The sequence below is a fragment of the Trachinotus anak genome, unplaced genomic scaffold (assembly GCF_046630095.1).
Source record: "Trachinotus anak isolate AG129_WGS33_773 ecotype Australia unplaced genomic scaffold, CSIRO_AGI_Tana_v1 ptg000012l, whole genome shotgun sequence".
Lineage (NCBI taxonomy): Eukaryota > Metazoa > Chordata > Actinopteri > Carangiformes > Carangidae > Trachinotus > Trachinotus anak.
In genome coordinates, this window is record NW_027273863.1 from 6,462,542 (window position 1) to 6,600,250 (window position 137,709).

At 41.9% G+C, this 137,709-nt stretch overlaps 13 protein-coding genes and 1 pseudogene across 20 annotated transcripts in view; 9 read left to right on the forward strand and 5 right to left on the reverse strand.

Annotated features, from left to right (window-relative positions):
• The first annotated feature begins 203 nt into the window (after positions 1-203).
• On the forward strand, positions 204-2,220 carry LOC139628983 (zona pellucida sperm-binding protein 3-like; annotated as a pseudogene).
• Positions 2,221-3,496: 1,276 nt separating this feature from the next.
• LOC139628982 (zona pellucida sperm-binding protein 3-like) lies at positions 3,497-5,570 on the forward strand. The gene is made up of 10 exons (XM_071491277.1): positions 3,497-3,651; positions 3,759-3,925; positions 4,005-4,105; positions 4,237-4,325; positions 4,423-4,603; positions 4,692-4,797; positions 4,914-4,999; positions 5,089-5,180; positions 5,269-5,342; positions 5,430-5,570. The coding sequence occupies exons 1-9, from the start codon at positions 3,585-3,587 to the stop codon at positions 5,331-5,333; spliced, it is 954 nt and encodes a 317-aa protein (XP_071347378.1). The 5' UTR covers positions 3,497-3,584; the 3' UTR covers positions 5,334-5,342; positions 5,430-5,570.
• A 1,255-nt stretch (positions 5,571-6,825) lies between these two features.
• Positions 6,826-17,542, forward strand: LOC139629164 (E3 ubiquitin-protein ligase RNF212B-like). Of its 4 annotated transcripts, none has more exons than XM_071491607.1 (12): positions 6,826-8,192; positions 8,344-8,396; positions 8,507-8,581; positions 8,840-8,946; positions 9,037-9,139; positions 9,235-9,263; positions 9,362-9,402; positions 9,508-9,532; positions 9,632-9,698; positions 10,254-10,311; positions 10,445-10,475; positions 16,136-17,542. In XM_071491607.1, the coding sequence occupies exons 1-12, from the start codon at positions 8,093-8,095 to the stop codon at positions 16,278-16,280; spliced, it is 834 nt and encodes a 277-aa protein (XP_071347708.1). In that variant the 5' UTR covers positions 6,826-8,092; the 3' UTR covers positions 16,281-17,542. The 4 variants fall into 4 exon arrangements, 2 of the variants coding, with proteins under 2 accessions (XP_071347708.1, XP_071347710.1); XM_071491609.1 differs by lacking the exon at positions 16,136-17,542 and adding an exon at positions 10,571-10,876 and having other exon boundaries at positions 6,842-8,192; XR_011692920.1 differs by lacking the exon at positions 9,362-9,402 and having other exon boundaries at positions 6,836-8,192; positions 16,136-16,244.
• Positions 11,047-16,148, reverse strand: homeza (homeobox and leucine zipper encoding a). Its single transcript, XM_071491605.1, has 3 exons — positions 15,744-16,148; positions 14,880-14,971; positions 11,047-14,492 (listed from the first exon to the last, which is right to left on the reverse strand). The coding sequence occupies exon 3, from the start codon at positions 14,468-14,470 to the stop codon at positions 12,461-12,463; it is 2,010 nt and encodes a 669-aa protein (XP_071347706.1). The 5' UTR covers positions 14,471-14,492; positions 14,880-14,971; positions 15,744-16,148; the 3' UTR covers positions 11,047-12,460.
• On the reverse strand, positions 17,167-22,281 carry dhrs1 (dehydrogenase/reductase (SDR family) member 1). Its single transcript, XM_071491606.1, has 9 exons — positions 21,751-22,281; positions 20,692-20,837; positions 20,254-20,397; positions 19,998-20,077; positions 19,529-19,661; positions 19,232-19,375; positions 19,086-19,155; positions 17,967-18,047; positions 17,167-17,853 (listed from the first exon to the last, which is right to left on the reverse strand). The coding sequence occupies exons 2-9, from the start codon at positions 20,833-20,835 to the stop codon at positions 17,717-17,719; spliced, it is 933 nt and encodes a 310-aa protein (XP_071347707.1). The 5' UTR covers positions 20,836-20,837; positions 21,751-22,281; the 3' UTR covers positions 17,167-17,716.
• A 2,700-nt stretch (positions 22,282-24,981) lies between these two features.
• On the forward strand, positions 24,982-40,547 carry LOC139629161 (putative leucine-rich repeat-containing protein DDB_G0290503). The gene is made up of 56 exons (XM_071491604.1): positions 24,982-25,124; positions 25,223-25,296; positions 25,403-25,447; positions 25,590-25,614; positions 25,805-25,873; positions 25,973-26,062; positions 26,163-26,231; positions 26,331-26,426; positions 26,633-26,719; positions 26,834-26,932; positions 27,432-27,497; positions 27,602-27,691; positions 27,809-27,895; positions 27,982-28,071; positions 28,456-28,545; positions 28,767-28,853; positions 29,065-29,127; positions 29,234-29,296; positions 29,387-29,452; positions 29,569-29,652; positions 29,768-29,854; positions 30,514-30,597; positions 30,708-30,776; positions 30,875-30,964; positions 31,092-31,181; positions 31,276-31,365; positions 31,455-31,517; positions 31,603-31,665; positions 31,757-31,819; positions 31,899-31,967; positions 32,084-32,167; positions 32,435-32,521; positions 33,300-33,383; positions 33,507-33,575; positions 33,734-33,823; positions 33,963-34,052; positions 34,146-34,235; positions 34,320-34,382; positions 34,474-34,536; positions 35,400-35,468; positions 35,796-35,879; positions 36,007-36,093; positions 36,243-36,326; positions 36,502-36,561; positions 36,665-36,754; positions 36,843-36,932; positions 37,049-37,138; positions 37,245-37,334; positions 37,424-37,504; positions 37,693-37,755; positions 38,149-38,208; positions 38,305-38,451; positions 38,544-38,687; positions 38,811-38,852; positions 38,952-38,999; positions 39,591-40,547. Exons 1-56 carry the CDS (start codon positions 25,028-25,030, stop codon positions 40,139-40,141), a joined length of 4,905 nt encoding a protein of 1,634 aa, XP_071347705.1. The 5' UTR covers positions 24,982-25,027; the 3' UTR covers positions 40,142-40,547.
• On the reverse strand, positions 40,546-41,962 carry cunh14orf119 (chromosome unknown C14orf119 homolog). The gene is made up of 2 exons (XM_071491610.1): positions 41,198-41,962; positions 40,546-41,102 (listed from the first exon to the last, which is right to left on the reverse strand). The coding sequence occupies exons 1-2, from the start codon at positions 41,501-41,503 to the stop codon at positions 40,929-40,931; spliced, it is 480 nt and encodes a 159-aa protein (XP_071347711.1). The 5' UTR covers positions 41,504-41,962; the 3' UTR covers positions 40,546-40,928.
• A 189-nt stretch (positions 41,963-42,151) lies between these two features.
• acin1a (apoptotic chromatin condensation inducer 1a) lies at positions 42,152-59,091 on the forward strand. Its single transcript, XM_071491603.1, has 18 exons — positions 42,152-42,365; positions 44,047-44,112; positions 44,290-44,401; positions 44,524-44,579; positions 44,768-47,638; positions 49,101-49,256; positions 49,534-49,619; positions 52,231-52,288; positions 54,317-54,356; positions 54,707-54,843; positions 54,978-55,121; positions 55,253-55,442; positions 55,694-55,839; positions 56,695-56,802; positions 56,922-57,029; positions 57,124-57,430; positions 57,529-57,629; positions 57,753-59,091. The coding sequence occupies exons 1-18, from the start codon at positions 42,228-42,230 to the stop codon at positions 58,092-58,094; spliced, it is 5,166 nt and encodes a 1,721-aa protein (XP_071347704.1). The 5' UTR covers positions 42,152-42,227; the 3' UTR covers positions 58,095-59,091.
• A 9,493-nt stretch (positions 59,092-68,584) lies between these two features.
• mmp14b (matrix metallopeptidase 14b (membrane-inserted)) lies at positions 68,585-81,763 on the reverse strand. The gene is made up of 10 exons (XM_071491552.1): positions 81,136-81,763; positions 74,006-74,154; positions 73,791-73,913; positions 73,266-73,573; positions 72,573-72,734; positions 72,190-72,347; positions 71,964-72,102; positions 71,698-71,848; positions 70,328-70,443; positions 68,585-70,210 (listed from the first exon to the last, which is right to left on the reverse strand). Exons 1-10 carry the CDS (start codon positions 81,232-81,234, stop codon positions 69,726-69,728), a joined length of 1,890 nt encoding a protein of 629 aa, XP_071347653.1. The 5' UTR covers positions 81,235-81,763; the 3' UTR covers positions 68,585-69,725.
• Positions 81,764-82,743: 980 nt separating this feature from the next.
• sall2 (spalt-like transcription factor 2) lies at positions 82,744-92,902 on the reverse strand. Its single transcript, XM_071491892.1, has 4 exons — positions 92,143-92,902; positions 90,354-90,500; positions 84,571-88,430; positions 82,744-84,166 (listed from the first exon to the last, which is right to left on the reverse strand). The coding sequence occupies exons 2-4, from the start codon at positions 90,427-90,429 to the stop codon at positions 83,867-83,869; spliced, it is 4,236 nt and encodes a 1,411-aa protein (XP_071347993.1). The 5' UTR covers positions 90,430-90,500; positions 92,143-92,902; the 3' UTR covers positions 82,744-83,866.
• A 4,492-nt stretch (positions 92,903-97,394) lies between these two features.
• trim110 (tripartite motif containing 110) lies at positions 97,395-103,635 on the forward strand. The gene is made up of 8 exons (XM_071492307.1): positions 97,395-97,534; positions 98,382-98,929; positions 99,019-99,114; positions 99,238-99,471; positions 100,483-100,505; positions 100,770-100,915; positions 101,695-101,966; positions 102,411-103,635. The coding sequence occupies exons 2-8, from the start codon at positions 98,441-98,443 to the stop codon at positions 102,678-102,680; spliced, it is 1,530 nt and encodes a 509-aa protein (XP_071348408.1). The 5' UTR covers positions 97,395-97,534; positions 98,382-98,440; the 3' UTR covers positions 102,681-103,635.
• Positions 103,636-103,827: 192 nt separating this feature from the next.
• On the forward strand, positions 103,828-106,999 carry cbln12 (cerebellin 12). Its single transcript, XM_071492309.1, has 4 exons — positions 103,828-103,980; positions 104,587-105,374; positions 105,981-106,100; positions 106,181-106,999. The coding sequence occupies exons 2-4, from the start codon at positions 105,093-105,095 to the stop codon at positions 106,376-106,378; spliced, it is 600 nt and encodes a 199-aa protein (XP_071348410.1). The 5' UTR covers positions 103,828-103,980; positions 104,587-105,092; the 3' UTR covers positions 106,379-106,999.
• Positions 107,000-108,744: 1,745 nt separating this feature from the next.
• On the forward strand, positions 108,745-129,386 carry chd8 (chromodomain helicase DNA binding protein 8). Of its 4 annotated transcripts, none has more exons than XM_071491159.1 (40): positions 108,745-108,870; positions 110,019-110,842; positions 110,921-111,124; positions 111,246-111,566; positions 112,477-112,590; positions 112,714-113,219; positions 113,380-113,491; positions 113,734-113,940; positions 114,097-114,165; positions 114,254-114,309; positions 114,421-114,538; positions 114,999-115,082; positions 115,234-115,371; positions 116,033-116,154; positions 116,397-116,640; positions 116,723-116,899; positions 117,199-117,342; positions 117,479-117,577; positions 118,543-118,702; positions 119,673-119,883; positions 120,102-120,297; positions 120,505-120,675; positions 121,507-121,797; positions 121,977-122,197; positions 122,310-122,512; positions 123,298-123,454; positions 123,545-123,634; positions 123,755-123,858; positions 124,001-124,124; positions 124,350-124,422; positions 124,555-124,826; positions 125,016-125,248; positions 125,558-126,217; positions 126,298-126,404; positions 126,529-126,750; positions 126,988-127,083; positions 127,352-127,462; positions 127,578-127,679; positions 127,775-127,879; positions 128,235-129,386. In XM_071491159.1, the coding sequence occupies exons 2-40, from the start codon at positions 110,120-110,122 to the stop codon at positions 128,604-128,606; spliced, it is 7,719 nt and encodes a 2,572-aa protein (XP_071347260.1). In that variant the 5' UTR covers positions 108,745-108,870; positions 110,019-110,119; the 3' UTR covers positions 128,607-129,386. The 4 variants fall into 4 exon arrangements, with proteins under 4 accessions (XP_071347260.1, XP_071347261.1, XP_071347258.1 ...); XM_071491160.1 differs by having other exon boundaries at positions 110,924-111,124; XM_071491157.1 differs by having other exon boundaries at positions 110,019-111,124.
• A 5,967-nt stretch (positions 129,387-135,353) lies between these two features.
• The window catches only part of tox4a (TOX high mobility group box family member 4 a), a 5,587-nt gene continuing 3,231 nt past the window's right edge, over positions 135,354-137,709 (forward strand). Inside the window, exons 1-6 of one of the 2 annotated variants that reach the window (XM_071491305.1) lie at positions 135,354-136,121; positions 136,203-136,268; positions 136,391-136,687; positions 136,806-137,051; positions 137,208-137,534; positions 137,669-137,709. The exon at positions 137,669-137,709 is cut by the window's right edge and continues 40 nt beyond it. In XM_071491305.1, coding sequence (XP_071347406.1) covers positions 136,017-136,121; positions 136,203-136,268; positions 136,391-136,687; positions 136,806-137,051; positions 137,208-137,534; positions 137,669-137,709 — 1,082 coding nt within the window. In that variant the 5' untranslated portion in view covers positions 135,354-136,016. Of the gene's footprint in view, positions 136,122-136,202; positions 136,269-136,387; positions 136,688-136,805; positions 137,052-137,207; positions 137,535-137,668 lie in introns of both variants that reach the window. The other variant, XM_071491304.1, reaches the window with a different exon arrangement.

Here is a 137,709-nt window from a genome sequence, read left to right on the forward strand (position 1 = left end):
CTATAAAGTGTGCCAGCTCCAGTGTGCTTTGGAACATTTAGTCATGTTGACTCATCTCTACCTTGGTGTGATAATCTTGGCTGCAACGGCTGTCACTAACGCAGGTATTCTTCAGACACGCATACAGAAATTGAGCAATCATGTATACAATTCTTAAGTGTTTTCTTTTACAGACACTGATACTATAAGAGCTTGTTTGCAGATATCAACGTAAACTGTGCAAAAGACTCGGTAAGAATCACATGGAGGATCAGTGCGGAGTTGGTGCCCTATGCAGCTCGTCTCTTCCTTGGAAGCTGCATGCCATCTCAGCTGAAGGTTATGCCCACTGGTGAGGGGGAAGCACTGTTCAACTACCAGTTTGCTGACTGCAAATTTAAAAAACTGGTAAAGTACATGTGGTTATATTACTTAAATGCCTTTCAGTCACTAGGGTAGTTTGATAACCAGTTTTCTTCTACAGATTAAAGGAAAACACGTGATCTATCAGAATGAACTGACCTACAGGCCGCAGGCAAAGCCAAAACCTGCATCCTTTGTGTATCCCATCGAGTGTGTTTATAAAAGGTTGAGTATTATTTTTGGCTGAAGTTCCAGTTTAAAGCTGAAATGTGTGATTAGGAACCTTACCCTTTTTTTTCCAGACCTGAGGCGTGGGTTCCTCCATTCCTCAACCCTGGATCAGGTGTTTCTGACGGGCGAGGCGGGCTGGTCTTTCACATGGCACTCCTCAACGGTGAGTTCTCACACTGCCAATTACAACATGAGCACATTCAAAGATGGTTTCTAAGCCTTTTTACTTTACCCTACAGAACAATTAACGGGTATAGCCAATACAAATGTCATCCCCCTGGGCTCTTTTATGCCACTATGGGCAGCAGTGGAGCAGAAGTCCCATCAACCTTTGCTGCTGCTCATGGAGGAATGTGTGGCAGCCACTACACCAGAGCTGCAGCCTGGCAGCCAAATTTACCCCATCATTGGCAATAAGGGGTAGGATTCAGATACTAGTTAGTTTTTACAGTGATGGTAGTGGAAGAGAAGTTATGTTATTGTGACATTTAAAATCTCTCCAGATGTCTTTCAGAAAGCATGAGGGGAAACTCTGTATTCCTTCCTCGATACCACTCGTCTGCCATCATCCTCTACCTGCAGTCCTTCAAGTTTGGTCTAGGAGAGGAGGTGAGGGGGTAAATGGTTTGTGGCTGATATCGGAATATTCAAAGTAATACATTATGACTCCTTATGTGCTCCTCAGGTTTACATCCACTGTAAACTGGTTGCATGGGATCCTGAAGTTCTTGATGAGAGCAAGAAAGCCTGCCATTATGTCAAGGAAAATGGGAGGTAAGGATGGTTTAGTTGTGACAATTTGGAAAATGGCCTTAACTTTCTTGTCAAGACATAGATAATGTGATACCACTCACATCTGTGCAGTAAGTATGGAGCTCGCCTGGGTCTGTCCAAAGTTGAAAAAAATACTAGCAGTAACTAAATCTGAATGTTTTGTCATAACCATGACCAGTATGTCAATGCACTGGGCAGCTGGTGGTAATAGTTAGCTGTTTTGTTTCAGTCCCATACCAGTATTAAAAACCCACTGACTGCTCCTTTCTCAGATGGGAACTGCTCGATGACCCGTTTCAGAGCTCCCTCTGCAGCTGCTGTGATTCAACCTGCGTGTCCCGTTCCAAGAGAGGAGTTGACTTGGGTATCGTTTTATGTCTACTTAGTATTTTTAGATTCCACTCTCTTGCATTATCATTATCATTTTTTGCCCCCCACCCTCCACCCTATTTGCAGAACCCCACAGCTGGAGCCACAATTCTGTTTTGGGACCCTTAATCATTGTGGAGCCGTCTGACATGAAGGCTCACAACAGCAACAGCAGCAGCAGCTGAATCTCAGGTGTAATGATGAGTTTGACATTCATCCTGACATGTGAAGTTTGGACCACTGGACATGACCATTGGATTAAAGTTGTCAACATTTTCTTGACAGGATGAACCAAGTCTGAGCTGATGGAGACTCTGGACCCTACACAGCAGGAGGGGCCAGTAGCAGATGACCTCAATCTCCTGATGCACAAGATGTTGGGACATCAGCTTTACATGATCTTGGCTTATGTTTTCAGATTTATTATTACTTACTGCAGTAATTGCCAAAAACTTAATAGATCCAAAATCTGCTGCACAATAAAACTGGTTTGAAGTGCTGTTATGATTCTGCTCCTCCATTTTAATCGTCTCCTTAGCAGTATCTTTGCCCTTTGTTTATGCTGCCATCAAAAACCAGCCAAGAGCACTTGATACTGCTGCTGTTCATCACTTTAAGCTTTAAACACATTTTGGCTTGAGTTTATAGATCACTTCAGGCTGTGATTTGTACTTTATAAGTGGGATTTGTGCTAGTTGGTTATCCATAAAGTCAGAACTTCAGGAAATGAGCTTTTATAAAACAACCTCTATAAAGACCTGTTGTTACCTGTCAGCCCAGGCTGTAACCTGCCACAGTTGTCCATGTGGTGTTAAATGTCACATCTTGTAAACTCATAATTTGTCCTTGTTTATCATTAGTATTTAAACTTTCTCAGCCATTTTCAAGGCATCTGACTCGCAACAGACTACAAATTTTTGGCTTTACACTTGAAGGACCACCCGGATTATTTATCTCTGTGTCAATGATACATTTACGATCAGTGGCCTTCGGGGCCTCAGACCCACCTCTTTGGCCACAGACAAGAGGATCTAGCCCCTAAATTCAGACAGTCATTTTTCTTTCACTGATCATCTCACAGCCGTCTTCCATTTTTACCTCAAGCACCAGTTCAGAGTCGTGGTTCCAGTCCTTGACTCCTGATATGACTGATGACTGCGCTGTCACTGATAACACGTGTATCAAGATTTCAGAACACACAGAATGGTGGCTCAGATCATTTTTGAAAATGTCAGGGGGATTACTCCTGTTAACCCTGGCATTAAGCTGCAGATTCCGAGTCAGGCAGGTAAATAATGAGACTTGTAGCGTGAGGTTTTCTCACTTTCTGGCCATAAATGTGAAAAGAGTAGAGACAGACCTGAGGGCAAAAGGCATGTTTAGTAAAAACCAGTTCAACTTCAGATTGAATTGTCAGAATAGTTACACATGACTGACTAAACTAAACTGCAGGTGTACTCTGACATATCCGCTCTTGCTCTCTGCATGGATATACTAGTTCTCCCACTTTTCACCATGTAACCTGTGTTTATTGTAAGCAGCAGTAAAGTTAGTAAAGTTATTCAAGTTCTTTGGTTCCTGATGTTTGAGTTTGTTTATTTGTGGAAATCTCTCATACTAAATGTACAATATATCATAAACCTTACACTTATTTAACTTAAGTATACACTTCGCATTGTATTCTCATGATAATAAAAAGTAAAAATGATCGTAATCAAGTTGCACCATACGAAATAGTGTTTGAGTGTTGTTGTAATTAGGCTGGTGGCTGCTGCACCTGAGATTGTTGACACACACCGGGTGAAAGAAATCAACTTGATTAATGTCTCAATAAAAGCACCAGCAGTGTTGGTCCCCACTGCTCAGTCATGATGGCTTTCCTTTGGCGAGGTGCTCTGCTTTTGAGCCTGGTAGCTGCCATTTCAGTTTATGCAGGTATTGTTGCATCAAAATATATATTTTAAACAATCTTCACTGAAGATGTTTGAGTACAAACAAGTTATTTATTTATTTATTTATTTTTTGTGTTGTGTCCCTGACAGACATGAAGCTGGACTGTAGGCCTGATTTTGTGACGCTGGTGTGGACAGACAGCAGATCCCAGACTGATCTGTCACTCTTTCGTCTCGGTAACTGTTTTCCCACGAGCTTCACAGCTAGAGAGGTTGTTTTCAGTGTGGACCTCAATGATTGTAACTTCAGGAGAATGGTGAGTAGCTCGCTTTAGAACTGGACATTGTAAGTAAACCATATTTTCTACAGCTTAGTGACTTTTGTCTCCTTTGTAGGTCACAGGGGCTCACCTGATATACAGCAATGATCTGATCTACACTTCTTCTGATTCTCACATACTCCCCTTCACTCACCCAGTTGTCTGTACATATGAAAGGTGTGTATTCTACTACTTCTGCACTGGGTGTTAAGTAAAAGTGATCAAACACAGTCTTGATATTAGAGTTTTATGGTACATGTTTTTTAATGGCAGTAGTAGCTGTACTCAATCTGTGTCATACTGTGTAGGCCAAAAGACTGGTACCCACTCATCTATGATCCTGTGTTTAATACATATGGCCAAGGAGATCTAGTGTTCCACATTGGACTTATGAATGGTAGGTGTCAGTACACAGTATATAACCTCAATGGAAATGGCAGAATTGCCACAGTGACAACTGGAACTCAATGATCTGTGTGTATCTGTTACTCTAGATGACTTCTCAGGCCCCGCTGAATCTACTACTTTTCCCCTTGGCTCCTTTGTCCCAATCATGGCCAGTGTCGAGCAGAAGACCCATCAGCCCTTGCTGCTGCTTCTTGAGGAATGTGTGGCTGCTGCCACTGCGGAGCTGTGGCCTGAAAGCTATTTATACCCAATAATCACAAATAAGGGGTACTCTTATTATGATTAAATTACATTTAGACACTGGAGGATATGCATGATTTAAATTTTTTTTTTTTTTTTTTTAAAAACCCTACAGATGTCTTGTGGACAGTAAGGCATCCCGCTCAAAATTTGAACCAAGGCAAAAATCATCTGAGATCCGACTATCCCTCCAGGCCTTCAGGTTTGAACTTGGAAAAGAGGTAAACCTTCCTCATTGTATAAGTGCACATGTTCTTTCAGATACAAGGCTTAATCCGTAACTACTGGAACATAAATGTAATGCTCTGCAACCCCACTTCTTGTCTCCACTCAACAGGTGTTTATCCATTGCAAACTTGTGGCTTGGGATCCCATTGGTCTTGACAACACAAAGAAGGCCTGCCACTATGTCAAAGACCATGGGTAACAACGTGTTAACTAATTGTGACTGGTAATAAAATGATAACACCCTCAGTCAATCCGAACTAACTGCTGACTCTTCTCCTGTTCAGCTGGGAGCTCCTGGATAACCCTACATATAGCAATCTATGTGACTGCTGTGATTCAAGCTGCAAGTCCAGGAGGACTAGGAGTTTAGCATCAGGTATGCTTCTTTGCAATGTCTGGACTGAACTGGTCTCCTTGGACTGGTCTAATGTGCTTGTTTTTTTTTTTTTTTTTTTTTTTTACAGGGAAGCTTGGAATAGTACAAAAAGCCGTCCTTGGGCCACTTACCATCACTGATATAAAATTCTGAAGCATCCAAGTGAGAAACGACTTAATTTTACAGAACGTTATACTTTGTTTATTTGCTCAACAACTTCCCTCACAATTTTTTTTCTTCATTCTCCAGAAATGAATCCATCATATGGACTGGCTCCTTCTATCTGAATTGGGTTTTTATTCTTGGTTTTGCAAGCTTCTGAAAGCTTTATGCCTGGTTCTCTTTGCATTTCAGATCTGTGGCCATTAAAGATGTATCCAAACCACTTAATTTGAACAAAGCTCAAATCATTTGGTCTGTCTTTAAATGTCCTTTTGGATAGCCTTGTTTGCAGCTAGAATTTTATTTCTGGGTTAAAAATTTCAACTTGTGTGTACACAAAATGTCGTTACAAATGTTGAGCAGTCTCAGTGTCCCATTAAATTCTAGCAAAAATGTGACCTTATCAGTTTTATTCAACCATTTATAAACATTTGTATAGTAAAAGGCCATTCCATTAGGTCTTGAAATAATTTATGGTGTTAGACAAGCACTGCCGGGGGGGGGGGGGGATATGAACAGCATAATATGCTGTACTCAGTTTTCTAAAATGGCATTGACTCAGTTGTGTTCTGAAAGTTGTTCAAAATATTTTGCACATGAATCTAATTTACATCTGCTCTGACAATAGATGTTTCATAAGCCAAGCAAATCTGAAATTGTAATGAAACTTTGTAAAGCAGCACCTTCATGCTGTCTCTTCCCAGACTTACTACTTAAGCTAAAAGTGTGAATGGCTTGTTTCAAAAAGGCTGGCCTAACCTGCCCACAAACAAACCAGTGGAGAAACATACTTGACTGATTTAGTGTAATGGTGCAGTTAAGTACTGCCTTTATTGCTCCATCAGGTCCTACACACATACTCCCAATATGTTGAGGCTGTTGCGGGATAGATTACACATGCAAATATTAATGATTAATCTTCAAGTCTAAAATATCCTGAATTTGGCATCGAAGTGCAGGTCATGACATGAAGTGGTGCAACAGGTGTCCTAGATTGTGTTTGTTTTAGATGACTAATATGTAAAACTACAAACATCACATCAGAAAAATATTTTCTGTGCTTAAGAGATCCAGGTAATCTTTTTAATTTTCGTCCATCTTGAAATATAATGCATACATTCCCCCAGTTCCATTATTGTTATTAACTATTGTTTCCTTACCATAAAAGAAACTGATTCATTAATGTCCATCAGTCATAATTAAAACATGTAAATTATAAAGCTTACATTTTGATATGTCACTGCCGTTAAAAACCCATGTAATGATAGGATTTAAAAAAAAAAAATTAAAATATATATATATATATATATATATGTGTGTGTGTGTATATATATATATACATATATATATGTATATATATATATGTGTGTGTGTATATATATATATATACATATATATATGTATATATATATATATGTATGTATGTATAGTAGACTTTAATCTTGGCTTTTTTGAAATATGCTCATATGTCACTGGACGGAAAAGGGACAGAATCAGCTGTTTGCCCAGAGGCGGGACCGCTGAGGTGTCTAAAATATTTTAAACCTTCAGCCTCCTCCGAGCACAGTCACAGGTAATGTAACAAAACTGAGAGAGCAGATATTCTCTAGACATCGCGTTGTGGAATTTGTGAGTGCCTTTGTTACATGGATGTATTATAAGTCTTACAATGCATCCATGCTTTGTTACCGTCTGTTTGTCATTATCCAGCCGAAGCTGGCTAGCTAGCAAACTCTGCGGCTAATAGTAGTTGTCATAGCAACGAATGGCGTTAGTGTGGTTGTGAGGCCAAAATGTCAGAAAAAGCTTGAGAAGTTATCTAGAATCCACAGACGCTACATGGACAAAAGGATGCGGACTCAAACACCATGTTCATATGTGATATTCGAACATCTAATTCAAAACCGGGGTCTCCTGGACATGGTCCCTCTCGGGCTAATTAAACTAGCCTAACTTTTACCGCAGGTGCGATCATTTAGTCATGATTGGACCAAATTGTCGCAAGAAAATATGTGTTATATTAACAAAATATAACCAACAGCTTGCCCTTTCTGTAAATAGAGTAATAATTTAGTGATTTACATGTGTTACTGGTTCTCTAGTTTTGTCACATTAGTAATGCAATGAGAACTCAACGGGCTGCAAGTGCAGGGTTGGCCCCAGGTTGGCGTTGGGTTTGAGTTCAAGGTTGAGTTTTGCAGCAGGAGATTGTGGACGTTTGTGTTGTGGTTTTCGGCCACGGTTTCTGAATCGTTATGCTACTTTGCTAAAAGTCTATATACTGCTAAGACAGCTTCAAGTCGTCTGGGAAGGCTTTCCACAAGGTTTTGGGACCTGGCAGCAGGATTTTGCTCTCACAACAGCATGAGTGAAGTCGGTGATACCGGGCGATGAGGCATGGCTCGGTCGTACTCAGCACTCCAGTTCATCCCGAATGAGTTGCATGGGGTTGAGGTCAGGGCTCTGTGCAGGCCAGTCAAGCTCTTCCACACCAAACTGGAAAAAGCATTTCTTTATGAACCTGGCTTTGTGCACAAGGACATTGTTATGTCGGCCTTCCTCAAACTGTAACCACAAAATTGTGTCTAAAATATAGTTGTATGCAGCAGCATTATCCAAAACCATCAAACATACAGTATGTAAACAGGGTTGTCCACATACATATGGTCATACAGTGAAATAATCAATGCAACATAATCACATTTGCATATTGTGCTTGTTTGTAGGCGAGGAAACACACAGGACGTAAAATGGATTGGTTCCATTGTAACCAGTGCTTCACAAGGAGAGGGTCGACATTTGCTGTGTCCAGCTGTGGCCACATCTGCTGTGAAGCATGCATTAAATCAGGTAAGACAGTTCATATCACACATCTTCTCTAGCTGCTGAGTTATTTTTTCTCTCACTTGTTTGAGCATGTAATTATCTAAAATCATCTCTCAAATCTGACACATTGTCACAGAAAATTTCAGACTACTTGTGATCATGTCTTTTCTCTCAGAGCAGTGCAGCATATGTGGGGCCAGCTGCAGTTATCTTCCCATCACTGATCAGGTCAGTGAGTTTGACATATTCACTGCAGGTTACTGTCTGATGCCACCAACAGAAGATTAACTTTATTTCACACAGCCAACATATATTACGTGCACAAATTTCTATTTCAGATGAAGCCACAGGAAAAAGTGTTTTTCAAGGACCCTATGAAGCTCATCCAGTCACGGCTGGAGCACATATCACAGGTCTGTCTCCTCTGTGCAGCGTGCACCCCAAGCTCCGTCACGTCTGTCCTTTTTAATTGCTATACCAGGATTTTAAATGTCAGAGCAGTCTATGAGTCATTCAACAAGAGACTGAAAGATTAAAAGCTTCACTTTAGCATCACCATGCTATAAGATCATTTGGGAATCTCTGACCTATTATCCGCTAGTCAAAGTTGATTCGAAGTCTTTTATTATCCCAGAAAGAATCTTTAATAGTGAGGTCTTCATGCTCCTCAGGTTGCGCTTTTTCAGCGGACACAGATGGAAAGAGTCTCAGCGCACTTCAAGCGTAAATCTGCTGAATGTGAAGGGCGTCTGAAGGAAGTCACTGAGCAGGGCTACAGGTGATTTCAGTGTCTGTTATTGTTCCTCTATGGCTGTGCAAGTACAACCCCCGATTGCAACGCTATTCTCCTCATGTCTGTTTTCACAAGGCAACTCTCTGAGCTGAAGAGGGAGAATGCTGTCCTAAAAAAGCAACTTTCAGAGCTGAAAAGAGAGACTGCTGAACTAAACAAGCCACTTTCTCAGAGGAGGGTAAATGTTCCAAAATTTTTGGTTTCTTAAAATGTTAATGTTAAGGTGGTACATTAGACGTCCAATTTATCTTTTACACCTTCTGCTTGCCCCAGGTTTCTCCAGGACAGTTTCAAACAGATGGGTAAAGGCCAAATTTCCCTCATAATGATGTTTAATACACCTTTCAGCATATAAGTTCCTAAATGCTTGAATATACATTTTTTTTTTTAATATATATAGTACTCAAAGGATGTCACTTCCTGTGGCTGTCACCTCCCCAGGTAAACCCAGATTTCAGTTGAATTGTTAGTTACGTTTTTAATATTAGTAATTTCATATTTTTTGACTCAAGTTAATGAAGATTTGTGTACGTTTTCTTTTACCAGTTACCCCTCGATCAAGAACTATCAGGTCTGCATTTCATTCTGTATTTGCTACATCATTACATATCTACACTTATGAAAATAACTGTATAACATCTTATGCTCAAACATGTTGTCTCTTTCTCAGTCAGTTTGGCTCAGCAGAGTCCCAGGGGTGGGCCAGAGACAGAGGTCCCAGTCTCTCCTCCCTCACAGTAAGTCTCCCAGTTACATTGTCTTCATGTCACTTCTTGTTTACTGAATGTTGTAGTTTGGAAACAGTCAAAATAAATGTCTAATATCTATAGGTTGATTCCTATGTAACCTCTGAAGTCCATTGTTGACATAATAATTACAGGTTGAAAAAAATCTTAACTCATGGTCCACGTAGTGGCTTTTGCTGGACTTTTCAACCACATCTCACAGTCTTCCTCAGCGGATAAAGTTTAATGGGTTGTTATGAAGATGTCATGTCCATAATAACTGTGGAAATTCATGGAGACAGAGTGATCTCCTTCCTCTGATGAAGACAGTGAAATGAGGTTGAAAGTTTTAGGAAAAAACTTGACTTGAGATTTCCTTTGTCAAATTACTTTTTCCAAGGTCAAGAATGTATCGCACTCTATAATAATTATTCACTCATGATGAATGATCCTTGTTAGTACTTACTACAAATTCTACTTATATACACATATATAAACTTAATGATGGTTTTAACTTTTGTAGCATAAAATCAATAAAACACTTTGTCCTCTTGCTGTTTTTGCCAGACTCCTGGATCAGCTACCTCTATTTCTAGCCACAGTTCTCTTCATGAACATGGACACAGTAAGTGTGGTTGCACCTAGCTCTAGTGTCTCTGTTGTTATAGAGTAGACTAGATACACTTTGCTTATTCGTAGTTGAAGTTGAATGCATTCCATCCTGAATAAAAATCCCCCTTTTCCTCTGTTTTTAAAAGGAACGCCCACATCCTTCAGCACTTCGACAAGGTAAGAAAAGCTTTCCAAATAACTCCTGCCATGAAATACTACTGAGAAGCTTTTCTCATGTAATTGCTGATTGAGTACATTTCTGTTGTTCTCAGAACTCAGCATCAGACTCCTGTTTTCCAGTTCCAGTTTATGAGTGGATTGTCAATACAGTCTCCCAGGCATTAATGAAATGTCAGTGTTAGTGACAGTCTTTAGCTATCGAGGTCGTCAGGATTGTCACATCTTGTTCAGAGATACAAATTTTTCACCTAGCAACACTTGACACAAGTGATATAATATATCAGACACTGAGGAATAAATATTTTGTAATTATTTAGCTTACATGGACATTATACCTTTGTTACAATGTTTTTCTGTTGAGGAATTAAACTGTCATGGTTATTTGGTCATTAGTCAAATCAAGCTCATCTGTTTTTTCTGGCAACACATCTTAGCAGCATTTCTGCAGATTAATTTCAGCCACTTGAGTTTTTTTGTTTTTGTTTACACAGAATTCACATCAATAAGAGTTTGATCGGTCATAATGAGTTGGATTCACTACAGCACACAAAGAACCATCGCTGGCACACAAGTTTATAAAGGCAAATCCTTTACTGGTTTCCAGTGACAATTGTGAAATGAGATTTTTTTTTCAAACTAAGAAAAAATACATTGAAACCACCTGTGAAGGTGGAAATCAAGTGTCATAGACATTACCCCACAGCATGACACTTGCGTTAACTTTTCATGACTAATAGGATGACAAAACAGTGATGCACACTGCCTTGTCAACATTCTGGTCTCCTAACCTCTGTCCAGACATTTCTAAAGAACTAAACTGACTCTGTTTACAGCCGACTTCATCCCCTGCTGATCGACTTTTTTTTCCTTCTAGCACAGCAATGTATAAAATAACAAATCAATACATGAACTGATAACCCAAATGTACAATGGTTGAACTATAATTCATCATCAGAAACAGAATGCTAATTTGTCTTTGGATTCAAACCCTTTGCTACTCACACAGTATATGGACTCCCATCAGTTATCTACTTTGTGTATATTTTAAATCATCAAGTCACACCCTACACTCATTAAGACAAACGAGAAAAAAATACTGACAATCAATGAGTGCAAATCAAAACTGAAAAGCTCAATTCTGATATCTGTATTAATGGTATTAATGTGATTGCTGCTTTATTAATACTGTTAACCTTTACTGTTAAAGGTGCAGTTAAATGCAAATGAAATAGTTCAAATAGTCGAATATTACAGACTAAAAGAGAATAAGGAATGTGTTTCAGAAATATGTGGTAGACATTAGTCAAATTAGATGGAACATTATTTTCTTGTTTTCAAAAGACATGATAATTAAAAGATTTCATTGTTAAGGGATCAAGAATGACACTGTTAAGCTGGGAGTTCATCTTTTGAGAAAGAATTGGATTTAATGAACATAACGGCAGCAGGCTCTAAAACCAAAGTGCAAGATGTCATTTTAAAGTGTACATGTCCAGTGTGCTTTTCATGATAAGGAATTATTGGCTGTAAAGGAATGATGACACACAGTGATCAGTCAAATAAATTCATTAACATAGACATTTTCTGGAGCAGTTACTTATCTGCTAAAGTCAGGTACCCAAAGTACAACCAGTTTAAATTATACTGCTACAATACTGTACTAGAAAATTCTGTAGTAGTGATATCTAAACAAAAATAAGCTCAAAAAATATCGCAAACCAGTGTACAAGTTACTGTCCTATTTACAGCAACACAGGCAGCATAATTATAATTCAAGTCCAAATATATTAGGATAAGCAAGAAATGCAGCATATATAAAAATGCAAACCTGATTTAGGGCTTGTATCGGGAAGACTGGATGTTTCAAACCTGCCTAAATTAAAGCAATTTAAACCAAAGTAATAATTATGCTTGTTGGTGCAAAGGATGTGAGGAGCACTCCACCTACTTTGATAAATGTTCTGAAGTCTGGTTCCAGTGTCTCAATCAGTAATAACAGGCTCTTGGTCAGGCTCCCCAACATCCTGAGTTGCAAACCAGTCTCGCACTTGCTGGTAGCTCATTCTTGATTTCTTGCATAGAGAGTCAAGGTCTTTTTCATGTAGTGAGCCTGTTGAATGGTAATACGCTATCAATGGCTGGGTGTCGGGGGAGTCTGTACTTGTTCCATTTGCTTGAGATTTTCGTTTGCGGCTACCGCCAACTCGAGTAGATGTCCCAGAGCCACTTCCATTTGTTAAACCACTGCTACTTTGCTGGGCAGCAAGTTCTGCCAAGAACTGATCACGGACCCCCTTCACCCAGCGTAGCTGACCATTTTTGACAGCATACCGTGTGTCACCAAACCACTGAATAACATCTGCCCGGGGTAAACCTGTAAGCTTAACAAGTTCAGTGTAATCATCACTCTTGGGCCACTGGCAGCGTAAGAAATGCTGCTTTAACACATCCAACTGCTCCTTGGTCTTTCTTGGTCTCCCAGCAGGAGTGAGAGCAGGGGATGTGGATGCAGATGAAGAAGCCCCTGAGACACGCAAGGTTGTTTTTGAAGGACTGGCTTTGGTCGATTGGGCCGACTTCTTTGATGTGCTGATGCTGTTTGAAAGCGGTTTATTAGGCGAGGCAGTCAGTGGTGGGCTGCCAGAGGTGGAGGAGAAGGGAGAGGATTGTAATATACCTGATGGTTCCTGTGGAACATCTGGCTCAATCTTGCAGGTCTTGGTCAATTGTAAGGGTTGTTCTTCACTTTGTTCCTCATCTTTAAAACTGTCGCCATCTCCAGAAAGTTCCTCCATAGCATCACACTCTTCTGCCTCAAGGACCCTTTCGCCAAATGCTACCAGGCTGTTTGACAAAAAGGTCTGAAAGAAATGTGAATTTTTAGTCCCATTGCTACGGGCTCCCTCATGGCTCTTCACACTGTTAAGATGACGAGTCTTTTGAGTAATAAGTGGAAGAGGTTGAGTTTGTTGATCATGTTTACCCCCCACAACAGGGTGTTTAGAATAGCTCTGGGCTGCTGCCAGGCTTCCTCGGCCAACCCTAAGCTGGTAACGGCTGTCACTGAACCATTTACGAATGTCATTACGGCTCAGCCCAGTTTCTTCCTGCAAACGTCTTAGCTCTGCCTCTGCAGGCCAGTTCTCTCTCAGAAAGCTCTTTCGAAGAGCAGCAAGCTGAGCTTTAGACTTTTTGTAGCGCCCATGACGGTGCTGTCGTGAAGATGACTCTGAAAGGTCAAGGGAGACATCAGTTGCTGTACTTGCTGGTGTGTCTGCTGGTGGGCGGTAGAAGTATGAATCCTGAGGAGGTGGAAGAGTGGAACTGAAACACGGGACAGAGGGTTTGGCTGGTTTATAGGAATCTGATGACTCACACTTTGGTTTCATCTTCTGGGGGTCGAAGCTGGAGAGAGCACGGTCCACTTCATCGCTATCCTTATCTACAATTACCAGTTCTTCACAAATACTGCTCTTGTCCTTTATTTTGGCTTCCTCATTTGTTTCAGTAGAGTCAACATAAAGCTCAGGCACTGCAAGCTTCCGCCGTGTCTCTTCTATCTCCTCTGAAGACCAGCTGATGCCATATTTAATTCTCTGCACCATAAACCACACCTTAACTTTGTCCAGTGGCAAGGCACAAAGCCGGGCCAGGGTGTTGACCTCACGGGATGATGGGTATGGAAATAAGTTAAAGGCTTGGACCAGTTCTGGGATTGTGTCAAGTTCACGGGTCTGATCAGACTGTGTCCATACCAATTTCAGTCCCTCTGACACAAGAGGCAGGCACACAACAGAGTTGTGGTTAGTGGTGAAACTAGCCGCACCACTTGCGTTGCTCTCTGCTGAGCTGGCAGTGTGGCGCAAATCCTTGGAGGGTCGTTTAGCTTCAAGCTTTTCTTCACATTCGGTCTTTGTTACTTTTCCTTCAAAAGGCTCCTTCATGCTCACAAGTAGTCCATTTCTGCCATTATGTTCACTGTAGGTTGCCATCTGGGATGTCAAAATCTTTCACCTAGAATAGAAACACAAACACTAAGTTAGTATTTGATGTGTTTTTCTTGACTTGACCGCTTCACAGATAGGCAACTGTAGACGGAAGACAGAACATTTCTTCTGAAAAGTAAAGCCAAGTGTACAAGCTATGATGTTTTAAGAAGTTTCTGTTCTCATTCATTCTCAAAGTCAATTAACTGACAGCTGTTTCCCCTTCCCCCCTACTTTGCACTCCTATTCTGAACTCCCGGTGAAACTAGTCATATACTCTCTGTCCAGACTGGGTTCCCCTCCCCCAAAGTGTGGTGACTGACTTTTGTTTTGTATGAGTTGGGGGACTGGCTACAAAGGGTGGGAGCTGTGGAATGGGCATCTATGAAAAATCCATCACAGTCTACTTTCTCACCCTTTCCCAGTCGGGCTTTGTTCCACTTCCAAGTACTCAGTCCCAAAAGATAAGTGTAGCCTCCTCACAAAGAAAAATACCACAACAGAAACCTGAGGAAGGAGAAAATGAGTTGCATTAGTCATACTCAAGTCTAAGTTCAGATACGCTACATACTCAGTGTTAAACATGAGATATTCCCTATAAAAGGTGGTTTGAAAAATAAAAAAATAATTTCTTTTCTTAAGCAACAGGTGTTGAGCCAGCACTTCAACACACGAGAAAAGATAGTCAGTTTGGCAGCTAGAAGGCTAAATACAAGGAATGATGATGATTCAGATTTACTTCTTGACCAGTATTGACATCTTTATCCCATTGCAGCCTTTACCTAATTATATGGCTCACTTGTTTCTAACTACTGACTGGACAGTGCCTTATAAATAACTATATCCTCTACACTTTGGAGCAGTTGTTCTTAATTTGGGGCAGCAGAGGAAATGTTGCGCATTTAGTTAGGAGGTTACGCCATGGCCGACGATTTAGGTCGCTTGAGCCACGCAAGAAATTTTCAAGTGTACCAAAAACATAGCTAACAATCATGAGATCACTGTATTAGTCAGCCGTGACACACTGAAACCCACGGGGATGAGCTCAATCATGTGGTGGCCTCCCCAGTGTGTTTGATATTTTATCTTAATACGCTGTCTGAGTTTACACATTGTGTCTTTGTTTTAGCGTAACAAAGCTGTAAAAGTTGTTCGCTGGGCCAGTGGCAGTAGCGGTCCAGTGTCTCCCCCTTTATGGCGTACTAACTAAAACGCTTCACACTGCACAGGCGCACTTCGCCATCAGACACGCTTCAGTGAAACATAAAAATAAACTTACCGAAAATGCCAAAACAACCCCTTCTCCCCGAAGTCCGTTTAAGCGAAAAGAAAACAATGGAAACCCGGAGTTTCCCCTCTGCCACTTCGTTTTTTATGGCCGAAGTTTAGAGGAAGACCAGGGAAACAATGCCGTCTGTCTGCCTGTTTGACCCTTGTCTTATTTATCAAGCACCTCGACGATTTACGGGCGGAATACAAAGATGCGAGGCGACCAAGTTTTTCGCCTTTCGTATGAGTTCAGCCGTCGGCTATTTCTTTCCGGGGAGGGCACAGATCTCTCGATCCGTGAGCTTCGGGTCTGAATTGGAGTCGTCGTTACTTCGTCCTCCTCGGTCTGTCCGTTGTTGCTTTTGTTCTTTAACTGAGAAGTGTTTCCCCCTGTCCGGCCAGATCGAGGCGAGGCGGAGCTGAGGACCAGGAAGCCCAGAAGGCCCAACGACTCTCCCACAGTGACGGTGGGTGGGTGTGCCAGGCTGGGAGAGCAGACCATGGATTGGAGGGAGGAGGCGCCTGTATAATAAATCCGTGGCAGTAGGCTAAACATTTTCACGTCAACCGCCCACCCACACCCCCCACTCAGGCCCACAAACATTTGATATGATTTTCAATGAGAGACATTATCTTGTCAATTTTAAACATTGCCTTCGTCCAACTCCACTGAATAACAGGAGTTTTCTAGTGTTCATGCCGGGACCCCTTTTGCAAGACCCCCAGAGGTCCTTGGATCAAAGCTTTAGAGCTTTTTCTGAATTATCAACCTACAACCATTGCTACAATTGAACAGACTGTATATATTTTAATGATTCATATGCAGATGCCATCTTTTTTAAATGTTACTATTTTTAGGACATCTACATTTACAAAAAAGCAAAAAAAGACTGTTTCCACATTAGAGTTTTATTCCTAGGAACACTAAATTTAACATTTAAGCACAATAAATAAAATCAAATATGAAAAATTCAAATAATTAAAAAAATGTGAATTGCGCTGGTGGGTTCTCACTATTTTTAAAACCCTGGCTGTGACTGCATCAATCCCCTAAGTATCACCAAAATTAAGATTCAGATAAATATAGAAGTACTGATATACAAAAGTTAGAACAAAGAATAGTTTACATTGTGTTAAATTTTTCTTTGTACTGTCAACGAAACGGAGCCATACAGTTGTTCCAGAAATACTGTCCCTGAGCAATATGCTGCATTAGTATCAGCTACTGGCATGACGTTCTGTCTATCTGTTGCCTCGTTGTATTTTATAGTCTTTTGTATCTCAGTCAGAGGTAGTATTTATAATACACTTTTCATACTAAATAAAATCATATAGACTAGATACAGTTTTTTTGCAAAAGATTACACTCTATTGAAGTTCTTATCTTTTTTTATACATACTTTGCAAACAGGAATGAGAAGTGTAACCACAAGCAAGTTAACATTCCTTTGTTTATTGGTCAAGTACAGTAGTGGTAGTTGTGGTGGTACAGTTGCATGTATGTACATTTAATAGAAAGATAACAATAACAATTATATGTTTCTAAAATTTGTAATATTTAGCATTACATGTTTTACATGTAAAAAAATACATTATATGTAGTAATAATAATAATAATTCCCATTTTCACATTGTGTGGCTTCACTCACAGCTGACATTAGTGTTAATGATAAAATATACAAAATATGATAGTGAATTCTTCATGTTAACCTTATAGACTCATAGTCATCAAGTAGAAAAGGATATATACGGTCATTTAAATAATATTCCTTCAAAAAAATAAACAAACAAAAAATAGAACAAGAAATATATGTGTATGTAGTTATATGGGTCAGTCTAAACAGGTTTTTTGTCACCATGAAGCTGTCAGTAATAGTTCTGATTAACAACCATTAGCAAGCTTTTTATAGGTTTAGCTAGTATTTGGACCATTAGAGTCTGCTGAAACACAGCAGAATACTGCCACCTCAGTGCAGGAAATGTTTAGAACCGGCTATTTGCCAGAGTGAGCACAAAGCGTGGCAGGCGTATGAATGCTGGGACAACAGCTGAGAGCCAGGAGAGATATGGGACCTGGGTCAGGAGGAATTTTAGGGAAGTGTAATCAGCTACACTCCGCCCTGGAAAATAAACAGATGAACAGGGTGTTAGAATTAAGTGCTTATGCATAACAGTAATTTCAAAACATAAATCTTCAAATCTTGAAAAATTAAGAAAGCAAATACAAATTTACCATCAATATCTTGTATCCCATAGCGTCTTGCCAGGTCACAAGTCATTAGAACTTTCCCAGTCAGAGACATCAGACTTTTATCTTTCAGGCACAGAGAAAACATATAAATATATATACATATACTTATAATAGGCTTAGTTTAAAAATGACCAAGCCTCGCTAAAATAACCAGTAGAACCAGTAAATGCTTTGTAGTAATTATAGTAGCAGTTTATGAAAACATGTTACAATGAACAGCATGCAGATCAAATGTGCATTCACAGTTACTCAAGTATTCACTCCTATAAAGCCTCTCTTGCTGATATTGACTGGACTGGAGGTGTTGGGGTGTGTGTCCACCATTTGTTTCCTGAACGCTAGCCTCTTTTTTCAGTTGTTACCAAAGAGGAGAGAGTGTACGCAGCCGTCTAGAAAAAAGTCACAGTGTGCACTCGCTCTAAGCACTCCTAGTAAATCTCTGAACTTTTCAGAAAGGTGCTGGTATCATCACTGAAGTTCCTTGTCAAGCAACCAATCAGATGAGGTCGGGGTTATCACTATGGTAACAATGAAAATGGGGCATTTTTGCCTTTATTAGATAGGACAGTAGAGAGTGACAGGAAAGGGGCAGAGAGAGGGGGAATGATATGCAAGAAAGAGTCGGGCCGGTCGGGAGTTGAACTGCTGCTGAGAGCATCAGCTCATGTGGTACGCGCCCTAACCACTCGGCTATCTGTTTGCCTGAGGAGAAGCTTGTTCTAACCATGCGTGTCTATCCTGAGCTGTATGATGTGTCAGACAGAAACTATTACAGCAAAGACAGAAAAGTCCATTTGTGAGAGCAGATTAGCCGAACACAGAATGTTGCTGGTGAGTGTTGTGCTTTTATCCATATGCTGTCAACAACAATGTCAAACAAATAGTAAATAAAAGCAGAGGGGCGATGCTGGTCTATCATACAACAGCAGTGGTGTATGTTTTCAAGATATTGTTGTCAGAGAAACAAAGCCCAACACCTTACTAGTATTTTTCTGCCAGATAAAAACACTGTATGGACACATGCCCTCAATGCCATTTCAGTCTCCAATTAATAATCATATCATCATAATCATAATATCATGTCTTACAGCATAATCCTACCTTTTGCCAGGTTGACAATGCACTTCCCACTCAGTTCTGTGGTTTCTCCATTGGCAAATACGTCCTTAAACTGAAGTGAATGAAAATCCAGAATTAGCAAAAAGCTAAAGAAGTAGCCAAGATTTTGCTGTAAGAGAAGGATCTACCTTAGAGTTTACACCCCCTGGCGTATCTTTCTCCAGTATGAACTGAGATACCAGCTCTGTTTGTACTGCCCCTGGCCACAGGCTGACAGAAGCCACTCCCCTACTTTTCAGCTCAACAGCCATGTCTGCTGCCAGCCTGTCACACTGGAAACAAACCACAAAACAAAACAGGTTTATATAACATTGACACTGGGAGCCCTGTTATAGTATGTAGATCTAATTATGTAGTACATGTACTGGCTTTATAAAGATCTGGGTAAAACATAAATCTAGGATTTAATGAAACAGAGATCTTACTGCAGCTTTACCAACACCGTATGGCACATTGAAGAGATACCGCAGCCCTCCCATGGATGAAATGGTGACTATCAAACCTCGACCTTGAGCCACCATCAACCGAGACGCGTAAACTGAGAAGAAATAATGGCCCCTGGCAGAGAAACACAGATGGAAATAAGTTAAATAATTTTTTTACTCTCAGTTTAAAAATATCTCTAACAGAATGCCAATTAACACTGCTGGAAATCTACAGAAAACATATCATTTGTATCAGGTTACTCTCCCTGTTTCTTGTTTTGTTATGTATTCTGAAAGAGCTACTGCTGAGAGAGGGAATTCCCACTGAACTTAAAACTAAAGAAGACAAAAACAAGATGGGTGACAGTTGACGTCAGGAAAACTGTCACTAGGTATGAGAACATGACTCAGAAGTTTGTAGACAATGACTTGGTGAACTTATCAGACATGACTAAGCACAAAAACATACCTGAGGCCTGTGTTGTTGATGGAATCCCACATAGATGGATCACTTTCCCAGAACTTCGTCCCCATACTCTCAAAAATTGCCTGCAATAACACATCATGTTTTGAGTTCAGGTGAATCACACAGTGGTTTGTCCACCTACCCGCTGTTTCCTTCCATTTATACAGCTTTACTCTACATTAAGTGTACTACAAGTAATTTTACTATTTCAGGTATGCAATATACCAAGTCATGTTCCACGTCAGTGCAATAAACCTACCTGTACTCCAGCGTAGGCATTGTTAACCAGGATATCCAGCCTGCCATTCTGTTCACGTTTGATCCTTTCAAACAGTTCTTCAATGTCTTTATCTTTAGTAGAATCACAGATGACTGGCAGACAGTTCCCACCCCTCTCCTTAACCTATGTTGAGAACAAAGACATCACTAAACAATATTAACAAATTCAGACTAAAACACAACTACTACCTCACTACACAACAAAGTAAAACATACATTTTAGATACAATGTTTTCTAAGTCATCCAACAGACACTGGCTGGAGGGAGGGATTTACATTTTTGGGAGCTAACCCTATAAACTACAAAGTAATGGCACCACGGTCATCAAGAGAAAGGTTAATGGGCATTGCTTTTCCCTCTCTACCTAATAGCTGCCTGATTTAGCTCTTATAAGAAAATTCAAGCTCAAAGTTTCACCTCTGCAGCGGTTTCTTTCAGTGTCTTCTCCTGGCGCCCTGTGATGTAGACAGTGGCTCCCGCCTCAGACAGCTGGAGAGCTATTCCCCTGCCAATGCCTCTGGAGGCACCTGTTACAACACACACCCATCCAGACAGGGACATCTCTGGGGGAGGAAACAACACCACATTCAGTCACCAGTAAGCTCAAACACACCATGTGAGCTAAAAGTGCACAAGATAAATATTGGTCTATGGGGGTTAAATATGGTCAGAGGTCAAATGGGGAATTTTAAATAAATAAATAAAAATAAAAGCTGCATAAATGACCAGAAGCATGGCTGCATATATGAAACAGTGCTGTCACCACCCACAGTCCATAGTTCACTTGAACTCTGTAGTTGCCTTGCACAACTATATTTGGCTTACCCAACCACACTGTAACATCATGCGTGCGCAGCTGATACATCACTGATATTATAAGCGTGATGGCAGTGATTCATGATTTATCAGATGCTAGGTTTAGCTATTATTAACCTAAGTAAAACATGTTGCCTAAATGACAATGTAAATGTAAATGTAGGAGGGAAATACAACACAGTAGCACCACAGAACAGAAGTTTACTCCTAAAGTTGGAGAGGCTGATACAGCCAGAATTATCAGTTCAGAAACATCTTATGTAACAAGGTCGTTTTACTCACAATAAAAACACACTACCATGTCAGAAGCTCATGTTTCTCTCGTTCTTAGGATATAACTCATTCATTTTTTTAACAAGAAGTGTTAATTATTTTGATTTGGTCTTATAACGAAATACTTACCCTGAAAACAACACCTTAGCATCGTTATAAAACCTTTCCTATGCAAGAGTCAAAGACTTTTCGGGTGATCTGTCGAGTCGTTTACACGATTTGATTAAATTATTGTAGAGAGCTGCAGCTACGTTACATTATCATTCATGTTTACCAGGGACGATACCCTGCCGTCATTTCACACATTTCATTATGTATTTAAAAAAAAAAAAAAAAAACTTTACAAATTCACATAATGTGTTCAACTGCATCGAAAAAGACCAATACCTTATTCCACAGAAAGCGCTGGATCTAGTTTGTCAAGTCCCAAAAAGAGTCCTTCGGCGGAAACCGACAAGGAAACGTATGGGTGATAATGTCACGACTGGTTCTGCCGCTGTTGATGAACACCGTCCAACAGTGCCCCGAGCTACGATGTGAGCCTCGAGACAGTTACAAGGCTACCAAGGCACAGCTACCGTAATATCGCGAGAATGCGCCAGACGAGAACGTTTGACACCGAGGATTCATTGGCCCTTTTTTTTTTATTTTATTTATTTTTTTAAACTCCCAGGAGACTAATATAACTTGTACGCCCTCATTTACAAAAGATATTCATGTTTCGAAATTACTAGTCCGTCAGTAATTTAGTGTCTCAGTGAGCCGCCGCCTCTCTAGAGTTGTTGTATAATATGCAAATGTTTTATTACAGATGTCGGCTGCTGTGGTTTAGTTGACCACAGTTTACGTGACGACGGACAAAGGTCAGGCTGTTAGAGGCGGTCTTTGGTTAAACATGCAACAGTGCACACACGGTGGCGCTATAGTTCTGCAGACAGACCCCTCGTTATGAGGGTGGTGCCAATTCTGCATGAGAGGAAGTTGTAGTATTAGCAGCGGAATTAGTACGTATGTATTAGCCCATTGAATGTTACGAGAATACTCCCAAGTTACCCTGGTTTGATGATTTTGTATATGTAGGCGATTTGGTGGCTCCAGAAAACATTTAAACATGTAAATGTCTGTTTTACTTGATGGTGGAGCGTCACCTTTTTTAAAATCTAAAAAGCCTTGAATAACGTTTAATAAGAATACAAAACATTTAAGATTTCAGTGATAAAACAGCTGAGTTCATTACAAACTAACAGACAACACAAACTAATCTTTTCTCATGTAATAGTGAGGGCCTCCTTGTTTACGGTAGAAGCAGTAATAGTGCGACTAAATCATGTGATATTTTGGCCTGTTTTGATCTTGCGTGTTTGATAGAATTTCAGGGTCTGTGCTGCCTATTTCTGACTTTTAAATTGCTGTAGTATTATCTAAAAGGACATGTCTGCAGTATTCCTGGTGTAATTAATGCTTCACTGACCAGTCATTGTATGCTGTGGGTGCACGTGCTGTAATTCCACTGCTGACTTGACAGAGCTGATATGAATCTGTTAAATAATCATTTTAAAACTCCTGGATTATGTAAAAGAACATGTGGAGTTCCTGCCACCAAAATCTTGTTACTGAAGCCACCGCCTGCATTCTTTCTTTTCTACAGTATGTGTAGCTAATTGTTCCCATGGTATCATCCCCACTGTACTGTTTCTAGTGTGTGGATTATTGCCTTGGTTTGGCATCAAGATATGGTATATTACAAAGCTTGAAAGGCTCCGTCTTAAATCATTTGAATCACATTACAGGGCACGTCTAGTTGCTCACTTTTGTTTAAATATCACCGATTAAATATATTGTGTAGTGATTGGTCAAGATGAGCTTAGTGGGACACTAGTGACTGATTAAATTGGTCCTGAAATAGAGCTCTGCCTTTGCTATCCTTCCATCAGATGATTACATGCTCCTGACACATAAAGCATCAGCAATATAGGCAGAATATGGAATTACTACCTTTTTCAGAATTGAGTTTTAATGTAACAGCACACAAAAAATTGTTACTGTTGCCTAATATGCGATTGTTGTCCATTTTTTTAAAACTTGAACATGACCTGGATAGAAAATATTTAGTCAATCATTATCAGAGGATGACCTTTACGGGAAGACACAATGTGGAATACTGGAAAAAGCCAAACTAAGCAAATACAGTAACTGATAAAGTCTAATATTCTGCATCATTTAACTGTTTTCAGCAAAGCTGTTTTCCTGCAGACTTGCATGTACATGAGATGTGTGTATGGTTTTTTCGTCGTCAGCATTGTGGCTCAGTGGTTTGAACTGCCGCTTTACAACAAGCTGCCCCGGCTGATTGAGGCCGTTCTACATGGAGCTTGGATGTTCTCCTTGTTGTTTGAGTGTGTGGGGATGTCCTACATTTTTCTCCCAGAGTTCAAAGACACATGCATATTCCGTAAAGTTGCAACTCTAAATTGTTTGTGTTTGCGAATAGTTGTCTGTCCATATATTTGCATTAGCCTTGCCAGAGAGCTTTGCACCTTTGTGCACTAATATTGACTCCTCTCTCATGTGTCAATGAAGAGAAGCTGAATTTTCTTTGCCAAGCACCTGTTTACATTTACATATTTAAGTTGTATTTATTTTATTTTATTTTCCAGTGCAAGTAGGTTTAAGTTTTCAGGCCAGTAAGCAATAAACCTAGATTTCATTTTGTTCACAAAAGCACTGTCGATCTTTTCATATAGTACCATGAGGTTATTACAAAGAAAACTGTACTGTGTCATTACTGAATTTCTTATAAATGCTGAGCATGTTCAGAGGCTTGCTATAGTGAGATGAAACTCAGTAGCTCTACAGGCCTGTGAAAGGCTGAAATATTTTTGAAATGATTAAAAAACAAAAACCATCGCAAAGTTTCTCAGTGTTGCATCGCATGTATCTCCAAAATGTATTATTTATGGCATATTTTTTTTTAGACCCCATATTTTACACTTTTCTAGTGTTTTATTTAAAGTTTTGATATCCAGAAGAAGATATTCTTGTGGTTTTAAGAACCAAAAAGCGTCTGAATCGTGACATGGTACAGTATACATAGTACAGTTTGCCAAGCCAACAGAGAAGAACAAGATAGATTTTTAAGGAAATAATTTTTCTATTCCACTTTTAGAAATCTTGAAAGCGCTCGCTTTAATCATTAACTCAGTGTGAACAGATGTTTGCCAAATTCAACTTGTCACTTGCAGAATTTTGTCAACATAACTCATTACCTATAATTTAGAGCTGATTGAACACTTCAGTAAGAGTATATTAAAATTTACTTTTACGAAAGACATTCTAGTGTAGAGGTATCAGCCATCACAACCTGTAACTGGTTTTTAATGTTATGGCTGAACAGTGTTTTTAGTGAAACAAACCAATTTCTTCTCCTAACTTGGATGCAGGTACAGGTTGGAGAATTGTGATATGTGAACAAAGTATCAGTCATGTCAGTTTCAGTCAACATAAATTTTAAGTTTACTGTTAAGTAACTTATCTGGCTTAACTGATCTGACCTCAATTTCTCGGAATCGTGCTGCAGTGTTTGCAGAGGATAAATAAACAGCCCCAGACAGGATCCAGTTGTGTATAAATACCATTAGATTTCTTGATAGAAGGAGAAAGTTTCATGACTGAAACAAGCAGCGCAATGTCTGGAGGTTCTCACTTCGTTTGGACCCCCCTGCTTCTCTTCTGTATCTTTCAACCTTCTGACAACAGATATGGTAAGGTTAGCAACCAGCAAATAGAATGGAAACTTTTTAAAACTTAAAAAAATTTTACATTTAGTTGAGTGTTGTTGGTGATTTGTCTGTTTTTTCAGTCCATCATGATGAGACGACTTTTATCAGACGTACAGGAAATCCAGAGGTGGACGACATCCTTTCAAAGATCCCAGTGAGTCCCCGAAACTGTGACTTATTGAATGAGAGAAACACATTCATGGTACAATTTGGGCAGTCCTCATAGTTACATACACTGTCTTCTACCTGGTTTACCTCAGATAACACTACCAGAAGGAATTGATCCCAAGAATGTAAATGTAACGGTATGTAATGAATACTTTTGACATTTACATGTATCTTCTGTGATTGGTTGTTACTATGCTAACTCATCATGATTCAAAAACCTTTTCTTTGTCTCCTTCTCTATTTATTTTAATTAATTCATTATGTTTTGTTCCCTTACAGTCAATTACCGTCAGAACCTGTACTGGTGAGTGGCTCTTTGTAGAACCAAACAATATGTGCATGTCACACAAATCATACAGTTAAGTGTTATTGATTTGGCATTAATGCACACAGTGGGTTAGGGTTAACATGCAGTAATGACTATAACATTGTATACACATAGTGTGACGTTGTGCTCTTTCATTTAAATTTAAATTTAACATTGCGAAATGCAGGAATGAAGGAACACTTGGCATTGCTGAACACGCAACTTCAGCAGACAAGGCTCCGCAACAGCCAACTAGGCAAGTATTCATTCTTTTAAGACTTGGGGTATATTAATAATTAGGGATGGTGGGCTTACTGTTGCCCTGATACACTGTTCTTTCCACACTTTCCGACAGATGAGGAAGCCTTTGGACTGAGGAGGGACGTCAGACTGCTGAACCTGCAGCTTGCTACCTGCAGTTCGACAGCGTCAGCTATTACTGACTGTAAGCTTTTCATTGAAAACTGCACTCTACATACAGTGTGTGGCACATGTGGAGATGATCCAGCTGAACAAATGTTAATGTGTCTTTCATTCCCTGACAGCTTATCAAATCCAGCTGCACAATAAAATGCAAGAGCTGCTGAACAAGCTTGATAGTGATACATCTCTGAGTAAGTTTACCTGACTAATACCTCATTTTATTTATTGTTGTTCAGCCACAGTTTCTTTAGACTCTTCACCATTTGGTAAAGCAGAGTTTTTTTTCCTAGTGCTGACAATCAGTACACTCACCAGGGAGGTGAACACATTAGAGAGGAGGATCAAACTTGCTGCTAATTCTTCTGAAACTGCCACCGACCTCACAGGTGAGTGTTACTTTAAAGCTTTGCTCTACGTCTGCAGGCAAAATCATTAAAATTTAGCACTATAATCTTCTTTTACTATCAACACAACACACTCCAATATCACTGTTTGATATTTTCAAAGCTAATCCTGATAGGAGTTTGTGTGTAAATGTCTTTTTTTTAAGCTAACAAATGAAAATATCTCACATCTAACTTGTGTCTTGTAGCACTACAGAGTGAGCTGCAACAGAAGATGACTGAACTGACTGCTAAGCAGCAGCAAATTGCAAAAAGCCACACAAATTCAGCACTAAGTAAGAGCACTGGTAAAACTTCTCAAGACACTTATGGGACCGCTACTGCTCCTTCTCAGTAAATTCATGCAGTAGAAAGTGTTTGTGAATTGACGGGTATTTGTGTGTGTTCAGTTCTTCAGATCATTTCGCTGCAAAATCAAATTTGGGATTTACAACAGGAAGAATCAAGAAGAGGAGAAACCAGTCTTCAGCACGAACAGAGGATCAAGGGTATACTGCTCTCTGCCTGACTTTTTTTTTCCATGCAGTAAAAATTGTCTGTCTAGGATTCAGTCAGTGCATTTAAAGCAACACTATATAACTTTCGAAACAAGAAATGGCATATTTTTGAATTGCTTAGCAATAAAAAGCACTTCTTCTCAATTTAATACTGAGTAAGGTGGTTGCTTGGTCTGGTATGTCCACTGACCTTTGGTGGCGAACATTAGCTAATGTTAGAAAACATAAAGGAAACTTGATGTGTTTACAAGTCTTATCAATCAATGTGCTACTAACACTAGCTTACTAGCTTTAACTCAAGTTGGCTAAATTAAGAGTAGCGTTTAGCATTATCCCATAATTGTCATTTGTTGCCGCAGTGGCAAAAGTTAAAGTCTTGCTTGAACATAATGTCTCCTTATATCTTCTTTCTGTTTAACAGTTTAATAGGAATCCATGTTTTATCATTTTATGTCTGTATTTATGCTTCTTTCTCTGCTTAATTCATCAGCTCTACAAGAACAGCTGGACGGGAAAATCAGTGAGCTGCAACGCAGAGAAGATGCCAGCTCAGCTAGTCAGTACATCTATCCACATCTGTTAATATTTCCTTTATAATTAACAATCGTAACAAATCATGATTGAACATTTCCTGACACATATTCTCTGGTGGTCCTTCAGTGCTGCACTTGATTTCTGTGAACAATAAGATTGCAGTGATAGAGAGGTACATCAGTGTTTACACTGGGAGATCCAGAACTGATGGTTCGGGTGAGTACCTAAAAGCTGTGTCTTGAGATCACACTGTATTGCAGATCGTGTTTTATCTCATACATGACATACCCTATTTCTAGAGCTGCATGATGGCTTCATTCTTGTTTTTTTCAGATTACCAGAGGCAACTGAAACAAAAGGGTGACCTCCTTAAAAAGAAGATTATGCTCTTGAATCGTGATGAGAAAAACTCAAACCTTAGTAAGTGTTCAGCTCAACAAAAGGACTTTTTTATTATTGTTATGTTTACTGCAGCATTAATTTGAGTCTTTCTTTTTTTGCTCCAGCCAGGGAAATTTTGATTCTGCAGGCTGAAATGGATCATTTTAGACAATTAATATCAAACGCCCAAGGGATTACTACTTCCCGACTTACAGGTGAGTGACCCTGCAGCTCTATGAAACTTGATTTAGTTAAATTTCTTAAATAGATAATAGATAATAATAGTAGCTAGTTAATAATAAAAAAATATAATAATACATTTTATTTATAGAGCACTTTTCATTGTACTCAAAGATGCATTACATGAGTTTAAAATGAACAAGAAAAGTAGAACATATGACACCATACATTAATAGTTAATCACACATTTAAAAGCAGTTATTAAAAAAAGGTGAGTTATGAGGACACATTAAAAACAGATCTGAATAGGGGAGTTTTGAGTAATGGCCAGATTGGTGCAGGGATGTGTTTGGGAGAGGGAGGGGGCAGCAGCAGCAGCAGTTACTCTATTCTCTAAATAATTGTCTTTTTCATCCTAGAGCTGAGAGCTATGTTGGAGGAGGCGAAGAAACAGCAAGCAAACTTAGAGAAACAACTAGAAGAAACAGACTATATCCAGGCACAACGGAGTAAGTACCAGTGTGAAAAAGAGGCACACTGATCTCTCCATTTCCGCATAAAAGAGTTTAATGTAATAAAATCATATACTGTATTCACTTAAAATACAAAAACAAAATACTGTAAATTCTACCCGTAAAGTGTGTTTTCCAAAATCTCAGTTAACTCTTCTATTTTAAATATTGTACCTCCACAAAATATTGAACCCTTTTTTTTTTCTTTTTTTGAACAGTCATAAATATCATCACCATAATGAAAGAGATAAGACACCTGCAGGGTGATAAGCAACAGCAGACAACACCAACAAGTCCAGCCAGCAGTGAGTCTTCCTTTACTAATTCAGCTAACAACACTGTAAAGCAATTCTCTCAGAGCCTATCCATTAATATTTACACTATGTTACCAAGGAAATACATATCTGTGGTACCTTCCTGTGATAAGGTATAATCATGGTGACAAAATTATCTTCTCGATCTTTCTTTTTCACATTAACTGTCTGACTGACTGTACATTATATTGTTTTTAATTAGGTCTTGAGGCTCTGCTTAAAGACAAAGAAAGGCAATATGCCAAAGCTCAGGCTGACATAAAGGGTAAGTCTTTTTTATTCTTATAAGTCAGATTTTTTCTTTGGAAATTTTCATGGTACAGTTTCAGGTGAGAGTTTTGATGACCTGACTTCCTCTGTGCACTTGACAGAGCTGGAGAGGAGACTGCAGGTAAATAATGAAGAATGCTCTGGACTTGAGAAACAATATACACGTAAGCTATAAATATGAGTTCAGCTAAAGGCTCTGATGATCCATGTTTTAGTTTCAGGTCTGATGATTTTTATGTGTCTCTTTCTATCAGAGGTGAAGACTGAACTTGAGCAGAAGATCGCAGACCTCAGCAATGGCGACTCCAAAGCATCACTCAGTGAGTAACATCCTGCAGTGTAAATGAGCACTGCTCTCCGCTCACTTTCTCATCTGATTATTTGTTTCTGAATTAAAGACAGTTTTGTGATTTTTACTCTTTTTTTACTGGGTCAGTTCTGAACGTGGTAAACCTGTACGATGAGCTGAAGACTCTGAAGTATCTGATCTCTATAACACAAGACCCACAAAGCGTCACAGGTGAGTAACACCGTGAATACTTGACACTACAGCTTAGTGTCTGTATTAAACATTTATTTTTGCATTGAGAAATGTATGTTCTCAGTTATCTCTGCTTCTCTTTGTCCCCTCACAGAGCTGCAGAGGCAACTGGAAAAGAAGCAAGCAGAACTGAACTCCAAGAAGGCAGAAATACAGAAACAGATTGGCAACCCCAAAATAGGTAAGCCCATGGATTTCACCCTTTGATATATTATTATTTTCAAATTAAACTAATTTAGACTTAGTTTGGCACACATGATTCACAACAGAGTCCAAACCTTGAGGCCTGGACCACATGTGGGGGTGGCTTGCTGGTCTCAGATTGAACCACCACCACAATTATGAATTTTGCCTTAAATTCTCCTTTATTTATGGAAAATGCCTGATATGCAGTCCCACTCACTTGTTGTGTTATCAGCTGTTGCCTTATCAAGTCACAGGCTCAGAGTGTGACCAAAAGAATGCATTATTAGACAGGATACTACAAATGAAATGAGGTTATTTAAAACTAGGTAGAATTAGATAAAAAGCAATAATAATATGTTTCCTTTCATATCCTGGACTTTTTTGTGGTTGTTGAATTTCTACGCAGATTGAGGTTATCAACAATTTTATCTACATTTAGCCTTTAAAAAAGACTCGACAGTAGTTGCATAGAGGAAACAGATGTAGGACCAATGAGACTGAGAGTTGCTCCGAGGCTGGTGCAAAAAGCTAAAATGGTGTGAGAGACACTGGACACTTAGGTACAAATTGTTGTAGTGAACAGTGTTAAACTATCTAAAATCACATGACTGATTTTTTATATAAGCAAACCCACAGCATGTTTGTGTGTTACAGTTTTAACAGTCATTGAGCTGCAGAATGAGATCTGGGACCTTCAGAATAAGGGTACCAATGGGACCACAAGCAACCGTCTAAAAGGTTAGTCTATTTTAAATGCTAATTTAACAATCTAGAGTGAAATGATTTGACAGTCAAGTCATAAATGACTAAATCACAAAATTAAAAACTGTTTGCTGTTTTCTTCCAAGAGTTACAAGCCCGAGTGGATGGCCTCATCAGTGAAATAGATGACAGAGGCGACGAAAACACAAACCTGAGTGAGTCTGAAGTAACAGTGGAAAGTTCTTAACAGTCTTATTACAGTATGTCTGTGAGTAAATTACCCTTTTGCCCTCTCTGTTGTGTTGTGCTTCAGTGCTGAGAATCATGACACTGCAGAATCAGGTGAACCAGCTGCAGAAACAGCTGTCAGACCTCCAGGTGTCACAAACTGCTCAGGTAAACCGTAAGTATCTCCGACAATCCTTTACAAATTCCAGCATCTCTGCAACACACACACTATTTACAGTCAGACGATTTCAGTTGTATTTTGATTAAAGTGTTGTACTTTGTAACTTTCTGATTTGTCTCAGAGCTCAAAACTGATCTGACAGTCAAGAAGAAAGAACTGCAGGACTATGTCAATGAGCTCCATGAGAAGAATCAGACAAACTCCAGGTTGAGTAAGTAAAGAGGGAACATGGTGACTACATCTATTATCAAGAAAGAAGTAGTCTAAAAGGCATTTTTGTAAAATATCATTTCTATGTTCCTCAGTTCTGACAATCACTAATCTGCAAAACCAACTCAGAAAATTAGAGGAGGAACGGCGCAATGATAGCAACATATCTTCTTTAACAATTACTCGTAAGTATCTCATTTTCATCTAAAATCGCTGAATTAACAAAACAATATTTCGCTCTTTGATAACCTCAAGCTAAACTGAGTTTTTTCAGAGCTGAGGAAACAACTGATGGCGAGAAAGGCGGTACAATCTCATGATCAGGCTGAGATCCAGAGTAAGTTTTTGATTGTTGTAGAAGATTTCGGTTGCTCCCTAAAAAACTCACTTGACTAACTTCACATTACATTGTTTTACGTCAGCCCTCAAGAATCTGCTTCAAGCTGAAGAAAGGGCACATGCCTTTGCTCAGGCTAATATCAGAGGTGAGTTGATTTGAATGAATGAGATTGTCATAATTCCGACTCCTCTGAGGGCAGACCTTTGACGAGCTGCCTTTCTCTTTTCATACCACAGACCTGCAGAGGAAACTGCAGTTAAAGATTGAAGAATGCTCCGGACTTGAGGAAAGATATACCCGTAAGCTATGAATGAAAGGCTCTGATGATTCATGTTTTAGTTTCAGGTCTGATTTAATTTATGTGTCTCTTTCTATCAGACGTAAAGACTGAACTTGAGCAGAAGATCGCAGAACTCAAAAGAAGAGGAGACTCCAAAGCAGCACTCAGTGAGTAAAATCTCTCCAGTTTACATGAGCGCTGGCCTCCACTCAGTTTCTCACCTGATTGTTTGTTTCTGAATTAAAGACCACATTGTGATGTTTGCTCTGCTTTTCTGGGTCAGTTCTTAACGTGATAAACCTGCACGAAGAGCTGAGAACTCTGAAGAATCAGATCTTAACCACAGAAGACCCAGAAACGCTTGCAGGTGGGTAACAGCAGTCACAGTCACTGCTTCAGACCAAAACTATTTATTAACCTTTTTTTTTTTAATTGAGAAAATTGTTTTCCTTAACAGCATTTTATATAAATTTACAGGCGCAAACAAGGTCATTTCAGTTGTCTCCAAGACTCAGCAACGTTAGCAGTTTCTTTTTGTAACAATATCTTGAATGAACACAGCACAGCTCCACCGTCAGTCACATGTTCTTAAATCATCCTTGCGTTATCTTTGCCTCTCTGTGTCCGCTCACAGAGCTGCGGAGGCAACTGGAGGAGAAGCAAACAGAACTGGACTCCGAGAATGCAGACATAGAGAGACAGATTGGCAACCCCAAAATAAGTAAGTACACTGTGATACTCTGTCATCATCTGACTTATACAACACACCTGTTGTCAGGTTTGCCACCATCTAAAATATCGAGTTTGTCACTGCTGTTTGACACATGTGAAACACGTATACAGGGAATAGAAGAGCAGGCAAGAGACACGAATCCAGCAAACACCTCTGTAAAATCAACCGCTCTGTATCATGCTGGCGCTATGGCAACCATTCAAATGACCAGCTTTAGACCAAGAGAAATAATTATTACAGTACAGTAAGTGTGATCGCAATTTCAGCCTGCAAAACGACTCAACTTTAATACTTAGGATGTTTCCAACTTGTCGAACACAAGTATCCAAGTTTGTGAATTTATCACAAAGTCATCACAATCATTTGACTTTTTTTTTTTTTATCTGTGTCATTACTCTTCACAAAAAGTCAAAATCACCATAATTTGCAGAAGCCAATAATGTGATTTTGTTATTTACTGGCTGCAGTAACGTGGAAATCTTCCTTTGGAATTACATTAATAGAGAATGTTATTTATCTGAGAGCAAGAGAGAAAAACCGCACAAGGTGGCACAACAACAGCCCTGACAGCAATCAATTAGTTAAATGTTTGAGTGTCAGCAACCTACATGTTGTCAAACTGAGTTCTGGTGGGTAATTTAGTGAATTATAGTTTAAGTTGTATAAATACTGTTTGATTCCCAGTTGGCAGAGTAATAAATAAAGTAAATATGCATTCAGTGTTGAGGCAATGAACCCATTTAAAAATGCTGTTCCTCTGTTTCAGTTTTAACAATCATTGAGCTGCAGAATGAAATCTGGGACCTTCAGAATAAGGGTACCAATGGGACCACAAGTAACCATATAAAAGGTAACCATATAAAAACTCTATTTTAAATGCCAGCGGTGCAATTCAGAGTGACATTATGCAAAATTATTAAATGACAGATGACAAAATGTAAAGGACATTAAAGACTTTTTACTTTTTTCCCAGAGTTGCAAACCAGAGTGGATGGCCTCATCGCTGACATAAGTGACAAAGGCAATGAGAACACAAAGCTGAGTGAGTGTCAAATAACCATGAGCATAAAGGTTCATAGACAAGTTGTGCTTCCTTTCTTTCATCCCTCCCTCTGATGGGGGAGCCCCAGTTATTTTCCTGTTTGTTTGTTTTTTGTTTATCTCTTGAATTAAACTTCACTCTGTTGTTTTGTGCTTCAGTGCTGAGAATCATGACCCTGCAGAGTCAGGTGGAGCGGCTGCAGAAACAGCTGTCAGACCTCCGGAAGGTAAAAACCCCGCAGGTAACCCGTAAGTATCTCCAGCAAAAATCCCAAGCATTTAAATCATGAACTCATGCTTAGGTTGTGTGTAATATTGTCATTACTGTATCTTGATATTTTTGCATTAAACCAATACATTTATTTTAACTGCTTTAAACCTGCCTCAGAGCTCGAAAATGATCTTAATACCAAGAAGAACGAGCTGCAGAGATATATCAATGAGCTGAATGAGAAGAATCAGGCGAATGCCGAATTGAGTAAGTAAAGAGGGAACACGGCGTCTACATTCACAGCTGAGGAAATAATCTGAAATGTTTTTCTCTAATATCTGTTCTTTTTGTGTTCCTCAGTTCTGACCATCACTAATCTGAACAACCAGCTCAGAAAGGTACAAGAAGAAAAGCAAAAAGAGGGACAGACGACTTCTGCTACAATTACTGGTGAGTGTCTTACTTCCCTTTGACATTACTGACAACATCTTTTAGCAGTAACTTCCTCTGAAGCTGAATCATTATGTTTTCTAGAGCTAAGAGAACAGCTGCAGATAAAGACAGAGGAGCACTCTCGTGATCAGGATACGATCAAAGGTTTGTTCAGTTCTGACATGAAAGTTTCTGAAACAGGAAATTAAAAAAATAATAATTTGAATGTGAATGATTTTTTTTTTTTTTGTACCAGCTTTGCAGAATAAACTGAACCAGACGGAGGCACAGTGTTCTGGTTATGAGCACAGAATTACAGGTAAGTGTTGTATCTATTGACTTTTAATAAATAATTTTATTTATTGCCTATAGTAATTGTTAAACAACAGAGAAGTCTCAACCACGTTTTAAAATTAGCAAATGATTGGGTTTTCTACCAGAGATAACATGATGTATTAGTGACCCCATTCCTTTTTAGCTGTGTTTTCCCAAACACATAAAATTGTCTAGACTGCAGTTGTGTGCCAAGTTTTCTTTGATATTGCACCAAGAACTCTAGAGCCTGAAGTCAGCTCCTGCTCTGAAGGTGGAGAGAAAAGCACCAAGAATACTACTGAAAATTTTACAAAACAATCCCTTCAAAAGATTCATGTCTTTGGAAAGTTGAGGTCCTAAGAGGCAGCTTTTTACTGGCACACAAAAATGAAGGAACCTCTGGTTGCTTTTTCCACAAACGCACGTGGGGAATCATTCAACGGAAATAGGTGCATAAACTTTGGTCAATTAGTTGTCTTAATAACTGAAAAACTGGAAGCTGTTGAGAAGTTTCATTCTTGGTAATCCTGTGGAAATGTGAAAGATGGAGATTTTTCCATATCTGTCAGTTTCACAAACCTGGAGTCAGTTTGGAGGGTTTTATGACAACATCATCTGCCTGCAGTGATTTGAACTGGGTTGTATGATGGACAGTCATTGGCTCCTGATTTTGTGATTGCGGCTTGAAAGGTAATAGAATACTAAGAAACGTCAACCCTGGCGAGATGTGGACAAAGAAAATCTTGCTGAACAAATTTTATCTGCTAAAACTACAACCATGATATTAGCATAAGTGTTTTTTTTATCCAAAGAAAGAAACTTGATCTGTAAGCGGAGTCAACATTTATCATAAATGTGTCTTTGCAGAGCTGCAGAGTGATCTGGATGAGAAAATGAAGAGACTGCAGTCTGAATCTGACAGTGTCACCACACTTGGTAAGTGATGGAGCTGTTGTGTTGTTTCTCAAATTTCACTGCCCAGCCATGTGTCAGCGGAAGGCCGCTTACATTCTTTACATACATAGTGAGAATACATTTCTCTCCAGTCTTTTATTACATACACCTTTCTTGGGTTTGGCTTAGGGTTCAGAAAATACAGTTATATTTACTATTAAGTCTTTCACACATGAGAACATTAATATTTAGTTGATCCCATACCCTGCCCTCGCCCAATGCTGGCTGGGATTGGCTAATCTTTTTCTGAAATGAGGTTTCTGCTCTAAATAAAACTTTAAACAATTTGAGTACTGTTTTTTCTTTCAGCTCTTCAAGTCTCTACACTAACCCTGCAACTGGAGGAGTTAAAGAAACAACTGGAAAACACTGATTCCAAAAACAAGATAAGAGGTCTGTGTGCTTCACTGCCGACTACAGTGCAGCTTAGTAACAGAGAAACAACTGAATAATGATCATAATGAGGCGCGAGGAGCGGAGAGCACAGAAGTTAAAACGCAGTTATATCTTCTCTCTGCAGAGCTTCAAATGCAAATAGATGAAAAAAATAAAGAGTTGGCCAAAAAAACAGAGGAACTGAATGCGAGAAGTGCACAACCACAAAGACGTGAGTAGGACACACAATTTTTATTGATTGTTTGGGTTTGCACCGATAAATAAAAGGAGCAAAATCACAGATTTTTACTACACATGTGGTCAACATGGGAAATACATGCAAGAAAAGGATTATAAATCAATGTTTAACCCTTCTCTCAGTTCTACAGATTATCACAATACAAACAGAGATAGAGAAGTTTGCAAATGCAGCAGTAAACGAAACAGATTACAATAAGATTAGAGGTGAGTGACAGTAACATGTCTTGACTGCACATTCTATGGACTGCAGACCAATAATACTTTATAATACTTTAATAAAGATGAATGAAGAAAATGAAGAAAATACTTTTTTTATTACTTATTTTTCTGAAAATACGTTTCATATGAAATGATGGTTTTCTATGTCTGTTATCTGTAGCACTCCAAGAACAAATAAATTATCTTGTTGAGGGAATTCAAGATGAAAAAACCAAACTGGGTGAGTCATTGTCAAAATAACAGTAAAAAGAAATGGTTCTGCCATTGCTGATCATCATCTTATATTCAGTGATATTAACTGAATCCGACCTTTCTTCTGTTAGTTTATCAGGTCCTCACTCGCCAAGATGAAGTAGCAAGACTGAAGAAGCAAGAAGAGAGTCAGAGACAAGCTCTGTTAGACAACATTAAAGGTGGGAAGCTGTAGGAAATCCTCAAATTTACTCTGAATACTTTTCCAGACATTGTGAGAAAATAAAACTTCCGTTTTCCCTCTTGAAGACCTGGAGAATCAACTGGAGGAAATCAGACATGAGATCACAGAAAAGACACAGGTGCTGGATTCAAGTGACATGAGGATTACTAATCTGTGTAAGTGTTTTGGTCAGATTAAGTGGGGAAAAAATATATAATTAATATGAAAATTACTAATTAGCTTCATAGTACTAAAAGCAGCTTGATGTTTATTTATTTTTATTTTTTTTAAGCGGCTCAAATCATGGAGCTTCACAAGAAAATCAAACCACTGGAAGATGAAATATCATACCTCAAAGAAACACATGCTGAGAACGAGGCAGGTAAGGAACAAAATGTGACAGAGTCTTTGTAATTTGCCATGAACTAATGCCAAGCAAATTTAGATTGCACGATTTTGTATTTCATTGAGCTCTAAATCATTTTCAGACCTTCAGAGGAGACTGGATTTGACAAAGAGGCAACTGCAAGACAGTGAACTTCGTCTCAAGGAGGCAGATACAAAGAATTTTAACTCGAGTATGAAAATTTCTTATTTGCTAATGTTTCATGCTGTGTTGTTTGTTTCCTTTAAGCACGAAATAACACTTTTTCTGTGTCTCTGCTAGTAATGGAGATCGCTGACCTGAGGGCACAACTGAAGAAGGCTCAGAAACAGGCATCCAAAGCTGACAAAAAAAATATCAATGGTTTGTCAGCTTTCCTACTTTCCCAATTATTTCTTTCTGTGCAGGCTAGAATAGATAGAATATAAATACCCCCAAGACTAAAAAATAAAACTTCTTTGTTTTCTAAAACAAACAAACATGTTGTGAAATCCTGTTGAGAAAAACCTTTTAGATTTTTCATGTAGTTGTGCTTGTTTCTGTCTTCTCAGAGCTGGAAGAGCAACTTCAAACACAACAAAGAGCGAACAGAAAACTGGAAAACACAAACAGAGGTGACTACTGTACTCTGCAATGTCTTAAATATAGCTTCCATTAGGGAAATTCACTTATTGCTAAGAAATCATCTGGGATATAATCCCCCATACAACCACAACATGTCGTTTTTATACTTTGTTCTTAGTATGGATTAAACAAACGAGATATAACATGTTAATTAGTTGTGTGAAGAGGAGCTGGTTGGTGGATTTTGCTGCTAGGCTAGCTTTTTCCCGCTCTTTCCAGTCTTAGCGTCATGCCAACAGCCAGCATCTTCACCTTACAGTGGTTATGATCTTCTCATCTAACTTTCAAAATGTTGAACCATTTCTTTAAAACTTGCCCTTCACATTTATATTGTCGGTTGGCGTCTGATACGTGCCTCTGTTTCGACCTCCTCTCTCTGTCAGACTTGCAGCAAGAGGTCAAAGAACTAAAAAAGTGCTGCAATGATAACACCCACTGTGAAGGTGAGATCTTCAGTGTGACCTTATTATCACTCTACACACACATCCATCCATGAGATCCAGTGATGTAGTGTTTTCACCAAATATTTCATCAAACAGATTTACAAAGACAACTGCAGCAGAGCCAGGAGGATGCAGATCGCCTGCAGCAGCAGCTGACAGAGAAGGAGGCTGACTTCAAACAGCTGCAGCAGGATTTGAAAGAACAGACCAGGGAGAATGAAAGACTGCGGAATGAAAACAGCAGTAAGTTCACCTCTCTGCTCACACATAATGTACGTAGATTCAATTAGGATGTTACAGAGGAAAGGTTACTAACTATACATTTCATCACACAGACTTAAAGAGACAACTGTCACAGAATGAGGACAATGCTGACCTACAGCAGCAGCTGCAGAAGAAGGACTCCTTGATCAACCAGCTGCAGCAGGAGCTAGACGAACGGACCGCGACGAATCAGAAACTGCAGGATGACTACAACAGTATGTTCAACTGTCTGGAAATGCTCAGACACACAATAAGTCCATTCATGCAGTGTGACAGAGGAAAGATAGTAGCTACTGCAGTGGTTATTGATGAAATGCTGTTGTCTGTTTCAATGCTAGACCTGCAAAATGAGAGGGACAATCTGGAGGACAGAGTGCAAGGTAACTGTTAGTTCTGTTCAGTAAAATCACACATACACACACACACACACACACACACACACACACACTAAAAATGTGCTGTTCTCACTCTCTCCCCAGCTCTTCAAAACAAACTAAGTGATGTGGAAGATAAGACGATCCATGCCAGTGAGTCTCACACGCTTTCTATTTAGCGCTATCATTTAAAGCCTATACAACCACACACACACATTTTGTACTCAACAGATTTGTCAGACACTGGATAAATGTAACTGTATGGCTGACTTTAAAGGGGCACTCCACCAACTTGTCACACTCAGTTCAGTTTCAGGACTAGTTCTCACCCTGTGAGAAAAGGCGAATAATGTTTTCTATGGCGATGGAGCTTTGTGTAGTCTGAGAAAATAACCCTGATAGTGACATCATCAGGGTTACCTCAGCTTGGGCTTGGAGACTACACATTTTTTACAGAGAAGGGGTTTACCAGGCAGAGAGAGTTTAATGAAAGAGGCTATCCATTTGCATTATGAGAAGCATAGGATCCAGTGTTTTTGGAGCTTGACTCACAATAAATAAAGTCAGCATATTTTGTCATCTGCTGCTTCAGTTTTGACTGTTTGTGTTTTGATCTGACTTTTGTGAATTGCCCAGCTTTATGAAAGTGACATATCGAATCTGTGGGGTACTGCTTTAACAATTTGTCAACTTCAAAATGTGATATAAAGATAAAGATGGTCTACAACATTTCTCTATTTACAGGGAGGATGACTTTGGATCCAAACACAGCACACCCAAGAATAATTCTGTCTGCAGACGATTCTGAGATGTCCACTACTGAGGACATACAAAACGTCCCTGACAATCCAAGCCGCTTTGATGTGGTTCTTGCTGTCCTGGGCAAGACTGGCTTCTCAACTGGCAGAAATTACTGGGAGGTGTCTGTAGCTGGGAAGCAGTGTTACCACCTTGGCATGGCCAGTGAATCTGCTCCAAGAAAGGGATCAGTTACATTCAATCCAAGAAAAGGCTTCTGGACTATAGTTCGTAACAAACAGGGCGAGTACAGAGCTGTTGATAGGACACCTGTTGCTATTAAAGTTACAACACAACCCATTACACTGGGTATTCTGCTGGACTACAAAAAGGGACAGATCTCTTTTTACGATGCTGGTGCCAGATCTCATATGTACACATTTGCAGGTCAAACTTTTACAGACAGAATTTATCCATTTATCAATTTTTGTGTTGAGGATGGTCCTCAGACTCCAATAGTTTTAGTTGCTCCTGGAACAGTTGACTGGATAAAATAGAATCAGAATCAGAATCAGAATCAGTTTTATTGCCAAGTATGTTTTCACATACAAGGAATTTTTTCTGGTGATTGGTGCAATTGATCAGCAACAGTGGGGCTCTCTAGCCTTGTTGATAAGGCTAATAGCAGATGGGAAGAAGCTATTTTTGTGGCGAGAGGTTTTGGTCCTGAAGGACCGCAGCCTCCTGCCAGAGGGGAGTGTCACAAAGAGTTTGTGTCCAGGGTGGGAGGAGTCAGCTACAAATAATAAAAAAATAGGGAACTCATGTTACTTTTTGTCCTATGTGTCAAATGTTCACATTTATAATTATCTCAGTAGGTAATAAAAGAATCCATGTTAATGCAGAACTGTTCTTGCACTGCTGCTGTTGAATGCTTAGGACAATAAAAACACAGAATATATACAACAATGTTTTTTGTTTAATTTTCCATATGTGAAAAAAAAAGGATTGGTCCGCTTGTCAATGTCAGTCCAGGTGTTTTAATCAATAGGCCCTGTACAGAAAAATGGGCCTTTAAGATTTTTTTTCTTACACCCAGATGTTAAAGCTGTTTATTTCAAGTTGCTGCCACTGGGTCACTAAGTGGGAACACTTCATCCATTACACAAAAAGTTCTGAACTTAATGAGACTGATTTACCTTCAACAACAAGTCCCATCACAGTTACACAAACTATCTCAGATCTAATACACACTCTCCAACACATGTCATCTCTTTAACACATTTTGTTAATCATTTGCTTTTTTTTTTTTTTTTTTTTTTTAAATCACAGTGCAAACATTGCTCAGTCTCTTCCAGCTGTACCAGCTACATTGTTGTAAAAGTGGGCAACAAACACTGGGTCCCGTTCCTCCAGCATGTGCAGGAAATGATTCCTCTCCTCTTCTCCCCAAGACTCAAACCACTGGCTCCACAGGCGCAGCTGGCATTCAAAGATGTTTGGTAGTCGGTCTCTCACCTTTTCAAGGTGCAAAAAGAGAAAGCACTTGTTAAAGGACAGAAAATAATTTAAAAAAAATCAATCTCTCAACTATCTATTTAGAAAGAAAATACCTGAAGAGTACTGAGTGAATCTAGGAGAGTGCACACTTTCCCAGGCACAGCTTTCCCAAGTAGGTCCTGCAAGAACCGCTCCCTCTGAGTGGCGGTCCAACCCTGGAACCAGCTCAGGACGCACCGCTGCTCCTGGAGGGTCACATAGGAGATGGGCTCCGAGTCTCCACCTTGATTCGAGCTCGGAGACGCGCAGGACAGCTTCTCAAGACTGGGTGGGCTGGCAACACCCTGGGGAGCCGATGGAAAGTCCCCCGGGTTGGGAGTGCAGCAGCCTGTAGCACCGGTCCAGTGTTGTGTTTCCATGGTCGGTGACACCTCTGTTGAACCTGAGCCCGGAGTGAGTGCTGTGGCTCTGAGTCCGTGGCTGTAACTGCTGCTAATTTAAGCCTTGGCTGACATGACTGTGTCGTGAAACCTTTGGTTAGACAGGTTTGCTTCAGCCTGATTAAAAAACCGCTGCTCCTGCGGCGTTGGTAGTCAGCAATTCCTCTGCTCGGGGATAACGTTATGTAGCTTAGCATATATCAAAGCAGCACCACGGCGGAAGTCTGAATTTACACTCAACATCACAATTAACGTTAGCTAGTCTTAACACCAGCTGTTGTGTGTACCCATGTTTTGTTTTGTTTTTAAAAACGTAGCGTTAAATCACCTTTTCGTCCATACAACTGAAGTGTAGCTATGTTGAACGGGTGTCACGCTAATCCCACGAACAAACACATCCAGGAAGAGTGCGCAGTTAACGAGCTTTGTTGTGTAGGAAATCAAGCTTGCGCAGATTTTGCGCAAAATTCGTCGTCGACCAAAAAAAAAAAAAAAAAAAAAAATTAAAACCAGAATTTGTGTATTATATATAAACAAATAAATTTAACAGTACTGGGTGTATTTTTATGTGTTCTTGGATTTAAATGTTGAGAAGCATTTAATTTATTTGATATTTGATTAGGGGGAAGTCGTCGACGGTGACGCTGCATGGAGGAAGGCGTTGCTCTTCGCTGTCGCTGGGAACTGACTAGAGGAACGGAAAATGGCGGACCTCGAAGACGTTACGCTGGACGGGAGACCGCTCCAGTCTCTTCGAGTAGCGGATTTAAAGGCTGCTCTTGAGGAGAGAGGACTCTCGAAAAGCGGGCAGAAGAATGCTCTCATTAAAAGACTCAAAGGGGTGAGTTCTGCTGCAAATACGGGAGCACGGTGGCTGTGAGCTAGCGTTAACGTTGAGACGGGCCGATGCTCTCTTGAGGGCCGACAACTGAGTATCGTTACTGCCGAGCAGTAGTTGTCGAGGTTGACGACCACGAGTCAACTGGAAATGCGTTGGTTACAACACGCTGTGGTTGACCAGCGTGTTCGCCGTGTAGAGATAAGCAAACTGTAGCAAGGCCGGGACTTCAGACAACTTAGTGGCTAATTTCAAAGTGTGTGTTAGGGAGATGTTGTCCTGTTAGCTCGTTAGCTCCCCTGGCTAACGCAGTGAGTTGAGCGGTGGCCTTAGCGACTGGCTTGCTGCTGTGTATGATCCCATTGGCGGTGTCTGTCCCAAGCACTGCTGGAGTGCATGAGTTTAGCTGGGAGGTTGGCGCTACAAATGTTGTTTAGTTAGCTTTTATCAGTGAACACTGGGTGTTTGATGAAGCGTACTGCAGTTTATTTAAATCGACTCATCTCGCTGTATTCCGCCGAATTTAGGATCAGCTTTGGTACAAAATGTATTCCAGACCTGCGAGCTGCCATAGGTCCTGTGTGAGCCAGTTTGTTTACATTGCGGCGGGTATTCAACCTTATCTACTCAGCCATAGAAGTTGGGCCATTCTTTTCTTTTCTTTTTAAACTTGGTAGTCCCATTACCATTTGTTCGCTGAAGTGCGCCATGGAGGCAGCAAGTGGTGTTTACCTTTGATTTTCCATGTTAAACGTTTTTTTTTTTTTGTTTGTTTGTTTAATCCCAATGTAGTGGATAAAATTAGCCTCTTCTCACCTCTGAAATATAAACACTGTTATTTATTTAAAGACAAATGACTTGTTTCTGCATTATCTGTTCCTACTTTAAGCACTGTCAAAGTCTCTGTTAAAATGTGGAAGTTATGATTGCACAGTTATTTCCAGTTGAGGCCTGCTGGCTCCAAAGGCAAGCCCCTGACCTCCAGTTGTTACATTTCCATAATTGGTTATATCTAGTTCCAGAAATGTATGAACATGTAGGTTTAATCCAATATACTCCATTGTTGTTTTCTTTACTTTATTGTTTATGTTCTAGTGTGTGGGGTGTGGGCTGGAATAATATAAGTAGCAGAGAAGAACTGATGTTGTATGGCTGCAAAATGTGTAAAATGAATACCAAGTTAGGCCAAGTAGTGTCTACTTGCGACTCTGCCCATATTATTCTCAGTCTGCTTTGCTTGCTACTATGGCTTGCAGGTTGCCTAGTCCTTAAGGGTCTAATTGAACCTTATGATCTTCGCAATGTTATTTGTTTGCTTCTGACCAGGGAAACTTGTTATGTGTCATCCTTTTCTCTTTCTTAATGGTTTCTCTCTACTAAGCTGTGTTAAAGGCAAAATTCTCCAAACTGAAAATTCTTAAGGAAGAGAGGCAGTGATGCCGCATGGTGTTTGTCCCATCTATGCTGATGCCAAGACCCAAAGAGACTCTCAGTACTTATCGACGGATGGAAATGTTGGCAGTCATATATAAGATGATTACAGAATACAGTACACAATATCTAGGTTGACATAAATGACCCAGATATTAAAATGCACAAGAACCAGTGCTGGCTCTAATAACTCCACAAAAATATCTGCCTGTTATTTACATTGTATGAATAAAGTCTCTTGTCTCAATAACAGGCTCTTATGTTGGAGAATCTGCAGAGGACCTCCACCGCTCATGTTGGACTGCAGCCAAACTCTCAGGTAAGTGTTCCCAAGATGAATTTATTTTCATTTCAAAGGAGGAAGCCACATAAAATGACCTCCTACATATAAATGACAAAATACACATCAGTACAATTCTTGAAAATATCTGCTAAAAAAATGTATAATTGGCCTTCAAGACTTATAGCCTATTTTTAATGCTCTGTCTGACTTTAGATTGGTGAGGAAATGAGCCAGAACAGCTTTATCAAACAGTATCTGGCTAAACAGCAGGAGCTCCTGAGGCAGCGTCTGGAGAGGGAGGCTCGTGAAGCATATGAAACAAACGGTATGTGTTGCTTTAGCCCTTCACTGCAAATAAGTAAGTTAATGTACTGATTGTTGATCATTATGCAAAAAAAAATTGTGATTATTTATTTATTTATTTATTGACTTGTCTTTTGTAAACAGAGCAAGAGGACCACGCAGGAGTTAACAATAGCACCTCATGTCCTCCTCAAGCCCAGGTAGGATGTCACAATGTTTTTTACCAGTTGCAATTTGTCACATTTTCTATTCAGTCTGTTTTGAGATTCTTTGTGCTTTAAAGGATGTTGCTTATTTGGTAAGAACTGTACCAGATCATTTACATGGAAGAAAACTGGGTTTAGAGCTATGACAAAAGCAAGTCTCATCATGGTTCTGTTCTCATCAGGATGTCACACCAGCTTTGGCTGAGCAGCACAAGCCACCTGGTCCCTCTGGTGGAGAGGGATTGTTTGCTGCAGGGAATGAGGGAGAGGCTGAAATGTCTGGTCCTCCGGCATCTGGCTCTGTCACCATGCGTGTTCCTGGTGGTGAAGTCCGTCCGGAGAGGGGCTCTGCATCCAACGAAGTTCCAGCTGATAGTGACGATGAGGATAGCGAGGATGGAGAGGAGGATGGTGACGATGATGACTGGGACAGTGGTGCTCGGAGGAGAAGCCTCAGAGAGCCAGCCAGAGTACCCGCGACCAGAGAGAGGTCTGGAGCTTCCTGTCAACCCCAGCAGCAACATATCCCTTCCCTTTTGTCTCCTCAGCTCCGCCAGCCAACACCCCCCCCTTCCCCGCCTCCAGAGTTGTCATTCCCCTTACCTGACACCCCTAAACAGAGCCCCCCTAGTCCAGATGTAGCCCCAGCTAGGCGTTCACCCAGTACCTCCAGCTCCGGATCCTCCAGTAGCGACAGCCGCAGTAGCAGCCCGGAGCCACAGAGGAGTGGACATGCTGAACGCAAACCCGGCCCGCTGACACTTCTGGCGCGTAAAATGGAGTCGGAAGGTGCTTTCTCTGGAGCAGCTTGGCACGGTGGTGATGGGGAAGGCGATAGGCAGGATAGCAGTTCGCCTTCAGCCACATCGTTACCTGGCAGAGGGCTTCCAGAGGGTCTGGTATCTGCCATCACTCACACAGCCAACACTGCGGGCCATGTGCCATTTCCCATGATTCCAGGCACCAACCAGGGTGTCACAGGAGCCCAGTTGGCCCATATTCAAGTACCCGTGAGTGTGCTCAAGGCCACTGCAACAGAAGAGAGGGACAGAGAGAGGGACTCTGAGATAGAAAGAGAGAAGGCCTTTGAGCTGGAAAGGCAAGAGAAGCAGAGAAAACTTGAGCAAGAACGTGCAATGGAGGTAGAACGGGAAAGAGCTATTGCACTAGAACGAGAGGAAAAGCAGAGAGCTTTGGAGAAGGAGAGAATTGAGCGACAGCAGGCCTTAGAAAGAGAAGAACGAGAAAAAGCTTTACAGCGGGAGAGAGAACTTGCTCTGGAGCGAGAGAGGCAGGAAAGGGAACTAGCATTGGCTAAAGAAAGAGAGGAGAGAGAGCAAGCTTTAGCACGAGAGAGGGCCCTGGAGCTGGAGAGGCAGAAGGAGTTAGAAAGACAGAGGGCTCTGGAGCAAGAACGTTTACAGAGAGAAAGAGAGGAGAGGGAGAAAAGAGAGAGAGAAGAAATGGAGAGAGCATTGGAGCTAGAACGAGCCAAGGCTTTGGAGAGGGAAAGGGAGGAGAGAGAAAGGGCTCTTGAGCAGGAGAGGTTAGAGAGAGAGAGAGCTTTGGAGGCTGAGAGAAAGGAGAAGGAGAGGATTGAACGAGAGAAGGCCTTGGAGCAAGAAAGGATAGAAAGGCAAAGGTTGGAGAGGGAGAAGGCCTTAGAGCAAGAGAGACTGGAGAGAGAGAAAGCCCTGGAGCAAGAGAGACTAGAACGGGAGAGAGCCTTGGAGCAAGAGAGACTCGAGAGAGAGAAGGCCATAGAGCGGGAGAGAATCGAGAAGGAGAAGGCCTTAGAGCGGGAGAGAATCGAGAGGGAGAAGGCCTTAGAGCGAGAGAGAATAGAAAGAGAAAAAGCTCTAGAGCAAGAAAGGTTGGAAAGGGAAAGAGCTCTAGAGCAGGAAAGGTTAGAGCTTGAGAAGAAGGAAAAAGAGAGACTTGAAAGAGAGAAAGAATTAGAGCGAGAGAGGATAGAGAGAGAAAAAGCCTTGGAACGAGAAAGGGAGGCAAAAGAGAAGGCGGAGAGGGAGGCAGCTCTGGAACAGGAGAGGATGGAGAAGGAAAGAGCTGAAAAGGAGAGGCTAGAGAAGGAGAAAGCTCTAGAGCAGGAGAAACTTGAAAGAGAGAGAAAGGAGAAAGAGAGGGCTCTGGAGGAAGAGAGGGAAAGGGCTCTCGAACGTGAAAGATTAGACAAAGAGAAAGCCATACAGAAAGAGAAGGAGGAGCAGGAGAGGGCCCTGGAACAGGAGAAAGAGAGAGCTAGAATGGCTGAAAAGGAGAGGGAGAGTCACCTCCCTCCATCCAAACGTGGCCGTGAGATTGGTCTCACCCCCCTGCCCACTCCTCCCCCCCTCTCCACAGGACCAGGTAGAAAATCATCGACTGAGGCAGAAGAGCAGGAAGATGCCCATGCTCCAATGTCCAGGAGTGAAACCCAAGCAGCAGAGTCCGGTGCATCGATGTCACCAACGCCTCTGTCGCCACAGTCCTCATTTAAGAAGTTCCGGTTCTTAAGGGACTCTCCAATTCAGCCCCAGTCTTCCTCCACTTCCATGGTTATCAAGCGGCCGCGTACCTTCTCTGATACCCCTCAGCCTCGGGCTTTGCCTGTCCTCTCCCCCACCAGTGTTGGAGAACGACAGCAGGAAGGACATGGGCCCTGTGCTGAACAGGAAGATCTACAGAAGCAGACAAAACAGGAAGTTGTTGCTGGGCCACTGGGATCTGTTGGGATTCAGTCTGAGAAGGAGACAACTGCTGGCACCACAAAAGAAAGAGCCATAAGCCTCATATCAGAGGACAAAGAACAGGCAGATTCAGTGAAGGAACCTGCCAGAAAAGCTAAAGAAGTGGATGAAAGTAAGGGTCCTTCAATCCCAGTGGATGTTGCACAGCGGAAGGGAAGAGATGCAAAGAAGGAAGAGAGACAAACGAGACAAAGATCGTCATCTAATGATTCCTCCTCTTCAGAATCAGACTCTGGGTCCTCATCATCTCAGTCCTCTAGGTCATCCACATCCTCTCAAGAGGAAACTTCCTCCAGGGGTAGAAGGGTAAGTGAGACCTCTCTCTGTCTTTGGCATTCTGTGCTTTTCATTGAATTATATTAGATGTGTATTTTTTTCACTGAAAATAAAAATAGTACATACCATGAACCATCATCATTTAGACATCACTGGTTTGTTTTTGAAAATGGCATAACAAATTGAATCCCATCCATTTTGATGTTTCCAGTAGATGGATGTGTGCTGCATGTCCATGTAGTTTGGATTAGCAACTGTAATCAAAGCCCATGATGTTGGCTCAACGTGAAAGTTTTTCATACAATAAGAATCAACCATTTAAAGGTGTTACAGAGATGTGGCTATGTTTATTCACCAGTGACGGGCCATAAAACTGTTATGCTTTGCTGATTGCACCATGGCAGTCAGCTCTACATAATATTGCCTTATTTATCAGTTTGTCACTCACATGGCATTATCACAGTAGGCGCTGTCCCACTGCTGTCTGCTACATTCATTCGCTGTGAAACAAACGTTGCCGGTGCATAATTGATTTTCAGACATATGACTACAAAGAAGCAGGCTGCCTCTCACCAAATCTGTAGCTTTCAGGTGTGTTAAGCTCTCCGCAGTGCTTTCAGCTCTGGTTGGGCAGGTGTTTTCTGACAAGGAGAGAGTGCCTGTTAATGTTTACTGTTGTTTACAGTTCATTCACAGGGAATATTGATTTGCAGTAATTCTAACCCTGTTTCTGTGTTTGAAGGGGAGATGTTTTGTATGGGTGCATTCTACTCCATAGACCAGCATTGGCTGTTTAAGGAACTGTGCTATTGGTTACTACTCCTGTATGACACCTGCATTTAAAACTTTTTCCTCTGGTCCTTTTGAGGGCAATGTCCTACGTCTTATATCTGTATATCCTTTGTTACTTACTCAACACTTACTGGCTTTTAATATGAAGGCACTTCTGAAGGTGTGTTGATAATACGAGGTTCAATAACAAGAGTTCCACAAGTATTTTATAGCTTTTTTTTTTTTTTTTTTGCTTTGTGCAAATGTAATTAGTATTTGTGTAGAATACTGAAAAACGGCAGCCCAATGGCGGAGTGGTTAGGGCGTGTACCACATGAGCGGATGCTCTCAGCAGGCGAGCGCTGGTTCGACTCCCGACCGGCCCGACTCTTTCCTGTGTGTCATTCCCCCTCTCTCTCTGCCCCTTTCCTGTCACTCTCTACTGTCCTGTCAATAAAGGCAAAAAATGCCCAAAAAAATATCTTAAAAAAAAAAAAAAATACTGAAAAATATTGCATGCAAAGATGTGGTTGTTACATGTATGAGACAAGTCAGATGCTGGTGTATCTGCTGTCAGATTGAAATATAACTGAAGAGTGGGTGGTTCAGCATTTGTTTTCATTAACTCTGTTTATATTAACGTTGTATTATTGTAGAAAAATCAGAGCAAGTTTTGTGTGTTTTTTGTTTAGTCTATTATAAATTTGCTCTGCTCTTGTAGGATGGGAAACCTGGAAGAGATTCCTCACCACATCACAGGGTGACAGTAGAGGCTCAGGCTGAGGGTTTAAAGGAAATGCCAAAAGCTTCCCCTCGCAAAAGAGAGATGTCTGGAGAGAGGAGTAACACAACTGCTGATGGAGAGAGTCACACCAAGGTCAGTTGCTTATAAATTGACACACCACCAGATGTTTTTTTAACATCTGTGACAACCATGTATTTTTATGTCTTACCAAAAAACTTTAATTCCTAAGAAAATAGGTTTAAATTTTTAGAAGTTTCTAATATCGCATTATGCTACAGACAAATGTCATGATGACTTTATACCTACCCCTTATTTTCTCTTTAGTGGTGTTACCTTATCATCTCAATAACTTTGACATACAAAACACCTTTCACATCTTATTCCATTTTCTACCCTTTTAAATCCCCAGAAACCTTTCATTGAAGCTCAAACCCGAGAGGGGACACAAAGAAAACGAAAGCACAGCGAGGGAGAGGAGGAAAAGGACAAACAAAGGTCTGGTTTTCAATCTTGGTCTTGTGAAACATGTCCTATACTCTGTGTGTGTGTGTGTGTGTGTGTGTGTGTGTGTGTGTGTGTGTGTGTGTGTGTGTGTGTGTGTGTGTGTGTGTGTGTGTGTGTCCTTGTCCTTACAGCACTTCAGTCTGCAACAGGGTGTCCAGTGATAGTCGAGACTCTGTTGTAGTGAAAATAGTCAGTGCATTTTTAAATTCAGTTGTTTGACAGCTAGTCATGACACATCAGTACTACAAAAGTTATTTAAGTTGTCAGGTTCAGCTTTTTTTGATAAATTGCTTTAATAACTTTGTTTGTGAAACAGTTTTATGAAAGCTGGTTTAGTTTTGCCAAAAGTCATTTGGGTTTTTACACCCATCCTGGGTACGAAGTATCTGATCTGTGCTGTCAGTCCTGTTCCATCATTAGACCATATATGAAGACCATATCTAGCAATATATGAAACGGGTTCCTTTTTAGGACCTGCCTGATGCAGTACTCTGAAATTTTGTGACACTCCATTGATAACTTTCTTATTAACACTGGTTGATGAAAGCACGCTTATGCCATTTTCTTTTTCTGATTTTTGCAAATATGAGCGTTGTGTCTAATGAAAACACTCACTCACTAGCAAATCGCACTTTATTGGGCAGAAGCTGGTAGTTCAGTCTGACAAAACTAAATGAGCCTGGTGCAAATGATAATTTTATGTACTGGGTGTATTAAAGAGTAGTTAGCAGGTGAATTAAGGTTTCAGCTTTACAGATGAGGTCATTTAAGTGTTAAAGGGGGTGTGTGAATAAGTGGTAAGAATATTCAGTTGAAAGGATATTTTCCCAGTTCTAGAGTTGACAAACACAGGAAGAGACACAGAAGTCCATATTCACAGACAGAATTACCACTATTTTGCAAAAGGTATAAGTTGTCAGAATTAATTTTACATCTGAACAGTGACTCTAAACACCAGGCTTATCTAAACCTCCAGAAAAATCAATAAGTGTTGATTATGTGGCTTCACTTTAATAGTCTCCAGACCACTAACATCTCTTATGCTCCCAAAGGATACAGATGTAATGTGATGAAAAAAGACCTCTCTGAGCAAGGCTATATAAAGTACTGTTAAAAAAAACTGAAAATATATTTTTATATCATTTGATAAATAAAGAAACGACAAAGCTAACTGGTCGGTGAGTCACAGTTTTTGTATTTATCTTGATCACATGGAATGGCTCGACAGTGTAAAATGTTGAGGTAATTTTGTGGTCATTGTTTGTATGGCAAATGTTGCTTGATCATTGCCATCAGATCATAAGATCCGACATCATAAGGACCCTTAGAATCTGTCTGCTTTGTGAATACAATACCGCGAAGTCACAAGAGATGCCGGTATTGAATTTCCCATCAGGCGATTGATGAGGCTGCCTTGAAGCCGGTGTGGCTGAGAAGATGCGGGTCCTTTTTAATACATGATCATTTTTTTCACTCGTTGCAACATGGCTGTGCTCCGTCGATGTTTTTAGCTGCCGATACCGGCCTGTGGTTTCCCCTACAGCGGCTCAGTTAAGCAGCAGGCGAGGCTTTGACCGTCGCAGGTCGTGGTTGACAGCGGTGTGCGGACATGAATGTGTCCAGAGAAGAGTAGTCTCTGGTGAGAGGGCGAGAGGAGGGAGGGGAGAGCTGGCTTGTTGCGACGCAGTCGATTTAGCAGCAGTCGCAGCCTGCAAGCTGCATTTTAACCGAGCTCACCTCGTCTCTTTGCCGTGAAGTTCCTCGAAGTTAAGCTCAGTGGGAATGAGTGGACGTGTTCCCGTGTGCGCGGGTACCGTTCAGCTGTGGCTGAACATTAGGTATATCACATTGGGTATATTAGGTATATTACCTTAGGTATATTAGGTATACTAGGTATATTACTTTAGGTATACTAGGTATATTACATTAGGTATATAGGTGTGAAGGAGGACTGCGGCGGCTGGGACTCCTCCACTCAGGGCTTGAGAAAAACGCATCAGTGAGATGACAGTAACCGTGGTCACCCGCGTCATGTGCGTTAAAGGCGCCGTGGTTTCAGCCTCACCTGGATGCTGTTTGTGTTTCAGTGGGGTGGTTTCAACTGCTGATATTTTTAATACGTTTTTTTCCTCTGCTTCATGTTTTTTTTTTTTAAAGTTAATATCCATATTCAGGAATGCATGGTTTCTTATATGTTTAAAGGAACATAGTGCTGCTTTGCGTTTAAGTCCATTTAACTACATATTATGTGTACTTCACATAATTGCTGATAAATTACCAACCCATATCATAAGAATTTGGATAACACATCCAAATCTTGACAGGGATTATGTTTTGCCTCTCTCACATCTTTCATTATCCTTAAGTATCTGAGTTACATTTTATTTCAATTGGTATTGATACTTTAAAAGTTCATTATGTGTGTTTAATTGATTAAATGAAATTATACATTTATATGGTTACATTTGTATAGCCTCTTTTTTTCCTTGTAACCTTTTTTTAAAGTTAATTAAAAACAAGAGTTTTCCTCTTTTCTCCACCCTAACAATCTTCTCATCTGTTCCCTCTTTTCCTGCTGATATATATTTTTCACACTACGCAGGCAGGAGAAGGAGACTGCTATGGCAGAGCCAGAGAAGCTTCCAGAGACCAGCGAGGAGGTAAGGCACCTGAAGAATCATGTATCGTCTTGGTCCTCAAGGCTGTCAGTGGCTGAGGACTTGGATGGATGGACCCATTTGAGCCTATACAGTTGCATCTCTTTTGATTGGCACATAGTTTTTATTAACCTGAATACAATACACTATAGGTCATTTGATTATGTCTATATTCTTTGTTGGAAATCTTTACATTTAAAAAAATATTTCAATTAGATGGATTAATGAGTCCCTTTTCACAAGATTTAGAATGTGTGTAGGAAGTTACATTTAGTTTTTAAGTTGGCTGTTTGTGAAACCTTTGTTGCCACTGTCATAGGCAGAAACAGCAAGGGCATTTTCTCAATGTGGCTGATGTTTAAACCCCAAATGATTGCTTTGTTATAAAGGTGCTCATGCCTCTTCCATTGCCCCTATTGGTTACCTGCATACTACCTCTGAACTACTACTACTTCTACTACTACTACTGCTACTGCTGCACCTGTTCCACTGTCCCCAAGAATCCAGAGCTGACCACAGCTAAGCCCCCGAGGCTGCACTTCAGAGGGACACTCCTGGCAACAAAGGCTGCCCCAGTTTCATGGATGTGGCTGGCAATGGCTATTGATTGGACTAGAGGATTCAAAGAAGGGGTTGGGTAGTCAATGTGGCCCACCTCTCAACCTTTTATCCACCTGTGTGACTTTTCAACCTTAAAGTCAACCTGGAGAAGAGACAGCTAAGGAAGTGTGCTCACATCAAGTCACAGCTGGTGTGAAAACCTCCAGTTTTCAGATTGTTTCACTTTCAGACATTTTTAACCCCTGCAAAGAAATGTGGGACATAATGGACATTTCATTTAACTGTGACATGCATACAATGGACATTTTGGATTTTGCTAATCTCTTGGAATGGGATTCTCCAGCAAATGCCCTTCTGGATATGAAATGAGTTTTCAAAGAGGCCAAATCTTTTATCTGGACTCAAGGGGCTTGATAGTTTTGATGTGAAATGAAGAAGGACTTGCCATTTAGCCCCCTTTTACAATAGCCATTGCCAGATTTTTGCTACTTTGTGACTCTCACTATGAAGTTACTGCTCCTCAAATTCAACTGAACATAAAATCAAACTTCTGGATTTGTGTGCACAGTGACTATTGACAACAGTCGTCATCTGGTCTGCTACTGCTTCTACATCTTTAAAAGGACTAATGCCAAAACACCTGAGGATGACTGCTTTGGCCAAAAGCACGTCCAAGCCCCTACCCAAACGAACTATTGAACCCATCCTGCCAGCCAACCAGCTTTCAGATTTCCATCCAAACATCTCAGCCACCTTTGATTGGACCCTTGTTGCCTAGATACAGTACATGCAGTCGTGATTGGGCCATATCCAAACCAGTAAGGATCAGGTGTCAGTGGTACCAGGGAATAAATAGATGTTTACCCAATGTTAATTTCATACATTTTAAAAATGCTTAGTTTTCATTCGTACTCTCTGTAGTCTTTGCTGGGAGAAGCAACTCTTTTTTGGAAATGTTTATCATACTGGTTACTGCAGTTTAATCCAAATTGTTCTAAATCTTTGTTTTATAATCTTTTAATCTTGGTTGACTTTTACTTCTAATTCATCAGTAAAACCTATTGGATTTAATTTGTCTATTCAGACACAAAGTTTTGAAATAACAAATTTTAGCTGTGGAATTTAAACTGCAGTATTTCCACCAGATAATTGGTTGTGTGATAGAGACTGAAATTACTCTTACTCTTTTAAGCCAGTTTTATTCAGGAAGGTATAGATGTAGATCATCAAATAATTATGAATGGCACATGATTAACTTTGACGCAAAACAGCACAGTAGACCTGAATTTGAAAATGACCCTACACAGCAGTTTCTATCATTCACTCTCAGTCCCTACTTGTCCCCCTTCCTGTCATTGTTCCACCTTTCCTCCAACCTGTCCTTGACCATTTTTCTCTGCCCGTGGTGCCGGTGTCTGCCTCTCACCTCTCCCATGTATCTTGGGTTGTTTTTATCTTCTTGTGTTTCAGACACCAAAGGCCTTCTCAGCTCGTAAGATCTCTCTTAGCAGTGAGTACACTCTCCCAACTTGCTCTTTTCTTAACCAGCATGTGTAACTGATCATTAGTTTTGGTTTTCCATCTGATTATATTGGCCTTTTATAATTATATATTTATAATGTATGGTCATGTCATTTGACATGATCAGTGAATGCTTGACAGGCCAGTGAATGGAAAGTGTATATGGTACATACGTTGCGGTTGAATTAGTTCAGAATAATTATGTGCCACTTGGAATTTGTTCGAGCTCTACTTTTTGAAAAAGTGACAAGTGTAGTATGCTTATAGTGGAAAATGTCATGTGCCTGGGAATTGAATTAGTTTGTCTCTGTTTTTTTTTTTTCCTCCATGTCTTGCTAGGCAACAAATTGTCTCCAGTCAGTGCAGAGAGTGAGCAGGAGTCTGGGACTGCAGCTGGTCGCAAGAGGAGGTGGGGATCTAGCACAGCTGTCACTGCCAAGAAACCTTCCATCAGCATCACCACAGACTCCCTCAAGGTACTTGCAGCATAGTAAAACTGATATAATGTTGTTATTTCCAGTAACGCTCATGGGGATGTATAGATGCACTGCTACACACTTGTGTGTTGAATGTAACAGGTATGTGTGTTATCTATGTTCTTTGCCCTCAGTCTCTGATCCCAGACATCCGGCCGTGTCTTGGTCAGGAGGCAATAGTGGATCTGCACCCGGAGGAAGCTGTCCTCTCTGGGATTGAGGATGAGGAGAGGGAACGCTCTGAGCAGGACCTTCAGATCCGTCGCACTGTCACACAGGTCAGTCTACAACCTGTTTTGAATGACAAATTAGGAACCATCTACGCTGAAATGTAAAGTGCTCTTCAAGACAGGTTGATGTTAACAACTTATTGAGAATTGCTAATATTGATCCTTTTCTTTTATTGCAGGTGGTGCACTCAGAGAGCCAGGAGAATGGACAGAAAGAGGTGAAGAGGAGCAGACATGAGGAGCTGGAGGAGGAAGATTTACAAGAAGACAGAGAAAGGGCGCATGAAGAGAAAATGGATGCCTCATTTCCTGGAGCAGTGGAAACCCAATCACCGTCAAATACCAGCCATGATGTAGAAATCAACACTGGTAATAAAACCATCACAAAATGGTCTTTATCTAGTTGGAGCCATCAAAATGAATTCCTGAAATGTTGTAATTGATTTGCCTTTTACAACTGTATTTTTTAATAACAACAGTAGCCAATACATAATCTACACACTGTGCTTCATGTGCTGCAGTAAAATCCAGTTTTTCTCAAATATAAAGCTAACAGATAAGTTGTAACAGATTGTATTTTACATAGTAATTATTGACTTTTTCTACTGTACATATCCTAGTGACCCCCAGCGACACCCTCATTCGTCGTTCCATCAGCCAACAGAAAACAGGCGTGTCCATCACAATCGATGACCCTGTTCGCACGGCACGGCAGCCTTCACCACCTCGTGGCAAAGTCTCCAACATTGTTCACGTCTGCAACCTGGTGAGCAAAAACACTTACCTGCTCTAGTTTTTGTGGCGCTGCTCTCATGTGTATTTTGCCAAAGTCAGATGTTAAGGGTTTCCTAAATTGGGTTGTGGTTAGATTTTATCCAATCTGAATCTAGTATCAAATTAATAATCAACAGTGTCTAAAAGTGAAAAGCTGCTACCTGAATGTAGTTTGCAGTGAACTTTACTAATAAGACTGTCAGAACTAGAGATGGGTATAGTTAGGATTTTATCAATTGTTCTACTAGTAATGACTCTTAACAGGTACTTTACTGATACTCTTATTGGTTATTTTTTATTATAAAAAATAACTGTTTTAAAATGATTATTAAGAAGAATAAATTTAGAATAGGGTTAGGATGTCATTCATTCCTTGTCATGGAGGCCTGGTGCAGAACGGCTCTCATCTGTGTTTTGGAGTTTTGGATGACAGTTGTGTTGTGTGGCACATTGGTATCTCCTTATATGCAGTGTGTCAAACTTTGGCTACACAGATAAGCCTGGTTATGTGTTGTATTTGTTAATTTCTTACTACAAATCTAAAATTATTCTGGGATTACTCTTGCACTCAGTTCAGGATAGATAGATATTTCCTGGATCACTTATTGAGCACCACCTAGGACCTCACTATGTATCGTCTTCCGCTCTCTTCAATCTGTGGATCCTAGTGCATCTGTCTTAGGCCTAACCATCCTAGTCACTTCCTTAAGAAATATATAAAAATCATTTATATTTGTAGTCTTTAATTGGGGTAATGTACCTCGTATATTCAAAAAGACATTAAGTGATGTCTATACGCTTGGTAGTTTTGCTCACACTGTTATTTGTTGTGTAATATTTTATTTAGGTGAGGCCGTTCACTTTGGGGCAGCTTAAGGAGCTGCTCAGCCGAACTGGCACCCTGGTGGAGGAGGGCTTCTGGATTGACAAAATCAAGTCTCACTGCTACGTCACTGTAAGTTACTACAAGCATGTGCTTTCTCTAATAGAGGACTGTAGCTCTGGACCAGTTCCCTTGGCCTGTGTAAGATTTTTCTCTGTCTCATGGAGCCATCGTACTCTCTCTGTGTTTAGTACTCCAGCTCAGAGGAGGCTGTCGCCACACGGGAAGCTCTTCATGGAGTGAAATGGCCTCAGAGCAACCCAAAAGTCCTAAGTGTGGACTTTTGCCAGCAAGATGAGGTAAGACTTTATTGGTATCAGTCTGTTTTTGTCTCTTGCACCCACAATGCTTAGCCATCTGGACCATGAGCCTAAGAATACCTCTGCTTTGTAGCTGGACTTCCACAAAGGCTTGGGTGCAGCTGACAGACCCGGAGCTGAGGAGCAGGGGCCTGGCTCCGGCCGTGGTCGAACATCAGGCCTGCCTTCCCTCCTCCCTGAGCGAGACCAGTGGGCTGAGCGTGAGCGTGAAATGGAGCGTCGGGAGAGGGCCCGAGCAGAGCGGGAATGGGATCGTGACAAGGTCAAAGAGTTTGGGAAACAAGGAGAAGAAAAGGAGGGAGGTCCTCGGAGGTCACGCTCTCGAGAAAGACGACGTAAGGAGAGAGGAAAGAGCAAGGAGAAGAAAACTGAAAAGAAGGGTAAGACATGGAGATGGGATTAGCCTATTTACATAATAATTAAAATATACTATATATATACATACATATATATATTTTGTCTGTTTTTTTTCTGGCAGAGAAAACAGCTGAGGATCCCCCTGCAAAGCTGCTTGATGACCTGTTTCGCAAAACTAAAGCAGCTCCTTGCATATACTGGCTTCCGCTTACAGAGGAACAGGTGAGACACAGACCAGCTTATACCGTTTGCTTGCTGCTTTTAATGCATAATTAAAGTGAATGACCTCGATATCTAATTTGAATGAAGTCTTAAAACTTAATCTGTGCATTTTGTTCATTTTAGTTTGTTCAGCGAGAAGCTGCCAGAGCAGAGCGGATGAAAGAGCGTGAGAAACGGAGGAAGGAGCAAGAGGAGGAGGAGGAGAAAAAAAGGGAAGAGGAGCGGAAAGAGAGGATGAAAGCTGGAAGTGGTACAACAGGAGACCGGAGTGAGGGTGAGAAGGACAAGGACAGAGACAGAGAGAGGGACAGAGACCGAGGTAGAGACAGAGACAGAGACAGGGAGAGGGAAAGGGAGAGGGAAAATGACAAACGCAGGGATGGCTACCGTAGGCCGGGCGGCAGCGGGGCAAGCGGGAGCAGACGCTCACGCAGCCGCAGTGACCCGCGAGAAAGGCGGCGTTAATGGCAATTCAACTGATGGAACTGTCCCAGAGACCACCCTCTTCCATTTGCCTTTCACTACATGTACTTTGTTACAACTAAGACCCAACAGAGGACCAACTGATGTCGTCACCATCTCTCAAATTGTCACCTTTTTTAAAGCACATCTACACCTACACACAGTCATGCTTAAAGGGGACCATAATTTTTTGCAGTGTTGTTACCTGGAGTGCTGTACGTCTTGCTCCTGTTAAGGTTTGATATATTTTTCTTTGAACATTTGCCTCTCTTTTTCTTTGGTTTTTGCTTTGACGGCATAGCAGTATGGCACACTGGGTAATTTTGATTAATTCCCCCAATGTTCCCCACTTGCCCCAAAATGTAGGTGCCAATTATGATTTGCAATCAATTGCCATGGCCTCAGTGTTTAACAGCTCTGCAGTTTGGATGAAGAATCCTTTTGTTGCTGCATGTAGTCCAAGGTTCTCCTTGCCAGTCCTGCCTAAAGAGAAAACTCAGCCATTTGTGCAGAGGCTTGCATAAATCTGAAAATATTGGAATAAGTGTGTTTGGCATTTTGTACAGACATATAAGATTAATCAAAATCAAGTCTTTAAATGAGGCAGCTCTGGAGTATTTTTGGACAGATATGGAATAACTACTAAGGCAACACAGTGTTTGTCTCTCCCTCTATTTAGTTAAAGAGATGAGACAAATCTCTGTGGTAGAGAATATATGTCTGTCGCACCTGACACAAGTTATGATTATGTCCTTATCATTGATTCTCTTCTTCCTCCCTCCTTTCCTCCTCTTCCTCCAGTTCTCTTGCCCTGTAGTGTCTTTACAGGCCCGGGAGGGGAGGTTGCATTATGAGTTTTCTCACCAATGGTTTTAATATTGTTTTTTAATCGTTATTTTATCATTTAGTACAAAGGTTTGTTTTCGTTTTTTTAATTTCTTCTTTGAGTACGCCTATCAGTGGTGAATGTACAAATAATAAAAATTGAAGTTTGAAATTACTGCAATGTTTTTTTTTTTCCATTCTCCCCGCTGATGGAGTTTGTAGTGGAATATTTTCATTGCTCTTGGGGATGACAGTTCAAAAATGTAAACACTTTGCATAAACAGATGTTTAAGTAAAATCAGTGGTTGCACTTAAAATCCACAAGGTGTCAGTCACACCACATTGTGGCTCAGCTCACTCATGACATTTGATTTTATGCTGTCAGAGAATATTTTAGAATACTTAAAAGATGCGAGCGACTTCCTAAGTCTCTGTTTTGGCAAATGTCACTTTTCCTCTGTGCCATGTCGAGGTAATGACCAACAGCATTTTCTTTCATTTGACAGTTATCCTGACCTTGTGGTTTCCTCACAGTTGGGAGTGTTTACCCGCTTTACCATCTCCCTCTGCATTGCCCACCCTTTCCTCCTTTTAGTCTGTTGTTAATCATGCATTTGCCCTCTTCCCACTTCTCTTGCCTTGTTCCATCTCTTCGAGTCTTGACGTTCATCCTGCAGAGCTCAGCAGTGCTCCTATGTAATTACAGCCCTATGGTCGCTGAGCATAACATTTTTCTGCCCTGATGCAACTCAGTGTGTCTGGACTCTGCGAGGACCAGCGAATCCTTACCCCTGGCATCTCTCTGGCAGCATGAGAACACATTTCTAAGTGGGGCAGCCTAGTTGGAATGAGAGCACTTGAGAAAGACTTTGTCTTCCGCCTCTAATAGTAATTTATCTGTCATGCTGAAGATTCTATTGATATTTAAGGTGGTGTGCAAAATATGACGCTTATCAATAAGCCTATGATATTGAGCAATGAGTTTTCTTAAAGAAAATGTCATTAGAGACCAAACGTCAAAAGGCCCAGCGCAGCTTTACACATTACACCCAACCATGGCTTAAGTGTTGTATGGACTTCTTTTTAAAGTTAGTTAAACTGCCTGCTTTGAATGTGGGACTAGATGAAAGCACATTTAAAATTCTCTACCTAGTTCAAAAGCTAGTTGCCACCTTTTGGTACTGGGTAGGTAGGTTTTTGCTGAAAATAGCTGTGCACTTCAACAGGAAATCATGTTGATTAGAGCAGTAGGAGTAAACCAAAACAGTAACGTTACAGGCTGTAAAACTAAAACAATACATTGAAAGATGCTAAAACACTCTAAGCTAGAGCTGAGGGTAAATGCAGAGTGAGGTGATTAGGTCTTTAACTGAGACGGGGTCAAACTCTTCTGTGTTCATATCAGTTTATTATTATACAATTAGGGCATACACTCAGAAGGGGCAGAACCCTGTTGTTTTTGTGTTGGTTGGTTTATATTACACAACCAATAACAGTGTGAGCAAAGAAATATTAGTTAGTCCGATTAACTGGAAATTTGACATGCAAGTCCAGCTCAATGTAGTCTCAAAGCCTCTTGGGCCATTAAAGTCTGCCATGTTGGATTTTTCTCAATTTTGAAATTTTTGAAAAACAGATTTTTGACATCTCCTCCTAAACCAAAGGAGGAAAACCGTCTTAATGTCGTCCAGTGATGACATTAAGACTGTTGACATTTCACCTAGTTTTCACTAAACAGTTTTTTAAACTTCACAAAGGATAGGCTTAGTATGCAAATGGTTATAACTCAATAACAATTTGTCCAATCATCTCAAACTTTGATAGATATTTTTTACTCCATGTTATAAATAGCAATCCCAAGAAACATGAGCCCAGTCGCCCAGATGATGGTGCTTTAATTAAGGCAGAAAACTGCAATTTAAGAAAGGTCATGCCCCTCACACCAAAAAATCTGACTGACTTGAAGTTTGACAAGTCCAACTCAATATGCTCTACAAATCAGCCTCCAGGACCAGTCTTTCCTACGTTTTGAATTTTTTGAAAAACACATTTTTTCATCTCCTAAACTCTGGATCAATTGCTACCAAATTGTCCAGGGATCAAAATTTGTATTAAGTTGATATTTTATTTGGTTTTGAAGATTTTAGCCAATGAACTTTAAAAGAGTGTGGCTCAGCACAAATAGACCAAAGTCAACAATGTGTCCTTAAAAAGTACAGGAAATTTCGTTCATTTTAACCTACCACCAAGAGACGCTACAGATAAAAAAAAAAAAACAGGGCATGGCATAACACGAATCAAACTATCAATCAGAAACTGTCCAATCATTACAAAACTTGCAGGATATGTTTCCAAGTGTGTCTTAAATCGGTGTGTTTGTCCAATTACCACAAAACTTGGTAGATATTTATAATGAACTAAATTTGTAAAATAATCTTAAAATTGGCCAATAGGGGGAACCACAAATCTTTTCCATATGACCATATGGTATAGTATTATTATGGGGCTTTTATTTTGAAACTAGCCTTTGTTTTTCGCGAATGGAAGTCTTTGTCTTGCCTTTCGTGAACATAAAGCTAAGTGCATATACTTGTGGGATTTATCTTCTCGTGTCACTCTAAATACAGTTTGCAGTAAAGTAATTCATTACTTATTCAGTGTGTTGTGAGCATAGGCCCAACATTGGTAGAGTAATTAATGGAAGTTCTAGTTAAGATAAAAATATATAATATAATAAAATAAAATAAATATCGTAATAATAACATAGCAATAATGAATTTACTGTTAGTGTCACAACCTAATCTTTGAAAATTGCTACATTGTCATTTGCCTCTCATATTGTTCATGAATTGCAGACAGTCGAAAGGTTACTTTTGTCACGATGAACAATATGGGGACAAGTTGACTCGTAATGTGTGACAGTAACAATTTTACTTTCTCCTGTATTGAATAGAACAATGAATTACTCTCTCAATTCCAGTAATAAGCACCAAAGGGTTAGAACCCGTTTAAAAAACCTGATCTTGATTAGTGCAGCTTTTAAAGGAGCTTTTTGTAAGTTTTGCTGTTGCCACATAGCTAACATTAGCATTAACAGCTGTTTACTTACTAGTCTAGAAAAAACAGGTTCAGCATCAAACCTTATTTCTTTACTCTCCAAGAGCTGTCTCCAGCAACGCCAATGTTAACTCTTCTCTCTATCACGTCTTTTCTTCTGCTGAAGTTAGCACGCTATTCAGCTAGCCCTGTCCTCGCTTGTTACTTTCTGATAGCAACTCACTGTAGCCTTCAATCTGCCCTGAAGACTTGCTGCTCAGAGGATGTATTATAATCTCTTGTATTATAAAGACAACAATGGCTGAAACTCTTGTCAAGAAACAATAACTACCACCAGAAAGAAAACAAGTTTTGCGACAGAGGAAACATACAATTAGCCCCTGTAAGGATGATGTTAGAAGACCGTTTATTAATCACAAAAACATAAGAATTTATTTATTAATAAATATCGACAAAGCAAGTTTCACTGAAATGTGGCCGTTTGTTTTTGAGATATCTTGACAAGATGTTTCAGGTGCTAGGCCAAAGAGCTTGACAGACCAACTAACCCACTGACATTACCATTCTAAGGACCTGTAGCATTTGTGGGAAATGAAGTTTACATTCATTTCAGCAGGTGATGATCATACATACGGAGTTTACAACAGAGTGTAGGGTCCCATCTCAAGTGAGCTCACTATCCACTCAAAACTGGTCCCACCAAGAAGGGATGAAGCTGTTAACCTTGTCCTAAATGTTCTAAGTAATCGTTCTGCTAATGTAGACCGTCAACATCTAAACTGCCCACTCCAGCTTAAACCCCAGGATGGACAGAGTTTTCTGAGTTCAGCTCAGGACCGGGGAAGGCAGTCCTGGACCTACCAGCTCTGTCAAATGCCAGACTTGGAAGAGACGCATGAACCCAGCAAAACTAAAGTGGAACAGCTGGGCAGCACTGTATCCACAGATGTAGAGATGACTCAAAACAATGTTTCTACAGTTGTGGGTCTTTGAGAGAACCACTGGTGACAGCTGGAGGACCACCTGTGTCTGATGTAGAGCTCGGGTCAGTGGTAAAGGCGTCTGTGACCAGCCCAATCAGCTGAGCAAGGGCACTCAAATGCTGAGGAGTGGGCAGTAAAAACCATATGTTTTTGCTCTGTAAGCAGCCCCCCCCCTCCCTCTTCACATCACCTCCTTTCAGCCCTCCCCTCCTCAGTGTAACCACATCGGCCTTTGTGTCCACCGCTTAGGAACTCACCATAGAGGCCCTCGAAGCTCCACTTTCAAAGACAACCTCTGATGTGGCCTTTCTGATCTCTGTGTCTCCCTGACTTTCCTCTTACTCTCCTCTGACTTGGAGCTTTTCTTGCTCCGTCTGTATCCTATTTACCCATGGTTTCCCTCGCTCTGGCTCTCTATCTCAAATGCATACTTGCTCTCATGGATTTCCTTTTATTCTTCAGTGAAGGGAAGCAGGGCTGTGTCATGAAAACATATGTGAGAGGAGTGTGGAGAGATGATGAAAGACAGCGATATCTTCACAGTCAGTCTTAGCACTCCTTAAACTTCCCTTGATATAAACACACCCTTCCCCCTCCTCTTTCAGCCCCCACCTCTTTTCTCCCCCCTCCTCTTCTTTGTGATGACATGTATGTGCTTATGGAAAACAGATGTGGCCTGTTGCGATGGAGGAGGCGGTGAGAGAGAGAGAAAAACCATGCATGAGGTTGTATGATACTTCATTAACAAGCTGCAGGAGATGTGGGGAGGGGGATGAAGAAGAATAAGGAGTTTTGGCTTCTTGCTGCTGCTCTCTTGTGGTCTTAAGAGTTCAGACAGTGACTGTACATTTATTTAGATGTCAGATGAAATGTGCCCACTATCCTGTCTAGGCCTGGAACAAAGCAGGGGGGTTTCCTTGTGGATATGGCTGGGTCAGGATGAGGGTAGCTGGGTTTGCAGAACCTGAATCAGCATCTCCTATGATGGAGGTGTTTTCCTGCGGGGCTTGGTGAAAAAAAGCGAGCTAAGGAGGTTGAAATGTTGATTGTACAACTTCCTTGCACCTGTATTTTTTTCACCCACACAATACCCCTCCGACATTTAAAAGTGACTGCTCCCACTGCGCCACACCCGATTCTAAGAGCAGGCATTGTGCTAAACGTAACAAAAACAGGCATGTAGCTTTGAAGTGATAGCTTTAAGCAGATTCAGCACGGCGGGGGCAGAGACAGACAAGACTGCATGGCTAAGAAAGTAAAGATCACGAACCAGACATGTGGTGAAATACATGATGAAACAGAGAAAACTGAGATCGGGACATCTAGGGTGCTCAAAAAATATTTTTTACTAATCGGGGGGGAAAACTTATTTTCCATGCATAGCTCCATGTGTAGCTAAATGGAATAATAAGATGCAGACATAACGGAAAAAGTCTTAGGTATTGATCCCCCTGCTTCCACTGGCTGTGTATACCACAAATAAACTGTGTGTGTGTGAGAGAGAGATTGCAGCAGCTCAGAAATACTAGTACCAGTACTTTGTTTAAAGGTCAACATATCTTCTATTTTAAAACTAAATACAGGGCAAACCCCGACTGAGGCCTGATAAACCTTTTCACAGCATACGACACGTCAGCAGGAAGCACACAGGTATAACTAATAACTTAAACAATGGCTGCATTCCTTCTACAGCATATCGGCCAGTTTTAGGGTCCTGGTTTTGCACATGCTGGTTTACTGGCATGGCTTACTGGTGTATTTGTGTTGAATAGAGTGATGACTAAGAGGCAACTCTTGTGCTTTTCCTGTTGTGACATATCACATCCAGTCAGTCATTCTGTGTATTGTTCCTGCAAATCACTTTTAAATGCTCTCCATTATGTAGACATTTTCACTGAACTTATAGGTCGCCAGTGCACAACACCATCCAAATCACATCAAGTTCATGGACCTACTCATGAAACATTAGGAAGCAGGTTTGAAAATGAAGAAGAAAAACAGAAATGTATACAAGTATAAAAGAAACAGCCATGCAAACGTCCCTGCATGACTGCTGTGTGTGTTTGCCTACATACAGACATAGTTCCAGCTTTACCTCTGAGACTACACGATTTTTCACAGAAAGCCAGCTTTACAAACCAGGGGTGTTGGTTTGAAAGACACTGGCATTTACCAGGCACAGGGAGTCTTTACTAAAAGACAATCAAATTGCATTATGGGAAGTGGATCCAACACTATTGGAGCTTCACCCAAACTGAGGATTGTGAGTTCAGATATCTTTTCTTCTGCTGCATCAACTGTTGACATTCAAAAAAATCTTTCTCTCACGTGATGTTATGTTGATGGATTACCCCTTTAATGAACGATGAGTCAGCCGACTATTTATAAGTTGAAAATATGGCCTGATGGTGGTGCTGAAAGATTGGTCGGAGGGTCAATTAACAAACGTAATCCATTTTTTTTGCCAGATGATTGTGAACATGCAAAACAAATTTCATGGCAGTTCTTCATCCTGGAAAAATTTTGGCCACAAACAAAAGGAAGCCGATGACATCACCTCTGCTCTGTGGTGGCGGAGGTGAACCCTGCAGCGAGCTCCAGCCCTGCACATCCTATCTTTACATGTCTTCTTAGTTGTGTGAGAGAAAGAGAACACAGACTATAGCAAACCCTCTGCTCCTGTTTGTTGTATTAGTGCTTGGTGCAGGATGTGGCAGAGCTTTAACTGATGCAAATGAAAACCATGTGTAACCTATATAGCCACTCACCAGTTCCCTAAGAAATGCTGCTTTCCACCATCCCACATCCTTGTTACCAGGCAGAGGGCAACACCAACTGTTCATCATTCTCATTTAATGGGAAGATTACTCAGTCCTCTCTCTGAGGTTGGTCCTGCAATTACTGTATTATATTCGTTTTGGCTATTACGGGACACAATAGTCAAGAGCAGGACTTCCCCTATTGGGAACTTTCCATTCATCAGCCTGCAGGCTATACACATGCCAACTGAAACAGGCACAGGAAGTGTCCAGCAAAGAGAAAGACGGACACATAAAAGGAGCTGACTAATGATGTTTGTTGAGTAGATTTTAACTAAGAGAGCTAAAATGTTGAGGATAGTTGATGTGATGGGGGGCACTTGGTGCGGAGGAATGGATGTTTAGATCTCAGCCTTTGTAAACAAGAGGATAAACAGAAGTAGCACTGGAATCAGGACTGTAAATGACCTTTTCATTTATCTGGGTGAAATGTGAGAGCGAGAGGAGTGGAGATGGTCGGAAGAAGCTGGAACATGTTGGTGTAGTCCTTTGTTGGACTTTGTGAAAAAGAAGTGAGTCATTTCGCAGACAGTGAAGAAAAGCTCTCCAGTTACACACAGAGAAGAGAAAAGAGAGGACTGTGGGGAAGAATTATGCTGAGGCGATTCTTTTTTTTTTTCACTCTGCAGAATCAGCTGGGGAAGACAGAAAACATCAAGATGTGACCCACAGCTAAATTTCTGACTTGTGTGCAGGTCACAGAAATGAATAGAGCAAGAAAAACATCATGCACACACACAGACACATACTGAAACCTGCCAAGAAGAGAGAAAAACTCTTTCTTCACATATCCTTTATTGTGACCTTGATGTTGTTGAAAAGCCAATTAGACAGATGCAAACCAACTCCCATCCCCCACCCGCTCATTGCCATGTCCTGCTGTTTGTCTGGCCCACATGATGCAGTTGGAATTCCAGATGTTGCTCATGGAATTCTGCTCCAGCTCTGGCCTCCAAATGTGACTTAACCCTCCTCACTCCTCCTTCATCTCCTCCTCCTCCCTCCAACCCCCCAAAAGAAATCCTCGTGACTTTTCTCCCCAGCCCCAGCTCTTCAAAACACTGCAGCAAAGTGGAGACAAATGGGCGCCCTAAATCTTTTCGGCACAGTGGGAAAATACCTCATCATTTTAATTGTATAAAGTCCCATTGCAGTAATCAAAACATATCATAGAGACACTGACCCCCACCCACTTGCTTTCTCTTGCAGTCAGTCATCTTTACAGTGGGTCTAACGTCTGTATGGCAGTTGTTCATTAGTGGGATCATTATGGAGTGGGGAGACGCCTAGGTTTGCTGTTCTAGCTTTTATTGGCTCATAGTGGATGGGAGTGTACACATACACAGTGCATAATGCACAAATAAAAGCATTTACAGCTACGCAAAACATGCACGAGAGCATGTTTGTGTTACTATACTCGTGAGGACCTGCAGTGACCACACTCACCCACTGACCCTATGATGATATCTTAAATCTCTCCACTGTTTATCTAAATCCTAAATCCAAAATTTTCACCCTTGAAGAAAAGATGTCCTCACTTTGTGTGAATTTCCTTATTGTCCTCCTATTTGGTGAATTATCTTTGGTCCTCATAAGTATGGAAACACAAGAACACACACACACTCTCTCCTTAACTGTATAGCTGAGATATGTTTTCCTGCTGTGCAGCAATAGCTTTACACAATCGTCTTCATCCCTGTTTCTACTTAAGCTTTGGATCCAGTCCGTGTTTTCCGACCCAGTTTCTGGCCTGCCAGTTTCCGAGCCCCAGTAACACAGAGTGGTGCGGTCGGGGAGCAAGAAACCTGGAGGTCCAGGAAGACTGGGGAAGACCAGATGGAGGAGTGATGTGATCAATATGAGTGTTAAAGATGAGTCTAGGTAAGAGGTGGATTATATGAAAGGGGTTGGGTCTAAGTTACAATATTACTGCATTAAAGGGAGTGAATGGCACCAGCAGTTAAAGGTCCCATAATTTACACTTTTCCGGGTGTTTTATTTGAAGTTTTGATATGAGACATATTTGAGGTTTTAACCATCTCAATATACTGTAGTTTACAACTCCTCTCTCACACTTCTCTGAAGCTCAAGCAAGAACAGGGAGTTTTGTATCAGTCTCTGAGCCTCTCTTCTGACTGTTGATGCACAGCCAGGCCAACCACAGGTAATGGATTCTAGCCTACAACTATAGCTTGGTAAAACTTACCAATAAATGCAAACAGCAAGGTCACTCAGCACTGAAATGAGCCGAGCAGATGGTCAAAGGCAGACTGAATTGCTCTGGTATCACAGAAAAAATAAATTTAGACACTGGTCTCTAATTACTGTCCTTGGGAATTGTGTGCAATGATATACTGGCATCCTGACATCCAATGATTGTTCAGCTCTTTGTTGACATTTTTCTGGCTTGCTAGCTAATTTATGAAATGACCACTTGGTGTTGTGTTGTAAATAAAGTTAAAACAACCAAAAGAAAAGGTTGGACGGTAGGGCCAGGTGAGCCGTGCTGTGTTCATGAATGAGGTTTTGTGATGTCATAGACGGTATAGCTGTGACATCACAAAATTATATAAGTCCTTACAGCTAGTTTTAAGGCACAATTTTGAAAATGGCTGTATATTTCTCCACGTCTCCGACTGAGCATTATGATACTTTCACAGTATTTAGGTAACATCTAGACCTTCTTTATAATCAAAAAGACATAGAAATCTCACTTTCTACAATATGGGACCTTCAAGAGAAAGATGGAAGAAAGAAAGAAAGAAAGATTAAGTGAATGGTTTACAAAGTGAAAATCAAAGCACAGAAAGCCTTTTGAAATTACTTTATTTTGTAAGAAAAGCTTAAAAATATAAGTGAGTAAGGACACACACACAATCTCATTGAGAAAACTAGATCATTATCATTATTATCATCATCACTAGTATCATTATCATTGTTGTTAAACTAATTATAACCCCTGACTAGTAATGTAGCACCATGATTTGAAAACTGTAAACAAGTACAATGACAAAAAGGAGTCATTTTCAGATCGTCAATTTATTTTCATTTGAGATGGATTCAAAGTAAAAAAAAAAAACAATCAAGTTTCAAGAATACATAACCCCCTACCCCATTCACTGTCCCCACATATATAAAATTAAGGCCACTTTCAAAACTGTATGTCACTGTCCAGCAGGACTTTTTAATGACAATGTACAAAACACATTCTTTACACAGAGGACAACAACAATAATAGTAATAGTCATAATAATAATGACAACATCATTTATAATAATAATCAGCAATAGACATTGATATAAAAAAGGAAAAGACACAGTTGGTTTTCTTGCTTTACTCTGGTATGAGTGTATCTCATGCTTCAGAAGGACTAATGTTTTGTTTCCCTTTTATGGTCCATACTGGCTCTGACATGTTGCTTTACTGGAAGATTAAGAAACACAGTGACTATACCACTGTGGTTTCCAAATGTGTGTGTTTATGGGATTGCGTGCAAGTTAACAAGGGGGAAGAACAAACAAATCAAACACACAGTTTGCTTACGCGAAGGATCATGCTAGAATGGGCGTCTTGATGATGCAGGTTCAAAGCGGAAATTCACAAGGACACAAACACTGACCACTGACAAAAACGAAAAATAAGACATTGAAAAAGGCTAAAACAAACAGCAATGAGCTGGCGTCAGTAACCATGAGGAGAGAGGCAGAGAGAGGAGGGAGAAAAAAAAACATGTAAAACATGGAAGGATGGAGTGGTTGAGAGACAGAGCAAAAGGAATCTGGCAGTGGTAAAAATATTTTAAAATGCAAGTCTGGCGCTTTTCCTTCTGCTCTTTCTCCTGTTTCACCTCTTTCTCTCCTGCTCTGTTATCTGTGTTTAATATTTCCTTCCACTTTTTTTCTCTTTCTCTCCCTGGCTTTCACTCCCCTCTCCCTTCCCTTCTCCTCCGTCTACACCTTGTCCAGTAAAGATCGTTGGCAGTAGAGGAGTCGGCGTGGGGTACCATAACGACGGAAAAACACCAAGGCTGCCAACGTTGCAATCACACACACTAACAGGAACAGTGGCACCACCACCGCTGCTGCCCCAGCTCCGCCACTTGCCGCTCCCTCCTCATCCACTTCAATAATGATCACCTCATTATCCTCCTCCTTCTCCGTATCTTTCTCTCTCTCTCTCTCTCTCTCCCTCTCCCTCTCCCTCTCTCTTTCCCTTTCTCTATCTCTCGCTCTGTCCTTATCCTCCCGCTCCTTGTCTTTCTCTCTCTCCTTGTCCTTATCGTGTCCGCCTCCGCCTCTTCCTCCATCTGTCTTGGGGTCTTCGTTGGGGCAACCCATCCAGTCGCGAAGGGCTGATTTGGGGTATCCTGGCTCCACACGCATATTCTGGTTGTTGAACTTCCAGTACTTGTTTGCTTTGTAGAAGTAGGTGTACGCTGAGGGGTGGAAGGAAACTGTGAGAAACAAGCCTGGACTGAAAGAATTCACAAATAACTTCTTGTCATGAAGAAGTGAAAAAATAATCCAGGTAATATTATACACAGGACCCTTACCTTGATCTTTGCTCATGAAGGCTGACTTAATGTTATCAGGCACTCCCTGCCACACACTAACAGCCTTTGGATAGCCAGCATCAACACTTTGTGATTCTTCGTTGAAACGGTAATACCTAAACAAAAAATGAGAGTTGAAAGGTAAAGAGAGTCGTGAGTTAATGGTCACATTCAGACATGCACTTTGATTATGAAGACCTGAGACTTGACTTGAGACTTGCCTTAAAGGACTTAAGCTTTGCTCTGACAGACATAAGACTTTGCTTGGACAACAATGACTTAAGATTTGACTTTGACTTCCCTACAGGACTTGAGGCTTGTTCTGACAGACTGAATACTTTACTCTGTATTTCACTCAAAGACTTTGCATGAAGCTTGTTTTGACAGACTTGGACTTGACTTTAAAGACCTGAGACTTGTTCTGACAGACTCGAAACTGCCTTGGATTTGCCCTAAGAGACTTGACACTTAAGTTGGACTTGTCTTAATTAACTTGAGACATGGCCTAGACTATCCCTAAAGGTCTAATTACTTGACTTGAGTCTATTTACTTGACTTATTCTGATGGGCATGACTTGGACTTGCCCTAAGGGTTTAGGACTTAACTTAGGACATGTTTTGACAGAAGTGAGACTTGACTTGGATTTTCGACTAGAGGTCTTGAGGCTTCATTTGGACTTGCCCTAGGGATTTGTGACTTGGCCTGAGACATGGTGTGACACACTTGAAACTTGCAAAGACTTTTCACTAAAAGACTAAATGCTTGACTTACGATTCATTCCAACAGAATTTAGATCTGATTTAGACTTTTCTTAAATTACTTGAGACTTGACTGGTTCTTGACCCCCAAAACTTAAAAACTGCTCTGAATCAGTGTGTATATTCCTGCTGAACTCTTAACACAAGGCTGACTACAAAATGGTCAGCCAAGAGTTTAAGTGTTATTTCTGCAGAAACAACACTTAAACTCTTCCAATAAGTCTGAAAAGACAAGGCACTTTCATGGACTTTGTTTATGTAGGCGGCAGTTTGCACTATGAAAATCACTGGCGACTGCATGTAACCCACCTTTTTTATAACAATGACTATGGTTTAAGTATAGGGAGGTGCAGCAAGCTTTAAAGTTACCTCAAAGTTTGTTTTCATGTTTAAATGAGAAGCAGGTTTTGTAATTCAGGGTAAGTGATTGAGTTCATGTGTTTGAACCTCATATGGGCAACATTCAAACATACAGTTTCTTTCGGTAAGGGTGACGCAAATGAGTTTTCCTCAGAATTACTTCTTTATAAACATCAGGACAGTTTCATCATGGCATATGACACACACAAACACACACACACACACACAAATGCGCAATGAAGATGACTAACTTGTTTGCTCTGAAGAAGAATGTTTGTCCAGTGGGTGTGTAGTAGAGAGCAGCATCTATTCGATCTTTGGGAAGTCCAGTGCCCATTTCCTTCAGACTCTTAGGGTAACCAGAATCCAGGATAGATTCACTGAACACCCAGTACCTGTCCCCTGGAGAGACAGAAAGGCAGAATGAGGCAGATCAGAACAAACAGACACAGAAACATAAGGTGACTTTAAGGGAAGCATTGTAAATTTGTCATCTGCGTACTAAAGTTAGACTTACCTTTAAAGAAAGCAAATTTCCCATCTTCCCTTTCAAATGCAGCATTAATATGAGTAGGTAATCCCCTCCAGAAGTGACCAATTGGCATGGGGTACCCATCTAGCACATGGTTGTTACGCACTCGCCAGAACCACTTATCCTGAAAGGGGACAACAAAGGGAGAATGTCAAACTGTCCTATAGCCAAACTGTTAAATCAAAACTTCAACTATGTGAAGTGGTTTTACCTTGAAAACAAACATTTCTCCTCTAAGAATGGCTATGGTGTCAAAGTGTCCATCACAGATGTTGGGGCCAAAGCGAGGCTTGTCTGGTGAATATGTGGGGTCTGGATTGTACGGCGTACGGGGTGTTACAGGAGGGGGCTGAGGGCCTGACCCAGACCCTAGGTGAACAAGGACATAAGAAAATTCTTTAGAAGACCTAACTTTGACTCTAGTTTTTAACATGCACACCTTGCAATGGAGATTCTACTAGATTAAACAAAACTTTACTTGTGAGTATAGTTAGTAAAGCTTCAAACACTTGATAGTGAGATATGCATCCAGAAAACAGATATACAGCATCTATTTTGACAGTGATTTGGACAAGGACTTTGTTGATAACATACCATAAAGTTGCTGTATGCCTCTGCGGTCGTCGTCAGGAAGTTGGAAGTTTTCGGTGTCCATCCACTGGTAGAAGGGAGCCATAATAGCCGAAGGGTCATTGGAGTGCTCCAGACCCAGGGCATGGCCCAGTTCATGCACCGCAACCAGGAATACATCATTACCTAAAAAAATATCAACCACAAATCATAAAAATAAGACTTTTCTGCAAAATGAGAGTAAAACAGAAGACATGAAGTAGAAAGGGTTTATATTATGCTGATGAGAGAATTAGTTAAAGACAGGAGGAGTAAATGCTCCTGTTTCCTCATCTTAAAGTGACTCAAAAGCATGCAATTACCTGGCAGATCAGTGGATCAAAAATAAAATCAGCTGCAGGTCATGTGAAAATGTGTTTGACTCAAACAGCTGACACTGCAATGCTGTGTGTCTCCAACAATCTGGAAATAAACACTTCTCCATTTCTGCAGTTTCAACATTCCCCGGGGGATTCATTCCCTCAAATGTACTGACACAAGACTGGATGTGTTGCTGCATGTATTTTGCTTGTGACAGCAAAACAACGAGACCTGACTCCCAACATGAAAAGTAACTTTCAACATTTAAGCTTTTCTTGTTTTGTCAGGTTTAAGGAAATCACAAAAGAAAAACAAATTCCTATTTATCAGCATGTCAGGTTCAACATATTACCTTACCTGACAGATCTCGGTTTCCAATTGTCCATGGCTCAGCAGCATCAAAGTGGGTGTCTCCCCCGATGCCATTACCAGGGAAATAGGCGTGTGCCAGGAAGCCCCCCTCCCCGTCAAATGGGCTGCTGTCACCATGGAAACCCTCAGCAAAGAAGATCATGATGTCGGCAAACTCCTCTACCTTGTCACGAATGTAACTGTAGGGGATTTCCCGGAAATGGAGAGGAGTGACGCTCTCCCACACCTTGAAGGCCTTCCTGATGGCCTCATGGGTCTCGTACTCACCCACCTTTGGGGTGTAGTTCTGTATACTGAAGAGTGTTTAAGAAAGTGTGAGGGGGAAGGATGGGAAAGGTAGGAAAGGGAGTTATTTAAACTTCATAAGAAAACCCTTTAAGTTGCTCAATGGTTTGAGTTTTCTGACATCAATCATCATTAAGCAAGTTAATCATAGTGTGAAAATGGCATTAGGTACTGTTCCATCATGCCTGTGCAGATGCAGCACATTGATTTGCTCTGTTGACTCACGAGAAAGTGATGTCTCTCTTGTTCCACTTCAGGCCCTGGATGGCGTATCGCTTCCTCCTCAGGTTGCTCTTCAGCTCAGCACCAAACTTATCTGGCACCCCACAGCGTGGTCGCCTCATGGCTCTGCCAGACACAAAACATAACTCCGCTCACAACAAGGTAAAATATGTTTGAGCCAAGCTACAAGTAGAATACAGCTGCTTGATGGCACTCACGTGACGGTCTTGTCATCGAAGGTGCCGGTGACAGTGAGGCCGTAGAACCTCTGCATGGCAGCGATAGCTGAGGAGATGGAGTGAGGGGAGCGGAGGGCATGGGTCCTCAGGTCCCCTGGGGGCAGGTAACCATACTGCTGCAGCCATGACTGCAGAGCAAAGCAAAAAAGGGAGAAACATTGCAAAATGAGAGACACAAAAACACAGATTTTTGTTGATAAACAAACTGTCTGGTGTGATGTTGATCATCAGATGCAATGACTACAAGTTCAGGATGTTTTTCAGTGCTTGCAGCAAAAACACATTTCTCACTGACAGCAAAAAATAAGCTCTTAAATAATGTTGTTCTGTGTTTTTGTTTCTTGTAGCCAGCAGGCGCAACATCAGTTTCTAGCACCTGGCATGTCTCCATTTAATGACTGAACACAAAAACTATTCAACCATCAACATTCAGCTCTCAAGCGAGCACCATAGTTCACTGAAGCTCAGGTCAACTTGAAAGAACACTGCCAAGTTTAAGCCCCTAAAAAGACTTCACACAAAAGCAGATCAGGTTTCAATAAAAGCAGAAACTGGAGGAGGAAAACCCCCTCACAGAGTTTAAGATTAACTTCAGTTTCTACATTGAAGTTATTTTGCAGCTACTTGTTTAGTAGCGGTGCAGATTGTGACAGTTCTAACTAAAGTCATTGCGTTTGGACATAATGAAAGCATTTGTTTAAACCATTTGGAGCACACATTATGATGGTCACTGGGTTCTTCAGTGATCCAGATCCCTCAGTCTCCGCTATGATTGACCTTACTTTCCCCTGGAAACCTATTCCGCTGCGGTGCTGGTTTGACATCTGGACCGGTGCCAGCGGCTTCGCGCCGCACCTCTCCCACACAGCTTCTCCTAAACTCTTTCCCTCTCAACCTAGAACTGAAAAACAACACTGAGGCTATTGTGAGTGCAGTGAAAACCGAGACCACTTCGATATTCTGCTGTGCACAGTCACTTTGTGAGCTTGTAATGCACTTTTAGGATGTGTTTTATTTTTTTTTATGTAGTATAAGATTGACTGATAAAGGTTACCTGTCAAAAAGAACTTTTTGGAGGGTAATTTTTTCTTGAACCTTAGGACATTATTTGATCTGTTATTATAACTAATCTTTATTTCATACAGTTTGGAAAAGCTGTAGTCGTAGTTCATATATGTGCGGAAAAGGGGATTGAGTGAGAAGAGAGGACGATAGGGAGTGTCCCAGGGTGAGATTCAGGCCTTGGGCAACCTCAGCCAATGTCTCCAGTCAAGCAGCAGCGTCAGTCAGTAATTTAACTGGGAATTTCTTCTTAGTTGCATCCAAACCTCAAAGACAAACTCTTCCCCCCACGTCCATGTCTCTGTCTTCGCCTTGTCACTCCTCCCCTTCTCTTTTCTCCCTCATCCCTCTCTTATGGAAAACCCAGAGACTTGAGGGTAAATACTTATGAACAACCACACCCAGAGCCACTCGGTTATTGCTGTATATCTATCTGTTGCTATTAGTTGCAAAATACAATGAAGGTAAAACATAACTGCTTTGTATCTGCCTTTTTCCACTGAAAACTTACAGCACAAAGCAAACATGCAAGTAGGGCGTCCATAGATAATCTAAATATGTGCTCAGGTCTGTAGATTTATGCATGACTATACTTGCATGAAAAGTCTTGATGATTATCCAGCCTTGTACTCAAGCATGTGCAGTGGTGAATGGCAGCTTTGGAAGTCCTTGAAGGTCTAATCTCTCCCTCTCTGTCTTCGGGAGACATGGAGGTCTCAGTGTTTAAACTTCACCCCTGAATGAGCCCTTTCTGGTTCTGACTCACCCATGCAGCTCCAGTGGACACATAAAGACTCACTGTTTGCCACTGTTACAGCACATCCACATAAGCAGGAAAGAGAGGAGCACACAGAGGGAAAGACGGAGGTTAGTTACATCTGGAGGTTGTAATTAAGAGTCATAATGAGGCTGCCGCAGTTCGTGGATCCTCTAATAATTACTAATGTCGGTTTTCCTCTCCTGAAGTTAAACTTTAGCGTCTTAGAACTGGATGTATTTCACTGTGAATAAAGGGAAAGGGATGGTTAAGGCGTGATGTGAATGTGCTTGAAACCTTATTTTTTCTTGTTCACGCATTCACTATGTTTTCCTTTGTACAAAATGCTAACTTTACCCTCAGCTCAGTGAAAAGGCTGCTGTTGAATGACACCGAATACTTGTTTTAACTATAAGGCCGCCACACCTCTTTCACAAGTCCTTCAGGTGACTTGACAAAGTCTTATTCACCGTCACACAACTATTTTTGACCACACTAATGAGCTGAGTAACTAAAGCAGCAGCAGGAAGAGGAAATGGTCAGTATTTACAGTGGCATGGAAGATGACAGCCCAAGCTGCTACAAGCTTTTGATGGAGACGGGTGGTTCCCAGCCATTTTTGTCAGTTGTTACCCCACAGCTGTGTGAGATGAGCCTGTGATTTCAATTATTAATCCATTACTTTTAGCTATTTCGCTTTTCTAACCATCTCCCCTGTTTAGCCATTATTTCACCATTTATCCATTACTTAAAACTAACTACTTCAACTGCATATCTATCCCTTTCAGTTAAATTTCATTTTCTGCTTGCTTGCAAACTATTTTCCCAGGACTCTCAGAACCTGGTGTTCACTTACAGCTGACACAATATATTGTTTTTATTCAAATCATAATTTCTATTTTTATAAATTAGCTGAGCTACTCCGCAATCTTTCCAAATACCCCCTGATGGCTGCATTAGTGCTGGAGCACAGTACCCGCGGTTGGGATGTAAAATACTTTAAACTGCTGTGTGGAATCATTTTGGTGTTAAAGTCCATTTTGATTTCTTGATTTTGAACAGTGCACAGACACAGAGAAGCACAAAGCAAAGGGACTTTCAGTGAGTCAAACCCAGGATTTTGAGGTCAAGGGCACAGCTCGCTCATACGCAGCGATGTGAGTTTATTGTTTAATGGAAGATCTACCAGAATCAAACAGTGGTTGCTATGGATGTCAGTGGGCAGAGCGCTCATTTTACATAGGATGAGAAAAGGAGAAGGAGGGATTGCATTTCAGAAAAGAAAGAGCGTCAGTTGTTCCGTTCAGTGAGGGCCAATGGAAAGAAACTCTGGTCAACAGCGATGGGAGTCCAACTGATGCATGCTGGGTATACAACACACACACAGCTCCTCATTACACATCCACTCACTCTGTCCAGAGAGCTACACTATTATGTCAGATGATTCATAAACATATGAAATTATAGCTCCCAGTTCACTTGTAGCAGCCCATTATTGGCTGTTAGCGTGTGATTTTGTGTGGTTGTGTGTGTGAGGGAGTTTGTGCGTGCAGGTACAGTAAGTGCAACACATTGAAACCAACCCTTTTAAATTCTCTCCTGCTGTATGAACATTTGACTGGAGCTTATGCTGTTTTTTAGGAAGACATTTAGAACCTCTCCAACCTCCTCCTCCTCCAGCTCCTCAGCACACATCTCGAAACCTCTTTTAGCGTGTGTGTGTAATCCCCAGCTGCTGTCTATTAAAGCAACCCCTCTGTGGCCAACAACAATAAGACCTGGTGACACAAGAGTGGAAAAACACACATCTCTGCCAGTATCATTTGAGTACTAAGTCAATCCTGAGCAAATCTATATGACACGATTTTGTCTCTGGAAAAAAAGAAAAGAAAAAAAAAAGCTTTTCTGAAGTTCAGCTTTTTGTTCTCTTTCTTTACGACGGATATTAGGTATAATGACTTTGTGTATTACCTTATTTCCTGTTACACCTCCTATCTTTCCTCAGGGAGGCTGCCCCCAGGCCACCCACTGATCACCATCAGGATGTGGCTTTGTCTGAAAAGTCGTCACCCTTCCTTCCTTCCTTGTTCCTTACTTTTTTTCTCCTCCCCCTTCCTCTAAATGACAAGTCAGACAACAAGATGTGACTGGTGTAAAGTTACCAGTTAACCAATTAAATTTTTTGTATTCTTGTTAGGGAGCAGAAGAAGAGACATATATTCACACAGGATGTGTGCATTACAGCAATGATTCACACCCTGTCCTATTCATCTGGTAATTCCTTCATTTTCCGACTGTTTTTTTCCCAGATTGCATCATTCCCGTCACCACAATGCCTTCCTTTCTAAGCATCAACAGCCTCCTCACTGTTCTCCCTGTCTCGCCTTCATCATCTCATTTCATGTCCATTTATCTTCCTTTGTAGTGAATGACCTCAGCTTGTAGCCATTCCTGTGTGCGTGTGCTGAAGGAAAGTTGTGGCCATATAGGGTAAGATGTGTGTGCGTGTTACAGGCAGGTGGCTGCTGACACACCAAGGTGTTTTGACCATAAAGCAAAAACCAACTAACCGCTTCCTGTCTCTGCCACAGACCACAGGAAGTGACCTCTGCATCCTTATAGCACCCGACTGTTTATCACACCAACTCAGACCCACTGACCAACATGCAACCACTCACTTAATCAGACTGAGTGTTAACAGAAGTACAAACATCCTACTCAGTAGTGGAGCTGCGCACTGATACTATACTGGTGACTTGTGGGTTTGTGGGGGCAACATATGAGATCACGAACATCCGCTATCTGAGTGGAGAAAATTAAGACAAAGGATGCAGTGGTTTTCTAAAAGCATCATAAAACAGAGGAGGTGAATGATGTAATAAATATTAACTCAATATAAACTCTCCACAGTACTTCAGGCCAAGTTTGTTCTTGCACATTGGTGCAAACTTCCCCTGAAACTGTATTTTAGATAAATGTTCCAGTTTCTCTTACGTCGACATTAGACATGTTCAATGTGCTCTGGTCATTTGTTGATGGTGATGATATAAAAAGTTCAACTCAAAGTGAAAGGACTATTTATATGACTCAACCTACTTACAAAGTCTCAAATAACTTGTAACTCATCTCCATGTTTCAGTTTCTACATTCAATTCATGGTTTTTAACTGTCACGCCCTATGTGACCACCTTTATTCTTAGGCTTCTCCCACTGGTCTTTTTGTTGATATAAAAAATGGGTTAGACTTTGTTTAAAGTGCAACATCTGCCCAACATGTTCAGTCTCATTTATGTTCTTTAGTGAAGCCTGTAAGCTGTGGAGCTTGGTCCATTAAATATTTTGAGCTTGCACTGGAATAGCAACACAGGGAGTCAGGGCATTGCAAATTTAGTAGAAGCCATTAAGTGAAGCCATTATAATATGAATTATGTTTATGTGATTTCTTGCTGAAATAACTACTTTGTATTTGGACATTGCCAAAATTATAGGTCATGGCAGTCGATTAAAAATACTGTTTACGATTATTGGTAATTTACATGTCAAATAGTCAATTAAGGTCATTCCTTGAAATCGGGATCCCTGGTTTATCCAGTAGCCACTAGCTGGATATACTGTAATGAAATGGCTCGAACATACAGTAGCCTATGTAATGTAACATTTTAATTTATAGAGAAAAAATTTAAAAAATGTATGTCTGAATGGCTGTTTAGTGAAAATACGGGGCTGTTGTACTCTTGTGTTTACAAGTATTAGTGAAGTAAACCAACCTTTAACAGCATCATAAAATATTGATTAATATACATAATTGTCAGGTAGTGTTAGTTTGCGTAATAACATTTAAATGCGATGGCAGGTTCCAGTCCTGTGTTTTGAATTATGGTGGGGAGGTGACTCTTCTGTTTACATTTTACAGATAAGTTGACAGTCGAATGTAGGTCAGGGGAGTTAGCTCAGCTTTCTTCCATTGGCACAGCTGGAAATATATGGGAATGATTAGAGAGACATTTGGCGCCACAGTGTGATCTAACAAAATCATTTAGGCCTCTCAACTCATACACATGCATGGATATACACAAACCCTCACACGCACACGCACACACACACACACACACACACACACCCGCAGAGCATTTACTAATGATGCTGAAGGAAGCAGGTGTTGAGGGGTATCATAACAAAGTCACTTCCTGCAACATTAACACAGAACTTCCTAACACTGTACTGGCTGTGGGACTGGAGGATTGCTGATGCTGCAAATAGAACAGATCACAATGTAACCAAAAATAAAAAAAAGTAGAACATAAAAGTACAGTACAGAAAAGAACAGATCAGAGCAGAAACATCTCAGCTAAATCTTCCTTCATCTTTAACACTACTTAGTCCTGGTGCTTCTTCTGTGTGGGTTATTGGAAGTCTTTAATGTACAGAACTAGAGTTCAAACTGTGGTGAGTATTTTTCCACAGCTGCCCTCGGTTGAGATACTGCACAACCTCTCAGATTGTAAAACCCACCTCACCCGAGTCCACTGAGCCATAACTCAGGACAGATGTCAACAATTACATCTCCCCATCCCTCAGAATATATCTGTACCCACCGCTCTCAACCCCCCACCCCAACCTCCAGTCCCACAAAAATTGCCTCTGTCTCCGTTTCTGCCCCGACCACAATACAAGCTCATGCATTTCTCCTCATTTGCTTTTTCTCTTGCTCTCCTGCTTTTGCCCTCTCAGCATTTCTCAGTGTTTTCATGAGCGCTATCATCATTATGGGCTGCTTCCTCTAACCCAGGGTCAAATCCCTTCCCATGTGCCTGTGCCAACACAAGACAAATGTAGAAATTATTCTCCATCAGAAAAATAAAATCTGTCAAATTAGAGAAACATTTATTAAAATCAGTAAGAGATCATTCAGTCTTACATATGGATATAAGGAGTATATTTCAGTTACTCATAAATGAAACTTTTCCATATCTCATCAACTCTAAATGTATTTCCTTATTCTATAGATTGCTCACATTGTAATTTATTTAGCTTTATTCCTCAAGTTTATTTATCTACATTTAATTATTTATTTTTGGATTTGTCTGTCTTATTCCTCAAGATTGGGTTTATTCATATGACTTTATTCCTCAAGTCTGTATTTATTCATCTTCATTCCTATATTCTGGATTCATTCCTATATCTTTACTCTTCTGGGTTTATGCATCGATCTTGTATTCTTCTAATCGTGGTGTATTTGTCTGTCTTTAATCCTGTATTCTTCATTTATTCTTAAACTTTATTTTCTCACCTCTGGATTGATTTGTCGCTCTGTCGCTCCCTGTGCGCTCAGCTCCCACACCACCGCCAGCAGCAGCAGTAGGACAAGCGATTTCAGCTCCAGTGCCATCACTCGACTCTCCAAGAAAAAACTGTTCGAAAAGTGACGGATCTCCTCGTAACACTTCGCGCAATCTTCCCCTTGCTATTTGTCAAAACATTCTCTGTGAAAACCTATCCCATAAACAAAAGCACAGGCGCAAGCGGAACCGACTTAGCGCAAAGCACAAAAAGTTTCTTAAGATGTGCAGCAGTGAGTCTCTGCAGCTTGTTACTTGAGTTACTTAAACCACGAAAGGTATTTGTCCAGTCTGCGCATTCTTCTCGCGTTTTGGTGAATTTTAACCAAATTATCGGACGTTACTGTCAGCAGGAAGTCAGGAAGGGGGGCTCTGGAGCTGCAGACTGTGCGTATTTTATGTCCAAATTCGGCTTGTGCTTTGCTCCAGATGTTGCAGTCGACTTTGTTTTCATGAAGCAGCCTAAACTCCCCGCTGTCCTCTCTCTGTCCTATTCTGTTGTCGGCTTATTTTGATCCCCTCTCCTCTTCCCTTCTCTCCCCGCTGCAGACGTGGTAGTTTGATTCTCCCCGGAGACCTTTAGCTGGAAAGTAGAGGGTTGTAAACCTCCCCCTCCTAAATCAGCCCGCCCCCATGACATGGAGGGCTGGAATCAACTTGGTGACCTTGGCATTAGACTTGGCACGGATAGATGTTGCCCTTAGGCGGTGATTAAATGCCTTAATGCTGCCTAAAATGCATGAAGCTGTTAGTATTTACAGAGAACAGTGTGCAAACTCTGTGCTGAATGATAAATTCCTCAACACATTATGTAGCTAAAATGATTTTTGAATCACATTTGAAGTTTCTATAGGAATATTTTTAAGATCTGGTCATTTTTTAGGATTTATCTGTACAGTTATGGTTAAGGAAAAAAGGGGAATTGCGCCCTCTAATGCACACATTGCGCATATATTTAAATAATACATAGCTGAGGCATACAACTCTTACATCCATGCCTTATGCTGGCTTTGCATTTTGTGTTTCTGCTTCCTGCTTTCTTTAAGCATAGAAACCTTGTTCCCTAGCTAAAGTAGTGTTGGTTTGGTTTCAGATCACAACTGTAGACTGCCATGTGCACACATGTATTGACAATGTTATTTGCTCATGGTAATAGGCAGCTATAGATTTAACATCACATAGGATGGCTGCTGTGGGCATGATGCTTAACAGCTCTGTGTGCACATGCATAGAGAGACAATGTTTTAAAGTCTTTTAAAACACACATTTCCTGGAACCTAGTTTATGTGCACATGTTCTGCCATGGCTGAAGAAAGACAGTTGGCCACCTCCTTCCCCTCGTCCTCTTGGTTGATGTGACACAAAAGAGGAGAGCTTTGATTTTTTTGGCAGGGAGCAGAAATCAATGACATCTACATCTGAGAGAGCATGACAGTTCGGACTAGACACAAATGCCTACAAGCATGGATAAATGCAGTGTTCATTGAAAATAATAAGCCAATTCACCAGTTACAACATATTTTGCTGTGTAAAATTCTCTTAAATAAGACTAAGCAAGATTTTCTTTCCAAATTGGTTTTTAATAGGGATATATTGAATGTACAGCTTACAACAAACAGACATAGACTTCTGATATATATAGTAACTTAAAAGTTTTAGTAACTTTAGTAACTGAGAAAAGTGTTACAGATAATACATATGGACCAAACAACAATCATAATATTCACAAAGCTGAAGGTCAAAGGTCACACAAAAGACCGTGTCCTCACTGGGTTCACAAACACTGCAGTTGTGCTTCTGGTTTGACAGGACAATATAGTGAAACGAAAATCACAATGACATGAGCAAGTGGTTTATCTGAATCACAGAATGGGGGACAAAAGACTTACTATTCCCCACAGAAAAACATTCATATTGTTGGACTTGTTTGCTCTTGCAAAGCAAAATTTTGTTTCGCTTACCTATTTTCTTCCTTTATATCAGTTCTCTCTGTAACTCAAGGAAATAATTTTCTAGATACTAAACACACCTAGCTCGTAGCAATTGCCAAGAAATTTTCTTTTGGTTAGCTTGAGCATCCTTTGGTGCCATTTGGATCAGTTTTGGTACATGGCACAAAACACGAGTACCAAAATGTTTACATGTTGACATAGAATTATTTCAAACTATTCTTTTGGTATACTTTCTGGTGACTCACTAATTAGCATCAGAATTGTTCAAATGTGGTAAACCCTACCCATCTGGGCCTGGTGGTAAGTTCAAACAAATACTCTGACTTATTTGGCCCAGGTCTGGTAAGAAACACTGACACAACAGGAATACTCTTTCTTGATATCCAAACATAGATTCTTTTTATGTTAGACTGTGCTTCAAACTATTAAGAACTTCAGCCAGACAAAGGAAACAAATCCAGCAATAACTGGACTCACTTTGTTACTTCTTGAATATTTTTATCTTTATTTGTACAATAGCTGTCTTTTTTTTAAACACAATACCAAGCTGATTGACTCACAACTTTCACATATAAACATATTACTCTGACTATCAAACTGACAGGCTACTTGAAATGTGTTAAGGAAGCAGTACTACGCAAAAGTCGATACAGTTTCACCAAAAGGTAAACATTGATTGAAAACACCAAAAAAAAAAAAAAAATCATCCAGCCAATCACGCTGACTTGAGCTATGACCCTTCACCAGACTCTTCCTCAACTTCGGAAACTCTTGGATCCGTCTGAGATCGAACAGGTGATTGTGCTGACTCATTCTCTCCTTGGGGTCCAGCAGTTGGGTCATCATTTGGCTCATTACTGGTGTTAAGGAACGCTTGGTACTGGTTCCAGAAGCCTGCTGAGCTCCTGGTGGCAGGAATGTTCAAGGAAGTCATAGATGTGGAAGATGGAAGTTGGTCAGTGGAAGCGCGGCTACTCCGGGCTGGTGGACGTGATGTTTTGGTTGCTACACCATGGTGTTTCATGTGCCCCTGAGGATGAATAGAATCAAAAGTATTTTATGTGTAATCATTATCCTGATCATACTTATATAGGGTTATGGGTTAGGCAAGGTATAACTATCAAACATATCCAATATAATGAAGTGTAGCGTAAAATCCATGGGTAGTTTTGTCCAACATATGACCGGAGCATGGATCTTTTTTCTTTTTTATGAGCACATGAACTAATATTTCAGTCTTCTTCATTTTTGATGATGAAAATGCTCATTATATTGTAATATTATTCATGAATTTCAAGATATAATACTGCACTAAAGCTGTAAAATATTGTTTCAACCTCCTGAAAAAAAGCTTTGTACTACAACAATTACTCTGCCAACATATCCATCTTATCAATGGAAATTATTTTTATACCACACATTTTTATCCCTCACCTTCAGTCCACTGCGACTGGCATACTCTTTTCCACACTCAGCACAGCAATAGGTCTTCCTCTCAGGACGAGACATTGGAGATGGCAGGGTTGGGGCAAGGTTGATGGGGACAGAAGCCTCCAGTGCTTCACTTGGAGCTAATCCACTAATCTTAACACCTTCTACCCGCTCTTCCCTCCGATAGGAACTAAAATGAAAGCTCTGACGTGTCTCCCTTACAAAAGTGGCAGTTTTCTGTGATGCACTCCTTACTTCAGCACCAGTAGTGTCTGCAGTCTCCAAATTGGACGTCATTTTGGGATCATCGTCAGGCACAGTTGCTGGGTCTTCCTTTGGTGTTGCTGGTGGAGGAGACAGGTCTTTGTCATCTTCCATGGGTTCTGGTGATTCCGGCCTTGGGGAGACTGAGTCTGATTCCAAGGTTGTTGTTGCATTAACACTAGGAACATCTTGACTCAATGTGGGGTTAGAGGAGGTACTGGGACAGGTGTAAACAAAGGGGGCACCAAGGGCAGGTGTGCTTTGTAAGTCCTCCAGGTTTGAGTTGGAGCCAAGGAAAGCATCAGAGGAGATAGATGCTTCATCCTCTCCACAGTCCACTAGCATAGCTTTAGGTGACATTGTGGTTTTGGTAACAGTGGAGGAAATTGGTGAAGGGGTGGATTTAGGAAGATGGACTTCAGCAGTGACTTGTTCAACTTGGTTATCTCCGCCTTCCAAGGAACCTTCATCTGTCTGCTGGGAGACTGGCAAGGGGGCACTGACACAAAGGACAGGTGGGTCTGCACTGCCTGGGGGTGGAGTTTGTGTGGTGGGATTCATGAAGGGGTCGGGACTAAGGTCTGAGGGGGGGATGAGGTCTGGGCTGCAGGGAGCAGACTTGCTGGGTTTTTTGGTGAGATCAACTGATTTCATATTGCTAGAAACAGGGGCCGAGACAACTGCTGGAGTTTGAAATTGTGAGCTTGGTGCTGGGCTCTTGGAGTGGCTGGCTACAGGAGGTGTTTTACCAGAAGCAATATTTGGGTCTGAGGACTGGGATTGAGATTGCAACAAAGGTTTGGCATTAGATTCAGGAGGCAACTCATGTACAGAATCCTCTGTGCCATCTGGGGGCAACTGTCCACCAAGGTGCATACGAATGTGGTGCTGCAGCACTAGGGCATTAGTGAACTTGCGCTGGCACAGTGGGCAAGAGTTCTGGACACGTGCATTTGGTGGTCGGGCATGATGGGTGGCCAGATGTGACCGCAAACTGCCTTTAGTAGAGAAGGATCGTCCACATATCTTACATGGAAATGGCCGTTCTCCAAGGTGTGTAGCCTGGTGCAGACGCAGTGCTCTGGGACAGCTCAGTACCCGTAGACACACCCCACACTGATTGGTTGCCAGGTTAGCAGCTGGACCTGTGATGTTCAGTGATGGTAGCATGCCTCCCGCCATGGCACCTGCTACATTGGTGCTCATGCCTAGGGCAGCAACCATCTCATGGGTGAAGTTTGAAACGGAGGTGGCAAGAGTAGAAGATGGTGGGGACGCCATGACATATGTGGTAGAAGTGCTGGCATTTGTGAAACGACTGTTGACTGAACTTGCTGAAGAGGTAGTGGTACTGCTAGATAGCATCTCCAGCATGGAGGTGGAAGTAGAGGAAGATGTCCATGACGAAGACGAAGTGGGAGGGGTTTTCTCTAGCTTCTCCACAAGCCTCTGCAGCTTGGAGGTTTCAGACGTAGGAGTGGAGGACGGAGTGGTGGTAGATGGACCTGGGGCTTTGGGAAAGGAAGAGAATGGAAAGGAGAGCTGAGAATGACTGGAAGAAGCAAGTTGGAGGGAACCCGCAGTAGAGGGTAGCGGGGTGCGTAGCAAGCCCAAGGCTGGATGGGTGTAGAGGGATGAGTGTGCAGCAGGGGTAGAGGAAGAAGTAGAAACAGATGGGAAAAGGAACTTAGGCAGGTTGGCTAGCTGGGAGTAAGCTGCAGGCGAAAGCATTGGGGCATGAGGGGGAGTGTTCTCATCAAAATGCTGCTGCTTGGCACCCTTGAATAATCCTGTGATGGTGGAGGACGAAGACAAAGAGGGGTTCGATAGGAGGGAGGTAGCCAGAGAAGAAGTGGAGGCGGAAGAGGAGGAGGATGAGTGGGATGAGCCAGAGGTAATAGAAGCTGCAGCAGCTACAGCTGCAGCCCTATTCAGCTGCAGGAGAGAGTGTGAGATCAATGCTAGATCCACAGTAGGGGGCAGAGGTAGGGTGGAAGGGGTAGATCCTCCAGGGGACCCCAGAGAAAAACTAGTACTGGTGCCACTGACCTCCAAATTATCTCCACATGTTTCATCCTCAGGCCTGCTTTTTCGCTTCTTCTGAATCATATTAATGCCACTACTACTGCTACCACTGCCCATGTTCTGTCCCATATCTGATCCCCCAGTGACCCCTAATGCTACCCCAAACAAAGAAGGTGGAAGGAGTGAAAGAGAGAGCTCTGGGTTTTGCTCACGATGGCGTAGGAAGTGGACCTTGAGGTTGCCTCGTGTAGTGAAACGGCTGAGGCACACTGGACACTGGTAAGGTCGTTCCCCTGTGTGTGAGCGCAAATGTATTTGCAGGGCAGAGTCACTGCTGAACATTTTTCCACAAAAGCGGCAACCATGGCTCAGGCGGCCAGTATTGGTGGAACTTGGTAAAGGGGAAGAATCTCCTCCTCCAGAGACAGACTGCAGAGCATGTTGGGAGTTTGGAACGATAGATACTGATGTGGAGAGGGACGAATTTAAGAAGGACAAGCCACTGTGCCCACTCACTGAAGTGGTATTTGGAGATTTCTCATGAAGATAACGGTTCGGCAGAGCTAAAGACAGGGCTAATGGATAGGTGGAAGAAGCCATGGGCATGGTAGCAGAGGAAGAGGTGGAGGGAGCTGAGAATTGAGAACTCATCCCCAGAAAACTATGAGCCCCTGAAGTCCCTCCCGTCCCCTCCGTCTGGGTCTTGTGGGGCTGCAGGATTTGAGAAGAGGAACTGCTTGGCTTTGTGGGTTTGTTGGTTGCTTGAGAGGGGAGCAGGGAAGAGAAACATGCCAGGAGAGGAGCTACAGAAGTGGAAGGCTGAGGTGGAGTTGGCTGGGTAGGTGGGCTGGCTGCCCTTTTGCTGCCTTCCAAGCAGAGCTGAGGCAAGGGAGGGAGGAGATGCTGGGAAGGTGTGTCTATGGTATAGGAGGCCCCACCAAGGCGTAGCACCTGTCTACAGATCTCCTCTGTTATCTGCATCTGGTGGATCTGCCTTTGCTGCAGCACCCGCAGCTCCTCCAGGATCAAAGCAATGCTCAGCTGGGCCCGGGATGGAGCAGCTGAGGCAGATGTCACTCCTGGGCTAGGAGTGGGAGTAACAGGGCTCGGGGGGCCCTCAGGCACACGACTGGGGCTACCAGGGTGTGGTGGAGGACATAAGGAGGCAGATGATGATGATGAGGAAGAAGAGGTGGTAGTGGTGGCTGACAGCCCCAACTTGGGAGAGGCCATGTGTGCACTTCGGGAAGGGTGGATGAGGGACCCTGCAGAAGATGAAGGAGTGCAACCAGACAGTTGAAGCACAGATGAATGTTGAGTTCGGGAAGAGAGAGAAGAGTCAGGGCATTCAGGTGAGAGGGTGGGCTGTGGGTCTTTGAGGGGCTGGTGGGAGGGCTGGCTCTGTGAACTAGATAATGCTGGACCCTCAGTGGGTAGAGAGGGGGCCTGAGACCCCTTGAAAGATGAACGTAGAGTTAGGAACAGCTGGGAACTTTGAGGAGAAGAAGATGGAGAACACAAGGGAGAATCCGGGATAAATGGAGGGGACTGCGACTTCACTGCCAAGTGGTCATCTAGAGAAATTGAAAGAAGAAAATCTAAATGTAATTTCATCATCATTTATTGTGCCAAAAAATCAGGGTTTATATAGTTGTTACATCTATCTTTTTTTGATCAACAACTTTAATTAATAAGGCACATTTTACTTAATAACCACTAACAAAAGCTAGCAGTGAGAAGTAAAGGATGTTACTTGGTGACGTCTTGCAGTCTAGGTAAAAGAAGCATTCAGGTGACTTTTAACCTCTGGGTTGAATTTCCACAACCTTATCATTCTCTGCTGCTTTCTTTTCCCCTTTGTCCTGTCCATCCTCATCAACTGTGGCCTCCTCACCACTGTCACCACACACACACACGCATGATGCATGAAACACTCATGCTTCCACACACACCCACACACACACACACACACACACACACACACACACACACCCACAAACCCACACACCGATTACTGTGGTCTGCAAAAATATACTGCTTACCCATAAAGGAGCCTACCTTGTTTCCAGGGCAACATGCACAAGACAATGGACTTTACCTCAACCCCCCAACCCACCCAAATAAAAGAGAAGCCACATCCACACACTCCTCTATCCTTGCCTCCCTCTTTTTCTTTCTTTTCCATTCAATCTGTCTTTCTTTCATCTCCTCAAGAGCCCATCCCCCACTAACCCAATGAGGTGCTATACGTTAGGTCCTGGTTGGGTACTGGACACTGTACTGGGAACCTGATTGGCTGGCAGACTTGACCTTACACACTCTGGGGTCACATTCCTGATATGGTTTAGGGCCAGGCAGAGGAAGAGAGGTGGCGTGCAAAGAAAACAAACAGCCCTGCAGACAGACACGATGACTCACAGACCATCACCAAGCTAACTTAACTCAGGAAAGCATAGATGGACAGAAGTGAAAGCACATGCACACAACTTAACTGTTAATGCACAAAACATGGCCACAAAAAGGCAAAATCTTTGTATACACAAGATCGCTCATGCACACGCAAACACATACAGAACTTAACTGCTATTTGCTTGAGAGCTACAGTTTTATGACACACTGTGGACCCTATTCCTGTAACTGGAGTGGACGGACAGACACAAATACACACACACACTCACACACAGTCACATACACACTTCTTCGTGGGTATGTTCATGCTTCAGTGCCCAGCAACAAAGCTGAAAGGGGACAATGGGGTCTAATGCTATTGCGGTTAGAACACCTCATTCAGTGCCTCTAAGTTTCCTTTAACTTGACCTTCTCATGCTCATCCTACTACTTCTATGAAACATTTTCAAATTCACTACATGTTCTTTTCACAGATATTTGTCTGTGGATTTACTGTATATCCCCATATTCTGGGTGGTCTTTGAACCTGGCAGTGAGGAGGAGTGAAGACAGTTGGGTTTTACAGGGCAAAGAAAGCTGCTAATGGCTGCCACCACGGAGAACGAATTAAAGGCTTAGTAGGCCAGTTTTTCCAACAGGCCTTAGTTTCTGTGCCTGCACCTAAATATAGCCTCTCTTTCAAATACAAATTAAACTGAACTGTTCAATAATTCTGGTAAGAGTCTATTTCTAGATGATAAGTCAAATTAAATAATTGCATCTTAATCAACACACATAAAAACAAGTTATAAAACTCCTAAAGTTAAAATTTCTGTTCAAATTCAAAATATGCTATATCCCATATGAGGTTGGAGAAGTCATCCTGGGTCAAAGTTTACAATACAGTGCAAAGGTTAAGGCATCAGTTTAAGTCCTGTGTTAGTACAGTAGAGCAGAAGATAAGATAACAACAGATATTAAGTATTTACTGACACAAACTCCACATGTAAAGGACATGCGGAGGTCTCTTAGGTCTAAACTTTCCATCCAATTAGAGTCCCATCCTACTACATAACCAGTACTCTTTTAATACATAGTCTATTTCTCACCATGCTCAAGTATCCGACAGTCACCGAGGGTCAGGCTCATAAGCTGCTGGGGTCGTTTCTGTTTCCGACGGGACATGCTTCTGCAGGATGGGACCGACCCAAGGGCGCATTGGCCAACACACAAGTTTTATTCTGTCTCCCTGCACACTGAAAAAAGTAGGTATCTAAATTACTTCACAGGAAAAGAAATGAAGAAAATCTTAAGTATCATCTCCAAGGATGTGAAACTGGAGGCTCCGTGTGGATTAGTCTCAATAAAGTGGGTCCATGTTGGTGGCATTGTTGTGCGGAGAAAAGAAAAACAGAACTAAAGTGCCAAAGAGGCATGTGTGACAGTTTCTCTCAACAAGTTTCCCTTTTCTCAAAACTCACCGTTGGCCCTCCTTCTCTTCTTTACACACACACACACACACACACACACACACACACACACACACACACACACACAGCTCACTTGTTCATCCACTACTTTGCATTCAAATGGCGAGTGAACACCCCTTCTTTTGAGTCCACTGCCTCTCTTTAGTAAACCCTCATACACTGACGCTCAATTTCATCACATAATAGCCATTGCCTGGACTTTCGATTATTTATGTGAATATAAAACAAGAACCTCACTGGTGTGCATCTTTCTGTGCGTAACAGAGGGGAAGTGTGCGCACAGGTGGGCGCAAAAGCCGACGCTCAGGTTAAATGACTTCTGCTAAACCAACCCAAACACATAGTGTCACAGGCCGCCATCTCGCACATGCACACGCAGACGTGTATTGAAGGTGTGTAATATGTTTGGGATTCCACGATGCTCCCGCCGCCTCTGAAACAGGCTTTCTGTGTGAGCTCGGTAAACAGAGCGACCGGAATGAGGTGGAATTTGCAACAATGGCGTTGAGGGGGCACAGCTGAGTGAACATCACCCTCTCAGAGCCTCTCCAACACATAAGGCTACTGACTGGACGCACAATGCTCTCTTTTCACTCTCATCCCGACTGCTTACCACGTGGAGAGAGGTAGTGAAAGAAAGACACAGCCAGAGTGAGGAGAAAAATTATTTTCCACCCGGGCCCTGTGACACCCCCCAAACACCTCTCCACCCACTCTCTGTCTCTGTCTCCGGAGCTTGGAGGATTAATACAAAGTCTGAATGATAAAGGTGTAAAATGCAATGAAACCAGGTAGGCTAATGATTCCAGTCTAAATTATTTAAAACGGGCCCTCTGTGGAAATCCAATTCATTCAATATGTCACAGTTTAACACTGGACTGGTGTAATTTCTGTAGTGGGCCTCAGGACACTTGTCTTTGCAAACCAAGCGCAGTGATTTCCGCAAAATATCAAAGGATTAAAAAGAAAATTAGGCTATAAACATGTGCGTCATTGCGTACTCGATGATATTTTATCGTAGAGATAGTAGTGATTGCTCTAATAGTTATCAAATAGTAACAGCAGAGAATATCATTGCTTCTTTTTTTTTTTTTTAAACCACAACACTATTGTGCCAACAATGCATTCCTATTTTTTCGTGCCATCTTGCTAATTTGATCGCTTATACGACGGCCGGGCGCTTAAAACACCAATGTTTGGAAACAAGCGCAAAATACGGCGGTGGGATGCGCGTCCCCGCTACTGTACGGCGACCTGTTGCACGCTACGCGCGCTCCCACATCATAACAAGTTATGATTCATAAAATATTATGACTTCTCCGAAAAATACAGTCCCGGATGTGCATTTCCCCCACAGGCCGCTCGTCGCCGACACAACCCCTTTCGATATAACACAAAAACAACTTACCATGTTTGAAACGATGATTTTTGGTAGCGACAGCCTATTGTATAATGACAAGGGGATGGGAAAAAAAAAAGCTCAGGAGCGTATGTTGGGTAAGATCGGCTCCGTCTCTCAGCCGGGACACTGGCGCAGCATTTCCCTATTCACTCCCAGGGATGCGCAGTCGGACAGCCGCATTTTTTTCAATTATTTATCTCCGTCGTAAAACCGCGTTTCTTTCTCTTATGACAAAGGCTTATTATGCCTGAATGTATTTACTCAGAGTCCAGTGGCAGCAGCAGCAGCAGGGGCGGTGCAGATAGCTGCGCTCGCTGCACTGGGGGAGGATTATTTTTCTTGGCCGTGCGTGCTGCTCTTCCTCCTCTCTTTGTATTTGTCGGGGCCTGCTCCTGTCCGGCCTGTCTGCGCTCTCTGCGGTACTGTCTGTCTGTCTGTCTGTCTGTCTGGTTAGCTGGCTAGCTGTCTGTCTCCCTGTCGGTTATAATTAATGGCCCTCGCCGCCAGACGGTCCTCTGGGAAACAGTGGCCACAGTTACCTCCACATTGGCTCTCAGTGTGCATCTTACATAGGAGTGCGGGCCCGGGAACACACACCTCTAGTGCAGGGCTGAATTAGTCTGATGGTGATTTAAGATTTGCACAGGTGTGGATGGTTGTGGTCACCGCCATTGTCATGAAAAAAATCATAACTCACATTTTCACATTTTAATACATTTTCATATTTAGTGATTTGAAACTCAATCCAGATGAGGCAGGTACTTGGATGTCTTCACAATCATATTTTAGTCATTTGGAAACAAACTGAAAATATATAGACACAAATGAAGCTAATAACAGCTCCACATGGTGTTTACTGTCTTAGCATTCCGCTTGAATGCGCTATATAGACATGCGCAGTAGCCCATATTAGTTTTAAAAAAATATTAAATGGTTGCAGCTAGGTCCTTACATAGTACCAAAGTATAACAGCACAAATGATCTCACCTCAAAAACCCTTGAAGCACACAATGACTCGTTAATTCATTCCCTTAACTCAAGCTACTGTAGTGATGTACGGGCATCTATAACTGTGATGGTGCATTAATGTCTTAAAAAGACAGTTTAATAACGATAATTCACCCACCTCTACCTCTGCAGGACTGCTGAACTGTGTAAAGAGCTGCTAAAACAGCCTATGTGTCTGAGTGTTACACAAAGTTTACGCAGAGAATAGGTCAGCAGCAGCTTACAGCATAGCAGGAACAGCACACCACTTAATCTGTATAATAAATGATGGTACTGAGGCAGGACAAAGCGTCTGGTTAGTGAGCATCTTGTTGCTTGGCCAACTTTCCAACTTGGCACTATTTTCTTTTTTGTCATGATCTCATTTGGACTTTGTCTTGTCAGCTCACAGCCATGTCTCCAGGCCGACAGATGCTGGGGTTTATGTCTTACACCAGTAAAGCCACTAGGTGTCTCTCAGAGACAAAGATTAGAGGCATGTTGAATAAGGGTGAGTGCCTTATATTTCAATGTTGCTAAGTGCTACACTGCCTGATCATTTTAATAATAACATTTACTACATAAGTAGATAATATACACATTTTAAAAACAATCAAAGTATAACAGAAAATACAGAAAAAGCAGGAAATGAAAACAAAAACATTTAAATGATTAATTATAACAGATAATGTCCCCTTTCTTTGACCCATATCATACCTTTACTTGGTTTCACCTGTGTATCATAGTCCTTTTTTTCCTATGCATTTTGTCTGCTCCCATACACATGCTAAAGGGTTGGGTGCCCCAAAGAAGCTTAAACAGTATTATGGTAACGCTTTGAAAACAACTGTTTAATGTTCGGTCTTGACTTGAGCTGCTCTGGTCTTTGGACTCTGACACGTTGGACTTGGACTTTTCTCACTACGACTGGTTCTGAGTTAGCTGGGCAACAGTGCTGAGCTGTTAGGACTTGAACAATCTGTTATTGATTCAATGTAGTCTCCTTTTTCCATCGGACATTCTTCACCTGATTTCATTTTCTTACTTTGTGAGATAGGCCTCATCTAAGAGCTGGCACGTCTGGTTTGTGAAGTAATTCCAAAATTCAAAGGAGTTAGGTATAACATATGAGAAACAGATCGTGCAGTCTCAGCCGTAATGCAAGGGCGTGTGACGAAAACCACTCTCTCTTCGATGCAGTTCTCTTTTTAAACTACTTATTAACTTAAATGTAATGCAGTCGTGTCTACAAAGTATCTGTCCGAGAACTCTTTGAACTTTTCTAGTTTTGCAGCAGGGAAATACTTCCCCTCTGTCCCTTATGTCTCTCCTAATAAAAATATAGATAAAAGAGTTTAATGAGAGTTTAATGATTAAGGCATTTAGTGTAGTTATTACTGGACCACACCCAGACTCACAAGCTGAAAACAATACCAGTCCTGTTGTCATGGTAATTAGTACTTAACACAGTACAGCTGGGGCTGCTGGCTATGTTATGTCTGGTCATAAACTTCAGTTTTGAAGAATTAGAAATTTAAATCTGATTATGGTTCTAGGGGAAATGTGAAGGGATCACCACGGTTATTACAATTTATCCTGAAAAGGACACGATGTCTGCATCAATAATTCATCCAATAACAATTCATCCTCACATCGATTGTAAACCTCATGGTGGCACCAGGAGGAGTCAGGACATCTCCAAGACTGATCGTCTGGCAACATTGAATTGCTGTCAATCCATCTATGAGAGACTGAAACCAAGAGTTTTGAAATCTTCTACTTTAAGTGAACAAATGAAATAAATTACTTACTATATGGGGGTTGAGATATACTGCTGGCCTGATTAGTATGCTCCAACTGCTCATCACAAGGTCCTCCTCTCTCCCCATGCTAAACTCCTCAAACATCTCAATGAGACACTCTCCTGACAGACTTGTATGTCTCCTTTGCATTAAGACTGTTCTCCGCCACCAACCACTCAATATTTCCCCCAGGTTTTTTAACTTGAGCCAGATCATTAGCTTTGAAGTTGAAGCTGTGGTACCTGTTGTTACTGTAGGATGCTGCCTTCATTGTCTATGAACTGCATAAACAAAGAAGAAGACTACAAGAGTGTGTCTCCAAATATCAGGGGCCAGAAAACTCATGTACTCCCCTGATGGACTTAAAGTGGGCCTTAGTGAAACTGACAGTGGTAGAGGCCCCGGAGTACAGAGTGAAACCATTTGTGTTATCTCCTGCTTCACCATCTCTGGAGTGTCTTTGAGGGCGGTGAAAGTTGACCAACCAGGAGTCTCCATCCACACACTTGGCTATATCTTGCCTCACTGTGAGGGGTCCTCCACTTTTATCTGAGCAGGATGCCCAGCATGGAGTCTCCTGTGGCAGATAGACAGAGAACAAGCAAGAGCATGATCACACATAACTGTAGTTGGATGAAGAAACTCTCAGCTTTGACACTCATTTCTCTCATTTGCCTTCTCATTCATGTCTTTTCTTTCTCTCCATATCTTGTGCAACCCTAGTACCCAGTTCAAACAGTTTCTCTTTATTTGCAGCCACCATTTTGTCAGTTTTTTCAAGCAGTGCTGTCACCCATGTTCTTGGACTTTGTTGTCATTGTCGAAGATGCGGTATAAGCCAGAGGACCTTCTCTGTCTTTTCTATGGGGCTGTACTCCTCCTGCCAGATGCCATACTTCAGAACCAGGCTGTGTCCACACTCTGTCTTCAAGAAGCTCCAGGTGTTCCTCTATTGACTTGCTGCTCCTCTCCTCCAGGATGGTATCCAAGTCACGAACAGCAGGGAGGCATGCAGTCGAGGAGTGCACTGGGACATGCTCTGGATCAGCACTATCTTTGTTAGCTCCATGGTCTAATCAAGGTAGAGTGTCTTCCACCATTCAGGTGTCTTGACAAGGGTCACTGTCCATACTTCACCGTATCTCACTGTGCTTCCGACAATCTCATCTTCCAAGTATTATGTTTCCTGCCTCACATTAACCACAATACTTTCCTCCAAGACGATGATGTGAATCCTTGAGAGAATTTTAGTTCCCAGTTTCTGTGAAGAGGAGGTATGAAAAGATACATTCAGAGGAATATGCATTGTATAATCAGTCTTATATTGTGATCTGGTTCCAGTTTAAAAAAAATAAAAATTTTAAAGATTAACCATCATCAGGTCCAAATCTCAGTTTTACTTTGGTTTATGACCAAATACCTGCAAAACTAATGACATTCCCATCAACCATTCCCATGTTAGCTAACATGGTGAAGTTAGATGGTGAACAAGGCAAACGTTATCCCTGCTTACCATCAGTATATTAGCATTGTCATTGTGTGTATGTTAGCATTTAGCTAAACACTTGTACAGTACAGCCTCACAGAACTGCTAGCATAGCTGTAGACCTCAACCCTCATGATGCAGTGTTTGTTTACTGTTATTTTTGTCCACCTTCATTGATGTAAATTACAAAATATCAGAGACACCATATATCACAAACAGCATAGAACAATACAACAGCACCATAAATTACAGCCTCCAGCATGATTATATAGTTGAATCAATACCCCTCTATAACAGTTTCACCTCTGTTCAGTTAAGTTCAACTCACCACTTTCTTCCTAAGTACTGTCACTTCTTGTTTCTCTTTGGAGGTGAAATGTTACCTTGATGAAATTTCAAATATGTGATTCAACCTTGCTTGTTTAAAAGCGTCTGTTTCTACCTGTGGTGGACTGAACACTTTATACTGAAGATTCTTGAGCCTATGAAGCTATACACCTGTGTGTAAAAGAAAATAATACGTTGTAACCCAAAAAGCAAGGAAATGTTCTTCCAATATATCTAGATTTAGTGAATCTTTTTAGCTTCTTTGTCAACTACATTGTTGCTTTCACCTATTTCCACCTGTAACATTTGATCATTTATGCAGACAAAATCAGCCTGAGGTTCATTTTGCGGTTACTTTTTAAGCTCTGTGGAAAAACATTGTCTTCCCAGGTATGTGAAGAACACTTATGTTGAACTGTCGAGAAAGACTTTGACATGCAGCAGAAAAAGCAAAAAGGTATTTTTCCACCCCAATCCATATAATGTGCACGTCTTATGTCTTATTTTCAGTGTTTAAACGTTTAAGCAGTATTCACCAGAAATAAATAAAACAAGCCTTGTGAGATTCAGAATCTATGACTTTAATTGAAAACAGTTTACCTTAAAGTTACCTAATAATCCCCCCACCCACCACCATCACCAGCTGAGTGTCATGTGTCCTCTGCCAGTCCATTGCCATGTCTCAAGCAAACAGTAGGGGGGAGGTGAATCTGTTGGGGATTAGCCTACACGGTCAGCGTACTGACCACACAACCTCACCGATGGCCACAGTCTGCAAACACCAAGGCACCAACAGGTAAGAAAACCCACTTTTGTTTTAGGTATTAATTTATCTAAAAATACTATACAATTCAGTTGCGATGAAAATGTGTGAGGTGGTGTTAAACATGTAATAGCTGAGCACATGCAGGGTATATTAGGCCAAGAAACTGTCAGGGATGATCTCCTGATCCCTCTACCACAACAGCCTGGGTCTGAGTCAAGTAAACACTCACCTAGGGTCAGTGTTACAACCCTTTACACTTACTGTGATAACCAATAGTTAGAATTTTCTGTCCTTAATAATAACAACATACTGGATATCATTGTTTGCTCTGCAAATTATTTGTCTAATTTTAGTCAAATTGTCCCACTGAACTCCAGTTTATTTCAGTTTATGTATCGAATAAGTCCCGATTCAACGTTGTGTCATTTGTAGACTTTAGTTTGTTGTATTGATGTCTTGTCTTACACTAGATCATGACTGTGTTATTTTTGTCCACCCTCCGCACAGTTTCTCAGTAATAGTGGTCACATTGTTAATCACTCTATTCATAGAGCACAGTAGGCAAAAGCCCAGTAGACAGGATTACTGGTCTGAGTTCACAGTTGGAGTGAAACAAGGACTTCCCACTTGCCAGCAGCTCATTACTAGCTGTGTTGTGTCCTCTGTCTGGGCATTAGTGCTTCTTGCGTGTAACAGGAGTATGTTATATGTCTGTCATTTGGTGCTTCACAGTCCCACAACATGAGTGGTTACAGTCTGTGAGAATGTACAATCTGCTACCGAGCTCTTCTGTCAGTTTTATTGATGAGGTTTTGTATGTGAATGAAATCTAATTAGTATTTTTGATTTATCTCCTCTTCTTATTTCCACTGTTTAGTTAGTAGCCTTGTGTGACACAGACAAAAACACACATCAGGGTCCTTTCTTCCATTTACCATGGCATCATTGGAGGAAGAGCTGACCTGCTCTGTGTGCCGAGACATCTTCAGCCAAGCCCACCCCCTGCCCTGTGGTCACAGCTTCTGCCCGCCCTGCATCCGTGAGGCCTGGAGCGGCCAGGGTGAGGACAGAGTTCACTTTTCCTGTCTCCAGTGCCAGGAGGACCACGGTGAAGTATTTTGTGATTGCTGCCCTCCCAAGGCAGAGAAAGGGCAGCTATCATTGGCTGTCAAGACCTGCCTGAAGTGTGAGGTGTCGTTGTGTGCTGACCACCTCCAGCCCCATCTGGAAAGACCAGCATTTAGCACCCATTTATTGGTGGAGCCTCTGGGAGACCTCTCCCAGCGAAGGTGCCCAACACACACAGAGATATTCCGCTACTATTGTGCCGATGAGAGGGTGTACGTGTGCAGTGACTGTCTGCTGGAGGGAGGCCATGTACAGCACAAAGTGAAAGCGCTGAGACAGGTGGAAGATGATCTGAAGGTGAGCTGGAATAAATATAAATCTGTGTTTTTATGTTTGTTTGTGCACCAGTGTGAGGCTGCTGAAATACTGAAAGTGTGATTTCACAGGTCATTCTCCAGACGCTGCTCAGAAAAGCAGTGGAAAAATTGAAAGATGGAGAGCGAATCCTCAAAGAGCATGAGAACATTGATTCCACAATGGCTGTAAGTAAAAATATTTAAACTTGGCCTCGCTCTACTGATGATATTTTTCAAATGTCAGATGGTCTGTTTATGTATTAATCACTGATTTGGCACCAACCAACAATCCCTCATTGCTGGTTGCAGGACTCTTTAAATAAGGACGACACCCAGGTGGAGCGGCTGGGCTCAAACCTGCAGGTTCAGGTGAAGAAGCTGGTGGTGGCCCTGAGGGAGATCACCAAGAGGGAGAGACAGCAGGTCATTGAGCGCATACAAGAGGACTGCTCCAAAGTGAGAGACGACATGAGCCAGACGCTGAGCATCCGGCAGTACCTGGCCTCACTGCTGGCAGAGACGGACCCCTTCCTGCTCATCTGGGTAAGACATGATGCTGAAGTGACACTCTTTACCTTTGTGTTATTGTATTTGTAGGGCAGTCACAGTAAATAATGATGATACAGTGTCAAAATTAACTGCAGATACACTATTGCCATTAAATTCTGTACAAACAGGATGTACAAGGTGAATCCTGGAGACTTTTCCTCCACCAGCATGTTTTTACTTATCCTGAGAAAAATCTCAACGTCTACTACATGGATTGGTGCAAATTTTTGTAGAGACATTCATGGTTCCCAGAGGATTATCCTAATGATTTAAGCCATCCCTTGACTTTTCTTCTATCCCCACCATGAGGCTGACAAATGTCACTACAGATATTGGATGGATTTCCATAAAGTCTGATACAGACATTAATGATCCCCTCAGTTTGGTGATCTCCTAACTTTTATCTATTGCCATCATCTGCAATAACCCCCCCCCCCATGACTTCCACTGTTTTATGTGATGTGTACTGGTAGATGCATGTTGATGAGAATATAAGACCTGTCAAAATACTTAAATCTTTTTAAATGGTACCAAACTGGTGTGAAGGTGTGTGATCAATGTTTTGGCAATTCAAATACGACAACTAATATACTGTTCACTTTGGTGCACAAATCTTATAAAGTATTTTCTGGATTGTATGTTAGGTGAGGTGAAAATTGCATTAATGTTTAAAATTTGAACCCATAGAGGATGCTGTCATCGAACAGTTTAAGCTCGTTAGTGCTTTAAAAGAGCCCAAGTAGCTACAGTACGCAGCAGAGGATGTTTACCATGAGTATTATTATTCATGCTGTCAACACGACAGCAAACTGTAAACAAACAAAACAAACTGTACAGAGCCACAGATGGGGTCAGTTGTATTGAATCTGAGTGACAGTTCAACCTTGCATTTGTTTGCTGTCTTATCCAACTGGGCTCATTCACAAGGGCATCTGTAATTCTTTGTGTAAATGAATCCTTTTTTGTCATATTTTTCTCATCTGTCCTTGATTCTGCTTTCCTCAGGCCTTTCAATCAGATGACACAAAGTAAGTCCAAAAGAAATCAGTGATGTTATATCCTCAGGTGTGTTTATGTGTGTATGTAGATACTTTATGCTTCCTATGAAATGTTTGTATGTATGTGGGAGATAGAAAGACAGCAAGACATGAGAAGAAAAGGACAAATGCAATGTAATGACTTGTGTAATGAAATAACATTTCATTACACAAGTCATACAGCTACTGTATATATGATCATTCTTTAAAATGATATAGTCTTCCTACTGTATGTGTTGTGCTCTCGTGTTCCAGGTTACTCGCTGACCTGAACAGCCCACTTTTCACCCCTGATGCCATCAGTCTGGACAGGAAGCATATATTGGAGGACATAGAGAATAAATATCGAGAGTTCATCACCGCCACCCTCCGATGTCTCAGTGACCTCAAGCGGGAGCTCTGTAAGTAGCAGAGGGATTCATATTGATCCATTAGTCTCATATCTATCCATTAAAAATGAAGGTGCAGCCAGTGCACACTTAGTTTAGCTTAGCATAAAGACTGGAAATGGTGGGAAACTAGCTCTGTCCAAAGGTGACAAAAATCTACCCACTGGCGCCTCTAAAGCTCAGTAATTAACACATCATATCCTGTTTGTTTCATCCTGCATGTAACGATCCTAAAACCATAACTTGTCATTTTTATACTTTGGTTTTTGTACAAATAAAACAAAGATAACAAAGATACAATGCGTTGAGCGAACTGAGAACTGTTGATAGGTTGATAGCTGTTTTCACCTGTTTCCATTTTTGTGCTAAGCTAAGCTAAAAGTCCCATGCTAGCTGTTTTCACTTGTTTTCCAGTTTTCATGCTAAGCTAAGGCTTAGCTTCATGTTTAACAGACAGATATGAAAGTGGCATCAATCTCCACATCTAACTCTTGCCATGAAGCAAATGACATAAATCCAAAAATATCCCAAAAATGTCCACCATCTTTCAAATTGTGGTTTGGTTTTTACTACTTAAGTACTACAAATGGTCTTCTGTGTGTGGTGACTGGGCATCAAGTAGAAATATTTCTCTTATTTTCTTAAACTAAAGAAAGATTTGTTGTTATTTTTCCGTACTGTAGATTCTGTTTTGCCCATCAAAATCTGAATTAACCAGCAAAAATTACCACAAATAATATAATTCAAGCAACTAAACAAGACAAATGTCATTTTATTTCCTTCTCCAACAGTAACCAGTCCTTTGACTCTGGATACAAACACTGCCCATCCTCTCTTGAGCATCGCTGATGACCTTCGCTCAGTGATGCGGGTTAAAAGCCGCCTGCCGTGCGCTGCTCACCCTGAACGTTTCGACCACTGGCCCCAGGTTCTCACTGTCCAGACCTTCTCGTCTGGTACTCACTACTGGGAGCTGGAAGCTGAGGGATTCTGGGATATTGGCGTCTCCTATAGAAGTATTGGACGGAAGGGGAAAGATGGCAACGCCTTTGGGAACAACAAGGTATATGTGACACCCAGTTGGATTAGTTGATAGCACTTAAACATATGTCACATTCTCATGAGCATTAATTTGTTTTTTTCATAAAGAAATGAATATAGGTGGGCGCCTCTAATGCCAGGGATATTTGTAGTACTGCCATATTTTCATGCCTGGCATCACTCTGAGTTTGTTTTTTCTGGCTTTGGTAAAACTGAAAAGGCTGTTTTGTTATAGGAGAAACACACGACCATCTTCCTGTGTTGTGCTGTAAAACAAAATTCTGTTTGTGCCTTAAGGCAACTCAATATTTTCCCATCAAATATACTCCTGTAGAGCAATTGAAGCCATTTTTGCTAAGGTTTCAAAATTGACATAGCACTGATTTACCAATGTTGAAATGCTACATATAGCACCTTTAATTATGAACTTCCTATTTTAGCCCATATGCCTCTGTTAAATCCACAGGTATCATGGAGCTTGACACAGCAGCATGACAGGAAGCTGGCTGCCTGGCACAACCGCAGAAAGACCCGCCTAACATACCAAATGACTGGCAACCGGGTTGCTGTAGCTGTGGACTATGGCGCAGGCACCATCACCTTCTCTGAGGTGGGACCATCTAACAATCTGACCCACCTCCACACTTTCACCACCACGTTCACCCAGCCGGTGTGCTTGGGCTTCGGACTCTACAAAGCTGAGCTCAACAGCCGCATCTCTATCATCAAAGTCTGAGGTGAAGGAAATGGAAAGGAGGCCAATGAGGATAACTCGACTGCCATTCCAAGACAATTCAGTGTTGATTAATTTTCCATATTTGGATCCACACGACTGTGGTGCTGGAACTTCTGCCAACTGGAACTTTTTAGCTGAGCTTGTCTTCTAAATGTATACTACTGAAAACTGTGAGCAGGTGATAGTGACATGGAAATTATTTCCAACACAGAACATTGCAAATGGACCATTGATGCATGAATATGAGAAGAATTTGATGGAAGAGCAAACGAAGACTCATTTGAAAAGGAACAGAAATGGGTTTTCACGGCAAGATTTCAAGATTATTATTTGCTTTTCATTCCACAGTGATTCAAAATGTAAGTGACTGACTTTTGAAAATACACTCTGTTGTCCCCTTTATTGGATAGACCTAGCTAAAACTGATGCGGTCTAAATCAACAGTGTTTAAATAAATACCAGATCCACGAAGGCCATAGTGTTCAGTTTTTGTTGATACTCTTTTAGAGAGGCTTTGATGCAACTTCATGGTCATTTTGGAGGTTCTGCTTTATGGTGCTGTTGAATTGTATTGAATCGGTGAATGTTTATGGGTTTCTGTTATGAATATAGTCATAAATGTGGGGACAAAAATTAAAGAAATTTTGTCCAGTGCTGTGTTTTTGGAGCTGTGCACAGGCCTACCTATGATACACTGAAAGTTAAAATCTGTTTATTTGTTTAATTGATGTCTAGCTGTGCCAATGCATTCTCCATCAGGCTGGTGAATAATGTATAATCCAGCCTTTATATCTGCTATAGTGTCTCATAAAAATAGTTACACATCTACAATGCTGTAAATGTTTTCATTCAGATGAAGGTGCACAAGCAGCCTTGATCCTTTTTAACTCTGCTTGAAGACACAAGAGAAGGAATCACTGATTTGATTGGATATTAAAGAAAAAAGGGAAAACAACTGCCACTCACTCGCTAACTGTACTCTTTGAAGTGTCTCTGATACCCAATTATCATCCTATTTTCTTTATTTCACTGTAAAGGTGAGTGGGCGGATGAAACATAGAGGGTGCGAAATAAGCAGACGGAAAGGGGGGTGGCTGAGAGAGAGAGAGAGAGAGAGAGAGAGACAGAGACACAGAGGGATTAGAGCATACTCTGTCTTGGCTACACTCAGACTGACTGCCGTACTGTGAAACAACGTGATACAGGAGCAAGTAAACCAGGATTTTTGACCATATTACAGTAATCCAGCTGGGGTTCTTTTCACCTGACATGGAAGACAAGCTTGTGCAGATGGAAACAGGTGATCATCTCTATTTTTCATTCACTTACAATAGTAGAATTATGGTCAGTTCATTTTAGAGCACTTGCTTTAAGGTTAATGATAGATCATTTTGCTCTGTGAACCATAGATGAATTAATGGTTTTCAAAAATGTACAATTGGAACTTAATTACATCAGCTGAAGGCAAAAGTGACTCTATTCTCCAACTTAATGTTACATTTCTGTGAGTTAAGACCATGGAAAGGCTGTTGAGCTTGAAGAGAGAATAAGATAAATTGCAAAAGTATAACTAGTGTATGTGTAAGTGTGAAAAAAAAGCACAAGTGAGAGAAACAGTGTGTGTGTTGTGTGAGGGAATGCGTGTTGAACAGTGCTAGGAGGGCGGGGGGGGGGGGGGGGGGGGGGGGGGATACGTGTAAAAGACAGATGGTCACTCAGTGGAGTTGTTCCCCTACTCCCTCTCTCTTTCTCACTCCCTTCTGGGTCCTACATCCTTCCCCTGTCACCTCTCCAGAATCTTACCTCATCTGTTTTTTTCCCTCACCTCCCCTCAACATCCTCCTTGCCACCATTTAAAGTCTGAGCTCGGATCTTCACTCACTTTGCTGAACCTTTATCTCTTCAGATCTTTTCTTCCCGTCCCCAGCTACTGCTCTTCTGCCGTCTTGTCTTATTTTTTGCTGAGGAAATCAACTTGAAAATATCAAGAGATTGTTTTCTGTGACTGTCACTCTGGCCCCTGTTGACACAGCACGTAGGACACTGGAGAGATTTGTGATTTGTGGAGGCAGACAAGAAAACCAGAAGGAAAAACACAAAGGCTATGACTGACAGCTATGGTCAGCGAACCATTCTGAGTTTCATTTGAATGTAATTTCATTTTGGGACACACCTGCTCCTTGATTGCTTAACCTCAGTGCAGATGGCACCAGCAAAAACTGCATAGAGGTTAAAGATAGAACCGTTTTTCTCTCTCTTTCTCTTTTTATCCAACTCTAAACTCTGAGAGAGAGTTGGATTTTAAAAGGACAATTTCATAGCATGTTTATTTACACTTCACTTTGTCCAAAGTGACACTTCTTCATAGCAGAATTTATTAGAGATTTTCAACTAAACAGCCTAGGATCAGTCATGCACCCCAGGTCAATCCACTTTGACCTCCCGCTACTGCTGGGTGTGCTCCTGTTGTGGGGACCTGTGGGGTCCAGGGGCCAGAATGACACAGAGCCCATCATCCTTGAGGGGAAATGTTTGGTCGTGTGTGACTCCACTCCTTCATCTGAGCCGGCTGGTAACGCCCTTGGCATGTCGGTCCGCTCCGGCTCTGGCCGGGTGGCCTTCTCCGCCAGCCGCCAGACCAACCACGAGCCCACGGACATGAGCAACCGCACCATGATCATCTACTTTGATAATGTGAGTTGGTGACCTCTGAAGTGTCTTTACAGCATTGTGAATTTAAAAAAAGCCCATTGTTGACACAAGATGGCAACCTAGTTCAAAAAACTATTGAACATAATTGGATCTTTTCATGGTGCCATAATGATAAAAAATATACAGATATAGATCATTATATCTCCATTCAGCTTCTGTAAGGTGTAAGTAAGTATTTTTAGACAGAAGGTTTCTGCCAATAAGATGCACATATGATTAGAGTTCTGACAGAGAGGGAAAATGCTAATGAGGTAAACACTGATGTTTTGGGCTCACAATGCAGCCGTCTGTCCACAAGACTGTTGGATTATGCTACATGGTCTGAATGCATTTTCATGGACTTTTTCAACTTTTTTTTGGAAATGGATATGTGAAAATATGACTCAGAAGTTTGGGAGAAGTCTGAGATATAACTGCATGGACAAAAATAATGTCCAACTGAGCCTGGAGTGAGCAGGTATATGGATAGTTAGAGGTGGGGTGGGGTATCTGTTTTTCACTGGTCACCAAAGGGCTTTTTTTCTCTGTCATACCTTGGGTGCCCTTTACTGTTTCGTGTATCATGTCACTTAACATCTGTTGGATCAGATTCTGGTGAACGTCGGCACTCATTTTGACCAAGAGAGCAGTGTCTTCCTGGCACCAAGGAGAGGAGTGTACAGCTTCAACTTCCATGTTGTAAAGGCCTACAATAGACAAACTATCCAGGTACAACACTTCAACTATACCTCTTGTTAATCAAGTGGATCCACACGCACTCTCTAAATCCCTTATGTTGTCTGCTTTAGGTCAGCCTGATGGTGAACGGCTGGCCGATGATTTCAGCTTTCGCTGGGGACCAGGATGTGACCAGAGAAGCTGCCACCAATGCCGGCCTGGTGATTATGGAGAAGGGGGATAAGGCCTACCTCAGACTGGAGAGAGGCAACCTGATGGGAGGCTGGAAGTACTCTACCTTCTCTGGGTTTCTGGTCTTCCCCTTGTGAGGAAGGTGGATGGAGAGCAGGTTGAAGTGTTGTATGGGTGTTAGGGGGAGAATTGGATGGAGCAGGAGTGAGAATGACTTAAAAGTAGGAGTGACGGAGCAGAGAGAGACATGAGGGATAAAGAAGCAGGAGAAAAGAAAGGTTTCAACCTGTAACTCATTATAAAGCGCATGAAAGAATGTGTTTTATGCAAAATACAGAGAAAAATGTTCAAATTAAAATAATTTTCACCAGAGGAAAAAAAGAAGAACAATGAATAAGTGGAAAAAAGAGGTTTGTCTGTGATTTTACTTTGCTTTGTCTCTGTGTATAAATATTTGATGGGTTCCTTTAAGAGATATTTTAATTGTGACGAAATTATAAAGTAGCCATGTGCAATGTGGGATCCTGTGCAAAGACTAGGTGAGAGCATCTGCCTTTTTTTATTCAAAATGTTTGAAACACTGCTGCGCTCCACATGGCATCCTGTCTAGCTTACAAATTTGCCAACCTTACCCATTATTCTGCTGTGTCGTATGACTGATGCCCCTCTATATGCCTGCAACAAATGTTTATTTACACAGAAATTTCTATTGAGGAGAAATATGAAAATAATAAAGTTGACCAAGTATATTACCATTACTAAATGTACAGGAGTGATTGGATTGTCAGACGTTTCTTTCCACAAACATGTGAAGACAGACAATGACTCTATTCCATGATACACTGCTAGATCAACATGCACACATATCATATCTGTAATACGCTAAAGGTGTGAAAGTTAAACATTCTCATGCATATCAGTACCTCTCCTCCCTCTCATTGTACTATACCTAGGGCCACGACAGCTGTTTGTAAATATAGCTCTCACCAGCAGAGTTGGCGTTGGCGTGGACCAAGCAGAGCAGCATGGGGCAGAGTGTAAGTGTGGTGAATAGCAGATACTCCTCGCAGGGCCACAGACAGATGGAAGCTTTGGCGAGCAGGCAGGCTCATCTCTGCAGGGCTGCCATGGATAAAGTGTGGTGCACTGTCACATGTAGTCATTTACGCTTCCCCGGTTCATGACCATCACCACCTCTCTCTCTCCATTCTCTCTGTCTGTCTCTCGCTCACTCTCATAGTCACTCCGCATTATTAGCATCATGCTTTTAAGATCATAGGATGAACTAAGTATTTCTAAAAATGGAGAACTATGACTTTAATTCATGGTGTCACTTTAATGCACTGACTGAAGAAATTTTAATGGTAATAGCAGGTAGACTTTGTGAACCTACTGTTTGCTCTCTGACCACAATGATCTTAGTCCCAATGCAGAACATCAGGGCCTCCCTAATGTCATTTTTCTACCATACATTGTCATTGAATTGATGCGTCTTAAGCTGAAATGGTGAATATGATACAAAGATTAAGACTGGGTTACCAGCTGAGCAAAGTGCAAGAATGGACTTGTGGCAATATCTTGTTTGGGAATTTGCAGTACTAAAACACAGTATCACCTGACGTGATTAGGGCCTTCGCATGGGCTTTATTACCTGATCTTGAGGCCCTGTGTCAAAGAGACTTTCATTATTCCAGTTTATTTTATGTGGTGCATATTCCTAAATTTGTGCTTAATCAAATTACCACACAACAACCCTGGGGGCATGTTCAATGTACAAATAGTGGAGGGAACAGGGGGTTAAAAGGGGCCCACTTCTGCCCGGCTGACCAACAGGGGGTTAATCTAGCCATATTTAAAATATAAAAACCGAGAATCTAATTAATAAAACAGCCACAGCGGCTAATAGTCATATTTCAGTCTGTGGGCGCTAGAGGGCGCCAAAACCCCTAATTACAATCACTCATGCGAGCAGTCAATTCATCACAGTGGTACCTGGAAGAAAGCTGTTATCAATATCTCTAAATGTAATAATAACTAACAAAATCCATCAATTTGCCCTCTGGTTATCGGTGTGCATTTCTACAAAGTAATAAATTAATTCTACAAGATATCTCCATTCATTTATTGGTGTCAACTGGTTCCTGAGCTGTGGCCACTGTAATAAAACGGTGAAAAAACTGATGGTGTGTCATTTACAAACAGCCCTGTTGCGTGTCGCACTCTATGAACCCTTAGAGATAATTAAAACACCGGGTTTTTTTTCCTCAGTCAGCTCTAACAGGCCTGCGCTCTCCGACGTGAGCATCTGTGGCAGGAAAAAAACAGCGATGTTGAAGATCAGTCAGTCAAATGATCCCAGCTAGGCCGCATTTATTGTTTCCTCAACCGAACTATGGCTCTCATCCCGCCCAGTCGCGGCCGTCCATGTGACTGACAGCTGGTTCAGCCAATGAAATTAACGTATGCTGCCGGTTCAGGAGAAAACCGACCAATCGCCGTTTAATGGCATCCGAGGGGCACGCTTTCTACGCTTTCTCTGGCAAGAATGTTAGTTCCTGCTCTTCCCTGGCCGTTTCCTGTAATCGTACAGTGTTGTGAGACGGAGAAAGCCATGTGTGTCGATGCAAAGGTAAATTTAGCACCCCGAAATTATTACTGTGAGAGTTAAGGCAGTGGATACGATGGTTATTTTCAGGTATTTTTGCCAAAAATTAGACGCAGGCCAACCGAAACAGTATTGCGGCCTAACCCGTGTCTGAACGTTGACGGGCAATGGTTATTGTGGCACGTTGCTTTGGTTTGGTCCGGTTTGTTGATGAGGTTGAAGGAGTCCGGTAGACTGAATGGTTGGTAGTAATTGACAGAGAAGCGAACTAACGGCTTCAAACATTCAATGGACCGTGTTTAAGAGCCTGAGTATGTTTTCGGTGCTACATACGCTATTGTAATAGGGCACATCTTGGTCGCGGCACAAGCTAATGCTAACCGACGGTTTTGTGTGAAAGACTGCAATACGACCGGAGAGGAAAGCATCCTACCTCTCCAGCATCAGTACCCTCCTCGTCTGACTTCACTACCAACTATTTCCATTCACCGAATAATCCCTGGGTAGTTTAAGTTTGTATATCACTATTGAAACTGGCTACTTTCATTTCTAAGGTTTCCAAAACGTTAAATATCAAACTGAAAGCATTTTTCTGGCCTTGGTCATGTGTTAGATGTCACATTTGAAAACAATGTTTTTTTTATAATCCAGTCGAATTTATTAGTTTGCGTTGTATGTCTTATAAACTTTTTTAAAACTTCATAACTGTTAAATAAATAAGTTGCTCTTAACTCACAGTAGAGCAAACTTGATATCAGTCACAGCTTGTAAGACGATAAATGTAAGCGTGTTTATATGAAAGTTGTCTATATTTTAGTAAACTATAAATATTCTTTCTGTGCATTTGGAACTAAACGCAAGTGAATTTTGCTGTGAGGTTTATATACACCAAAGAAATATACAAAAAATGGGAGCTGAGGAGAAAATTATTGTTACAGAATTGCCTTTTACTGTATAGGGCCACATTTCCCGAGCCTTGGACTGCTCCCTGCTATTTGTTTAACACTGAAATGCCTGTGCTAGCCAGAGAATGAGTTGCCCTGAACTTCAGTAGTTGTAACTATGACTGAAACAGGATGGGCATTTACAGTAAAGAGTACAGACTAGTGTAGATAATGTAAAAGTTATGAAATTGTGCTTCTTTGACATCAGTGTCTCTCCTCTTTTTCCAGCTGTTTACTTAGAAATTGAGAAGAATTGGACGACAACTATTTAGCTTCCATCTCGGAGTCTTTTAAACATTGTGCCCGTCTCCCTGTGCGGAGTGGGCAAGATGGCAGATCCCATCATGGACCTCTTTGAGGACACACCCCTGTTTAACCTCGATGCCCTACCGGATGACACCTTCTCTCAGGGCTCCACAGACCCTGTGGAGGAGGCCCTCAAGCTGGCGTTGGGCCAGGTGGACCCACCGGCCGAGTCGGAGTCCACTCCTGAGCTCACAGTCAGCGCAGGCCTCAGTGTTCCTGTAGCAGCCCCCGTCATCCCCGACCCTGCCCCCATTCAACTCCCCACACAGCAGCCAGTGCCAGTGGCAACTGCTCAGACTGTTTCTATAGCTGCAGCTCCCACCGTGACCCTGACCCCTGCTCCTGCCTCGGTTGATACTGTACCTCAGATCCAGGCCCAGACCACCATACCCATTGCCAGCCAAACCAGCGGGTCCACCAGTAGCACTGTCCTGTTGAGCTCACCTCTGACTGTTTCCAGCTCTGTGACCACCACCACTGCCACGACACCGCAGCTCACACAGATAACTCACCAGCTTACTCCACAGCAGTTAGCTGCGATCACACAGCAGGCCGGTGGTAAAATTGTCATTCTCAAAGGACCGCAGGGTCAAGCCCAGGTGCTGCAGACTGTATCAGGAGCCGCAGGTCAGACCAGTGGAAAGGTTATTCGTGTGTTGTCTGGGACTCCTCTCAAACCTGGCATGTCCATACTGCAGGCGGGAACAGTCTTGAATCAGGCAAGCCCAGGACAAGCTCAAGTCAAGGTGGGTGCAGGGGTGCAGAGGCTGCTTCAGTCTCCTAATGGGCCAGTGAAACAGTTGCTGCTCACTTCCATGCCCCAGCAGGTACAGCAGACGCCAGGCCAGACGGTTCAGGTGCAGATCCCAGCTCAAGCACAGATGGCTCAAGGCCAGACTCAAGTCCAAGTCCAGCCCCAGACCCAGACTGCCCAGATCCAGGTACAGCCCCAGGGACAAGCTGCTCAGATCCAGGTTCAGGCTCAAGGCCAGGTGCAGCTCCAGCCAGCTATGCAGGCCCAAACGCAGGTAAGCAACACATCCTTTGCCACTGCAGACCACAAGTTGCCACCCAGCACTCCCAAAGGTGGTGCTGGGTGGTTTTATGGTTTGCTATCAGGGTTGTCTCATTCTCTGTATCTGATTCTAGGGTGGCGAGGCAAAGCGGATCACCCTGGTTCTCCAGCAGCCCTCCCAGGCTGGCTCTGCCACGCCAGCGGGTCAAGCTGTCACAGCCCAGCAGCAGGTCACACAGGTTCAGCAAGTTCAAACAGCCCAAGGGGGGCAACAACAGCAGGCCCCAACTAGACTAGTGTTGGGTCAGCTCCCTGGAGGCAAACTGGTACTCCAGGGAAGCCAGCTAGCTGCCCTGACCCAGGCACGAGCTGCTGGTCAGGCTGGAGGGCAGCCCAAAGTCCTCACAATTCAGCTGCAGGTGCAGCAGCAGCCCAACCAACAAGGAGGAGTGAAGGTGAGACAGAAGTGTTAAGAGAGTTTGTTCCCTGTTGTGATACAGTACTGTGTCTCAGAAAGAAAGAAATCATAGGAAATCATGCAAATTGCCAGTTATTCTCTATTGTTGAAGTCAGGTTTTCAACAATTCACCTTTAGTTGTTCATTGAAAATGCTGCATTCTGAAATCTGACACCCTGTGACATGTTGCTGTCCAGCAAAATGTCCGCAGGTACCACAACAAATGTGGCTCTGTGTGACTAATATTATTAGGGATTACAGGTTTTATATTAGATAATGTAAGGTAGGTAATGTTGTCATTACATGAGCCTTCACAGTTTCAGATGTGTGTGTGTGTGTGTTTATAATATTCTACATCACTGTAAATTATTAAACCGTAAGGAATCGATATACATCTTAGGTGTGCTTCTGTTTAGCTCATTGTTGTTTTGTACTGTCATGGCTGTGTTTTCAAGTACCTTGAAGAAACATAGCTACATTTGGGAAATGTGTATATTTGCTGTCTTATCCACAGATGGGGAAGAAAATATCAATTTCTATTTAATGTTTGGATTCAGGACAGAAATTGGTGCATGATATGTTTAGCCTATCTTTGCACAAATATAGGAAAAAAGCTCTGGCCAAGGTGATTTTCGTCAACTCCAAATCTGTCAGTCCTAAATACACTCTGGACCAATATATGTACTAGAGCACAAATATGAAATTGATATTGCTTTTAATGTGACTGGTGATAAGACAACAAACAAGTAGATTTCACAGAATGTCTTTCAACCAAATTCTTAGATCAAATAGTTTCTCTACTGTGTTACATCTAATCTGACATGGGCTTGTTAGGTTTTGTAATCTAGTTGTTTGATTATTTTCAAGGGAGACCATGACTTGACCTGTCCCTTTTTTCATTCTCACAGTATCAGCTAGTTTCAGGAGCAGGAAATACTGGCAGTCCACAGGTGTTGCAGATCTCACAGGGCCAAGGAGGGCAAAGAGTTGCAGTGCCGCTCAAAATGCTTCTGCAGCCACAGGTAGATCTCCAGATGTGCATAGACCATTTGTAATTTTATGTACATTAGAAGGAGGCTTGCAGGTTTCTTATAAAATCTGAGAGAAACGATAATTTTTTTTTTATGACATTCTTTTTACCTCAGACAAGTGCAGCATCCTCAGCTGGCGGCACAGTCTCTGTGGTGAAGGTCATCAATACGTCTGCTGCAGGCCCCTCCACTACAACCACAACCACTCAGTCCCAGGCCATCCGCATCACCAAGGCCCCTGGCGAGCCTGCCTCTGTCCGACGAGTAGAAATCCTGTGTAAGCAAGAGAAGGCAAACCGTATTGTGGCTGAAGCTATAGCCCGGGCCAAAGCACGAGGTGAGAAGAACCTGCCGAGAGTCCTGAACCAGGATGAGCTTCCAACAACCCAGACCTCTCCTGAGATAGGGGGCACTATAACTGTGGTGTCTGCTGCTAAGAAAAAGACCAGTGGAGGAGGGAGCAAGAAGAAAAGTCCTGTCGCTGGGGGAACAACGCCCAAAACCGTTGGCATAGCCGACAAAAAGTGCAAAGTGAAGACACCAGGGGGAACAGCTGGAGTGGCTGGAGGCACAGTAATACCTGGGACAGGGAACAAGAGCAAAAGCAAGACTAAAACAAAGTAAGTGATGTGTGTGTGATGAGTGGGTCATGGAAGGAATAATTTAAATCTAACCTACCTCAGTATGTTTGGAAATGTAACCTTATAGAAAACAATGTTTATTACTCTCCTTTTACCACTACTTCATTCTGTATTTATTGTTCCATGACACTTCCTGCAGCACTATTACTCTAGTGGGAGCAAAGAAAAGAAAGAGGAATGCCTCCTCAGACCATTCTGATGGGGAGTTGAGCCCTGCCTCACCTGCTGCGCTGGAGGATGACATGATTATGGTACACGCACATACACAATTTACAATCCACACATCCGTTTTTGTCTGAATTGAAGTGGGGAAAAAAATACTGTGCACACTTGAAGGGGAACATTGAATCATACCTGTCCCCCTCATTTGATAGTGTAGTTGTGTGTGGCCATGCGGGTGTCTATTTGTTGATGGAACATTGGAGAAAAATCTTATTATCCAGTGTATTGCTGATGAACTCATGTTGAACTTTCGCCACCCTTTTCTGCCCAGAAGAGGCGCTCCAATCGTGTGGTGAAGAGGAAGAAGTACACAGAGGACTTGGATATCAAGATAACAGATGATGAGGATGAGCAGGAAGATGTAGATGTTACTACAACCGCAGCAGCTGTGGCCTCCATCAGTGGTGGGACAGCAGCGCAGCTTAAACAGGAAATGGAGCTGGATGGTGACGGACTGCCCAGCATGCAGTTCTTTGTGGTGAGCGTTGAGCCATTATAACAAAGTTATTTCTTCTCAGGAGAGATTGAAAGAAAAATACTTGAAAAGAGGTGGATATTATGTGGAAAAAGTTGTTTTATTTATATGATGCGCGTGTGTCGGATTCGCATCTTAGTGTGTTTTTATTTTTTACAGGAAAACCCGAGTGAGGAAGATGCTGCAATTGTAGACAAAGTTCTGTCTATGAGATTGACAAAAAAAGAAGTAAGTTCAATACATTCTTTATTTTGTTTCATAACACTTTGCATTTATTTTGTAAATCATATCCTAACAACCTGCTGCTCTCTTCAAGGTGTCCCAAGGCCAGTACACCAATGTTGAGGAATTCTTTGTAAAATACAAGAACTAGTAAGTTTCTGTTTCTGTGTCTCAGTGAATAACTGAAGCATCAGCACATTGGTGTTTTTTATTTCTTCAGTGGACGTCCAAATGAGTAAAACCTGACTCTGTTGTTCTTAGCTCGTACTTACACTGTGAGTGGGCCAGTTTGGAGCAGCTGGAAAAGGACAAGAGGATCCATCAAAAGATCAAGAGGTTCAAGACCAAACACGCACAAATGAGGCACATCTTCCAGGAGGTGAGAGGGACACGTGGCGAAACACTGCTGGAGCTCTACATTTATACATATAGATGGTGACTACTTAAAAAACCAACACGGATAAACAAGTGAAGAAACATAGCAAATGCAGAAGCCTCCACACAGGGCACAAAGGGTCACTGAAAGGTTTGAGTATGAAAATGATGCGGGTCAGCAGATCTCAACCCAGTTGAAGACCTATAGGAGATTTTGAACCGCCATATTACACAGCTCTCTCCACCATCATCAGAACACCAAATGAGGGAACATCTTTTGAATAAATGGTGCTCATCCCTCCAGTAGAGTTCAGAGACTTGTAGAGTCAATGTCAAGGAGCACTGAAGCTTTTCTGGCTGCACATGGTGGACCAATACCTTACTAAGACATTTGATGTTGGTTGTTCCTTCAATTTGTCACTGGTCTGTATTTCTACCGTCTCTGACCCTGTGGTTCTGTACAGGATGAAGAGCCTTTTAACCCAGACTATGTGGAGGTGGACAGGATCCTGGACGTATCCCACAGTGTGGACAAGGACAACGGCGAGGTGAGAGAACAGATTTTCACTTTTTCAGCTAGACCTCTATTGGTTATATAGCTGAACTCCCCTTTTTTCTTTCAGAAATGTGACTGTTTCTTCTTTATAATTTAGCATATTTGCTGTAGTTAAATATTTACTCCCACTCTTTTCCCTCTAGCCTGTTATCTACTACTTGGTGAAGTGGTGCTCTCTGCCTTATGAAGACGCCACTTGGGAGCTGAAGGAAGATGTGGACGAGGGAAAGGTTGAAGAATTCGGCAAAATACAAAACCGACAACCTCGTCTGAAGAGAACGGTGTGTGGTCAAGTGAAAGATAGACAGGAGCAATTTTGAACTCACATTTATTTCTAACATGCATGTTTATAAATATTTTTATACAACCAGTGATGTTTGCAGTACCTGCTGAAGTCATGGCATTGGTGTCTTAAAAGGTTAAGGTGGTTTAGGACACACAGTGAAACTTCTGTTCCCTTTTCACATCTAGCAGGGGAACGGGAAAATAAAAACATTGCCGTCTTACACACCATTCACTTGTAGACTCAAAAACTGGAGATGCAACAGGGAATTTAATTAAACTTTATTTATGTTGTGCCAAATCAATTTTATCAAATATATTAGCTCGAGGCACATAAGAGATATTATAGAGAGAAGCCCAACACTTCCACCGTTAGATTCATATGTCAGATTAAAAATGTTGCATGTGTCTAGCATGAGTCAGGAGGCGTCTAGTGGCGCAAGAAGTTGAGAAAGGTTCAAATTTATGCAATATTCAACTGACTGGACCAACTACTGCTTCTTTCTTCTCACTTTCAACTTTGAACTTAAAATGTAAAATGTATAATAATAATAATGATGATGATAATTTAGTATCTTATCTCAGGAACCCATGTAGCATAACAAGCAGAGGTGTAGAGGTGTATTTATTCTTTTCCTCCATTTGTCCTCCTCTCTCAAGCCACGGCCTCAGGCCAGTTCATGGAAGAAGCTGGAGGAGACCAGAGAGTACAAGAATGGCAATACACTCAGAGAGTACCAGCTGGAAGGAGTCAACTGGCTGCTCTTCAACTGGTACAACAGGTATTCATCACACACAGTCATCTGTTTGAAAACACACCCAAACGGGATTAGTTTGGCTTTGCTTTGCTTTAATTGAATTAGTAGCAGTAAAAAGGTCAGAATTAGTGTTGTAGCAAGGCATAACATGAAGGGACAACATGGAGTAGGTATTGTTTCATCTATTGTAAAAGGTTTGGAAAGATTCTTGTTAATTGCTTCTCCAAAGGTTTCAGTATTCACATTCGCTGTTACCTGTCTCTCAGGCAGAACTGTATCCTGGCAGATGAGATGGGTCTGGGGAAGACTATCCAGTCCATCGCTCTCCTGTCAGAGGTGTATGCTGCTGGAGTCCAAGGCCCCTTTCTTGTCATTGCTCCGCTCTCCACCATCACCAACTGGGAGAGAGAGTTCTCCACGTGGACCCACATGAACGCCATCGTCTACCACGGCAGCCTGGCCAGCCGGCAGATGATCCAGCAGTATGAAATGTACTGCAAGGATGACAAGGTGCCGTTATTGATGACAATTATTGTCATTCAAGTTCACTGATGTTAAACATGCCTAAAGAAAATTGGTTTTCTGTCTGCAGGAGCATTTGATCCCAGGTGCATACAAGTTTGACGCCCTTATCACAACCTTTGAGATGGTGTTGTCTGACTGCCCCGAGCTGAGGGAGATAGCCTGGCGTTGTGTCATCATTGATGAGGCTCATCGTCTCAAGAATCGCAACTGCAAGCTGTTGGACAGCTTAAAGATGCTGGATCTGGTGAGTGGACCACAGCTAACACTGCTTCATACCTGTAACCAGTGGACAAAGGTACAGAGAATAACAGGATCTCTGCTGCTTCAACAGACTAATGGTTAAATGTTGCTCTTTAGTTGGACTGAGATTAAAAATGTGTCTTTAACATTAATTAAAATAGATTTGAAAGATTTTTAAGACTTAATTTTAACTTTTCCTCATCTGTTATGACCCTCTTCCTCTCCCTTCTCATTTCCTGGTCCACCTTGTTGTCTTTTCCCTTTGTCTCTGCCTTGTTGCCCGTGTTCTGTGGCATCTCCCAGGAACACAAAGTGTTGCTGACCGGCACTCCTCTCCAGAACACTGTGGAGGAACTCTTCAGTCTGCTTCATTTCCTGGAGCCTGCTCAGTTTCCCTCTGAGACTGAATTCCTCAGAGACTTTGGAGACCTCAAAACAGAGGAACAGGTACGAAATAAACACTCCTTTTGGCATTGGCACACACAAGTTCACACACATACATCTTACCTGATCATTGTCTATTTGGCCTGGCTGCCATATCTATCAGATTTCTTTGAACAAGTACTTTGTTTTGGTCCCTTAGGTTCAAAAGCTGCAGGCCATCTTGAAACCCATGATGTTAAGAAGGCTCAAGGAAGATGTTGAGAAGAACTTGGCACCCAAACAGGAGACCATCATTGAGGTTAGTTCAAATGGTGTCAGTTTTCTATGAACTCTGGACTGTGTTTGGAGTTTTGAATGACATAAATAAGACAGTTTCTCTTTCCTGTCTTTCTAAAAAGGACTAAAAATCAAGCTTGCCTCTAAATCATTTAAGCTTGTTAATGGGGATTTATTTACAGTTTATGTATGGGTTTATGAACAATTTAAAACATAGATGGGATGTAAAAATGATAAAAACTGGAAATTAACAGAAAAGATGCATCAAGACAAGCCTGCAATGGCTGGCTGCATGTTGGCTGCTGTCCTCCTCCACCTCCTCTCCTACATCTCTCTCTTCATTAGCTACAGTGATCCCTTCCTGACCCTTTCCTACTGCTTCAGCTGCTACAGCAGTGCTGGGTGATGCGTGGAAATAAACGAAACAAATTAATTGGATAGCTATTCACACTGGTCAGACCCTTCATCTTTCCCATATGTGGGTTTTTTGTAAGTTTCTCAGTTCTCAGTTTAACTAATATCTCTGGTCCAGACTGTCTCTGTGCCTATTCAGGATGAGCCCTTTTGAGTCTTTGAAATTATTTTTCAATATTCATGTGGATTCAGGAGCAAACATTCAGCAATTAACAAGTTATCCACATGCATGAGCAGTCAGCACTGACTAGCAGCTATGCTAGCCAGAGAATAGCCAACAACAATCCTTCTTCCTGCGCATGATCGTGTTTTGATTCAGACGAGGGGCCACTCACATACCAGTTTTGTGAGAAAGAGAGTGAGAGCGTGGCAGGGAGGGCTAAGTGAATCAATGCACTTTCTTAATACTTGCAGCTCTGAAATGAAATAAGATTTTAGCCAAATACATTTTTGGTGGTCACTGTTGATATTATGGCAGGGTGCCACAAAGAAATCAATATGTGAGAATCACAATAAAGTCACATATTGTTAGATTGCTGGTGAAATGTGAAGTCTGATTGTGTTTCCTCTCAGGTTGAGCTGACGGACATCCAAAAGAAGTATTACCGAGCCATCTTGGAGCGGAACTTCAGTTTCCTCAGTTTAGGGGCAAACAGTAACAGCAATGTCCCCAACCTGCTCAACACTATGATGGAGCTGCGCAAGTGCTGCAACCACCCCTACCTCATCAATGGTATTGCATCACAATATTAACTCAGTCTTTTGCACACAAATTCATCCTCTCTTCTGTGTTGTGTAGCTCTTTGTGTGAGGTATCTTGCTGTATTTGTCTGCTTGTTATATTCAGGCTTGCAAATATACAGCTCTACTTTTCCAACAATAACTGATCTGAATTGTTCCATACTGCCCATCATCTGACAGCCAGTTCCTTGTATTATTAACATTCCACTTGGCTGACAGAAACTGTGCTGCAGATGGTGCCATTATTCTTGGTACTATGTATTTTTGGTGCCATTGTGCAGACTGAGCTTATGTTAAATCAGAGGTGAAATGTTTCCCTAAAGCTGCCTACACATAAGTAGTCTAAGCTGCATTTACTTGAGGTTTGAACACTGCAGTCAAAGAAGAGCTGTAAATTAGTACTGATTTAAAAAATGCAATTATCACTCTCTTCATTTATCAAAGTTTCTTAAAGCCACAAGGTCACATGTTCCCTCACTGGATGCACTTTGAACAGCCACTGATGATATGAACTGTCACTCACTCTGTAGGAAACAATGGGTTTTTGTTGGTAAGTGATTTCTCTTGTGACTGTGTTGAAAGCTTAACCCCAACTTTCTACAGTCATGGATTAGTCAGGGCTTATTCACTTTTCATGCACATTTGTTCAGTTGTTTGTTTGGGTTTTTTTTTTGGTTAACATTGGCCTTGGCTGCTGGAGGACATAGCCAGTTTCAGTGAAATGCTCAAACAATAAATTTTAAATAATCTTCATGTTGTAGCTGTTATTCGTTTATAAACAGTGGAGCATTAAATTGAACTGTTCATGTAACTGTCATATTTTACCCAAGCTGATGATGAATCTCAGTAAATATTCATCAAAATACTTCAAGCCTGCACAGTAGATCAGGGTCTTTCCACTTGAGAAAAGCCAACAGAAGTAGATGGCAAAATAAAATGATATCGTTCTCTTTCTTTTCCAGGCGCGGAGGAGAAGATCGTAGCAGAGTTGCGGGAGGTGTACGACCCCCTGGCCCCGGACTTCCATTTGCAGGCCCTGATTCGGTCGGCTGGCAAGCTGGTGCTACTGGACAAGCTGCTGCCTCGCCTCAAGGCTGGTGGCCACAAAGTGCTCATCTTCTCCCAGATGGTGCGCTGTTTAGACATTCTGGAGGACTACCTCATCAACAAAAGGTATGAGGGTCAAAGTGTTTTGCACTATAATAAAATTGTAATATAACACTGTAGTTTGTAATCCGTATATATGATAAATATTGGCCAGAGGGAAGTGCATTAGATTGTTTATAAAAATCTAAGCAAAACTTAGTAATAACAGTTATCCGGTTATGGACTGGTGTGGTAATTAATGAAATGTTAATTAATGGCTTTTTTTTTTTTTTTTTTTTGGACAGATACCTTTATGAGCGAATTGATGGCAGAGTGCGTGGAAACTTACGACAGGCTGCCATCGATCGCTTCAGCAAGCCTGACTCAGACCGCTTTGTCTTCCTGCTGTGTACCCGTGCTGGTGGCCTGGGTATTAACCTCACTGCTGCTGACACCTGTGTTATATTTGACTCTGACTGGAACCCTCAAAATGACCTGCAGGTACAAGACTGTGCTGTGCTGTCTGGTGTAAAGTTCAGTTCAGTGAGACTGCAAAAACAATAAACCACGCTGACATGTAGAGACACGCACAGCTTTTGTTTAATATAAAATTTTGTGTCTAGAGATGTTTTTACATGTTTTTTTTTTTTTTAAATCAGCAGCTCCATATGATTCTTCTGACCCTTATTTTTTTTCCTCCTGTTCCAGGCCCAAGCAAGGTGTCATCGTATTGGTCAGTCTAAGGCGGTTAAGGTGTACCGTCTGATAACCAGGAACTCGTATGAGAGGGAGATGCTGGATAAAGCAAGTCTGAAGCTTGGGCTGGACCGTGCCGTCCTGCAGAGCATGAGTGGCAACAAGGAGAGTAATGTCAACGGGGTAAGAGGACTACTAGACACCAGCTGAAACCAGCTGTATCCCATGTTTCCAAGAAAAAAAGAGTCTGTCTCTAATACCCACACTTATGATGCTGAGCACGTAAATGTATGTTCATGAGCCTACAGGTCGTAGACAAGCGTGGCCCAGGCATGTACACACTTGTTAACGCACACTTGATAGAATACACCTTTCAATGCCATTCAGGGGAACTAAATGTATCTCACAGTTCACCGTGGTCTGCTGCTCCGCACCAGTGTAGTTGTTGATGATGATTTTTAGCATAATAATAATCAACTGAATATTATTATTCACGTCCAAATGCAATTATGGCAGAAACTCCTGAGATGGTTATCATGTTACAGTAACAGTCTGTTCTGACAGTACTGATGAGAATAATATGTCAAATCTGACACTGTGAAAAATAAATATCATATTCTTTTATCAAAGATTTTGAGAAATGTGATGCATCCATAAAAATTTTATCATAGACACCACTCAAAATAATGTTATGTCTTTTTTTATGCACAGTATCTATGTGCTTTGAGATTTAATTGCTCCCAAATGTGTTATTTCTTTTTACTGATTTGTTTCAACAAATAACCTGATCTTGATTGTGCTATGTACAGCTTTTGTATTTGTGGGTTTAATGGAAATGTGTCCCAGTGGGCTCTGTTAAACCTCCACATACTTGTGGTCTTAAAGGAGACTTGGGGACTTGAGTACTGTGGCAATTAACGAAAATACCTTGCACAAGTATGCACTCTACTAACAAATACCACAAGTGTGGATACAGGGACTGCTATAAATGGCTTTCCATGTCATCTTCAACAGATCCAGCAGTTCTCCAAGAAGGAGATAGAGGACCTCCTGAGGAAGGGAGCATATGCCGCCATCATGGATGAGAATGACGAGGGCAGTCGCTTTTGTGAGGAGGACATTGACCAGATCCTTCAGCGAAGAGCCACCACCATCACCATTGAGAGTGAGGGCAAGGGCTCCACCTTCTCCAAGGCCAGTTTTGTGGCTTCTGAGAACCGCAATGACATCGCCCTCGATGACCCTGAATTCTGGGAGAAGTGGGCCAAGAAAGCTGACATAGACATGGACTCCATCAACCGGAAGGTAAAACCTAATGTTTTTTTGTGAAGATCAGACAGTGCTGAATGCCCCGGCATGTTAAATAAGATTTTTCCAACTGTATGATCCAGTTGTCTCTGTGTAAATAGGTTTGCATACTAAAATGTTTACATATTGAGTGAAGTCATTTGTAATTGACTAAAAGTTACTCTTCCCTCCCACAGAACACCCTCGTGATCGACACTCCCAGAGTACGCAAGCAGACCCGTCAGTATTCCAGTTTACGAGGCGAAGGTGGAGACCTGTCTGACCTGGACAGTGATGATGAGTATCCACCTAGCAATTCCAGACAGTCTCGTTCCTCCCGACGCTCTGACCGCCACAGTGGAGGGGGATATGGCCGCACGGACTGTTTCCGGGTGGAGAAACACCTGCTTGTCTATGGGTATGTAGACCTGACTGATAGCTTTTATGTGCCTATGTGTAATATTTATTTTGTCAAGTTACTCTTAACTCTTGTCCCCTTTTTTAATTCTATTACCTGCTTCCTTCTACAGTTGGGGTCGTTGGAGGGACATCCTGTCTCACGCTAGATGTAAGCGGCGTTTAAGTGAACGTGACGTTGAGACGATCTGCCGTGTCATCCTGGTCTTTTGTCTGCTCCACTACCGCGGAGATGAGAATATCAAGAGTTTCATCTGGGAGCTCATCACACCGCCAGAGAACGGGCGTGAACCCACAACACTACTCAACCACTCTGGTAAGAGGCTGCAAAGTTTCAAACTGAAAGCGTGGAGGTGTGCATGCTTGTATGCGTAGAAAGAAAATATGTTTCTACTTCATTTTGTGACCCTTAGTATGTATACTGAAGACTTTTCTTTATTTTGTGTTGTCTGTTCATTGAATGGTGTGTTTATATACTTTTTATATATTCTTCTGTAATACCCATTTTACACCAAAGAAGCAGATATAAGTGGGTTTTTTGAACCCTAGTAAACCTGCTAAAATGCAATTAAGTACTTTTACACTGTCAGCCGAGTTGGCCTGAGAGGACAAACACAAGTTCAGGGACCAATGTCATCAAACACAGTTACAGAGCACACACGCAGACGCAGGTGAGAACGAGTGAGCTTCTCTTGTCTCATCCTTGTTTTGGGGCTCCCGTAAGTGTCAGAGCCTCTGTACAAGACACTTTGATCAGTGATTGTGTGTTTTTGAAAATTATTACGGGGCTGCGCACGCTTTCATCCATGACTGCAATGTAGCTGTTGTGTTTCTGGTTTAACAGCACCATGCCGGGCAGGTGACAGGTGTGTGTACAGTGTTTGTGAAAATTAGCATTTTCATCCAGGTGTTGTGTTACATCACTGCTGATTGGAGCTGGAGCCAGTAAATACCCCTGTCTTCTGCAGAGTCATTTGATCCTGGTGTGAATGCTGATTGTACCTGTTTCCTTTGCTGACAAAAGCCTGATGTTAGTGGGTCTTTTTTGGACCAGTGGAAAAGGGGATTAATACAAAGTTATATTTTCTTTTCTCCACCTAGGCCTGTCTATCCCTGTTCCAAGAGGCAGGAAGGGTAAGAGGGTAAAGGCCCAGAGCACATTTGATGTTCAGAAAGTGGAGTGGATCCGCAAGTACAACCCTGACACCCTGTTGCTGGATGACAGCTACCGCAAGCACCTCAAGCACCAATGCAACAAGTCAGTGAAGCCCAAACAGCTTTTTGAGTTTTGCTATGTGAGCACATTCTCATTCATGCTTAAACATTAACATCTCCTCTCCCACGTCAGGGTGCTGCTGAGGGTGCGTATGCTCTACTACCTGAAACAGGAGGTGATTGGGGAACATGCGGAATCTGTCCTGAAAGGGGCTGACATCAGGTATGCAATAAAGCCTGTTGTACATCAAGCCAAGTTCTCACACACACACACACACACACACACACACACACACACAAGTTGACACGACAACACAATAAAGTATGAATGCTTTTTTTTCAGGGATGTTGATATCTGGATGCCGGAGATGGAGCAGCAGGAAGTACCGGCAGGATGGTGGGATACTGAGGCAGACCGCTCACTGCTTGCTGGTGTATACAAACATGGTATGTTCTCCCTCTTTAGAGGATTATAACATTTTGAGTTATGGCTTAAATACAGGGTCACTTGTCTCTCATTATCTTGCTTTAAATCTGGAACATGTCTGTGTTTTTTGTGTAACGGCTGTGGCTGTGTCTCTGTTACCAGGTTATGAAATGTACACCACCATGCGTGCTGATCCCTGCCTCTGCTTCCTGGAGAGAGCCGGTCGGCCTGATGACAAGGCAATTGATGCTGAGCAGCACACCGGCGACACTGAGCTGGGAGATGAGTGAGTGACACTTAAATCATCAGAGTTTGTTTTGAGTTTCTTTTTGTCAACTAAATTCACTTGCTTCAGATGCTATAATGCTATAGATTTACAACAGCTTTATAATTTTCACATTGATATATCTGGAAGCTTTGAATTTAACTTTATGTAACATGCAGATATATTAGACAGGATGCTCCTTTACTTGACGTTGCTTGATGGTGATTTATGGTTTGTTTTGTGCAGTGCTGACTATGATAAATACTCAGAGGACCCAGAGTTCAAGCCTGCGTCAAGGCACAAAGACCTTTTCGAGGAGGTACGAACCTGAGTCATCACAGTCAAGCGTTTCTGTCTGTACTGGTCTGTTTGCATGGATCTGATTTAATATTTTGGAAGCAGTAGTAATAGAAAATGTAATAATGTTCCTCTATTTGACATCATCCTCCAGCCCGACTCTATGAACGTGGACGATGAGATTTCTGTAGAGGACAAGGCCGGGCCCGTGGTCACAGAAAGCTTATCGAGCCAGAGTGGTGCGTGTGACTGGCCCTCGAGCTCGTCACTCACAGCTCGGTTGCGGCGGCTTATCACAGCTTACCAACGCAGCTACAGACAGGAGCAGCTGAAGATTGAAGCCGAGGCGAAGGGTGACCGCAGGCGCAGGCGGTGCGAGCAGGCCAGCAAGCTGAAAGAGATTGCACGGCAGGAGCGCCAGCAGAGGTACACTGCTATTACATCATCCTACACAGGCTCTGTGCTTCTTAAGTGTACACTAAATTCAAATTCACCACATGCAGATAGTATCTGGGATTGTTTGCTTCAGTGAGGGTTTTCTGAATTTTTAGCAGATGTCAAAGTCCCAAAGTCAGATCAGCCCCTCCTCACCCCAGTTGCCCTCTGTCCTTCTAGGTGGACACGCAGAGAGGAGTGTGACTTCTACCGTGTGGTTTCAACGTTTGGTGTGGAAAAGATTAAAAAGGAACCAGGTCTTCCTGAGGGCGGAGAACCTGATTTCGACTGGACCCGTTTCCGTACCTTTGCCCGTCTGGATAAAAAAACTGACGAGAGCCTCAGTCGATACTTCCGCTCTTTTGTTGCCATGTGCCGGAGGGTCTGCCACCTGCGCCCAGGCCGTGGTGACGGTAACTACTACTTAATACATTATTGAAATATGGTCAACTCAATTATATAAGTACTTGTATAACCAGTAGTTACAGTGTTGGAAGCTTAATTTTTGTGGAGGCTCACACTGTCCACGATACAACACTGTGTAGTTAGAGGCCTACAAAACCTTTGTATGTGTTTATTTGACTTACTGAAAGCTACATGTTTAACTAGGAACTTTATTATTTATGCACTTCAGTTACATAAATAGCATGTGATTAAAGCAGAGCATGTTGAGTTTAAAAGCACTTCATTGTCTTTGAATCTTTTACTCCTGTTTTACTTAGATCCATCAGAGCTTTCTCAGACTGTGGCCCCCATCACTGAGGAGCGTGCCTCCCGTACCCTTTACCGTATTAGCCTCCTGCGTCGTCTCCGTGAGCGAGTCCTGCCCCACCCCACCCTGGAGGAGCGTCTGCCTCTGGCCCCGCACAGCTCCGAGCTGCCGACTTGGTGGAATATACCGGACCACGATCGTCAGCTGATGCTGGGTGCTGCTCTGCATGGTGTCAGCCGCACTGAGCTCTCCATCTTCTCAGACCCTCAGTTCACCTTCAGTCAGGCCAGGGAAGAGTTCATCCAGAACCAGCAGGCCCCACCCCCTCCACCACCACCTCAACCACTGCCCATCATGCCTCTCATCCAGCCCAAGATGCAGGAGGACCTGCCCAGTGTAAAGCAGGAGGGAGCTGATGATGACGCCCGGTTGCTTGGCGCTGAAATCAGTGCTGACCTGCAGAGCACGCCTTTGACTCACCACGAGGGGAAAGTGCAAGGGCAGGACTGGAGCTTCAAGAGGAGCAGGAGCAGGGGAGGTAGAACAGGAGGAGGAAGGAAGGGAGAAGATGGGTCTGATTCAGATTCGGATTCAGATTCAGGCTCATCGTCCTCGGAGCGATCAGGCAGCAGCGATGACAGCGGAGAGAGTGAGGAAGAGGTGGAAAGAGGTAAGTTGATAGATGAAGAAAGTCTTGAATGCTGCAAGAACAAACACGATCAATTAAATTATTTTCTTATTTCTTCTCAGCGGACATGAAGGTGCGTGACGTGGATGAAGATAATAGTTTACTCTCCATGACTCCATCTCAGGATGGCATTCCACCCCCTGACCCTCTCAGAGTCGACTGGCCCAAGGTAATTTATTACAGTTTGCAACACAAATGTCTAGAACTTGATTAACATTTCAAAGCATTTCTTTTGACGGAATAAAACCACCTGTGGTTCATGACTGATTCATGGGACTCCTCCTTTGTCTCAGGACCGTGTGTTAATCAACCGTTTGGACAGTTTGTGTACACTGGTGCTGAGTGGTCAGTGGCCCTCAGGGCGGCGATACTTGCCTGAGGCTCAGCTCAACCCAAGCTCAGAGCTGGTGGGAGACGAGATGGCCTACACAAGGGTGATCCGTAAACCCAGCAGCATGCCTGGTGGCCCTGGGGCAGAAGGAGAAGATGGAGAGTTCACTGTCAAACTCCTTAAGGTGAGAATACAGAGGAGAATGAAATGATGTATAGAATTACACAGGCAATTGACAAAATGGTAAAACTGACACGCTGTTGTGTTTTGTTGGTCGCTAAATCACTTTACTTGTGTGACTCTGAGAGGCTTTAGTCTGGTGATTAAAAAGAAATGGTTTAAAATCAAAAATAGGCATTATAAGCTGCAGCCATGATGTGTAGTTCTAAATTAGAGGCCTATCTGTCTCTCACCCTGCCAGGAGGAGGGGCTGAAGCTGACCTTCTCTAAGCAGGCCCTGATGCCCAACGGTTCAGGGGGAGAGAGCAGCAGCCGCAAGAGGCGCAAGGACCAAGAGGTACGTGTGACAGGGTTACATGTGTTCCTCTGTAACACAGGCAGAGTTAGATTCAAAAACAAAACTGCTTTAGATTTTGTTCATAACTTTATTCTCTCTCTCTCTCTCTCTCTCTCTCTCTCTCTCTCTCTCTCTCTCTCTCTCTCTCTCTCTCTCTCTCTCTCTCTCTCTCTCTCTCTCTCTCTCTCTCTCTCTCTCTCTCTCTCTCTCTCTCTCTCTCTCTCTCTCTCTCTCTCTCTCTCTCTCTCTCTCTCTCTCTCTCACTCAGTTATCGGATCCAGATGGACTCGATCCACTGGAGCGTACTCCTCGACGCAGGGACCCTCCCACCTGGCTGAAGGAGAACCCAGATTATGAGGTGGAGGGAGACATGTTGGAGGTAAATTCATGCCTGGTTTATAATCAAACCTTGGTCTCAGGTTGGGAGGAAAAACAAAATCTCAGTAACCAAACTCTGTCTCTGCCTCATCATGTCATTTGTCTCGTTTTCTCAGCTTCTTGTGAACAGGAGCAAGAGGAAGAGGAGGAGGAGGGCGGATAAAGCCCTGACGGGCAGTGAGAAAGTCAAACTCATTAACATGAGGACTGGAAAGAAGGTGAGACATGATTGATGCAATGTACACAATTCTCTACATTGTACTTGTTGGCTGTGTGTTATGACTTGCTAACACAAACTGCATGTTCTATGAAGGTCGGAGCTGCTTTCTGTCCGATGCTGCAAGATCTGAGGGAATATCTGGAGGAGAATCCTGATAATGCTGTAGCACCTGATTGGTCTGAAACTGTTCGGAACTCTGTACGTAATCATCATATTATACTGTCACTACTTAGAGAAGCAGGTTTATAATTGTTTGCTACCTGATGCTCTCGTTAGAAAAGACGTACACTGTTTCCATGCAGACCAACTGTAGTCGATGACACTGTCTACAAAAAGTGTTTAGGTCTAATATTTTTGTCACTTTTGAAGTGAAATAAAGTTGAAATGTACTTGAGCTTTGCTGGAAGAGAATTGTAGCTACAGAAAAAAACCTCTTCTCCCTAACCTGTAAATTTGGTTCTTTAAGACTGTAACTATGGTTACCACAGTGTCGGAGAAGGGATGTGAAACCACATCTTTCTAATGTTTCTAATAACAATTATCCCTCTCGCAGGGCTTCCTGCCCGAGACCCTCTTCCACCGACTGCTGACCGAGCACTCTGAGATCCCTAAGAAAAGCCGACGTCGCCATCATCACCACCACCACCACCACCACCATCACCACACTCCAGAGCCTGCTCCTGAAGACCCCAACCTGGATGGAGTTGAAGAGGAGACTCTGGTCTCAGATGGAGCCTACATGATGGATGAGGAGGACCTGGAGACCACCCATCACTTCCTCACCAGTCCAGACTTTGACGTTAAAATAGAGGGTGGTGACAGCCTTTCCCAAGGTGACTATGACAGCTCGGATCAAGAAGCACTATTGGACGATGTCATCATAGCACAGAAAGACTCTGACTCCTCATCAAGCTCAGAGGATTGACTGGACCCCACTCCTCAAACACATCTGACTTAGTCCCCTTCTCAACAATGAATCATGTTATTCCTCGTCTTTTATTTTTACCATGTTATGTATCGAATTATGGATGAATGTGTGTTTTGTTTTGTTTTTTTTTTGTTGCTACTTTTATTCATTTATTTTATATAGGATTTTTTTCCATGAAAAGAGCAGGTTTGCACCCATCTGTTTTCTTTTTCATCACTGAGAATTGTGTTCCATCTTTCTCCTGACCCTCCTCAATAACCTCTGACAAAATGGCAAAAAAGCTGAGCTTTCTTACTTCACAACTCATCATTCTCCTCTTCTCAAAGCCTATGAATTCCCATCACATTCCCAGCCGTGACCAAAAGGGGACCCCTGCTGTACAGATACCCTTTTCTTATCTAAGAACCTCAATGCTGGTCCTCTAGCGCTACATGAAACTGGACATGTGTACTGAACAGAGCCTGGATCCAGATCCCACAATCCCCCTATCTCATCTGGTCATATCCTCTGTGTCCAGGCAAGTCTGTGAACTAAAAGGGGATCCAGTGTGTGGATGTACTGTTATTGTTTTCACTCTGTGGGAGGGGTGGGGGTTGAGAGGGGGGTGGGGGAAGTGGCGTATTAGTTACTGAAGCAGTACTAGGAGGATGGGTGTAATGTACAATGTAGAGCTGGTCAGTTGTGTACAATGGTGCAAATATGACGGCAATGAGTTACTATTCTTGTTTTATGATCTGACTGTATCTGTGATATGAATAACAGCAATCTAAAGTGAAAGCAAGTTTCTGTGTATTATTGTGACTTTCACCAAACAGAAGCAACAAGGAGGATTATGGTTTGTACACAAGGCCCATTATGATCACTTCTGAATGGTTTAATAACTGTCCTAATTACACCAGATGATCTTAAATAGGAACTTAAATTACTTCCATTTAATGAGCTACAAGTTACTAATAGCAGTGTCAACATGCACAACATTTTTGAGATACCTATGATAGACTTTATAGTATTAGAACAGCACTAACTTTATTCTAAATAACTGGATGCAGTTATTTAGAATAAGGTTAGAGAGCAAGCATCCTGCCACACAGCCACTGCTCCACTCTGTCTTTCATCACTTGACTTTCTGTTCTAAAATGATCTTTCTGAATAATGAAAGCTGAGATATGTTATTGGATTATTAGGTCATATTCAAAACTAAATGTGCATCTATTCCTATACTTTTTGACAGTATATACACTGTATATGTGTAGCGTACAACTATATCAACAACAAAACAAATAGGTAACATTGTGAAAAACATTGGAGGGCATTACTTGAACATGTTTTCACTCTGTTTGAAGGGTTGGGCCATAAAGCAGCACAGCAAGTGCTAGAAATAACTCGCATATGATCAAATTCATTAAAAGCCTTTGTTTGATGTGACATTGTGCAAGTGACAAACTCCTGAGGATGGAGGTAAGAGAGACTGATTTGTTGTCATGGTCCATCCTGTTTGGCCGTCACACTGATAATGTCCATTCACACTCAGGTCCACTAACCTGACTTATACTGTATTTTGTTGCCACATGGTCCCCCAGTCAGACGAGATCCCATAAAATCACCAGTTTCAATAATTAAAAGGTAAATTGAAGTTTCAGTGCCACGTCGTCCAATCGGAGCCCAATGGATGTGCTTTAAATTGGCTGAGTGACTTGGTTCTTGACTTTATTAGTTACTATAAGCTATTTACCGTATGTCTAAATTTCATTATGTGCCTGTTTATATTAATTCACTGAGTATGTGTGATATATATTGGTACATGACAGAATCACAGTATATTTAAACTCATCTTTTCAGAGGTCTGGTTAAGTCCAATCTGATCAGTGTTGGCTCAGGCAGGCTGTAGCTGAAATGAATCAAGTGTTAATTCATGATGGGTGACCTGATGAAAAATGAATGAAATGAATGAAAAACAATAGGAAGCACAGAAGATAGAGGAGCATTAAATCCTCAAGCAATCTGAAATATTTGTTATATGATGACTTGAGTTGCTTCATAAAACTGAGCTCCAGGGTCTTGCAAGTTTTAATAAAAGCTAGAACCTTAAATTATAAATAGCTGGCAGCTTTGTTTACATGTATAATTTACTTTCTTTATCCTCTTTAAGTGTCGTTTCATCAGTGTTTAAATGACTACATTTCATAACAAATACATTAAATTATATCATTATTATGTGTTTTTTAGCCTAATATACATGGCCTTGTGTGTTTCAACATAATAAAAACATAATGTTCATGTATAATATATTTTTCAAACATGTCATCAAATGTTTGCCAGTTGCCTAATGGGGAAAAGAGCATAACTTCAGTCGAATATGTGTCTTGTGTGTTACAAACCATCAGTAGAAACAGTAGATTGAAACTTCCCTGGCCTCATTACTGAAACAGCCCACTAGAGACATGACACCTGAAGCTGATCCAGTATTTAAAAAGCTTTAGATTAACCCAACATCTGAGGGTAGGTGACCTCACAGAACACAGTATCATTTCAGATGTGATTATTTTATTGAATTCATCATCAAACCAGTCAAACAAAGAAAGTACAGGTAAAAAACGTGCAGAGAATAACAATTTTAAAATTTGTCAGTTAACATCATTATTTTTACAGCATTTCTTTATGTCAACATGTAATATTATATGTGTAATACCTGTATATTTACCAAAGTATCCTAAAATCAAACACAGTTGCATTTGTAAAGGTTAAGCCTTCTCCTCAAATAAAAATCTAAACAAATTATATTATAACTTTTACAATATTTAAGTATGTAAGATGTCACACTGTGCCAGATTTCTGAATTATGAAAGCTTTCTGTGTGTGTGTGAGGAGATTCCCAAACCCACCATCACAGAAGAAGCACATGGTGAAAACCTCCCCCGTGCAGGTTCAGGTTGGGACGCCCCTCCTCGTCTGGACGGGTAACTGGAGAGGGTGGTGCTCGGGGTGGACGGGCAGGGAGGTTGACTGGGTTTGGTGCCTGGAGGGCTGCTGAGAGGGGTTCAGTGCTCTGCTCTAGTGCTGGGTCTTCCTGGGATGATTGGTTGGTTGAAACACACTCTCAGCTGCTCCAGGAGCGCTGATGCCACAGAACAGGTCCTGACCTGTCAAATAGTCAATGAAGTAATGAATAATATTCAATAAGAAAGTGTCCACAGACTCACAGATTACTCCTGGTGACTCTAAATTGTCCATAGTGACGAATGGTTTCCACCTGTGTGTGTCACCTGTGAGCAATTAGCAACCTGTCCAGGGTGAATCCATATCACCTTGGGTCAGCTTCAGCTTCAGTGAATGGGTGAATGAGAGGCACATTGTGAAGTGCTTTATATGAAAGTGCTACATAGTTAACAGATGTACAAATAGGCCCCGGTGCAGGACGCTACCAAGGGCACTGCCTACCTTGCCAGATGCGATGGCTACCTGTGGCATCACCATCTTTGCAAAATGGGACATTTTGCAGTCTTCCAAACCTGCAGCAAACAGGGTGGTCAGGCTCTAATCAGAGTCACTTGTCTTCAGCTCATCTTGAGGCCTGAGGTTGAGGGAGCAGAGTCTTCCAACCTTAGAGGGACTGAGAGGAGACCACCTTCAGGTTGTTCCGCTCGCTGCTCTGGAAGCCACAGAAGCTTCGGGGGTTGAAAAGGTACCTGTGGGTGCCAGACTGTAGGCTGTTGAGGGGCAGAATCAGGAATACCAGCAGGAACACCAACAGGAGGGGCGAGAGGAGTGCCGGCAGGAACAGGAGGATACGCTTGTTGCCAATCCTGCCAAACGTTTCCTGGTGGGGGCTGGTGTACAACAGGGGGGCTAGGTCTGTTGTTATCATCCTCTTCCATGACCTCTTCACCCTCAGTCATGGTACTATACCCTGAATCAATGCTGATGCTGTCAGACCAGTCCTCCTCATCATCAACGATTTCAGCTTCCTCCGGCTCATCATCTTCCACGTAGCTCGGGAGATCACTGTCTTCGGCATCATCCACAATCCTGAGAACTTCAGGGACGCCATCTTCTGCAGGACATCTGATAATGTAGTTGACATCACCTGAGAGGAAAAGGTTAAAGCACCTGAAATACCTCATTTGAAATAATAGTATTTCTCATATGATTAAATATTTAGGACTAAATAAGTAATGATCAAATCTAAAGTTAGATAAAATATGGTATCACCATTAAATTGTATAGAATGACAATAATTCTATGCTGCATTTATCTGAATAATAACCAGTGTTTACTTTAGTTAGTCACTTGGAAAAACGTTTGATGCGTTGAGCTTGGTAGAAACTTTTTCTCAAAGATGGTTTGTATTGATTGTGAACAAGTATATTCAAAATTACGAATAAAGACATTAGAGTCACATATAAAAAATGAAGGACTTGTGTCTGGAGTCTAAGCATGATGGAAAGTATACAACTATTTTACTTGTGTAGTATCTGAAGTTCCATATGGTTTGTGACTTCATGGGTTTGGTATGTTTAGCTAGGGGTCCCCAGGTCAAAAGGTCTAGGTGCCATGGGAGATGGGTGCCTCCCTTATCTTGGGAAATGAGGCCCATTTAGATATGGACCATATATTTTATCTCAGGTTCAAAATAACACAACAACCAACCTATATAAGCGGGTAGTTAGAGCTGTTAACCAGAGGAGATTCATATCGGCTTCGACTCCTCTCTCAGGCAACCCAGGGTGAGAAGTTGCAGTAAAAAGTGTAGAATGGCCTAATTAGTAACGATAAGGGACCTAAACAACACCATGAAGGTTGGGCCCTCAGCTTCTCAACGGTAAGACATGTGTATATTAGTCACTGCGTGAAAGTTGGCTTTGAGGAATAGTCGGATTTGGCTAAAAGAAAAAAGAGGAAAGTAACAACTAACAACTGGGCCCAGGGGAACTAGGAAAAATGAAAAAAGAGACAAGGTAAAAGAGAAGCTAAAAGTAAAGAGAAACAAGAGAAGATAAAGAAAATAGAGAAATGAGAAAATAAGATCAAAGAACAAAAGAGAAAGAGGAATAAAGGAAAAGAGAGAATGAGAGTTAAAGAGAAAGAGGGAGGCGGTTTTAGAGGGGCCTAACATCCCGGAACATCACTGGTGAATTTGGGGTCAGTTCCAGGAACTGGAGGTGTGGAGAGGAGAATTCACTTGTAAGTTCCCACTGGAACACTGGTTGACCAACAGTGTCTGAAGCAGCCTCTCATTGACTATCCAACCTCCTAAGGTAGCATAGATCTAGAAGGAAAAGAGAACGGGTTGGTCCATCTGGTTTATGTTAGTGTGATAGATTTCATATTGAACAGGCATATATAGGTTGTGGTTGAGAACAGGAGATTTAGTCATTCATAAGGAAAGATATTTTGTCTTTTAGTGTTAAAAAATATGAGCCTCAAAAAAAGAGGACTTTATACATTGGACTGAGGGGGGCTTTGATAAGATCCATGAGCCTCTTTCGAGGGGACGTTTTCGGATCTGTAAGAACGAAGGAGCCCCAAGAAGGACGTTTATGATTTTGGAGAGAAGTGCAGAGATCAGTGAGGATATTTTGTGTGCATAAGCACGGGTAAAAAGACTTAATGAGTAAGATAGAAAGCAAAAAATAAAAAAATCTTTTGATAAGGTTTATTTATCATTAATTAGCGAATTGATTGGTCGATGAATAGGTGTGCAGTTCTTCTCCGTCTGTGAGTCTCTCAGTGAGTCTGTGTGAGTGTGTATGATTGTGGAGCGGATTTGTCCGTCTGCAGAACATGTCGTCTCTTCCGAAATAGTGGAGAAGATAGATTGAACCGATTCTGTAGACTCTGCTCTGGCTTGTGTGTTTCTGACTCTGTGCCTTGCTGTGTGGAGGGGGGGCATCTCTGAGAGCTAGAATATATTGGAAGTTCTTGTTAATTTTAAGAGGTGGAGCAAGGAGGGATACCCCACACAGAAGGCAGATAAGATTGCTCTTCCTAACAAGGGAGGTGGTGAGGGTGCTCCCTCCCTTCTCTCCTTGTAAGGTGGTGCAAAGGAGAAAACATGTTAGATCATTATGATTTGGTTCTGATAGTGGTTTGACAGTTTTTAGGATATTCGAATCAATTGAAGGTAAAAAGAGTACAGATATGTCAGATAAACTTGAGAAGTTACCTGCTCCTCAAGACGGAGCACGTCCTTGGATTTCGAAGTTGGAAGAGATTATGGTGGGAACGCAGCCTGCCATGGGAGATGTCAGGAGACCTTTGGCCGACCTCCTGGGGGTTCCAGCTGTGGAGGAGATTCTACAGAAAGCTGGACTTCATCGATATGTGGGGACTGCTGTGAATGATCCGGAGCTGCCCCCACCAGTGAGGCGCACGCTGGCGGAGGCGGTTGGCCCTGGAAGCCTGGAAAAGGGTGTTTACACGGATCATACAGCCCATCAAGCGGGGCTGTGTAGGAAGAAGGAGCATGACCAGAGAGAGCAGCACCAAGAGACCCTCAGAAAACTCAGTCTGATACAACTGGTGGATAACAGCATTACAAAATTAGCCCCTCGCATTCAATATTCAATTAGAAATGAGGTAAAGTAATTGTTACGTCATGTATTGTAATGGTTTAGAGATCCATATGGGAGGGCGAGGACAGTCGATTGGTTTGATCTCTGCTTGCAGGGGGGGGGGGGGGTACCGCTGCCTTCAGGGTCTTTTGTTTGCTCGTACATGGCATTAAAAGCTATTTTCAAAACTTGGCAAAAAAAATAATACAGTTAATCATCTGGTGGCTGCTGTTTAATTTTAGACTTTCAATGAAAATGTAAACAACTGCATTGGATATTTTACTGGCTGTTTTAACTGGCCAAAGAAAACGTTAAGCAGTGGTTGTAAAGACCTGTTTTGCCTTCATGGTCCATGCTATTTTTTCTTAAACGTAACTTCTTCGCAAGTCACACAGCAGAAAGTTTATTAATATGTTACTTCAAGAACCGCTGAGTGTTTCGAACGACATCATGACATTTTCCAACAGCCCCTGAATGCAGCACCAGCTATTGTGGTCGGTTCAGAGGTGGTGCTAACAACTGTCTCTGGTGCTAGCATATGAATGAGTTTCATGTTGGGCCGCCAGTATACATTGCGCCCTGGAGGGAGTTTAAATGTAGCATTTTAGCAACATTGTGATTATTTGGCTTTTATTAGCCGCAAGTCAACCCCCTCATTCTAGTTCTCCCTCGGACTTCAAAGCTAAATAGCTTAGCATCATCTCCTCGACCTTAACGTTATGCTAGCCCAGCTAGCTGCTAGCAGCTTTAGTTACTGTATGGATAGTTGACCTAAATGGGTTGGAAATCAAGAAATTCCCATTTCAACAAAGTATAGAGCGTGTGTGATAGTTTGTTTAGAGTAAATCTTTTCAAAATGGACCTGCATTTTTACTCTGACCTGTCGGATGGTTGTGCTCAAAATGTTGATTCAGAGTTTTTGGACACCCAGGCATACAGTGGATACTCTGAGGAAAACAAGGTAACCAGTGTTTAATGTCACTGACTAATGGAAATGCTGAAGCTATACATCCGTTAGTTAGATACTAACAGTATGTTTCAGTTTCCAGAGGGCAACGACAGTTATCTCGCCATCAGTGGAGCGGGCCACCCTTTTTTGTCCGCTGAGGTGAGTTAATTCAAGCAACACGGTAGTGCAGTGTAATATGTCTTCGTTGTATTGATCTTTACACGTGTTTCAGTTCATTAAGGACTGACCAGCTGTTCTTTCTCGTTCTCCACTTACAGCAGACATTCCATACTCCCAGTCTTGGAGATGAGGTTTTTGAGATTCCTCCCATCTCCCTTGATCCAGACCCAGCTCTGGGCATCAGTGATGCCGTGTCCCACTTTGAGTTGACAGATGGGTCAGATGGCACTGGGGGATCTTCAGGCTCCCGTAGCCTGGTTAGCAACCTGGTGGTCGCGGCTAATGACCCTTCCTTTGCTTCCACCTTTGTGAACTCTGGGTCCCAAGGCCTGGAGCAGCTGAACCTTGGGGCAATGGGCCAAGCTGGAGGGGGGGCCCTACTGAGCTCTTCTGCATTGGTGAGTGCGCTACCTGTGAGCCCTCACACAGAATGCTGTTAGGTGTGTTTAAATGTTAGTTGTTCATGAATGTAGTTAAGAGTCGTTTGCAACTTTTTGTGTTTTAATCCCTCTGCAGGAACTGGGAAATTCCAGTGGTTCACATTTCAGCAGTTCATCTCCTATGACCATTGATGTCCAGCTTGGTGACATTAGTCATGGTCTTTTGGGAAGCAGTCATCTTACTACAATTAACCAGTCAGAACTGACACTGGGTCTTGGGGGTGAAAACATCAGGCATCATTCAGAGACACCTGAGCAGCCGCTGTCAGCAACACCATCTCCAGCTGGTTCCCTGCAGGACGAGGACATGGATGACTTCAAGGTGGGGGGGTTATACCTTTGCTGGGCAACCTCACTGTTTGTTTGCATCCACCGTAGCCAGTCTTGAATAACTCTATTCTGGATTCAATGCAATGTTTTAGATCCTGCAGCTAATATGTGCTCCCCCATCTCTCCCGCTTTTCCTCTCTTTTCTCAGAGGAGTGTGCTGGTAGACTCCCCCATGTCGTTCTCCTCTACCTCTGTCCTCTCCCACCCAGCTCCCCTGTCTTCTGTCTCCCCTGCTACAGCCAGGAGGGGTGGGGGGAAGCCAGCCACACGAGTCTCAGTGAGTGGAGCCGTGGGGGCAAAGATAGGACGGAAGAAGAAAGATCCAAATGAACCGCAGAAGCCTGTTTCGGCCTATGCCTTGTTCTTCAGAGACACCCAGGCAGCTATCAAGGGCCAGAACCCGAACGCCTCTTTTGGAGAGGTGTCAAAGATTGTGGCCTCCATGTGGGACAGCCTGGCTGAGGAACAGAAACAGGTATAAGCACACATGCTTATACAGTATATTATTATCCTACGTCAGACTTGGTGGAGAAAAAAATTATTGTTAGTGGAAACACAAAGACAATTGGCATATATTTAAAATAGTAGTACTTGTTTTGTCTCCACTAGGTATACAAGAGGAAGACAGAAGCAGCCAAAAAGGAGTATTT

Coding starts and splice junctions, on each gene's coding strand:
- trim110 (XM_071492307.1), top strand. CDS start 98,441: ATGGCATCATTGGAGGAAGAGCTGACCTGCTCTGTGTGCCGAGACATC. Junction 100,506..100,769: donor TTTCAATCAGATGACACAAA/GTAAGTCCAAAA, acceptor CTCGTGTTCCAG/GTTACTCGCTGACCTGAACA. Junction 101,967..102,410: donor ACGCCTTTGGGAACAACAAG/GTATATGTGACA, acceptor TTAAATCCACAG/GTATCATGGAGCTTGACACA.
- dhrs1 (XM_071491606.1), bottom strand. CDS start 20,835: ATGTCCCTGTCTGGATGGGTGTGTGTTGTAACAGGTGCCTCCAGAGGC. Junction 20,078..20,253: donor ATGCCTACGCTGGAGTACAG/GTAGGTTTATTG, acceptor GTGTTATTGCAG/GCAATTTTTGAGAGTATGGG. Junction 19,376..19,528: donor ACGGTGTTGGTAAAGCTGCA/GTAAGATCTCTG, acceptor GTTTGTTTCCAG/TGTGACAGGCTGGCAGCAGA.
- LOC139629164 (XM_071491607.1), top strand. CDS start 8,093: ATGGATTGGTTCCATTGTAACCAGTGCTTCACAAGGAGAGGGTCGACA. Junction 8,193..8,343: donor TGAAGCATGCATTAAATCAG/GTAAGACAGTTC, acceptor CTTTTCTCTCAG/AGCAGTGCAGCATATGTGGG. Junction 9,140..9,234: donor AGCCACTTTCTCAGAGGAGG/GTAAATGTTCCA, acceptor TGCTTGCCCCAG/GTTTCTCCAGGACAGTTTCA.
- cbln12 (XM_071492309.1), top strand. CDS start 105,093: ATGCACCCCAGGTCAATCCACTTTGACCTCCCGCTACTGCTGGGTGTG. Junction 105,375..105,980: donor TGATCATCTACTTTGATAAT/GTGAGTTGGTGA, acceptor CTGTTGGATCAG/ATTCTGGTGAACGTCGGCAC. Junction 106,101..106,180: donor ACAATAGACAAACTATCCAG/GTACAACACTTC, acceptor TGTCTGCTTTAG/GTCAGCCTGATGGTGAACGG.
- sall2 (XM_071491892.1), bottom strand. CDS start 90,429: ATGTCCCGTCGGAAACAGAAACGACCCCAGCAGCTTATGAGCCTGACC. Junction 88,431..90,353: donor CTGTCGGATACTTGAGCATG/GTGAGAAATAGA, acceptor CAATTTCTCTAG/ATGACCACTTGGCAGTGAAG. Junction 84,167..84,570: donor CCAGTCGCAGTGGACTGAAG/GTGAGGGATAAA, acceptor ATTCATCCTCAG/GGGCACATGAAACACCATGG.
- mmp14b (XM_071491552.1), bottom strand. CDS start 81,234: ATGGCACTGGAGCTGAAATCGCTTGTCCTACTGCTGCTGCTGGCGGTG. Junction 74,155..81,135: donor AGCGACAAATCAATCCAGAG/GTGAGAAAATAA, acceptor TTTGCTCTGCAG/TCATGGCTGCAGCAGTATGG. Junction 73,574..73,790: donor AAGAGAGACATCACTTTCTC/GTGAGTCAACAG, acceptor AACACTCTTCAG/TATACAGAACTACACCCCAA.
- chd8 (XM_071491157.1), top strand. CDS start 110,120: ATGGCAGATCCCATCATGGACCTCTTTGAGGACACACCCCTGTTTAAC. Junction 111,125..111,245: donor CTATGCAGGCCCAAACGCAG/GTAAGCAACACA, acceptor ATCTGATTCTAG/GGTGGCGAGGCAAAGCGGAT. Junction 127,680..127,774: donor ACATGAGGACTGGAAAGAAG/GTGAGACATGAT, acceptor TGTTCTATGAAG/GTCGGAGCTGCTTTCTGTCC.
- acin1a (XM_071491603.1), top strand. CDS start 42,228: ATGGCGGACCTCGAAGACGTTACGCTGGACGGGAGACCGCTCCAGTCT. Junction 54,844..54,977: donor TCACCACAGACTCCCTCAAG/GTACTTGCAGCA, acceptor CTTTGCCCTCAG/TCTCTGATCCCAGACATCCG. Junction 57,431..57,528: donor GAAGAAAACTGAAAAGAAGG/GTAAGACATGGA, acceptor TTTTTCTGGCAG/AGAAAACAGCTGAGGATCCC.
- LOC139629161 (XM_071491604.1), top strand. CDS start 25,028: ATGACTGAAACAAGCAGCGCAATGTCTGGAGGTTCTCACTTCGTTTGG. Junction 35,469..35,795: donor TGACAGTGTCACCACACTTG/GTAAGTGATGGA, acceptor TTTTTCTTTCAG/CTCTTCAAGTCTCTACACTA. Junction 37,756..38,148: donor ACTGGAAAACACAAACAGAG/GTGACTACTGTA, acceptor TCTCTCTGTCAG/ACTTGCAGCAAGAGGTCAAA.
- cunh14orf119 (XM_071491610.1), bottom strand. CDS start 41,503: ATGGAAACACAACACTGGACCGGTGCTACAGGCTGCTGCACTCCCAAC. Junction 41,103..41,197: donor ATTCACTCAGTACTCTTCAG/GTATTTTCTTTC, acceptor CACCTTGAAAAG/GTGAGAGACCGACTACCAAA.
- LOC139628982 (XM_071491277.1), top strand. CDS start 3,585: ATGATGGCTTTCCTTTGGCGAGGTGCTCTGCTTTTGAGCCTGGTAGCT. Junction 3,652..3,758: donor TGCCATTTCAGTTTATGCAG/GTATTGTTGCAT, acceptor TGTCCCTGACAG/ACATGAAGCTGGACTGTAGG. Junction 4,106..4,236: donor GTTGTCTGTACATATGAAAG/GTGTGTATTCTA, acceptor CATACTGTGTAG/GCCAAAAGACTGGTACCCAC.
- homeza (XM_071491605.1), bottom strand. CDS start 14,470: ATGGCAACCTACAGTGAACATAATGGCAGAAATGGACTACTTGTGAGC.